This window comes from Talpa europaea, assembly GCF_964194135.1.
Source record: "Talpa europaea genome assembly, chromosome: 8".
In the NCBI taxonomy this organism is placed as follows: Eukaryota; Metazoa; Chordata; class Mammalia; order Eulipotyphla; family Talpidae; genus Talpa; species Talpa europaea.
In genome coordinates this window covers 29,224,178-29,368,356 of record NC_140075.1, presented here as the reverse complement: position 1 = coordinate 29,368,356, position 144,179 = coordinate 29,224,178, and the positions used below count along the sequence as shown (strand labels likewise).

Sequence of the window (144,179 nt, the reverse complement as noted above, 5' to 3'; positions counted from 1 at the left end):
TTTCATTTAAAGTCAGGCAACAAAGAACAAAAAGCCCTGAATACAACTGATTTCAAAAAGATGCAGAACTTGCTGGGATTCAAGCATGCTCAAGCCACCAGCTGGCAGGCAGTGCAACCCAATGGAAACAGGAAGAAGCTCCAGTTGGAGAAATCTCTGTGGCCACTAGAGGGGGCTGCAGCACTAGGGAGCAGAGGGAGTGCCTGGCACACTCAGGAAGACACAGGGAATCTGCCTGTGGCATTAATTTTGTCCTTTAAATTTTTAAGCCAAGGATTTTGTCCTCTTTTCCCAAACATCCACGAAAAGGAGAGGACCCAGGACTGCATTTATATGTTAAGAATTATCATCTTCATTAAAAAAAAAGATTTTAAATGAAATAAGCTAATCAAGGTCTCCATGAAGGGGAAGGAAACGCAGGGTCTCATCTCAATCAGCCCTTTTGATGCTGTCATAATTTGATCATGAGCACAAGAGAGAAATGGGAATATTTTAGAAATGAAAGGCTTTTACATTTGTTGTGTCTCTGTCCGTGAAAGAATGAGACCTGCATCTCCCTGTGCAGAATGCTTAGCTGAGAACACCCAATACATCGTTGGTCCACCTTTCAGAAAATTCAAATAAATGCAAGATCTTCCAGAACCTATAAAACAACAAAATACAGACTGCTATTTCAACAGCAGAAAAGTGTTCCTTTCGTAATTAACACACACACACACCGTTATATTCGAATAAAAGAGTGAGTATTGTCTACTTCTCCAAAAAGGAAAAAAAATTCTGCTGAAAACAAGCTTTTTGCTGGGATCACAGCATTTTGAATGTGAGTTGCAGTTTTCAAACATAAAGCGCAGCTGTTTTGTTTCTTCCCCTGAAGCTGTGAAAAAGGGGAAAGATTTTGAAAGCGGGAACAGGAAAAGACTATTGAGAAAAGTGGCTGCTATTTCTAGGCTAAAATCTCCCTGGCAACACTCTTCTCAGAAGCTATGCCTTCCTACGTGGATTTATGAGGATTCATGAGGGATGAATACAGAGGATTCACAGGAAGGACCCCAAGTCAGCAGAAGACAGGAGAGATTTGAGACAAATCAGAGAGTGAAGCAGGGCAGAGAGCTGTGACAAATGACTTTCTGTAGCCAGTGCAGCAAAAGCCCCCCCCGAGATCTGCAAGAATACAGGAACAGAGAGGGTGCAATGCTGCAGCCTTGCAGGTAAGGATGAGGTTCCTAAGATGTGAAAGAAGACCTTCGGGGCCATGCTGGAGAAAAAGTCCAGCTTCAATGAACAGTTACAAGCAGCAGAAAGTGAGCTGAGTCAGCAATTGGCCAGAACAAGGAAACAGTAGAGTTTTTGTTGTTTTTTTTCTAAAAGAATACTGGAAAGTAAAGAATAATTCAGAGGTGAGACACTCTAAAGCCATCATGCCAAACAAGTAACAAAGTGCAACAGATAAAAATAAATTACAGCTTTTTTTCCTGACTAGATCACAGATTCCCCACTCAACTGGGCAAAGCAATTTATGAAAACAAGAATGTGATGAAACAGATACATAAGAGCTTTAATAAACAAAGCAGGAAACCTGTATCAGAAAAGGCAGAGAAACATACATGCTACAAATGGAACTGAAGCCACTAGAGGGAGCGCCTGAGTCCCTCCACGCTCAGCTTAGGGCACGCTGAAGCAATGTTTCCCAGCGAGGCCCCAGCCCAGTGGCACCAGCAGCACCTGGCAATTTGTTGGACATGCAAATTCACCAGAGTGAGGCCAAGGATTCTGTGCTTGCACAAGCCAACCAGGTGATTCTGATGCACACTAAATTTTGAGAACCACCGATCCAGAGATATTCAAATAACCAGATAAAGCTAACTATAAATACAATTGCAAAGTGAGGAACTTCAAAATAACATCAAGTACCAAACATAGCCAACGGAGGACTGAGATTCAGCCTTAAGCCACCTGTGACTAGAGTGCTTACCAATCTCTCACCTCTATCCCCCGTCCCGCCCCCACCACCCCCAGTTCAAAGTTCAAGTCACCATTGCTTGTCGCCAGAACACGGCTATATCCAATAGCTCGAGTGACCACCTGTCCTGTCCTGATTTGCTCAGAGAAGTCTCACCTTAAACCTGTGCTCCTGGTGTGATGAAAAGTTTCCCTCTCACACTCAAATTGCTGAGGTTTGAAATGTCATTACTTGACTTCCCTAGTAACAGACTCCTAAACATTTTCCCTGCTTCCACTTTTGTGCATCTCCAATGTTCTCTTCCCAGAAGCTAAAAATGTGGTTTGTTATTCCTCTTGTACAAAGACCTTCATTGCTCTGAAATAAAACTCAAACAGTTCACAATGGCCCACAGCATCCATCCTCTGTCTTCACCTCGTTCTGTATCCCATCAGTACTGTATTCTGTCAGTACTTTCATCAGATCTCCTGGCTCATGCCCCTTCTGTCAGAGGGAGTCTCCTTTTTTTTTTTTCCATTTAATAATATTTAAATGAGTGCTTGATGATTTTTTAGAGGTATTGACAATTTCCCACCCTATGGATGCGTCATAATTTATTTAACCCTTTCCTAATGCTACAGAGGAAGACTGCTCCCTATATTTGCTATTATTAATACAGCTCTTGTATAAGTTAGTCATGGTCCTTGGTTGCAACTAACTCAAACTACTTCAAGCAAAAAGGCAAATTTATTGGAATGATCCTGGGATTTCTCCAATGAAATGAAGCTGGAACAAAATTGCCAAAAATGCAGAGATAGGAATAACTGGGACCCAAGACATAAAGATTACAAGGATACCAGCTCATGTGTGCGTGCTCTCTCTCTCCACACACATAAATATATATATATAAACCACCAAGTAAATATTATATACATACACTATACATATGCATGTATATGTACTCATTAAAATGCTCATTTATTTCTTCTTCCTTCTGTGGGTATCACAACCCTCTTTCTAATTAGAAAGGACTCACTCCCCTTGGTAAGAACATGGCTGCCAATGCTCTTGAACTAAGACTCTCTGTACCATAGGGATATGCCTATTCATACTCTCTACTTTCAAGTTCAAATTCTCCAAGGAAAGACTCTAATTGACTCATCTTGGGTCAAGAGCCCTCCCTTGGGTCAATCAGCTGTAAGAGCATTTTTACAAACCCCATGTTTACCAATGAGGCTGAAACCCAGCAAAAGGGGGTTGTTCTTCCCAGAACAAGGGCAGAGAGATGCCAAGCAAATGCAGTTATTGACATTGACTACAGATGAAGATATTTATTTGTAAGATTGTTGGGAAAAGGATTTTTTAAATTATATGCATATTTTAAAATAACTCAATAAAGACATAAAAGGAGATGGTTTCTAAAGCCCATAATTTGGATCTCCTAAAAGTCGCTCATTTTAAATATTTCTTTTAAATATTTTCCACATGTATAATTTTATATAGTGGCAGTCAAATTAAACATAAAAGTATGTATTAAGACTTTAGCCGCTCAACGCTTCATCAAACATTTTTTCTCACTTCTGCACTTTTTCTTTTTATCTCATTATAAAAAATAGCACTTTCTCACTGTACTACTACTATGACTACTAATACCGGCTAAAACTCGCACGGGGCTTCCTGGGTGCCAGACACCATTCTATAAACATTATGTATTTTAATGCATTGAATTTTGGCCCACCTGTCTGCATGCTGACCTTATGAGACTAGTACAATTATTACCACTATGTCTTTGGAAGAAGAAACTGAAGTATAGCAAGGTTAGGTGACTGGAAGACCCCATTCAATCCAGAGAACTCAGTTCTAGATCCACAGAAGAAACACTTGGGAAGCCAGACAAATGCCACATATGAGTCTGATACCCTACAGCAGTGTCCAATTTACATTCCAGGGTATTTTACCTTTATCTTCTTTTAAACTTTATATTCTTCTCCTCACACAATTGAAATTATAGCATAAAATGGATGGCAAATATCTGACAGTTATCACATTATTTCCTGACCCTTATCCCACTCCAAATAACAATAGCCCATGTCCACTTTTGTTCACACCATCCTTTTCCACTGAGTTCAGATGTGTATCAAAATCTGTATGAACAAAAAAACATCAAAATCAACTCTAGTTGATATATAAAACTATATATAATTTCTGTGTTATGTATCTTTCTGATTCCTGCATTTCCCTTCATTGTTTAAAAAAAACTTTTTAAAATGTCATGGCAGCATGCCTTTGCCATTCCCTAAGAGAATCAATTAAGTTGTTTACAATATTGTACCACATAAATACAATTATGCACCACATAACAATGTTTTGGTCAACAACAACAGACCACGTACAAGATGATGGTTAAGTTGTGGCTGGGTGTGCAGCGGGCTAGGTTTTTGTAAGTTCACTCTCTGACAGTCACACAATGACAAAATCGCCTAGCTACATGTTTCTCAGAACAGTTTTCTAGTTAAGGCATGCATAACTGTGGCACAGAACTACTTTTTTTTTTTTAACTGAGTAAAGAACTGGGGTGTAGGCCAATGGTGCAGGGGAAAAGGGGATTCATCAGAAACAGAGTGGGGAGCAGAACTGGCAGATTTACTGAAATACACTGCCAAGGGGAGCAGTAGGCGAGACAGGAGAGGTCTGCCGCACCATGTGGGTCAGCTCGCTGGCCAGGGATAGAACTTACACTGCAGTGGCTGGTCATAGTTTGATAGCACTGAAACTTTAACCCGTGTACCACCAGGGAGGCCCCCAGAACTACTCTTAAATACAGGTTTCCCCCACTATCTGAACGTAGGGCATACCTATAAAACTTTTTTTTTTTAATAGAGGCATTTTTTTTTATTTGTTTGTTTGTTTTGTTTATACATGCACTGGGTACAGTCAGAAGCGCGGGAGGGTGAGAGAATTCACCAGAGCCAGAGCAGGGAGCAGAGCAGGCAGAAGGACCGAAGTACACTGCTGAGGGGAGCAGCGGGTGGCAGGAGAGGTCTGCGCGCCATACCTATAAAACTTTTCATAAGTGTTGGCATAAAGCAAAATGTTTACATGGAAAACAGTTTTTGAGCATGGCCAGACCAAAAAACAACCTATAAAATCATATCAAATATCATAATCAAATCATATCATAAAATCTAAAATAACTCACATATAGTAAAATTAGGATTGATCATTTTTTTAACACCATACATTAGTTTGCCCATTTTCTTAACTTATATAAATGGAATTATACATCTTTTGTGTCTCACTTTATATAAAAGGAAATTATGTTATGTATTCTTTTGTGTCTGCTTCTTTTAAGTCATCTTCCTGCTTGTGAGAGTCACACAAGTTTTTTTTATTGTAGTTGTAGTTTGTTCATTTCCATTGTTCTATAGTACATCATAATATGAGTGTACCACATTAATTTTATTATAGTTGTTGGATGTTTTCATTTCGGGAGATCTCTGTCCACTTGGCCGTGATAACTCCGTATCATAGACTGGGTAGCTTACAAACAACAGAAATTTATTTCCCAGTTCTGGAGGTTGGGAAGTTCCAAATCAAGGTGCTGGCAGATTTCTTGTCAGTTACTGATCCACAGACAGCTTTTTCATTTCTTCATATGACAGAAGAGGGGGGTTTAGGGTCTCCTTTATAAGATCACTAATAATACACCTGAGTGTTGTCCTAGTCATGATTGGGATCTATGGCCTAATTACATCCCAAAGTCCCCACCTCCAAATACTACCACATTAGAGATTAGGATTCAACATGTGAATTTTGGAGAGACACAAATATTCAGGCTATAGAAGGCTGATTAGTAATGCTGCTATAAACATTTTTGAGGACACCATTGATTTCTTAGGAGATTGTTTAGTCACTGAGTGTATATAAGGTTAGTTTTTACAGCTATCCCCAAAAAAGATTTTCAGTGTTTATACCAATTTACACTCCAACCAGCTATGTATGACAATTCCATATTTGCCAATCCTTGTACTTTTTTCCACATTCTTGTCAATGCTTGCAAATATCCATCTTTTACATTTTAGCCACCTAGTGGGTGTGAAGTGGTATGACATTGTGGTTTGAATTTGCACTTTCCTAGTGAATAGTGTTTATTGGCCATGTCCTCTTTTTGAAGCATACCTTCAAGTCTATTTGCTTGTTTTCCTATTCAGTTGTATTTCTCTTGATGATTGGCACAAAATATGTTATACATTTTGAACATACTCCTTGCTCAGTTATTTACATTGCAAGTTATCTGTGCTCACTCTGTTCTTCCATTTTTGTTCTCTTAATGATGTCATTTGTTAGCAGACTTCAACCTTAACATCATTAAATTTATCACTCTTTTGCTTTTTGGTGCTTTTTCCATCTGTTTAAGAAATCTTTGTCAAATCCTTTATCATGTAGATATTTGTTTATGTAAACTTCTGAAAACTTTGTTGTTTTATCATTCTTATACTCCAATTTGGATTGCTTTCGTGTATCCCCTTATGACAAGGGAACCAAACTACTTCTTCCATATTGATAATGAATTAAACCAGCACCACTTCTTTCAGTATCAGTCTGCAAAGCCACTCATGTCATCAATCAGTGTGTTCTGGACTCTTGATTTCACTCTCTAATTGTCTATCTTGTGCCAGAACCACATTACCTTTATTACTGTAGCTTTATAATACATCTTGATAGCAACAGCATCCATTCTCTAACTTTATCCTTCTTCCCAAAGATTTTCTTGATTATTCTTATTCCTTTGAATATCCATGTAAATCTTAGAATCAGCTCGTCGTTTTCCACTCCCACAATCCTGTTGGGATTCTGCTAAATTTGGAGATAATTAGCATATTTACAAAATTGAGTCTTCTGATACATAAATGGTATAGCTCTTTCATTTATTTAGGTGTTCTTTAATTTCTCCCAATAAGGTATTCAGATCTTCTGATTATAATTATTGCACTTATATTTTTAGATTTATTCTTTTGTATTTGAGGATTTTTTGATGCTCTGAAAGACTTAGTTTTCTAATTTGAACAATATTGTGTGCTAGAATTTTAACATTTTTCAATTTAACATTTTGAATGCCATAGTCAAATTTCTATCTTGAATTGTATATGGGGATATTAGTAATTTACTTATTACATCAGTTTTTTTCAACTGTTTTGGATGTCATATGCATGAATATATTATTAGTGTATAGAAGGTAAATATATGCATTAATAGCAAGTTTTCTTGTATCATTTTCAATCTCAGAAAGAAAATGTTCAACATTTCACAATGAAGTATGTATGATGTTTCTATAGGCACTACTTATCAGACTGAGGAAGGTCTAGTCCTTAGTTAACTAATTTTATCACGAAGTGTAGCTAAATTTTATCAATGCTTTTTTTGCATCTATTGAGATGATCACAGTTTTTCTCCTTTATTCTGATGTGATAAATTACATTAATTTTGAATGCTCAACTATCATGCATTTCTAAAATAAACCCAGCTTTAAGCAATGCTTTATCGATTGTGTTAATAATACAATATTTTATTTATGATCTTAGCTTTTTAATGAAAGAAATCAGCCTATACTTATACTTTTGATCATGTCCTTGTCAGGTTTTAATGTCAGGTATTATGCTGGTGCCATAAAACAAACTGAGACGTATTCTCTGTTCTTCCTGGGAAGATTTTGCTGTTTGTAAAATTGTGGGGTGTTTTTTCCCCTTCTTTTTTTCTCTCCTCTTTATTGTGTGGTAAAATTCACTGGTGATATATTGGCACTATGGTTTTTGTTACGGAAAAATTTTTAACAATGATGTAAATTTCTTTGATAGATATAGGGTTTTTCAGATTTTCTAAGTCCTTTTTAATCAGTTTTTATAAATTAATATGATCATCTCACCTGCAGAAAAATTACTATATTCTCTTTTTAACTTTTAAATTTCATAACATACATTGATGTCTCCCATTTCACTTTTATAGTTAGTAATTGTGACCTTTTTTCCTTTAATAACTCTTGCCAGGGGACTATCCACTTTCTTGGTCACTTCGTATTGATTTACGAAAGTGTTATTGTGATGTAAATCTGTCCTTTTCTTTGGGGTTACTTTCCATGTTTTCCCTTCTTAATATTAGATAAATAATGTATCTGTATCTTCTTTTGGTTGTACTTCATTTCTTTTGTAGTTGTTGTTAAAATTTTAAACTCTAAAATAAAAATAATATATGTCCATATTTAAAGAGAATATACCAAACAGTTCAGTTAGGTGTAACATGAAAACTAAAATTCTCCATTTACCCCCATTTCTACTTTCACTCTCAGCATTCCTACATTGAGTAAATATTCCCAGAATATATTTATGTTTGGACCAGCATGTGGTGTGTGTGTGCCGCGCTACATACCATATAAATTATTTCAGCACATCTGGGGATAGAGAGTTCTAACACTATACATGTGTTCAGATATTTGCTTGGAAGGATAATGTGTTTGTCCTTATAAAAGAATGATCCTCAAACTTGAACTTGCATCAGAATCACCTGGGAAATTTATTAGAACACAGATCACTGGGCCCCCACCCCTCAGAGTTTCTAAATAAGTACATCTGGGAGAAAACTGAGAACCTGCATTTTTAACAAATTCCTGAGTGTCACTGAATCTTCCAGTCTGAGACCACTCCTCCCAGTTTGAGGACGACTGCATTAAAACTTTACTAATTGATTATTTCAAAGTCCCAAAATGAAGATTCCCTCACTCCCAGCTCCAGTTCAAGTGTATTTCTTTTTTTTAAAGATTTATTTATTTATGCATACAAGAGCTGGGGTGTAGGCCAGAGGTGGATAGGGGGTGAGAGGATTCACCAGAGACAGAGTGGGGAGTGGAACAGGCAGATCTACTGAAATACAACGCTCAGGGGAGCAGGGGTGAGATAGGAGAGATCTGCTGCGTCCTGTGGGTCACCTCCCTGGACTGGTTGCCAACAGCTTCATAGTGCTGAGACCTAACCCCTTGCGCCATGAGGAGGCCCGAGTTTATGTGTATTTAATGAAGAGCAGGCTCTGGGAGCAATCACTGATAAGATATTTTCTATCCAGGAATTCCCAATACAGTGATGGCCAACCAGCCTCCGTTCCTCACAGACACCATCTTCAGAATCGACATCCAATTTCTGTGCTACTGGAGCCATGTGACTTTCTCTCTTCCAGCCTTATTCTTAAGATGTATGTATCTGCTTCTTTGGAAGCAACACTCCCAGTAAATGGACTTTTTTACTCAAAGTTCATTTTCAAGTAATTAAGCATCTATATTGTGAAAAACTATTGGTTGTCTCTGGGATTTCCTTTTTATTTGACTTTGTCTTTTTTAATGTTACTTCATTTGTTGGAAAAGAATGAATTTTAATTATATTGGTTTATCTAAATCAAACTTATAATTATCTTTTTGCATTCATGAGATTGCAACTAAACAAATAAATGCAATTATAAATGAAAAAAATTTACATTCAAGCAGCAAATGTCCTTGTCCTTCATTTATTTCCTATAGAATATGACCCCACTGTATAACTAAGTGCTGATTTGTCACCAGAGACTTGAAGTCATTATTTTATGTGACAATGTGTACATGGCTTACAGGACACATCATTTCTGATAGTTGCAGGAGGGAGGGTTAGAGGAAAGCTGTTTGCAAGAACCATCCTCAGACCTGCATCGGCATCATCAGAGACACTTGTCAGAGACACCTGATTTCCATCCCCACCCTAAGATTTTGGAGCTCCTGGATATGAGGCCCAGGGATCTACATTTTATAAAGCACCCAAGGCAATTTTCATGCACCCTTGCACTTTATAACTCTGGTCTGGGGAACAGAGCACACAGCAAGACCACTAGAGCAAAGGTTGTTAAGGAAGTTACTGGAAGCAAGAGGTAGCACAACACAGAGGGAGAAAAAAAACTGAAAGAAGAGGCTATCTACCACCACCAACTACCATTTATTAAGCACCTCCTACATAACCATTACACTTTCAGGCACTTCAAATATGTTTACCTTCTTTTATCCTCATGAGAATCTGATAAAAATGAGGCTGCAGTGTTGAGGAAAAACTTCAATAAGGGGTGGCACTGAGTTCTGAAGCCATGTTCATGCCAAAGCCTATGCAGTTTTCTATTTCGAGCTGCCTCCTTCACCATTCTGCCTGAGTGAAGCATAGGGGGGTAAGTGTGCTCACATACATACGTGTAAAGTGGGGAGACAGAGTTGTTGGTGCTCATTGTGTGGATGTGCCACGTGATAAAGAGGATAAGAATGACTGAGTTATTGGTGATATAGAGAAACAACCAAAATATTTAGAGCTCAAGGAGAGTTTTCTGTCTGAATTGTTCATTTTGGCCACTGGCTATGCCTGCCTGCTCAGACAATTATTCAATCAACCATCCTATGAATCACCTTCATAGAAAACCCAGTCTGATAATGGACCTCAGCAGGCACAAGAAGAGCAAAGCATTTGAAGTCTGGGAAGGGCTTAAACTATTATGCCAAGATCCCCCTGCTTCTGACTTAAAATCCATGTCTCTTGGAAAATTTAATCCACATGTTTTGGGATAAATTACACTGAACCCATCAAAACACAGTATTCTAGAAGCAACTTGATGTCGAAGAAACCTGATGTGCTTTCTCTTTCTTTTTGAAACATTAGTCTCTAAAAATTCATCCTTTCCTATCCCTACCCCCAATTTCTGAAGATAGACGTTCCATTTTGTTGCTAAACATGAATCCAAGAACCTGAAAACTGATAACCTCAGGCCTAACCAGGTCTATGAAAAATGACAAGATTGTTGTCTAATATGTTCTCTCGTTTCCCAGAAAAATCTGCAAGCAGCTGTGGGAAGAAAGCCCACCAGGCCACAGATTCAGCCTCCTCCGTAGACAGCCCTCTGCTTGGCAGGGTAACACAAGATGTGTTCCAGGCCCTTGTTTTAAATTCAAAGAGAGAGCTCTGCCCACTATTTCTCAGGGTAGCATTCTGGAAGCCCAACTTAGTGATTCATTCCAGTGAAATCCACAGGATACCAAACCATGATGAATAGACTCCAAACTGTTTCTGTCTCACTCCCATGGAGGTGTTTCTCTGGGAAGATCAACCCAGCCTCTGCCAAGTACTAATCACCCAGAGCCTCTTCAAGGACACCTGAAATAGACAGGGGAAAGTGGGCATTAACCACAGTACAGTTCCAAGGAGGGAAAGAGTCTCAAAGAGATATTTGTACATCATTGTTCAGAACAGCATTTTCCACAAAAGCCCAAAGGTGGAGGCATTCCAAGTGTCCATGGACACATAAATGGATAAACAAAATTTGGCAGAGAGAGAGAGAGAGAGAGAGAGAAGATATTTTTAGCCTTAAAAAAGGAAGGAAGTTCTGACAAGTATTACAACATGTATGAATCTTCAGGATGTTTTGCTAAGTGAAATAAGCCAGTCACAAAGAAGGATAAATACTGTATGATTTCACTTATATGAGATACCTAGAGTAATTCAATTCATAGATACAGAAATCACAATGGTGGCTTCTGGGAACAGGGAGAGAAGGAGATATGGGTTAGTTTTTAATGGGGATGATGAAAAGAGTTTGGAAATAGGTGAAGGTCTTGGTACCATGGCAGTGTGAATGCACTTACTAGCAATGAAATGTACATTTAGGGTGGTAGTTCATACTGTGTATATTTTGCCACAATTTAAGTAGGAAAAAAGAGAAAGAGGAATGGGTTGAGTCTGAGTAATTTGAGTGGTTAGACCTGAGGTTATTTAGTAACTCATAAGCACCCACCTTAGGAAGTTTTATAGTGTTTTTCCTAGTCCATGAAAATTATGTGTAATTGAGTAAGCACACTAATGTGATCCACAATCTTTTACTGTATCTCCATCGCTGTCATCACTATTTCTTAGCCTTAACGTAGAACTGGTAGAGTCTTCTTGAGGAACAGACTTTGAAAAAGCAATTAGTTGAATAGTTCATTCCCTGCACCCCTCACTCCCTGGTCCTAATAGCTTAAGAGATAGGCTTCCAGAATAGGGGAGCAGAGTAGAGCCTGATACTAAATCTTATCTCTCAAAATCCAAGAAAAATGATCTGAAAATAAGTAAAATCAAGCACAAATTAATGCTATCATCTTTAAAAAATGTTGACCAGAAAAATTCAGAAGTTCATTTAATACCTTACTCTTCCAATATAACCCTCCAAAAGGAAAAGTCTCCCGAATTAAAGAGTTTAGGTGTGGGTTGTACCTTTATTTTATGTCTGTTATCATTTAGACTATGGCTGTACTCTAGAGTTATAGCAAAGAATGATAGTCAATCCCTGATTCCCTCTGACTTGGACTTTGACCTTTATCCATGACTCTTTAAGTGAGGGAAGAACTTACACAGCTCTTGTAAAATTGGAGAAAATGATGCATCTATAAGAGTATCAGGTCATTCCAGATCAAAGCAATTTCAAAAGAAGTACCACAGTTCACAGTATCAGAAGTAGGGGGAAGACCCAAATCTAACAATGACCCCCCAAAAAAGGAAATAGAGGTGGAAGGTGCAGAGAAGTTAGGGAAGAAAATATGAGGAGCTTTAGATGATGATCTGTTGAAGGAGAAAGGAAGACCTTAAAGAAAATGTGGAAGTAAGTTTTTAATCACAGATTAAATTCAGGGGACAAAAATACAAATTGTTGTTGGCGCCTCCCTGGTGGCGCAAGGGGTTAAGATGCAACCTATGAAGCTATCCGCAGCCACTGCAGCACAAGTTCGATCCCCGACCAGGGAGATAACCACATGGCACAATAGACCTCTCCTGACTTGCCCACTGCTTCCCTCAGCAGTGTGTTGCAGTCAATCTGCCTGTTCTGTTCCCCACTCTGTCTCTGGTGAATCCTCTCACCCCCACATCTCTGGCCTGTACCCCAGTTCTTGTATGTATAAATAAAATAAATTTTTTAAAAAATACAAATTGTTACATTCACCTTTGTGATCGCATATCTGGAAGTCAACGTACAAACCAGAGAACTCAAAAGAAAGTTGATCAGGGGGAAGCTTTAAGTGGAAATAGGAGAATTTGGGTCTTTGCCATGAGAGAGGTTAAAGAGATTCACGAGAAGAGGTTCCCTGAGTCATTCCCTGTCATGCAACCAGGATAATACCTACGCTCTCCCAGCGAACTTCATCTTGAATACCATATCCAAGGACATAAACCACAATCTTCCTTTGATTCTTAGCTACTGCCTGACCAAACAGGAAGCTTGTCTCAATGTCTACAGAATTCAAACTGTTTGTGGAAGGTGCAAGTCTTGCCAGTACACAATGAGTCAGTCGCCATTAACCAGAGGAATGATTTAGGGCAACCACTTTGGACAATATATTGTTCTGGAAGTAACGATTTCTTTCACAACATCTGAACCTGGGAACATGGTGTGCTTTATATAAAGCAGAAAATAAATAAAAGATTTCAAGGAATTTCTTTTCCACACGACCAATTAAAAACCAAAGTTGACAAATTCAAGTACTAAATAGATTCAATACACATATATTTATTCCAACTTTAAAAATACCATACACATGAAAATATCTTAGATTTTTTTTTTTCCTAAAACAGGAAGCCACTGAAATAGAGACAACTAGCCACAATAACTTGGTTTTTACCAAATGGGATTTCTTCAGTGTAAAGCTAGACCTTTTTCATTGCTAGCTGTAGACAAGTCTCTGAAAGATAAAAGTTATGTGTCTTATGGGAAGAGGAGATGGAAAATGGAGATGGAAGAGTTGGACAAAAGGAGAGAAAAGAAAAACATAAAAGACTATCTTCAAAGATTTTGTAATTATGACAAAGACTATCAATGTAAATAATGTCTAAGACACTCATTTCCTGGGGTGACTGAAACTATAAAGTAAATAAATAATAAGACAATTCTGTGGAATGTGAACCACATGATCTAAGCTTCCAACTTTGTTCAAAAATGTGTAGAGATAAAAATAAGAGCCTGAAAAGTAAGGTGAACACAGAGAGGTATCAGTAGGTTGTCTGGCAGCATTTAAAACAAATAATCCATTTGGAAGTGTCAAAATTCAGCCACTGATAAAATTTCTCAACTATATCTTGTAACCCCTAATGAAATAACAGATATACATGGTAATCATCAATCACTACTGATTAGTTAATCATTAAAAATTAATAGGGACTATGTAACAGATGGATCAAGCTGACAATATTTGGACTGTTGATGAATCTTAACATAAACCACGGGACAAGCAGACTATATGTGCTTCCTGACATGAGGCAATAGCAATTACATGGAAGTATCTATGAAGATTTCTTGCCAACTAATATGGGACCTGAACTTGATCAAGCTTTTAACTCTAGCTCCCCATCTCCTCAGAAATCCAGGGAGTACAGAGATATGGTGACACCATCTTGGGAATACAAGCTGCAAAATCCAATATGTAGGAAACTGTACTGGCAAATAACAAGCAAGAAAATAGACAGTAAGAGGAAGAACTGTTAGGTTTCAAAGAGACTTAAGAGATTGACACCCAGTGTAATTAGTGATCTTCGTTAGGGTTCCGAAGTTAAAAAGACAAACACACACCAAATGTAGAAAGACATTGATGAGCACATTAGGGAAACATGAGTACTACTAACATATTACAAATCTGATATTAGAAAATTATAATTTCAATAGTTGCAATAATAGTATTGTGACCTTGGATTAGGTGACATATCTTAAATATGATACCAAATAACAGAAGTGGCAAAAGGAGAAGTAAACTGGACTTCATCAACATTGAAAACTTACGTGCATTAAAGGACACCATTATGAAAGTGAAAAGAAAATCTACAGAATAGGAGAACATATTTTCAAAATGTATTTCTAACAAGGGTCTAATATTGAGAATATATAAAGAACTCTTACAATACAATAAAAAGATCACCCACTTAAAAATGACCAAAAGACATCAATAGACATTTCTTTAAAATATATATGTAGGGCCTCCCCGGTGGCGCAGCGGTTGAGCGCTGGGTTGCGAAGCTGCCCGTGACCTCTGCAGCGCCGGTTCAATCCCCGGCTGCTCCCCGGCCACCGGAGGAGGGTCCCACATGGCGCGCAGACCTCTCCTGCTGCCCGCTGCTCCCCTCAGCAGTGTACTTCGGTCCTTCTGCCTGCTCTGCTCCCCGCTCTGGCTCTGGTGAATTCTCTCACCCTCCCGCGCTTCTGACTGTACCCAGTGCATGTATAAACAAACAAACAAACAAGTAAAATAAATAAATAAAGCATGCCTCTATAAAAAATAAAATAAAATAAATAAAATAAAAAATATATGTAAAGTAAGCTCATGAAAAGCACATCATTGGTCACTAAGAAAATGGAAATTAAAACACAATGAAAAACCTCACACCCAACAAGGTGTCTGAAATCAAAATTACAGCTAAAAACAAGTATTAGCAAGAATTTGGAGAAATCAGAACTAAACATATTGTTGACAGGAATGTAAAATGGTACAACCACTTTGAAAAAGAGTTCAACATTCCACTCCAAGGTATATAAACAAGAGAAAGGAGAACATATATTCTTACAAGAAATGATAAACAAATTTTCATTGCAGAATTAATCACAATAGCCAAAAAGTGGAGGAAACAACTCAAATGTCCATCAACTGAAGACTGCGTAAGTGAAAAGTGATACATCCATGCCATGAAATATTATTCAGCTATAAGAAGGAATGACACACTGATCACTTCCCTACAACATCGATGAAGTTTGGAAACATGCTAAGTGAAAGGAACTTCAAAAATATGTTAACTAAAAGAAGTCAGATAATAAAGGTCAAATATTATGTGATTCAATTAATATGAAATGCTCAGAATAGGCACATGTGCAGAGACAAAAGTAGACTAATGGCTAGCAAGGATGTGGGGAGGAGGGAATTGGAAGTCAAATGCTAACAGGATTTCTTTTTGGTGTGTCGGAAATGTACTGGAATTTCCTGTTTTCCACGGTCACCAGTGGTGAAGGACAACATTGTGCATAATACTAAAAACTACTGAATTGTTTACTTTAAAATGTCTAAAATTGTGAACGGTATGTTATGTGAAATTTATCTCAACAGAAAATTTTAAATGGTATTGTGATGGCTTAAAAAGTCCTTATCTCTTAAAACTGCATGTCATATTTATGGTTGGCATAAAATTTACAGATTTTAAAAATCTAGTTGGTGGGGGTTGCTTTGGAATTCGAGGTTATAGATGAAACAAGATGGGCCAGGAGTTTCTATTTATGAAGGCACATGACCAGCATCGAAGGGTTTGTTATGCTATTCTCTCCAACTTTGTATGTGTTTGGAATTTTTCACAAGTAAAAATTTAAAATCATCCAGTTGGTTGCTGTCAAGTCACAGATGAGTTGGCCTTTAACAGCAGTGGCAGAGTCACAGCATGTTCAGCATACGTGTAACCTTACAGATCATCTAGTTTAGCTCTTTCTTTTTATATGAATGTGGAAATAGGTATCCAGAGAAAAAAACTGTATGCCCAAATAATCAGGTATGTTTAGGACAGGGTCGGTCTGCAAACTGAAAGGCTATGTGTAATAAATATTTTAGGTTTTGCAGGCCAGTTTCTGTTGCAACTAGTAAACTATACTGTTATAGCAAGAAAACAGATATAGACATGCTCATAGGAAGAAATGAGCATGATTCTGTTCCAATAAAACTTCATTCACTTACTACATTATTAATTACCTGACATATGTATGTGTTTATGGGTGCTCAGTAGGCCAGATTTGTTTGATTCATGTGAGCTGTATCATTTGCCAATCTTTTGTCTATTGAATTCTCCGAACTCTAAATCCTGTTCTCTTCTCTCTGGGCTAAGTTACAGAAAGTAAAATAAAACATAAACTCTGGAGTTCTCCATATTCATTGACTTGTGTCCACAAAGGAAGACAAATACCATCCTGAAAACAAGCTCCCTTACCCCTTTCACTCCTCACATCTCCATCTGGATCTATAAATGATGGGGGTATGTCATCTTAAAATCATTTTGTTCTCTGACATAGAAACCACTTGAAACAGCACATCCCCACTGTAAATAAACATGATCTCTAAATCAAACTGAAAGGGAGGTTATGCGAGGAAAGGTATTTCTCAGAAACTCTTTCAAAAGAAGACAGTGTCATACATGGTCCTGGGCAGAACTGTTTTATAAGTTAGTGTTTTGGTTTTAACTACTTCAGAAGAAACCTGATGTTTACTGGTTAACAGATTGACCAAAAAGCATATAAGTTAATACATATAATACCTAATTTTTTTTTAAAGATTTATTTATTTTTTTATAGCACGGGGTACAGTCAGAAGTGCGGGAGGGTGAGAGAATTCACCAGAGCCAGAGCGGGGAACAGAACAGGCAGATGGACGAAGTACACTGCTGAGGGGAGCAGCGGGCGGCAGGAGAGGTCTGCGCGCCATGTGAGACCCTTGCCCAGCTGCTGGGGATCGAACCGGCGCGGCAGAGGCCACAGGCAGCCTTGCAACCCAGCGCTCAACCGCTGCGCCACCGGGAAGGCCCAATACCTAATATTTAATTAGCCTTTAGTTTGTGTTAGGTATTCTGATACAACTTGCAATGTCACATTGAATCCTTAAAAAAAAAAAAAAAAAAAAAAAAAAACCAGCCCAGAGATCTAGCAAACACACTTATCAATCTTGCACAGAATGCATGAAGCAGTTATTTGGGGACTCTAAAAGGTAAGTGGTAGCAGGCGAATTAGGAAATACTTGAAGGACCACCAAATAGACGATGTTTATCTTTTTTTTTTCCTCTTGAACTCAAAGAGCTGGGAATTCCCAGCTTGAACTCAAAGCAGCTGGGAGTCTGGAAGTGGGCAGTGGTATAAACAGAGTTCTATGAGAAGCCCTCTAGATCTGGCTCAGGAGTAGAAGTCCCCCTCCTTTTTCCCTTTTCATTTTATTGTACCCTGAAATTCCATTGCAGTGATTGTACCCTGAAATTCCACGGCAGTAATTGCAGAGATTGCAATTCAGCAGGAGCCAGAACTCTGAGAGAAGGGATCTTTCCTCTCCAGTGGATGAAGCTGTGATCCTAAAAGAATGAGGCAGTCCTATTTCTCTTTCTGTCCAAACTTTCACCACAGTTTAGCCCCATCGGTCAGCAGAGTAGGGTAACTTAAGCACATTATTCTGACTGGCGAACCATCAAGGGGGAGCCCCAGGGAGCCCAAACTACTGGAAAATTGCAGAGTGGAACAGGCTCAGGAAAGTGAATCCTTTAAGTCTTTTTGTGACCTGCTGGGCTCCTCCCTAGTTGGGCATTCGAGGCTCTGGCCCAGTTGGGCATGCCAAAGACTTTGAGGGAATGATAGCTCACTATTCAGATGGCAGGCTGGCCTCGAGGTGGTGCACATGTGGGGGACCAGGCAGATGTGACTATAAAGAAATAGCAGGGGGTCGTTTTCTGGGTGTGGAACTATGTCCTAATTACGTTGGTGGTATGAATATGTATCTATGCAACTATCAAAATTCTTCCCACACACAACAAATAACTATTTTGTATGATCATTTTTTAAAATGGAATTAACAACAACACAATTACACTGTAGTTGCCAAGGTTCTGGGATGCAAGACTCCAAGTAACTTAAGGAGTAACTTAATTTTACATGAAAATTATTGATTGACTCACGGAATTGACAAGAGCAAAGAACAAGGACTGGGAAGGGGAACCTGTAGAAACATGAGGGAAGGATACCTAGCCGTGCTCTTGTCAACACCGAAATTCCCAGAACGGGCAGGGGAACAACTGTAAACAGGAGGGGTATCAGAAGTTAGGTAGCAACCATAAATAAATGAAATATTGTTATTAGCCCCTCCTGCAGATGAGAAACCTGGAGTTCCTGTAACTTCCCTGAGTTGACACAACTTTACCAGGACTCAAGCATTTATTCTGCCTGTCTAAATGATCTAAACCTCAGGGTAACCAAACAGATGCTGAGAGAACATATCCTTAGAGAAGTATCCCAGTTCATAAAGGAAGAAGGAATTAGCATCATTTTACAGCCTCTTTTGAATTAATGGAATCAGACAGTGAACACTGATGACTAACACCACCACAAAAAGAAAATCGTGTGCACGTTATGCATCTCCTGATAGATATACGCCCCACTAACTGTGAAATCATCTCAGCAAGAAAAAACAAACCTGCATTTGCACGAGACTCAAGATCCAATTTCCAATTAATAAAACTACCATGTATGTACAGAGAGATGTAAAATCACCACAAATGTGTAATCAGTAAAATCCAGACTGGTGGAAATCACAAACAAATGACCTTGTTGCTAAAACAAAAATTTATAAAGCAGGAAAAAAGAAAATAAAATGAGAGACTTAAGAGACATATGAACTAATCACAGTGTAAGGATGTTACTGGCATCCTGATGCAAACAAGCTAACTGTTAAAAAAAAAAAAAGTAAGACAAACAAGAAGACACGACCATCAAGTGGATATTGTTGATATCGAGGAATTTCTATGAACTACTTTTTAATCATATATGATAATAATATTGCTTATATTTTCATAAGGGTACTTACCTTTCAGCGATACATATTAAAATATTTCCAGATGAAATGATACAGATTCAGCACAATCCCTTTAGAAATTTCTTTAGAATAGCTGAGGGAAGATGTTAAGGTATATGTAAATAAGAACAGCCATGAGTTGGTAATTGTTGTAGATGGGTGATTTGCATATTGAGTGTTTTTGTTATTGTATAGGTTTGAGCTTTTTCATAATAAAACATTTTTTTAAGTGTTCTGTCTCAAACACATGGCCAACACAGTGATGTTCGCAGGACACCAACCAGGCCAAGAGGACAAGTGGGGACAGACGTCTAGCCCTGGCCTCTCTTGCCAAGTCATTTGCCTCAGAGGTCAGTGTTGTCAGCAAGAAGATGGAACATATTTCTTAAAGTACTTCACTTAGGAGGGGTTATCTTTTGCTATTTGTGTAGAAAATTAAATTACTGCATATGCAAGCCTTTAAAATTTTGCACAAAGGTGGTATCTGTGGGATCTAGACCAGAAGAGCTATTATCTCTGAGGACAATCTCTTCTCCTGTTTGGAGAACTCCAATGGAGCCAGTAGAAGAAACCAAGTGAAGATGGATGGGCGGGAAGAGCAGCAGCGCAGCAACATGAGTAGGAAGACAAGGGGACCAGTATGGAGGTTCTCGGCCACTCGGAGGTGCATTCCACTCATGGTAGCCTCAGGACCAGCAGAGATAAAAGGCATCCCAGTCCCAGCAAGTATGAGGCTCAAAGCACCCACCTTGAAGCTGTACATAAGTCTGTGTTTCTAAGGTGGGGGTAGCCTCAAGAAACAGGCCTGTATATCACATGCACGGATAACTAACTCCCCCGCTCCAAAGCATTCATAAAGTTTTGATATTCCAAGTTGCCGGCTAATATCCCACAAGTGGCCATTCCCTGATTGCAGTCAGCTGTGTGAGACTGTATATTCCTAACCTAAATCCAAGCTTATTCAGCAAGTCGACATTAGGAGCCTAGTTTTCAATAGGTGCCCTTGAAAATGGTGACTGATTTTTGCCTCCAGTTACTATTGTTTCCAAATGGCTAAAACTGTATTTAAATTGCAGGTGGTCAGCTGATTGGAAGACAGAGGGATCACTTTGCAACACAAGCAGCATCATTCTCGACACCCCAATTTATCCTCAAGCACGGATGCACAGCCTCCCACGCATTCCCACGCCACATGTGTACAGACAGAAGAAAATGCCCGTTCTCAGCCTTGCTGCTTGGGGAGACTGACTCCTCGGTTTCCTCCCTGGTGATTTCCCGACTTGGCTTCTGCAGGAAGCAGATCTGCTTTCCTCCCAGAGGAGGGCAAATGTCACACTTAGAGAAAAAAGATGGCTAGTAACAAGTCCCCTCACCCCCATTGAGAGAGCAGGGGAAAGGCTGGACCTAAGATCCTAAACAGATCATTTTACCAGAATGGAGAAAGAAATGAAGGTTTTTCTAAAGCTGATTCATTTACTCCAGACACTTCTTGTCCCAATGCCTCTGCATTCCTTCATGGATTCTGTCCCCCACCCCCGTCTACCTCCTTCATTGCTACTTCTGGAAATCAGTGAGTGATAGGTTAGCATAGGGCTCATCCCATGGTGTCACCTAGCAACGTGATGTTCATAAATAGCCACAATCATCTCTTCTCCAAAAAAACGCCTAAAACTTCTTTCAAAGACATGAGGAAAAATGCTTAGCCTCTTTCAGAGCTAGTGTGAAATACTCCCTTGTCTCGGCCTTGCTATTCCAGGCCTTCCTCTTCCCCTTCTCAATTTGACCTCCCAGTATGTTTATTGTTTATACTCTGCCTTTTTTTAAATGCAGATTTCCTTGTACAGGGTCACACAACAGCTGTGCATGTAAAAGTCTCCCAGTAGTTTTGTGAACTTCATTCAGCTTGAAAACAACTAGAAAATATTCCCAGTTAATTCTCATCCCCTGCACTTTAGAGGAAATCAGAAAATATTAAGGCCGAAAAAAAACTACTCACAGGTAAGTTAAGATTGTACTAACTAGTTCTACACTTTTCGAAAAGGATTAAATATGGAAGAACATTCCTTTAACTAGGCCAATATCTTAGCAAACTTGAACTAACTCATAAATCCAACATACATATTTGGGATATCACTATATTTTAAATACTGTGCTAGGTGATGAGACAAAGCTAAATAAGGTTACACCATTTGGGAGGTTCACACAGTACTGAGCAATGCTATGAAATTCTCACTGCAGATGGACTAGACAGCATTCAGAACAGGCCCCAGTCTTCAAATTCTGCTGTGCTACAGATGGAGAGGCACAGGTAAACAGCTTTCATATGAAAACCATGAGGGCCTAGCAAAAAGCTGACATTTTATAATGGAATTGAGTCTTAGGTTCTTGGCTTGAGTAAGGGGATGCATATTAGTGTCATATACAGTGATGGAAAGACTGGGCAGGGGACTAGATCCACTTCTATTAGGAGGGATAGGGGTCCTGTTTGGGCTGTGTTAAATCTGAGATGCTTAGTAAGATGTCCTTATCAACCATGGTCAGCCAGAAACCAAACACATGCTCAAAATGGAATATTTTTTTTTTTTAAATAGAGGCAATTTTTATTTATTTATTTGTTTGTTTGTTTGTTTGTTTTTACATGCACTGGGTACAGTCAGAAGCGCAGGAGGGTGAGAGAATTCACCAGAGCCAGAGCGGGGAGCAGAGCAGGCAGAAGGACCGAAGCACACTGCTGAGGGGAGCAGCGGGCGGCAGGAGAGGTCTGCGCGCCATGTGGGACCCTCCTCCGGTGGCCAGGGAGCAGCTGGGGATCGAACCGGCGCCGCAGAGGCCGCGGGCAGCCTCGCAACCCAGCGCTCAACCGCTGCGCCACCAGGGAGGCCCAAAATGGAATACTTTAAAGGGTTGAGTGGATGATTACAAGAGTATGGTCAAGGAGGCTGACTAGGGGCAGAGAAGGTCCCTGGGACAAGTCACAGCTTAATTTTTTTATTAATTCATAACATAATGACCTTTAGTCACTTATTCATAACTCCCTGAATTTTCTCCCTTTGGGGGTTCGGAACTGGAAGGGGATGGGTGAGGTGCCTCTCTCCATGCAGGGTCTCCAGGCGGATACACCAGCATGCAGAACGGATACTAGGTACCAGAGGAGGCAGCTGTGTCTTGCCTAATCTTCAGCACTTCTCATTTTCCTCTCAGGATTCACTCCACATTTTGAATTTCATGCAAACTAAGTATAAAATGATCTTGCCCTTCTAGGTACTGTCACTAAAGGAAAACAGATCTGGTGCATTGGAGTGTTTAGTCCTTGGGTAATTGTGTCTCAAGGAAGAATCACTGTTTCATTTATTTAAAAAATACTTTTTGAGCTTGTACTGTTAGGTGCCAGGGATTTAAATGATGAACAAAAATAAACATGGTTCCTGGTGTCATGGGAATCAAGCTCTCTGAGCTATCAAATTATCACATAGATAGAGAGCACGGGAGGGCATAACCAGTCAGGAAGTCCAAGCAAAGTTTTCCTGAGGAAATGATGGAAATTCGTAAAAGATGTGTCAGAGATGGTGAAGAGAGGAGATGTGGTAGGAATTGTCAGTCCTGGGGGTTGCAAGAGCAAAGGCCTTGAGACAGGAAGGAGTTTGATCTGAAAGCCTGAGAGAAAAGTCAGAGTGAGCTGGCTCCAAAACTGGAGCCCTGGGGGGGGACTGTAGAGAGCACGCAGCCGTGCGGAAGGGCTGTGCTTGCATGCTGGGGCCAATGGGAAACCACAGCAGGGATCTGAGCAGGGAGGCCCAGGATCAGATTTTAAGTGTAGGGGAAAGACTGGGAGATGGTCTTGGGCACAAGTGGATGTAGGTGGGAAAGGTTAATGCAGAGGTCCAGGTGAGGGGTGACGGCAGGTCGGGCCAGGGAGATGGTGTGAGCGGTGGTCCCAGGAATGGGAATGCAGGGGGTGCTGGGTTCAGAACGATGCTGAGTTTTTAGTTTGCTGACTAGTCAGTGGAGACAACGATTACTGATTCATGGAGCAAAGGAAAGGGCAAAAGACCATGAGTGATGTGAAAAGTTCTATTTTTTCTACTATATGTCAATAGAACCTACTTCCTGCCATTCCACTCTTTTGTGGCTCCCACTAATGCAAACCAACCACTTCTTTTGTGAAGCAGATAGCAAGCTACCGAATGCAATGTTTCACTCTTCAGCGCTGGTAGGCCTTTGCATAAAACGCATGAATGTTTTCAAAGTGGTTCACATCATCTAGCATTTTATCCTCACAAAATTTCATCAGTTCCTCTGTTCATCCTTATTTAAAGATCAGTGCGTTCACAATCTCAATCCAATTGTAGAGTTCATTTCTGGGCACATCATCAAAACCTGCAGCTGCTAAATCCATTATGAAATCTTAGACTCTCAGGGGTTTAAGGGAACATTAGCTCTCAGTTACTTCTAAACCACTCATTTTGCTGAGGTCCAAAAAGCCAGCTAGCGGAAGAGCCAGGCTTATAGTCAAATAAAACAAGTACATGTCCAATTAATACTCACAGTCTCTGAAAGTTACTCTATTATTATTATTATTTTTTAAAGGGGTAAGAGAGATTTTTTAAGATTTATTTATTTATTTATTTATTTATTTATTTATTTATTTATTTATTTATTTATTTATTCAAGCACTGGGTACAGTCAGAAGCGAGGGAGGGTGAGAGAATTCACCAGAGCCAGAGCGGGGAGCAGAGCAGGCAGAAGGACCGAAGTACACTGCTGAGGGGAGCAGCGGGCGGCAGGAGAGGTCTGTGCGCCATGTGGGACCCTCCTCCTGTGGCCGGGGAGCAGCCGGGGATCGAACTGGCGCTGCAGAGGCTGCGGGCAGCTTCGCAACCCAGCGCCCAACCGCTGCGCCACCGGGGAGGCCCTACTATATTATTTTAAAATAAGCATTTTAAAGAAATACATGGAAATTTTTATTTATTTATTTATTTTAAAAGATTTATTTATTTGTTTGTTTATACAAGCACTGGGTACAGTCAGAAGTGCGGGAGGGTGAAAGAATTCACCAGAGCCAGAGTGGGGAGCAGAACAGGCAGACCAACAAAGTACACTGCTGAGGGGAGCAGTGGGCACAGCAGGAGAGGTCTGTGCACCACGTGGGACCCTCGCCATGTGTGACCCTTGCAGGCGGGACCCTCACCGGTGGCCAGGGATCGAACCAGCACTGCAGAGGCTGTGGGCAGCTTCACAGCCCAGTGCTCAACTGCTGTGCCACCAGGGGAGGCCCAATACATGGAAAATTTTAGATTCACCTAAGCATGTCCCTGTCATACTAACATGACAATCCCGTTGTGCTGATAAGCAGTCCTCATCACTCAGCAGACACTGTGTGGTGCCGTGCAATGCTTTGTGGGCACCAAAAGAGGGGAAAGTCTCAGTCCCCTCACCTCTGTCCCTCCTGGGTGGGGACTGAGCCACACTAGGCATTCTCAACTGCCTGCACCCAGAAAGCTGCCCCTAGTATGTTGACAGAGGCTCCCAAAGGATGAGTAGGTGAAATTAGAAATGTGTGCATTGGCAGGGATTCAGGCTGGTCCTTGGAAAAGGCTGCCCAGAACTTACTGATTAGGGGATCTGAGGATAAGAACTTTCCTAGGGGAAGAAGAGATGAGGGGCGATATGGCGGTACTAAAACAAGCCAACCAAGCTTCACATATATATGGCAACTTTCAAACTCCTTAAGACCACAGCAGTCTTCAGGAGGAATTTATGTGATTCCTGCGTTCTGTAAGCTTGCCCTTGATGTTTACTTGACGTCCCAAACAGGATTTGCCTCAAACTTAAATATCGTCCCTCACCCTCATCGTCCCTTCTGCCTGCCTCTCGTCACTCATTCAACAAAGATTCCTTAATAACACATCAGTATTGAATTTTGCATTAGAGTCTGAGGACTTGATATAAATATGGAAAAGACACTTTCCTGTCTTCAAAGAAGACAGATTGTAATCTACCAGATTACAATATAGCAGACAAGTAGAAGAAAAATAATCACCGACAAAGAGATTTGTTCAATGGCAAGTGAGCAAGTGCTTGTGAAGGTACTAGAAAAACTGCTAGAGGATGTTAGGGGAGGCTTCTCAAAAGATACGGCTTTTCAGTGATGTTTCAAAGTAGATATATAATTTGATAGGCAGCCAAGGGCAGTCTAGGCAGAGGGCACAGGGTAGAGGGACACGGAACTTACTGGGAAGAGACTGTCAGGTGATTCAGGAGATGAGAGAGTAGATCATAAAGGGCTTCTGGACCATGCTAAAGAATAGAAGTAACCCTCTGCAATGTATTGTGTACATGCTCAAAGTCTTAGCACACAGCAGAAGCTCGTTCTGTCCATGCTGAGGAACAAGTAACTTCAAAATCTCAGTGATTTACAAAAACAAAGGTCAAGTACAGATCAGCAATGGGCCAGCTGAGGTTCATTCTGTGACTCTGAGGTTGAGTTTCAGGTTGCAGGCGCTAATCCCATGTCTTCCCATTCTCGGGCTCATGCTGACTATAAGGAACCTTCAGGGACACACTGTTCTCCTAGCAGAGGGCATGGAAGAAACTTCCCATATTCCTAAATGTTTCTTAGAAGTCACTTCTACTCACATTTCCATTGGCACAAGCAAGCTGTGTGGCCAAGATAAACAAAGGAATGAGGACGTATATTCAACCTACAGGATTGCATAAGGAGGATGGCAATGTAAAATACTCTTTTGAAGGAGGGAACAGATCACTGGAAATGACAACACAATATTGTTGACAGGGAGCAAGGAAGAGGTTATTATTGCAGTGAAAAGTAACACTGGTGTTAGTTACCCATTGCTGCATAACAAATCACCTCAGAATGCAGTGGCTTAAGTTGGGCCTTCCTGGCAGCACAGGGGTTAAGTCTCAGCACTATTAAGCTACTGCCAGCCACTGCAGTTAGAGTTCGATTCCCGGCCAGGGAGCTAACCCACATGACACAGCAGACCTCTCCTGTTTCGCCCACTGCTTCCCTCAGCAGTGTATTTCCGTCAGTCTGACTGTTCTGTTTCCCACTCTGGCTCTTTTGAGTCCTCTCACCCCCCACACGTCTGGTCTGCACCCCAGTTCTTGTATGCATAAATATAATAAATCTTAAAAAAAAAAAAGAATGTAGTGGCTTAAAGCAATGACAACCATTGTATTATTGCTCATGGTTTCTGTGGGTCTAGAATTCAGAAAAGACTGAGATGGATGTTTCTGACTTGGGGTTATAATACACTTGTAGTATAGGTTGGATGTGAGGATTAGGGCAGGGGACTAAAGGAGCTCTCTCTTCATGTCAATAAATTCACTAGGTTTTTTTTTTAAGATTTATTTATTTATACATACAAGAGCTGGGGTACAGGCCAGAGATGCAGTGGGTGAGAGGATTCACCAGAGACAGGAGCAGAACAGGCAGACAGACCAAAAGCACTGCTGTGGGAGGCAGCGGGCAAGACAGGAGAGGTCTGCCCTGCCATGTGGGTAGCTCCCTGGCCAGCCGAGGAATTGAACTCGTGCTGCAGAGGCTATGGATAGCTTCACAGGTTGTGTCTTAACCCCTTGCGCCACCAGGGAGGCCCTAATTCACTTGGTTTTTTTAAATATAATTAATTTAATTTCAACAGAGGTAACTGGGGTATGTCCATCAGGTATTACCACCATAGTGTGTTCACAATCAACTTAGCCACCCTCCACCATAGTCCATTATGCTTCCTTCCCTCTTTGTTCCTGCCCCTGCTTGGTGCTCTAGTTCTGTAGTCAGTTATCAAGAGTTAGTTTTTAGCTTGTCTTTATCTATTAATTTAGTAATTTTATATTCCACATATTAGTGACACCATGCAGTGTTTATCTTTCTCCTTCTGACTTATTTCACTGAGCATTATCCCTGCCAGCTCCATCCATGTTGCCACAAATGGCATGAGTTTATCCTTTGTGATTGCTGAGTAGTATTCCATTGTACACTGGAACCACAGCCTCTTCAAAAATTGGTATTGGGAAAACTGGGCAGCTGTTTGCAAAAGAATGAAACTAGACTAGAATCTCATACCATACACAAAAATCAACTCAAAATGGATCAAGCACTTGGATGTAAAACCTGAAACTATAAAATACACAAAAGAAAACATAGGCAAAACGTTTTATGACATAAGCTTTAGTGGTGCCTTTAGGGATTTGTTCTCAACAGCAAGGAAAACAAAAGAGAACATAAATAACTAAAAAACTTCTGTGCAGTGAAAGAAACTGTAACTAAAATGAATACCATAATACTAAAATGCATACCATACAGCTAAACAAAGAACTGATATCAAAGATATACAAAGAATGCATGAAACTCTACAAGAACAAGACAAATAACCCAATCAAAAGATTGGGGAAAGAAATAAACAGATACCTCGCACATGAAAAAATGTTCACCATCACTTCTTATGAGAGGAAGGCAAATCAAGACCACAACAAGCTACCACGTCACTCCTGGGAGAAAGGCCCATGTCAAAAAGACCAGAAACGGGCAGTGGCAAGGACATGGAGAAAAGGGGATGCGCCTACATTAATGGCAGGAATGCAAACTGGCTCAGTCCTAATGGAAAGCAGTATGGAGGTGTCTCAAAACATTAAAAGTGGATCTGCCATATGTCCCAGTAATTCAGCTCCTAGGAATCTTTCCAAAAAATTTACATGTTCACATAAAAAGTTGACTCCTGAGTGCTTATACAAAGCACTGAGGCTGCTATGTAGTGGCTGAAGGCCACAAAGTTGAGTTTTCCAAGCAAGAGAGCATAAGCTGCTTTACTTTTTGTGGCCTAAGAGCCTGGGAAATGCCTTCGCATCACCTGTAATTCTCTAAAAAAAGGAGCTACAAACTTTTTTTTGTATAATGGCCCAGAGAGGAAATGTTCTAGGCTTTATAAGGTCATATAGTTACAACTACCTACATCTGCCATATAACAGGAGTCAGGTCAAACTTGGCCCATAGGCTGTCGCGTGTAAACTTGGGCTCTACCAGTAGGGTAGAGTAGGGTTCCTCTACTTAAGTCCAGTAGGGTATGTCCACGGGCAAGTGGGAACACAAGTTTTATTTTAACACAAGTTGTAATGAGAAACAACTGGGCCAGAATTATAGAAATGGGTGCCATCTGCATATGGATGGCACCTGAAGTCTCCAAATGGACATTTTCTCAGAAGTGTGCATGGAATGGGAAGCAAAGATATTCTGGGATGGAATCTTTAGGATTCCAGCATTTAAAGCATGATTATAGATGAGTCAATGAAGCAAAGTTAGAGGAAGACAAAGTCTAGTACCGGTTCACCTTTTTTTTCATCACTCTAAATTTCAAAATCCTTCCCTCTACCAGCCTTCCCTGTACTTAATTCCAATCTTCCAACCCACGGCATTATTTCCAAAGTTAGAGTGGAAAACAAGGCTTGAAATTCAAGAATAAACATTTGAAATTTGGAGAAGATATTCTTCATGCCTTTTGTTCCATCCATTTACAAAAAAGCCTAAATAACTCATTTTGTGAAATACTACGCAGCTTTATTGCACATTAAATATTTTCTTAAAGAAAGCTGGCATAGTATTTATAAGCAAGCCATGACTTACCGCATAGAGAAACAGACCAACAAATTTAACTGTGTCCTTTAGTATCTGAAAACATCATTTGCACCTCACAAACTGAAATGGAAAATGAATTGAAACCTTTTGGAGTTCAGAAGTTGCTTAACTATATTTTCTCCTTCAAAAGATTTAGACCTTCAAAAATCTCTTCAGAATGTCTTCAGAATGCAACTCTAAGACTGGTAAGTAATTGAAGTAAGACGTGCACATTGGCTCAGTGATGGGAGCAGGGAATGACAGTTTTCTTGGGACAGAAAAGGTCTGTGCAGAACAGGCAGTAATATTTGATGAACAAATTACTGAAAGTGAGTCCAGATAATTTTGCTAATTGAGGCTGGGATAAATATGACAAAAAAGCAGGAGCAGTGTCACATTGCTGTTACAAGAAGCTAGGCACATGCTGCCCAACCATATGACAAGTGCTGAGAAGACAGATCAACTGTGGTGGGATGGAAATGAAGGGATCTCGGGGGACACTCCCACTTCTGTGATTCATTCATACAGTTTTCACGTGGCTTAGCTATGGAAACAACCCAAATGCCCAAAAATAGATGCCTGGATCTAGAAGATGTGGTACATATACACCATGGACTATTACTCAGCAATCAAAAAAGATAAACTCATGCCATTTGCAGCAACATGGATGGCGCTGGAAGGGATTATGCTCAGCAAAATAAGCCAGAAACAGAAAAACACTGGATGGTCTCACTCATAGCAGGAATCTAGAAAACCTAAATAAGGGGCCAGGAGAAAGACTAATGATAATAAAGCAAAAATCAAAATCAACAAGCAACTATAAACCAGAGACAAAAGGGGGGGCGGGAGGGGCGAGAGGGGGTAGGAGAGGAGGGATTGTGGTCAAAACAAGGGGGGCGGGAATTGTATGGGGAATATAACCAAGATGAAAATGCATACATTGTGCAAAAATGAAAAATGATGTAAAAAAATATATAAAATAAAATAGGTAGTTCAGATGGAAAAAATAAATAAACAAAAGCTTCTGCTCATAAAAAGCCCTAAGAGGGTATTCTATGTATTCTGCATTGTTTTATTTTCTGAACATTTATTGGCAACCATGTGAATAAAAATAAACATATATAAAAATGAAAATAGGGGCCTCCCCAGTGGCGCAGCGGTTGAGCGCTGGGTTGCGAGGCTGCCCGCAGCCTCTGCAGTGCCGGTTCGATCCCCGGCTGCTCCCCGGCCACCAGAGGAGGGTCCCACATGGCGCACAGACCTCTCCTGCCGCCCGCTGCTCCCCTCAGCAGTGTACTTCGGTCCTTCTGCCTGCTCTGCTCCCCGCTCTGGCTCTGGTGACTTCTCTCGCCCTCCCGCGCTTCTGACTGTACCCAGTGCTTGTATAAATAAATAAATAAAAAATAAAAAATAAAGTTTTTAAAAAAATAAATAAATAAATAAAAATGAAAATAAATTGAATATACCACAGCCATTATATCTTTCCTTAATGAGAGTATTTTAATCTTAAAAATGTAAGAATGAAATAAATTTGTCTTTTTTTTTTTAAATAGAGGCATGTTTTATTTATTTATTTTATTTGTTTGTTTGTTTTGTTTATACAAGCACTGGGTACAGTCAGAAGCGAGGGAGGGTGAGAGAATTCACCAGAGCCAGAGCGGGGAGCAGAGCAGGCAGAAGGACCGAAGTACACTGCTGAGGGGAGCAGCGGGCAGCAGGAGAGGTCTGCGCGTCTTGTGGGACCCTCCTCCCATGGCTGGGGAGCAGCCGGGGATCGAACCGGCACCGCAGAGGCCGCGGGGAGCTTTGCAACCCAGCGCTCAACCACTGCACCACCGGGGAGGCCCTGAAATAAATTTGTCTTAAAGGTAAAAAAAATAAATGACAGGTAGCCAACCACCCATTTATTCAGCAAATATTTAGTGAACGTCTAAGTAGAGATACAAATCAAAAAGAGTACACTTTGGAACTGCAGGGTAAACATTTAAATAACATTTAGTTCCTACTCAAGAGACACTATACTGTTAGGGAAGACTTGATATGTACGTGAACGAATTGATCAGGACTGGGACCATAAAATTTTCTATGGACCTCCTTCCTTTGATGGAAATCAGTGTAGGTAAAAGTTCTGCCTAAGGAAACTGTAATTTCAAAACCTGTGCTGATAGCCCAGGATCTGGAGGTTGCCTTAAGTGTTTTTTTGTTGTTGTTATGCAAGTTAGGTCCTAGGACCCAGTCAGCCGAACTAAAAGTTTCCTGTCTAATAATGTAAGAGGCTATCTCCTTTGTAGACAGTGGAAATCTTTACTATTACTTTTTGAAGTTAGCATTTATTGCATATTCACTTTAGAAACTTCCAAGTCCTCAAAATACAAGGTCATCTTACAGGTTACTTTTGAATTTATAGTATATTTACTTGTCTGCCTTACATAGCATTTCACGTACAGTCTAGGGATATATAATTTCACTTGTCACCTTGCAGCTTTTGTGCTATCGTTGTACATTTTATTTCTCTATCTGTTATAAACCACATATTATGGTGCTTTCATTTTTTTGCTAGTCAATATTCTTTTAAAAAGAATTGAATACTAATTGATAATGTTACTACTTCCAGCGTTCTTCATTTCTTTGTTTACATCCAGATTTCCAGCTGGTATCACTTCTATTCTGGCTGAAAGACTTTTTTCATTTATTGCAGTGTGGGTGTTTTAGTGATGGATTCTTTCAGTTTTCATATATTTGAACAAGTCTTTATTTCACCTTTGTTTTTGGAATCTATTTTTGTTTGCCATAAAACCTAACATTGTTGATTTGTCCCTTGTTTATCTGATCAGTCTTGCCAGAGGTTTATCAATTTTATTCATTTTTTTCAAAACCAACTTTGGCTCTATCTTCTCTATTGTTTATTTTCCAGTTTATTAAATTCTGATTTCATTTTCTTCCTTAATAAACTTTCATCAACTTTATTAAACTATTACTTTTCTAACTTTTCATAATGACATTTTGTAGCTCATTAATTTTAAAACATTTTTTCCTAATAGATTTTAGAGCGATCATTTTTTGTGAGGGCTGCTTTATCTGCATCTTATATATTTAAATATTTAAAATCTGTTATTTTTATTATTGTTCTGGTATAAAAAAAAACTTAAATTTTTATTAAGTCCATCTTTGAAACATAAGCTATTTACAAATGCGATTCTAATATTCTTTGTTTTTTTCCCTAATTATCTTTTCATTTCCTAGCTTCATTGAGATTTAAAAAGTCTATACCTTTTAAAATACTGAACTTTGTTTTATGGCACAATATATAGTCAATTTTTATAAATTTTCCAAGTGTGTTTCAAAATAAAGCACATTCTGTAATTGTTGGGTATAATATGTATGAGATTAAATTTAAGAATCATATAATAATGCTAAACACACAAAATGAAAATTGAACATCAAGCAAACCATTTACATACCAATTTTACACCTTCATAGCTGATTGCTCTTCAAAACTATAGTTATATATTTAGTCCCTATTCAACATCTCCACTTGGATGTCCAATGTGATATAGAGCCCCCCTTCACTCCCACTAAAACTTGCTATTTCCTCAGGCCTGCCCACATCCATCAACATCTATACCCCTCTAGACGCAAATCCAAATATTATTCTTTTTTGCTGGTTCACTTTTCCCACTCACTCCATTTAATCCAGTAGGAAGTCCTTTTGATGTGGTCTCCAAAACACATGTAGGATCTGTCTACTTCCTTTCATCCTCACTACCACTAGTGTCATGCAAACAACTCATGAAGACTATTATGGCTTTCTTGCTTTCTCTCTCTCTCTCCTCCAGTTCTCTATAGTTACCAGGGCAATCTTTTAGAATCATAAATTATATAATGCTATTTCCCACGTAAACCCTTTCAATTATTTTTTCACATCCTTAGAATAAAATTAAAGCACCTTACCTTGGTTATAAAGCCTAGATATTCTGGCTCTGTCTGTCTCCCCATGTTCTGCAGCTACTCTGCCCTTCTAGCTCTTCCTCTAAACCACAAAGCTTGTTCTCTCTCCCCTTCGGGCCTGCATTAGACAGGATAAGGTAAATTATGTCACTGTAATACATATCCCCAAATCGACCAAGGTATTCAGTTTGGCTATGGAATTCTCTGGGGGCAACAGTTGTTCATGAGGGGACTCTAATTCAGACTGCCTTAATTTTGATATTGCACCAATTCAGCACGCAGGCTCATCCATGATTGTAGTAGAAATAGAGGATCTTACATTAGCCTGGAAATTATTTCTATCACATCCTCTCACTGCCTATTTTCCACAACTTGTCCATAAACCCATCTACCTACAAGACAGCAGCGAAGTGTTGCTTTCTTATGTACCAAGCTGAAGTTAGAGCACTTAACGGAACTGCTCCTTATTTCCCTATTTCTGGAATGTACTTCTAATTTTACATGGCTTGTTTCCTATTGGCATTTGGGTTTGGCCTCAAGTACTTTCTTAGGGTATTATTGGCCACCCAGGTGTTCTGTACTCCAACTAAACATTTTCTGTACATAACTTTCAACTCTGATTTAGTTGTTGAGCACCTTGTCCTCCATCTTGCTTACTCTGGTATGATCTTAATATTCATTGACTAATTTAATAACCACTTAAAACATAATCTGATAATGGGATCCTCCCTCCTATTAATGGATACTGATAATCCTCAAGATAAAGTTTACATTTCTTTGGCATGATATGAGTATTCGTAGTATGTCTGATTACCTTTCATTTATCCCTAGGGGCTGCCACTGGGTATATGGTAGTAAACTTTTCCATTTCATATGTTAGGATTTGCAAGCTATCATTGAATCTTTGATATTAGTTTGGATCTGGAACATGGGGTGTTAAGATTAATTCTTTGAGCAACTGGGTAAATTTTGATTATTTTTTAAAATAGGGCAGACTAGAGATGGACTGAAAGAGGAAATCTAAACTTCTGCTTTGGTCGTGCTAGAACTGAATGCCTGAGACACCCAAGCAGAGATGTTGAATAGATCTAAATGTAAATACCACCAACATACGTGTGATAGCTAACTAAGAGATTGGATGAGATCCCCTAGGAGGGGGGTATTGCTAAAGAGAGACTCTATTACTGTATGTAGTAGAGTGAGAAATTCCACTGGTAGAGATTGGAAGATCTAGCAAAGAGAAAAGAGGCGAGTAAAAAATGAGGAAACCAAATACACTGTAATGTCATGAAGTGAAGAATGTGTCATGAGCTGTTCTGTGAGGTGACAACTATCTAAGAAACATCCACTGGGTTAGAGGCATTTCAGGGGAATGGTCAGAACAAAGCTTGAGGCAATACAAATATCAGTTTGACATCTGAAACTAGAATGGGTTACCTATTAAAAAAAAAAAAAAGACCACATAGCAATCAGGTTATGAAATGCCCCTGTTCAAAACCTTCTAGAATTCTCTCACAATCTCCCACTAAAAATAGACATGCAAGTGATTCAATACCTAAGTCCCAAAGTCAGTAGGCTGAGATGAATTCTAGTAGGACAGCAGCAGTGAGGATACAGAAAAAGACTTGAGGGACATTTTGAAAACAGAACCGTAGAGAATTGAGAATGGATGGTGAAAATGAGAAAGTAAGGAGGACTAGTTTTCTTTCTTAAAATACTGGATAGGCAGTGGAAATAGCAGTCATCAAGCTAGAACAGAGTAAAAGAGGTTTGAGGAATGGGGGGAAATCAGCTTGGAACACATTGGAATTTGAGGTGTCTGCAGAGATGCACTTTAGGCGGCCGGATGTATGAGTGCAAAGTGAAAACTGTTACTAAGTAAATGAATTACTCTGCACTAGTATCATAACCTTCTTGGGTCTGCTTCTACATTTGTAAAACAAAGGTGTTATACTAATCTCTAAAGTGTCTTCCAGCCCTAAACGGTCAGTGGACTTAACTTTATCAGCAATCTTAATATAGTTTACATCCTTATTTTATTCTTGGAACTTTGGAGTATCATCCTATCTGCATGCACTTTACTTTGATAATTTAACAAGAATTCCTATAACAAGGAAAAGGAGAGAGGAAAATACGGAGGGCACGAGAAGGGGTTTATGTTTGACAAATAACATCCATAAAATTCTTCTGTATCACATCATTTTATTTTATTTTATTTTTTTTATAGAGGCATGTTTTTATTTATTTATTTTGTTTGTTTGTTTCTTTGTTTGTTTATACATGCATTGGGTACAGTCAGAAGTGCGGGAGGGTGAGAGAATTCACCGAGCCAGAGCGGGGAGCAGAGCAGGCAGAAGGACCAAAGTACGCTGCTGAGGGGAGCAGCGGGCAGCAGGAGAGGTCTGCGTGCCATGTGGGACCCTCCTCCGGTGGCCGGGGAGCAGCCGGGGATCGAACTGGCGCCGCAGAGGCTGCGGGCAGCTTCGCAACCCAGCGCTCAACCGCTGCGCCACCGGGGAGGCCCCTGTATCACATCATTTTAAAAAGAGAAAAACATTTAAATTAAAATCTTGCATCTTGGCTATGCAAAATTTAGAAGTAACGGAAATGAAAGTTAAACAGGTCTCCTAAAGTTGTGTCATCCAAATGATTTTTTTTCAAATTAAAAATTCTGATATTCTTCCTACCCCACCCCTGCCTCCCAACTGTACATAGCTTCTTGGTTATTGTAAATTATTTCCAGGTTAAAGTTAAATTTGAGGAAAGAGAGGACATGCAAATAAGGCGTAGCCCTAATACTAAATTCAACCATTTCAAAGACAGTCTTGGAGGGTAACTAACATATGAAAGGCTCTCACTTGAGAAGTACAAAAGATTCTTCTGAGAGCACAGCCTTCTAATGCCACAGTTGCACACTGCATTGGTGAAAAAATACCCAACAGACCGAAATCTTTAGGGAAATGCCTCTAATTGAGCAAAATGAACAATGCACAGAGTGGACTGCATTTTTTTTAGTGCTTTCTATCAGTTCAGAACACAATTTATCTTGGTTGCATTATCACAACTTTATTTTTCCAATTTTAGGTATCCCCATATGCCATTTTGTGAAAATTTTCACAGCCTAATGAGATAGATGAATAGGAAAGATTCAGAAATGAAAGTGAGAATTAAGAAATAACTTCCTTATAAAACTGTAAGTAAAATTTTAATGGAAAAATATGATTATCCTAGGAAGCACATCTACAACCCCCCAAAACAAAAGGCAAAATGTGTTATGACTAAAAAGCACAGGACTAAGAATTTGGTTCAACCTCCAATGCCTCTTATGTGATCTTGAAAGTATTTCTTAACTGTTTGAATCCTAAGCCTCTTTAGTAAAATGAGGGCAATTATAGTTATTATAGATCATTTGCGGATTAAGTGATCATTCAAAATATATTTCATAAAGACTACTATATACAAAAGAAAACACCATTTCAACTAAAATTTTGTTAGACTTTTATTATGAATATATTTTTTGAACCATCATTTCAAGGATATATCTAAAACTGCAAATCTTAGAGCAGTTAAATTTCAAAGGAAATGACCCCAGTTTTTGTATTAATACCAATATTTTTTACTTTAAGGACTACTGTGTGCTTGACACTATATTAACAGTCAAGTAGGAACACTAGTTTCAAATTCTTTGATGTAAAAACTATTCTACTTACTTGTTAATATTAACTTGATGTGAAGAATATAAAGCATGTTGCTGAAAACCTGTAAATAAGCACGTGAGACTACAATTCATTCATGGTAAAGGTATAAATGACTAATTCCTGATTTTTCAAATAAATATAATGTAGTAATACAGTAAAAAGTTATTCTGGTGTTGAAATACACTGATGTTTTAAAATACTATTCTAAAAAATTTTTTTAGTTTATAATCTAAACAAAACTCTGAAACTTACTTGGGCACAAAAAATTCAGTAGTAGCCTTGGAGTAAAAATTTCACATCTTTAATTTAAGAGGTTAAACCAGACTTAGCTGTAATTTATTGTTCCCAAACCAACAAATATACTGAATTAGGTAACAAGACTATAAAAACTTGGATACAAAGATGAATAAATAAGTCATTAAGATGAACTACATATGATCTTTCAGTTAAAAATATACCTTGAAAATTATGATCAAGTTTTCTTTTTACTACAGCCTTCTCCTTTAGTATCTCTTATATGATAGTATGTTATGCTTTATAAGAGTAAGAAAAAGTCCTTTTATATTTCATGATAGGTTTAATCAGGTAATTAAAACAAATTCTTATATCATTTGATATGTCCAATTACATGGGTATGATGTAACAAAAACAGTTACAAACTTATATATATATGCATATTTACATTAAATACCCAAACTATCAAGCTAGTAAACTACTTAGGAGATACATTGTGACATGAGTTAAACAATTTTTCATTGCTTATTAGAAAGAATGCAGTCAAGCTTCTAATGGAAATTATATACAAGTGAGGCACTTTCGAGGTCAAGAATAGAAAGCAAATGACACTACACACTGGCAATGTTCACAAAAATCTATGTTTATCTTTAATACAAAGGTTTTCCAACTAGATTATTCTTGAAAAATTTAAAAACTAGCAACTTACGCAATTTAAGGAGCTTTCGAGGACAATGGGTAACATTTATCAAGTCTATCAAAGCATATGAAAGTTTTATAACCACCTGGCTGCTAGGCAAAAAGTACCTTATACCTTAAAGCCCTTTTTTTGGTTTATATTCATCACCTCAGGTTGTAATTTCCTTTCTGTGTGTTTGACTCATTGCAAAACACCTTATGGTGATAATATTGTGGTTTATAGACCAATTTTTTTTTAGTGCAATAATGCAAGTTTCTAGTGTTTCTTCCTTATACTTAGAAATGTGATTCGTAGAAATTAAAATGAGAATTTTTAATGAAGAAATTTGTTTCCCAAGTAACTCAAGTTTTTAATGTTTTAAATAAAAAAATGTAATGCTTGCTTAATGTATCTTTGGGCTAAAGTTTAGAAACCCAAGCATAAGCACACATTCATTCCAAAGTGAAATAACAAAACCTAAAGTAAATTTTAACAAAAGGAACATTTGTGTTCAATTGAGGGGTGGGAAAGAAAAGTAAAAGACTTACCTAAGATGGCATTATACACATGAATTATGAAGTATTATCTGTATTACTTCCAAAGTTCTAGGCACTGCTGAATAACCAATGAAAATAGGTAGTTTCGAGATTTCCCCCTTTTAACTCCTGTTTCAACAATCATCCCAGAGACATACAACCACACTCTTTCTGAAGTTGTTATGATGAAATACAGGTGACGTTTATTTTTTTAAAAAATTCTCTCTGGTAATGGGAGGAAAAATAATACCATTTTGGTAATGGGTTTTGTGAATTAAAAGAATTGGTTCTATAAATGCTTTAGCACTAAATGCTCTAGCACATCCATTAAGTTTGATTGCCAGTTCCAAATATCAATAAATATTTTAAAACAGGTTATGTAAGAAAAAAGTGCTTAAAATCTTTCAATGACCAAGACACATTAGGGTAAAGATTCATTTTACAGTTCCTTTGAGATACTTCTTATTCCTGTTTTCTCAATTTGAAGGTGGTCGCCACTTAAAAAGCCCTTTACTGGCCGTGGTGGTGAACCCTGTCGGACCCAATTACCATCTCAAATCTCAGGCCCATAAATCATCCAGAAGGTGGTGCTGAAGTTCCACACCTCATATTTCTTCAGAAATCAAGTGATTTCCCCCTTCAAGGCAGGAAAAAATATCATTATCAATTCTGAACACAAGCTATCAGACCAAATCAGTCTCTTTCTTGTTATGTAATCTAGATGATTTCATTTTCAAAATTTAAAGCAATTACTGATCGGTTTTGTTCAGCGATTTGCTTATATTACCAGATTAAAAACAAAGAGAAAGGTTTTAGAGGAAAAGCAAATTGGCAGTGCCAAGTTTATATTCAGAACAAGAAAGTGTTTCTGAATGTACCTATACACATGTTTAAGAACTGGAAATTTAAACCCATTGGTTTTTCACATACAGACTCTCATTTATGCAAGAGAAAATTTCTACATAGGGATCCAGGTAACATATTATCTGTCAGTCTTCTAGACTGATTTGGAAACTGGATGTGTTAGCTATAAAGATCCAAGGTAAAATAAAAACCATTTCATCACCATCATCTTTAATGAAGAAACTTGTTTAAAATTGTAAAGGAAAAAATGGGGATGGCAAATTCTTAGCAGCAAAGTGGTTAAACAAATTGAAAATATTAATGCACAAACATTAAAATATTAAAGCATATATGTTGCATATAAAATACAGTACAGAACCAGGAGTTGCACTATACTGATTAGTGCTTAACAGAAGAAATGATTAAATTTGTTCTTCCCAGAAGTATATACACAGTTCATTTCCACAGCATTTTCCTATAAAGCCAGCAAGTTATTTTCTTCAGTTATTCACACCTTGCTCAAACCTGAATTATAAACTCAACACTTACAAATATGAAAAGTCATTCACAAGGAAAACCAGTATTTCCACTTCACCAATAAAAAGTAATTTTGAAAGTTAACAGTCTATTCTAGGAAACCAAGTTTAGTTGATAACTTCAGGGATGAAGATCATCTGGTGTAGCAGCGTCCAAGTATATAAACAGTAAAAATAAGACTTAAAATTGCTGCTACAGTGTCATGTTTGGATTTAGTTCATCCAATTGATTTTTAGTACAAAACTAGAAATAACCTCTTCTTCATAACATCTATAGTTATCAATATATTTTTCTTCTTTTCAATGTGAAATAATACTTCAAGATGATCTATATACATAATGTTGTCAGTTCAAGCTGTCATATAAATATAAATGCTTTCTTAAAAAAAAGTATTTTACAGACAGATAGTGTTATATACATTGTTCAGTTTGATCTGGGGGCAAAAGAAGAAAGCTAACACAAGTTTAAGTATGATATGTTAAAAGAATGATACATAAATGATATTTTAAAGCCTGCATAGAAAATGAGCTTCAAATGGTAGTGTCACTCTAATTTTCATCACCTCTGAAACTTCAAGCCATTAAAAAAAGGCACACTTCTTAACTTTATCCCTCTAAGGGAATGTTCTTAAAGAACATGGAACTTGGTTAGAGTTTTAATGTAACACTTAGAAGAAATAAAAAAAGACAATTTGATCTCAAAGTTCTTTAAAACAATCTGTTGGGACATTTATCTAACTACCTTGTAAATGAACATCCAGTAACACAATGCCTCTGCGAAAGAAATAAATTTACATGTACATCTATTTCATTCACCATGTTGGATTAAATATTTTCCTGGGATACTCTAACATACATTTTAGCATAAAATAATTTTGGTTTTGGCCAGTTTAAATGTAATAAAATGCAACTGAGAAGTTATTATTCATATTAATAAGCATTAAAGATTAAGCTAAAATATTAGTAACACAGCCGAACATATTCTGGTTTAGCACAATGATAAATGGAGATCTCAGGAGGAAACTTTTATACTAACCATCCAGTTATACATTTTGCCTTGTAAAAACATTTGTAAATGCAGTATGATTTTTTTTGAAGGAGGAAACTCTGAAAGAAAACAACTTGCTGGTTGGATACCACACACACGCGCGCACGCACACACACAAAACCAACAACCCCAAACCTCACATTTTTCTGTTTACTCAGTCTCTTTTTATATAAAAATAAGTGTTACGTTCCCATCAGAACATTAGACAATTACATCTGTGCTTTAAAAAAAAGTTGGTCACTCAAGGCTATTAGAATATTTTTAAGGATTTCAGATTACCAGAATGTACAGCTATAACTCAATATAAACTGTAGCCAAAGGGAAATGAGAATGAAAGTATCAAATCATTCACGTGGAATATAAATGTTATTAACTAGATGAGTAAAACATTCAAAATATAATGGAATGTGACAGTAGATATATGTACATCTACTTCAGAACTAGGAAGGGGAAGAAAAGTTTAATATGTAATAATTCGTACCTTACTTATATTTAGTTAAATATAAACATTTGTTATTTATACATAAAACTGCTTTCAAAAACAACTAATAAATGATTTAGTTGCACTTGTTTTACTTGTTATAATTCCCAAAGTTAACTTTTCTTAGATTGAAATCAACTGTCCCCTAGTGCACTTACAGCTGATGTCCTAATGAATTCAAATCTTTAAAAGTCCCATCACCTAACGCATAAATATACAAAACTGTCAAAAATTAATCCCTTGTAGTTGGTTCATATTTTATGCCCATTTTTAATAGCCAATGGCCAGAAATGGTTTCTTTTTGCAAATACTCTACGACCCGCAACAAAACACGCCATGCACTTAAGGGTAAAAGTTAGGCATGGCTAGCATTTGTGAAATGCCAAGAACTGATGAGTTCTGCTTCCTCCACGTGTGGCCCCAATGATACCAGGCAAGATTTCATAGTGCTTGCCAAAAGCTTCCACAATCCAAGTAAGCTAATTCCTGGAAACAAAGATTTTAAACTCATTTTGGCACTGGATCCTTTCATCCAGCAGCTTTATGTTTCCCACCACAGCACCCACATGCCTCGCCACCACGATGGCACATTCTTAAAGGGACGTAGCAGCACATACATGGTACAATGAAAGACAAAGCTACTAGAGCTAACCATCGTAAGCAGAACTTGTCATCGCTAGTGTCACATGAACAGGGATCAGAAAAATCTCCCTCTGAGTCTGACATACAATGATACAACATGCTCTCTGCACAGAGCATGCAGCTAACTTGATATATGCATCTTTTAATAGGGTCTGGTGCATCCTGACATTTTCCTCTGCCATTTTCTTCATGATTAAACCTTTCCTGGCAGTATACGCAGCGAGAACGTTCACCGTCTTCTTTTCTTCTTTTCGACTTAGATTTTAATGAGGGAGGCTGTGTCTTAAATACCACAGGGTCTTTGAATGAATTTAACTTAGTATCATCTCCACAAGAGTACAGATAGTCTGGTTTTTTACTGTCTGGTTTAGAAAACTGAATATTGGAGTCAGTATCATCTCTCTCCAAATCATTTTTCCACATGTCAGGATGTCTATAGTCTGCATAGCGACGTATTAAGATATCTCGAGGGTTTATTCTGACAATCTCATCCTCATCTTGAAAGCTGACATGCCGGATTGATTTCAATGGGACCTAAAAAGGAAAAAGATGAAAATTGCAGTAAGGACTGTGAAGGTTAATTTTATGTGTTGACTTGGCTGGATCAGAGTGCTCAGATAATTGGTCGAACATTATTTTGAATATTTATGTGAAGCTATTTCTTAGATGAGATAAACATTTAAACTGGTAGACTATGAATGAGGCAGATTATCCTCCATGATGCAGGTGGACCTCATTGCATCAACTGAAGGCCTTAAAAGAATAAAGACTGATGACCTTTGAGTAAGAAAGATTTTGCCAGCAGAACATCTTTGGACTCAGATTACAACCCTTCCTTGGGTCTCAAGCCTGCTAGTCTTTCCTGCAGATTTTGGATAAGTACCTCCATGAGTCAATTCCTTAAAATAAATCTCTGTACACAACACATTGTGTTGGTTCCGTTCCTCTGGAAAATCCCAACTCATACAGATTTTTGCTACCATGAAGTGGGGTGTTGCTGTAAAAAAAAACAAAAACCTAAAAATGTGGAAATGACTCTGAAACTGGATAACAGGTTGTAGGGTAAAGAAAATATCAGGCTTTCCTGCCCTTCCGCCATCAGGATAGATGATGGATCCTTGTCCTGAATGCATGCACCTGGAATAGGGTGTGGGCATAGGTAGATGGGATTCAGCTGAGCTAAGACTGTGCTTTTAAGGGTGGCGTCATGGGGGGACGCCAGTAGCAGCAGCAGAAGCAGCAGCAGAATCTGAAGGAGAAGCCGAAGCCGAGAAGCAGCAGAACTAACTCCAGAGAGCCCAGAAAGAGTGAAGACTTGCTGGGGGCTGGGAGGCCTGCTAGCCTCCCAGCCCCCCAGCCAGCACCCCTGCCTGCCATATGCCTGGTGAACCCCAAATAAAAAACCTGCAAAACTACTGAGGACTCTGACTCCTCCTTTACCCGGTCTGCATGGGATCAGAAAACCTGCACTGTGCCCAGTCCTGCCCTTACACAGGTAGACTCTGAGCAAAAAGGGAACCAGAACTTAAAAGAGTTGGAATATTTTCAACCTATCCATATTACAAAAACTCATAAAATATGCTTTGGAGAGAATGCCAATGGTATAGCTGAACAAATGAAAGATAGAAACTCATGGATCCAATCAATCATCTCAGCTAAAATACTGCCAGGTTGGAGACTGAAGGGGACAGAGATGGCGATAGCCTGGTAGCGCTGTTCTTACCCCTGTGCCACCAGGGAGGCCCTAAAGCAGACAGAGTTGGGATAAAATGAAGGAAGGCTGTTGGATTTCTAGGATTTACAGGTCTGGCCAATAAAGAGTTCACTGGCTAAGAACATATGGTATTCTTTAAAAAAAGAGAGAGAGAGAATGAGTCTGAGCTGGGGTCATCCATAGGGCAGGGATATTTCTTTGGTTTGGGGTCAGAAAGACCAAGGCCTCACAAATGAGGATATTATACTGGGGGTGAGGTTACTATCCATGTGCCTTAAGTAGAGAACATCCGGCCCAACAGGGTTATTTTAGACCTTTGAAATCCAATGGAATTTGCACGGCTGGATTTTAGTCCTATTTGGGAACCAAGACTCCTTTTGGAATGGGAACATTTATTCTATGACTTTCCTATCGGTGTGTTTTAGAAGCACATAAACTATTTTGGTTCAAAGGTTCCCTGGTGGAGAATTTTGCCTTAGGATGAAACATACCCTGAAGTCTATCCATACTTTATTTTGGTGAGATTTGGAACTTAAGAGTTAATGTTGGAGTGGATTAAGAATTTTGGCTATTGTTAATGGGAGCGAATCTGAGAAGGACAAGAATTTGGAAGGATCAGCAGATGCAATGTTATGAGAAGAATTGTATTCCTTCCAAATTCATATGTTGAGGCCTCACCCCTCCCGTACGTCTCAGAATGTGACTATACTTAGAGAGAGGATCTTTAAATGGTGATTAAATTAAAGTAAGGCCCTTAAGGTGGGCCCTAATCCAGTTTGACTGATGTCTTATTAGAAGAGGAAATCTGGACACACAGAAACACCAGAGATATGCATGTTCAGAGAAAGACCACGTGAGGACACAAATGTGGCCATTTGCAAGTCAAATAAAGAAGCCCCAGAAGAAACTAAATCACCAATACCTTCATCTTGTACTTCCAATTTTCAGAATCATGAAAAAAAAGTTTTTTGATTTCAAGCACCTAGTCTGATACTGTTGATATGCAAACTAATACAAAGACACATTTTTAATTCAGCTATACAACAGTCTTTGAAAATGACTTTAAACATGTATCTCCCACCCTTCTAGAGAGATTTCTCTTTGAGGTCAAGGAGCAAAGTAAATTTTAAGGGGATAAATTAAATGGGGTCCAAATCAAATAATCTTTCTTTTCACACACAAGAGTGGGTTTCTGATAGTTAATATTTACCTCCTAGTCATTTGTGGTAAGGCTACAAATGAGCTACTAAACCAAGCTGGAACAAGCTTCTATTCCTCATATATTTGGAATTGGGAGTTAAAAATATTTCAGGTCTGTATTAAAGGTGCAGTGAGGGGTGCAGTTCATTTATTTAACCAAATACAATTTCTATTGCTTCTATCCATTTTTAAACACACTGGAACAAACCAGAAATCTGGATGCAAATATAGGGCTTATAAACATCTATGCAGTAACTTTATACACCAAAACATTTTTTCTAGTACAAATCAACTATACAAGGAACTAGAAGAACTGGAAATTTTTACTTATATATTATTTACATTTCCTATGAGAAGATTAAAAACTTAAGATTACTCACCCTATTTTGGGACTTTAGGCTTCCACATTCCTTGGATATTTGCCGTTGTGCATATTCTATATTCCTGCCCTGAATGTCTAGGCCTGGATGACTGAATGTTATCTAAAATATAAACAATTTCTGCATAAGTGACGAAGGACTACATTTCCTATTTTTAATAAAACTGTACACACTGCATATTCCAAAACTTCGTAATTTACTGCTACTAAAGTTTTTCAAAATAGTCTTAATAAAAAGCATTATTAAAACTTAGGCATTTACTTATACACTTAAAACACAACATAAATCAGACTTGTGGTTTCTGGTTCCATATTTGAGGAGTTTAAAAAATCTGCCACTCTGTCTGATCAGTAAGTAAAAACCTGAACAGGAGGGAAGAAAATCAGCAACTCCTCTTGGCCCCATGACAAGGGGATACAAGGCAAACCAAGGTTGCCAAGACTGTGGAGATGAGTGAGTAAAGCGAGTCAGAGAAGAAACTCCTGAGTGGAAAAGCCAGTGCTGGAGGTAGGAAAATCTGAAATATAGTCAACAAATTGCAGGAAGCTGTGGGGCCAACTCTAAGAGTTAAAAACTCCGGGTGGACTCAATCATAGTAGAACTCCCAAACTTTTTTTGAAATTACTCCTCGTTCAACCAGGTTACCAAAGTAAGTATCAGAAAAATGTCAGCATGCTTCCATGCCACCATGGGAATGATGGCAAAGGGAACCATTTTTAAATATGGCAAAGCACTCTGTTCTTAACAAGACCTGACCTTAAGATGAACTACTTAACCAGATCCTGATTTTCAGCAGTATTATTGGAGCCTAAACTAGGGGAAGGGAGAAACCAATTTCTGCCAGTTCTAACCATCTGATATTCGTAAAGGCAGTGGGGAAGGGGGGAGAAAAACTGAGAAACACTTGTGAAATTCAGTCCAGAGGAATAAGCTCAGACTAAAAGACTGAGGTATAGTCGTAGGACTACAGAAGGCTTCCGTCCGCTCCCTACACACCATATCACTACATGACTGAAGGTTTTATTCACAGCTTTTTACTCATGTGAGCTATCAAGAAAAAAAAAAAATTACAAAATGTACCCAAAAAGCACAAACACAATTTCAAACACAATTTGAAGAGACAGAACAAACTTCAGAACCAGACACAGCTGGGACGTTACAGTCTGCAGACTGGTAATTTAAAACAACTCTGACTAATATGCTAAAGGCTCTAATGGATAAAGTAGATGTCATGCAAGAACCAAAGCAATGCAAGCAGAGAGACAGAAATCCTAGTAAAAAAAACAAAGAGGAAATAATACAAATCAAAACACTAAGAAAATTAAGAATGCCTTTGATTAGCTTATTAGTAGGCTGGACATGGCTAAGGAAAGAATCTGGGCCTAAGGATGCACCAGAAAATCCTCTAAAATGAAATCAAAGAGAACAGACTAAAAAACAAAAAGAATACTTAACAATTGTGAGACAATTACAAACGGTATAACATGTGAAACAGAAATAACAGAAGAGAGAAAGAAACAGAAGAAATATTGGAAATAATAATTTGCCCAATACCAGAAACCAACCACAGATCCGGAAGCTCAGTCTAAACCAAGTAGAATAAATGTCCCCCAAAATTATATCTAAGCATATCATTTTCAAACTATAAAAATCAAAGATTAAAAACAATACTGAAAGAAGTCAGAAGAAAAAAAAAATCCCTAACTTACAGCTACAGGAATGAAGTTAAGAATTACATTTGACTTCTCCTCAGAATACATACAAGGTGAGAAGAAAATGGAGCAAAATATTAAAGTGTTGAGAGAAAAAGCCCACCAACCTAGAATTTTGCATCTTGGGAAATTAACCTTCAAAACTGAAGAAGAGGGCCTCCCCGGTGGCACAGCGGTTGAGCGCTGGGTTGTGAAGCTGCCCGCAGCCTCTGCAGCGCTGGTTCAATCCCCGGCTGCTCCCCGGCCACCGGAGGAGGGTCCCACATGGCGCGCAGACCTCTCCTGCTGCCCGCTGCTCCCCTCAGTAGTGTGCTTCCGTCCTTCCGCCTGCCCTGCTCCCCGCTCTGGCTCTGGTGAATTCTCTCACCCTCCCGCGCTTCTGACTGTACCCAGTGCTTGTATGTATGTATGTATGTGTATATGTATAAATAAATAAATCTTAAAAAAAAAAAAAAAACAACTGAAGAAGATATAAAGACTTTGTCAAGCAAATAATTAAGGAAATTCGTTGCCAGTAGATGTGTCTTACAAGTAATGTCAGATACAAAGAAAATAATACTAGACAGAAACTCAGATCTATATTCATTAAGAATGGAACAGCATTGAAGAAGGAATAAACAAAAATAAAGTGAAAACTTTTATTCTTAATTGATGTAACAGAAAAATTGGCTCAAAAAATAGCAATAATAAATGGGATTATGGATGGATGAATGAGACACACAGGTCAAAATCAATAGCAACAACATTTCTGTGGAAGGAATTAGGATTACTTCATTATTATAAGATACAATGCTGCCTGTAAAGTGATTTAGTGTGTTTTGAAAATGAACTTGGATTAATGTAGGGAAACTACTAAATGTAGGGAATGTAGGGAAACAACATTTTAAATGTAGGGAAACTACTAAAAATTTTTTTTTAAAGAGCATAACTATGTTAAAAAAAGAAAATGGAATCTAATAAAATGTTCAGTTAAAGACAGAAGAAAGAAGAACAAGGCTGAAACAAAGAACAAAGGCAACACATAGAAAACTTTTGCACATATAGAAGATATTAATCCAAGCGGAGCAATAACCACTGAACATTAATGGCCTAAATGAAGCAACTGAAAGATGTTTTCAGAGTTAAAAAACAAAACACCCCAACTACATGCTGTCTATAAGAAATGCATTGTAAAAATAGAAAAAGAATAAAAGGTTCAATTCTCCAAGAAGACTTAACAATTCTCAACATGTACCTACTTAACAAAAGAACATCAAAATACACAAGGCAAAACCTGACAGAACTACAAGGAGAAATAGATGTACCTATTACCATAGATAGAGACTTCAACACTATCAGAAACGGACTAATCCATTAGTCAGAAAATTAGTAAAGACATAGCTGAAATCCTGAACATCATCAGGCAAATGGACAGGAACTCAGATCTATAGTCATTAAGAAGGAAGAGCAGGGGCCTCCCTGGTGGCGCAGGCAGTTGAGCTCCACACTGTGAAGCTGTTCACAGCCTCTACAGCACGGGTTCGATCCCGGCTGGCTGGTGAGAACACCACATGGCAAAGCAGACCTCTCCTGTCTCGCCCGCTGCGCGTATTTCATCAGTCTGCCTGTTCTGCTCCCCACTCTGTCTCTGGTGAATCCTCTCACCCTCCTGCACATCTGGCCTGTACCCCAGTTCTTGTATAAAAATAAAATCTTTAAAAAAAAAAAGAATGGAAGAGCACTGAGGAAGGAATTAACAAAAATATAGTAAAAACTTTTATTTTTAATTGATGTAACAGAAAAATTTATAGTCTACAGACTATTTTATCCATCAATAGTGAATACACATTATTCTCAAATTATCATGGAACAATACCAAGATATACCAACTTCTGGGCCATAAAGTGGACCTTAAAATAACTGAAAGAAAAAAGAAATTATGTAACATCTGCCCTCAGAACACAAAAGAAATTAAGCAAGAAATCAGTAACAGAAAGATATCTTGAGGATTCCAAAATACACAGAGATGAAACAACACATTTCCAAGTAACACACAGATCAAAGAAGAAATCTCAAGAGAAATTTAAGGTATTTTTAATTAAGTGAAAAGGAAAACTCAACAATCTTTATGGGATAGTGAAAGCAGTGCTTAGAGCTTTGAATGCAATACTAGAAAAAAAGAAATATCTGAAATCAACAATTTAAGCTTCCACCTTAGTAATCTACAAAAAGAAAATTAAATCCAAAGCAAGGAAAAGAAAAACAGAAAGAATCAGAGTAAAAAAATGAAATGAAACTGAAAGCAGATAATCAACAGAAATATTAATGAAGCCAAAAGTTGGTTCTTTGAAGAGATAATAAGCTTCTAGTCTAGCTACCCAAGAAAAAAAGGACATAAATTATTAACATAAGAAATAAAAGGGACATAGTTACAGAGCCCATGGATGTTAAAATAACAAAGGAATGCTATGAACAATTCTATGCATATAAACATGATAACCTAGATGAATGGATGAACTCCCTTAATCTGCCGGCCCTCCCCTGGTGGCGCAGGCGGTTAGGGGCCGCGCTGTGAAGCTGTCTGCAGCCTCTATAGTTCAGGTTCGATCCCGGCCAGCTGGCCAGGGTCCCACATGGCGGGGCCGACCTCTCCTGTCGCGCCTGCTACTCCTCTCAGCAGTGTATTTCGTCAGTCTGCCTATTCTGTTTCATGCTCTGTCTCTGGTGAATCCTCTCACCGTCCCGCACATCTGGCCTGTACCCCAGTTCTTGTATAAAATAAATAAATCTTTAAAAAAAAAGGTACAATCTGCCAAAACGCACACAAAAAGAGACAACTTAAATACCCCTATATCCATAAAAGAAATTGAATCAATAACTAATAACTCAAATCCAAATGGGTTTGCTAGTGAACTCCACACAAAAAATTAAAGGAAAAAAATTATATGAATTCTCTGCAATCTCTTTCAGAAATCGGAAACAGGAATTATTTTCTAACTCATTTAATGGGGCCAGAATTATTATAATACTAAAATCACTTTAAGATCACATACCTCAATTTCCAATTAACATTGATGCAAAAATCCTCAACAAAATATTAAATTCAACATTATATAAAAAGAGACATATACTATGACCAAGTGTGACTTATCCCAGCTATTCAAGATGGATTCACAGTTTAAAACAAAGAAAATAGGGCCTCCCATGTGGTGCAGCGGTTGAGCGCTGGGTTGCGAAGCTGCCCGCAGCCTCTGCAGCATCACTTCGATCCCTGGCTGCTCCCTGGCCACCGGTGGAGGGTCCCACATGGCGCGCAGACCTCTCCTGCCAAGCCCGCTGCTCCCCTCAGCAGTGTACTTCGGTCCTTCTGCCTGCTCTGCTCCCTGCTCTGGCTCTGGTGAATTCTCTCACCCTCCCGCGCTTCTGACTGTACCCAGTGCTTGTATAAATAAATAAATAAATAAATAAATAAATCTTTGAAAAATAAATAAAACAAAGAAAATAATCCATCACATCAATAGGGTAATTAAGACAAATTACATGAATTCTTCAATAAATGGAGAAAAAGTATTTGGCAATATCTAACACCCATGGTAAAAACTCTCAATAAATTTGAGATAGCAGATAGCTTCTGCAACTTCAGAAAAACAGCTTAAAAAACAAACAAACGGTGGTGCAGCGGTTGAGCGCTAGGTTGTGAAGATGCCCGCAGCCTCTGCAGCGCCTGTTCCATCCCCAGCTGCTCCCCAGCTGCTCCCCAGCCACGGGAGGGAAGATCCCACATGGCGCGCAGACCTCTCCTGCCGCCCACTGCTCCCCTCAAGCAGTGTACTTCAGTCTGCCTGCTCTGCTTCCGATCTGGCTCTGGTGAATTCTCTCACCCTCCTGTGCTTCTGACTGTACCCAGTGCTTGTATAAATAAATAAAAATAAATCTCTTAAAAAAAAAAAAGTTAGTCTTAAAAAAAAAAAAAAACCCTACAACTAAACGTCATAACTAATAGTAAGAAACTAAGTTTTTCCACTAAGGTCAGGTCATAAGGCAAGGAAGTCCCCCCTCATCACCACTTTTAGTATTTTATTGGAATTCTAGGTAATACAATAAAACAAGAAAAGAAATAAAACTCTTCATTCACAGATAACATGATCAACTCTATAGAAAAGTTTGAAAACAAAATTGTTAAAGTAACTCCTGGAATGAAAAAGCAATTATAGCAAAGTTACAGGATATATGGTTAAGAAGAAAAACAAGCTGAAATGCTGTCATTACCTTACATCAAAACTCACTCTAAGGTTACATTAATCAAGACAACATGTATAGCAAATGAACAGAAAACAAATCAATGATACAGAATAGATGACCGTGGTTATGGTGATGACTTTTTAAATACAATGTGAAAGGCATAATATCCATGAAAGAAACACTGATAAAATGAACTTCACTTTAAAAATAAAGCTTCTCTGAAAATACAATGTCTAGAGAATGAGAAGATAAGCCACAGACTGGAGGAAAATATTTAAGAGATATATGATAAAGAGGTATTTAAAATACACAAAGAACTCTTAAAGGAAAATCAAAAGGACAAACCCAATTAAAAAATGGGCCAAAGTCCTCAACAGACACTTCACCAAGAAAGATATGCAGATAGCAAATAAGCATAAGAAAAGCCATTCCAGGACAAAAGTCATCAGAGAAATGCAAATAAAAACAAGATAACTACACACCTATCAGAATGGTCAATATCCAGAACACTGACAGCATCAAACAGTGGTGAACATGTGCAGTAGTAAAATAGGAGCCCTCATTCACTGCTGGTGGGAACCCAAAATGGTACAACCATTTTGGCAGGTAATTTGGCAGCAGCTTCAAAGATTAAACAGTCTTCTAATCCAGCAATTGTAATCCTTGGTATTTTCCCAAAGGATTAAAAAATTTGTATCACACACAATTCTACAGGGAAACGTTTATGGCAACTTTATTCATAATTGTTAATACTTGAAAGCAAGAGGTCCTTTAGATAAACCATGGGACATCCTTATAATGGAAGAATCTTAGAAAAAGACACGAAAAATCTTTTTTTTCATTTTTTTTTTTTTTCATGTCTTTTTCTAAGATTCTTCCATTATAAGGAAAAATCTTGGGCCTCCCCGGTGGCACAGCGGTTGAGCGCTGGGTTGCGAAGCTGCCCGCGGCCTCTGCGCCGCCGGTTCTATCCCCGGCTTCTCCCCGGCCACCGGAGGAGGGTCCCACATGGCGTGCGGACCTCTCCTGCCACCCGCTGCTCCCCTCAGCAGTGTACTTCGGTCCTTCTGCCTGCTCTGCTCCCCGCTCTGGCTCTGGTGAATTCTCTCACCTTCCCGCGCTTCTGACTGTACCCAGTGCATGTATAAACAAAACAAACAAACAAACCAGCAAACAAATAAATAAAGCATGCCTCTATTTAAAAAAAAAAAATTATTAAAAAAAAAAAAAGAAAAAGACATGAAAAATCTTACATGCATAGTACTAAGTATAAGAAATCAGTATCGAAAGACCACATATGCTATATAATTTCAACTATATAACAATATGGTAAACATAAAACTAAAGACAGGAAAAAGATCAGTGAAAAACTTTATTTGATACCACAATGATACCATTATCATTTTACTTTTGTTCAAATCCATAGAAGGCATACCACCATGAATAAACCTTAATGTAAAATACTGACTTTGGTGATTATGCCATGACAATGTAAATTCAAAAATGTAACAAATGTATCACTTTGAGGCACTTTCCACTTTCTAGTTATGTATTAATTTATAAATATGTATGTGTATATGCATATATATGAATCCTGAAATTATACAAAGGATCTTTTGCACTGTACCTTTTTAACACTGCCTTTGCTTATACATATAGTACTACCTTATTCTTTCAATAGCAGTTTAATATTGCACTGAATAGATAACTTTATTTTTAATTTAAATTTTATTTTTATATTCCCCATACAATTGCAACCCCCTTATTTTGATCCCAATCCCTCCTTTCCCCACCCTCCACCCCACAGAGTGTCTCTGGTTCATAGCTGTTTGTTGATTTTGATTTTTACTTTCTTATAGTTATTCTTTTTCCTGGTCTCTTATTTAAGTTTTCTAGTGAATTGGGCCTCCCCGGTGGCGCAGCGGTTGAGCGCTGGGTTGCGAAGCTGCCCGCGGCCTCTGCGGCGCCGGTTCGATCCCTGGCTGCTCCCCGGCCCCGGAGGAGGATCCCACATGGTGCGCAGACCTCTCCTGCCACCCGCTGCTCCCCTCAGCAGTGTACTTCGGTCCTTCTGCCTGCTCTGCTCTCCGCTCTGGCTCTGGTGAATTCTCTCACCCTCCCGCGCTTCTGACTGTACCCAGTGCATGTATAAACAAAACAAACAAACAAATATAATAAATAAATAAAAACATGCCTCTATAAAAAAAAAAAAAAAATTAAAAAAAAAAAAAGAAAAAAAAGTTTTCTAGTGAATGGATAACTTTAAATTTAACTAGTCTGATTAATATATACAGGTTTTTTTCTAACCTTTTGCTGTTACAAGCAATAATGCAACAAATACCCACATTCATTTATCTTTATACACATATCCAAGTATATACGTGTCACAAATTTTTAAAAGTAAAATTGCTGCGTTAGAACCTTTGTATATTTCAAGTCAAAAAGGAATTTGATTGGGCCTCCCCTGGTGGTGCAGCAGTTGAGCGCTGGGCAGCAAGGCTGCCCGCAGCCTCTGCAGCGCTGGTTTGCCAGTTCATTACCTGGCCACAGGCGAGGGTCTCACAAAAAAAAAAAAAAAAAAAGAATTTGAATGGATATATACAAATTGAATCACCTACTTAGTAGTGTATTAAACAGAGAGACAAGTTCACTAAAGATGTTACCTCATTTCCCAACTTGTTTCCTACAGTTTTGAAAATTTACTTTTAATTACTACTTTAATGACATAGTTAAGAACATATAGAAAAACAGAAGTTTTCCAATTTTAACTATGCTATAAAACTGAAAGATTGATATGGGACAAAGTAAAATTTCTGTACTGTGGAGCTTATTTTCTCTAATTTGTCCTTAGTATCCATTTTGCTATGTCTACCTACCTCTATGTCATGTGGAAAATTATGAGCTAACACTTCTCAGTTTCCTTGTAAGTTTCAGTATCCAACTATATTTAATTTCTAAACAGATATACTAGACACTACAGAAGGCACCATGAAATAAAAGATATCTTTGCTGAGGTAGGATAAAGCATAAACTTGCAAAGTTTGGTAACTATAACTTAAGGTGGAATATGAAAGAATTCAGAAAATAGTAAGGAAGGAAAACACTACGGATTAAATAGTCTGGGAAGGCTTCACAAAGGAAAATTGAATTTGAAGTTACAAAGAGCAAAACATTTGCTCAAACCTTAAAAACAGGTAGAAGGATCATTAATAGAAAAAGTAGGTGATTAATAATTCACATAATCTCTAAGAAAAGACAGAGGGGAAATAGTGACTTTTTACACTTATTAAACAAAGATGTAGCAGTCTTAATGGCTCCTGAGCATCATACAACTCACAGTTTAATTGCTAGCTTATAAGAAAGGTAAAATCTCAGACTCATCCCATTTCTTAGAGTTTCATCCTCCTTCTTGTGGTCTAGTGATTTGGCAAGACTTTTTCTCTGTGGTAAAAAAGATCGAGCAAACTATCTTAATCAATGCAATTAAATATTCAAAGCATGGCATTACTATGTTGAAGATATAACTCATGAAGCTAGCTTTTGGCCAAGGATTTATTATCTCATGAAGATATATTTTATTTATTTATTTTTTAAAAAGATTTGTTTGTTTGTTTATTTATTTATACATACAAGCACTGGGTACAGTCAGAAGCACAGGAGGGTGAGAGAATTTACCAAAGTGGGAGCAGAGCAGGCAGAAGGACCGAAGTACACTGCTGAGGGGAGCAGCAGGCGGCAGGAGAGGTCTGTGCGCCATGTGGGACCCTCCTCCGGTGGCCGGGGAGCAGCCGGGTATCGAACCGGCGCTGCAGAGGCTGCGGGCAGCTTCGCAACCCAGTGCTCCACCGCTGCGCCACCGGGGAGGCCCTGAAGATGTATTTTATATAGAAAATGTTCTAAACAGTTCATACAATGGTTTAAATTTTACATTCTGATTTTTATACATCATTTAAAAAATTTCTTGACTTTAGTCTCTAAAGGATGATTCCAATCTTAATATCCTGACAAAATTAGATTTATGATCTGCAAATTGAGAGTCAGATTTTATACTATGGGAAATTCACCCTGTGAGGCCTTTTGGGTTACATTCAAATTGCCAACTAATACATAATCCCCACAGTACTGAGCTGAATGTAAGTAGCATTGTTTTTGTAAAGAAACATGTAATATTTATTCAATGTTCAGATAATGGTTATTTTAGCTTTTAAAGAGAAAACCTATTCTACTCTAATTTCAAATAAACTCAGCTTCTTTAACGTCAACAAATATGTAATTGAACATTTAGTTATACATGCATATAACAACCCTTGCTTTTCTATGTCAATCAATTGTGGTGATAAGGCAAAGTACAGTAAGTAAAGAAGCTAGAATCCAACTCAAATAGTCTGGCTTCAAAAGCAATGTTCAAAATTCCCATTCTAAGCAGTTGTCCCAACACAGTTCACATCCCTCCCTGAAGTTTTCTAGCACTCCTTTGTACTGCATGGTGACTACAGTCTATAACCACACCACTAGCACTACCACCATCATTGCCATTTGGGGAGAAGAACTTAGTTCTTTTCTCTCCCATCAAACAAGAGGATAGTTTTACGTTTATTCCCTCAGCCAAAGAAGGTAGACTAACAAATTCCCAGGATCTGGCAAGATGATCATTAGTCTATTACAACTGTTTTACATTCACCAGATTTTCTCCCTTCTAAACTATTTGAATCAGTGATCTAGTTGGATCTAATTCTCTCCTCCACTGGAAAAGTTTTTCTGGTCATCACTAAAGATGGTGGAATATATTTTTGTATTTAAAAGTGTCATACTGGTATTTCAGACTTATCTGCCTTATGCCAAAAATGCCTGTAGTTATAAGCAACTGTAACTGTGAATGGATTGTTCTGATATCCCCAAAACCCTGAGGAAGATTACTTTCAACCTTTATTCTTGCCTTATTTTGCTCATATTTAAAACAGGCTTACCATTGCGCTGTTCCTTCTTATACCCGTATTTTAATGTGCTATTTCCTTGCACAAGCATAAAATAACATATACACTATAAATAATTTCTCGCCCCAAAATGAAGTAGCTTGTCATAAGAGTTGATGTGATCATGAGTTACAGAAGTGATTCAAACAGTACCAACACATACCAGGCACCAGCTGTGAATAGCAAAAGATAATGGTCAGATTTAATGAAATATAAACCTGCCTATTTACCATAAGAATCATTTTAATCTGAGTTAGAACAAAAAGAAGAAAAGGAAAAAGAGGGAAGAAAAGTATTTACCATTTCTAAATATCACTGTAATTCCAATACTTCATCAATTACTAACCTAGTGATTTTGTTCAGATACTTTGTGATTATATCCATGAATTTTTCCAAGCATTTAGTTAAAACGCGAAACAACTATACTCTCACTCTTGATTTTAAACAATCTTCAAATTTCTTAAGATAATTACAGAAGTGTAACAAATTATTAAATATAAGGTTTTAAAAACTATCAGAAAATGAAGTATTAGAGTCACTCCCCAAAGCCAAAGCAAAATGGTTCTCAGAAATTTCTTTTTCAGTAGAAGTTAATGAAAAACACCAGAGAGGAATACTAACAGGCATTGTGATGACACCACATAGCATTTCTTCCACACATGAAATTAGAGGGAAAATGTCAAGTATATTGAAGTTGTAATATACTAGAACAGAGACATTCATGCCTTTGAGAGAACAACAAATTAAAATCAAACACTATCAAACAAGAGCATTCCCTTATGTTTTGGAAAGAAAAAAAAAAAACCTTAAGAAAGCTGTTCGAAAAATGGCCAACATGAAGGGACTATAAAGTCTGATGTAAGAAAAATAAAACTTGGGGTAATATTTACATATTAATAGTAGTGAAGTTGGCTTCAAGTTTACTGTGTTTCTAGGTGGCATAAACACAAACAACATTGAGAAATGAAAAGAGCACATTTCTCTTGAATACACTGTATTAGTAAGTTCTTCCTACTCAAAGCAAATGTCAGTTTGCTTATAATGAGACTTTCTTTGTTCACTATATTGCCTACAGGATTTAAATATAATCTGGCTCACACAGAATTTAAGCACCAGTGCTATGCTCTAAGAACACGATTTTAAGAGTATGATACAGTTTTAAGGAGTATTGTAGTTACTGCTCTCTAGGCAGTCCAGTCTAGTCCGCAAATGCCTGGTAATTTTCAGTAAGAAGCAGTGTCCTATAAGAAGAGTTTTATTCCACACAGAATCTATGCTGTTACTATGACTCTTACTGAGACAAATTTTCCTTAAGTGAATCATATTTCCTGGAGGGTTAAGAAATTATAATCTTGGGCCTCCCCTGGTGGCGCTGCGGTTGAGTGCTGGGCTGCGAGACTGCCCGCAGCCTCTGCAGCACAGGTTCATTCCCCGGCCGCCGGCCAGGGTCCCACCAAAAAAAAAAAAAAAAAATTATAATCTTTATGGAAAGCTGTGTGGAGGTTCCTCAAACTACTTAAAATGGAGCTACCATATGACCCAGTAGTTCCACTCCTAGGGATCTACCCAAAGGACACAAAAACATTAATTCAAAAGGATACCCATACCCCTATGTTTATTGCAGCACTATTTATAATAGGTAAGGTCTGGAAACAACCCAAATGCCCAAAAATAGATGACTGGATCAAGAAGGTGAGGTACATATACACGATGGAATACTATTCACCAACTAAAAATGATAAACTCAGGCCATTCTCAGCAACATGGTAGAGCTATAAGGGATTATGGCTCAGTGAAATAAATCAGAAGGAAAAAGAAAAATATCAGATGGTTTCACTTATAGGAGGAATATAAAGAAAGCAAATAAGGGATCAGGGAGAATAACCGTAATAAAAAAATTAACAGGTAACTATATATCAGAGACACTCTGCAGGGGAGGGAGAGGGAGAAGGATTAAAACAGGGGAGGGACTATGGCAATGATGCACAGGTGAAGTGGTGATGGGAATTCTTAAGGACTACACCTGAGAGGAGAAAGCAAACACTGTACAAAAATGAATGATGTAAAAATATATATAAATAAATTACATTTAAAAAAAGAAATTATAATTTTTAATTACTCTGCTAGGGAACCTTCCCTGTCTTTCCCACTGGGACCTTAAACAGCATTAAAGTTTTCTAGTATTTTACCTATATCTTACTGAGTTTATCATTCAGTGAGTTCATAAATAAACAGGAAAATCAACAGGCTACCTCTGGAATTCAAAAGTTTGACCCTAAGCCAGATCAACACATCAGCCTACCAGTCAAACCCATTACCATGCCTCTTCCCCCCAAAAGACAAAACATATGGTCATGAGCATATTTGCATTATGCACACAAACCCTCTTGAAAGCTGGCAAACTACTAATTTGAGGAAAAGTCTGAAATAAACATGCTTTTCTGCTGGGTTCCCTCAGCTCTCTGCTTAAGGAAAGAAAACTCAGATACTTTTCAAGGAACCTTGAAAGAGTGAAAGGGTCAAATTCTATGCCACTTACATTCTATGTCTATTTTACAAAAAAATCAACAACCCTTGTAACTACTGCCCAGCTCTGCATATTCTACATCAATAAGAGGTGACAGCAATGATAACAGCAAATTAGAAACAGAATTCTGAGAGATATATTTATATCTAGATAGATATTTATATTTTATCCTTTAATTTTTATATTTCAGACTATTTTAAATGACTCTGTTTAAAAAAGTTACTAATTTCTGGGCCTCCCCTAGTGGCGCAGCGATTGAGCGCTGGGCTGTGAGGCTGCCCGCAGCCTCTGCAGCGCCAGTTCATTCCCCCGGCAGCTGGCGAGGGTCCCACCAAAAAAAAAAAAAAAAAAAAGTTACTAATTTCTTCTTATTGTTCCTAGCTTAGTTTATCATTTAATCCTCTGATCTCTGATTTTTTTTTTAAATGTTGTTAGTTTCTTAAACTTTTTTTTTTTTTAAAGATTTACTTATTTATACATCTATACAGGAACTGGGGTACAGGCCAGAATTGTGGGGGGTGAGAGGATTCACCAGAGACAGAGTGGGGAGCAGAACAGGGAGACTGACTGAAACACACTGTTGAGGGGAGCAGCGGGAGAGACAGGAAAGGTCTGCTGTGCCATGTGGGTCAGCTCCCTGGCCAGGATTGAACTCATGCTGCGTGGCTGCAGATATCTTCACGGTGCTGAGACTTAACCCCTTGTGCCACCAGGGAGGCCCTGTGTTTTGTATTCTTTGGGTATATACTTAGTAGAGGAATTGCTGGTTTACTTGGAAGATCCATTTTTAATATTTTGAGATAAATCTATACTGTTTTCAGAGGGGCTGGATCAGTTTACATATCTACCAACAGTGTGAGAAGGTTATTTTTCAACATACCCTCTTTAATATTTGTCATTGCTGGGTTCTGTTTGTTTTGTTTAATGAACCATTCTCACAGGTGTGAGGTGGGTCTCATTGTGGTTTTGATTTACATTTTCCTAAGGGTAAATGATGATGAACATTTTTTTTCATGTGCCTGTTGGCCATATCTCTTTGGACAAGTACCTACTTAGATCTTTTGTCTATTTTGGATTGGGTTGTTTTCTTTTTGCTGTGTTGTATAAATTCTTTTTCAACAGCCTCTAGTTGGATGTATGGCATGCAAATATTTCTCCTTATTCAGTAGGGTGTGCTTTTGTCTTAGTGTCACAATGGTGCAAAGGCTTTTGAACTTGATGTAGTCCCAACTGTTTATATTTTGTTTTGTTATCTTTGCTGTTGGAGAATTCACAAAGACATCTCTGAATCCTACGTCATGGAGTGTTTTGCCTATCTTCTATGCACTTTATGGTTTCAGGTCCTAAATTCAAGAATGTCCACTTTGAATTCACTTTTGTGTATGGTGTTGAATAGTGGTCTAGTTTCATTCTTTTACATGTTTGGTTTCCAAATTTCCCAGCACTATTTATTGAAGAGGCTGTCTTTACTGCAATGTATATGCTTGGCTCCTCTGTCATACGTTAACTTGTCATACATTTACTTCTGGGCGCTCAATTCTCTTCCACTGGTCTGTGTGTCTGATTTTTGTTCCAGTATCATACTGTTTTGATGACTGTTGCTGTGCAGTACTGTTTGAAGTTGTAAGTGTGATGCCACCATTATTCCTTGTTTGAGAAATGTTTTGGCTTATTTGGGGTCTTCTGTGGTTCTATATGAATTTCAGTAATGCTTACTCTATTTGAAACTTTGAGACTGCACTGAATCTGTATTCTGCTTGGAGTAAGATGGTCATTTTGACAACGTTAATTCTTCCAGTTTATTTTTTAAAGAACTAGCTTTTAATTTCGTTAATCTTTTGGACTGTCCTTTTGATTTCTATTCCATTTACTTCTCTAATTTTTATCATTATCTACCTTCTACTGGCTTTTAGTTTTCTTTGTTGATCTTTTCCGAGTTTCTTAAAGTGAAAGGTAAGATTGAATGCTTTTTTACTTCCTAATATGGGTCTGTATTACACAATACTTCTCTCTTAAGTACTGTTTTTGTGGTGTCCAAAAGTACTGGAAGATTGTATCCTCATTATCATTTGCCTAGAATTATTATTTGATTTTGTCACTAACCCAATAGTTACTCAGTGTGTGTTGTTCAGTCTCCATGTGTTAGTTATTTTTTGTGGTTGATTTGATTTATAGTTTGCTATCATTGTGGTCAGAGAAGATGACTGGTACGATCTCAATCTTAATGAACTGATACTTATTTTATGACCCCAGACCAATCCTGAAGAATGTCCCATGTGTGCTTGAGAAGAATGTACATTCAGCTTTTTGGAGAATGCAGTGCCCTACGAATGTCTATTAAGCCCATGCGGTCTAATTCTTTGTTTAAGGCTATTGTGTCCTTATTTTTCAGTCTGGTTGATCTGTTCATTGGTGAAAGGGGGGGTGCTGAAACCCCCAGCCACTAATGTATTTTCCCATTATCTGTTTTCAGATTTGATAGTTAATTACCTTATATATCTGATGTTCCTTCATTTGGTGAGTATAAATATATATTGATGAGAGCTATAATTTTCTGATATATTGTTCCCTTAATCATTACACAGTCTCTGTCTCTGTCTCTGTCTCTCTCTCTCTCTCTATATATATATATACACATATATATATATATATGAAAACCTGTATTTTCTTACCTGATTGGCCTGGCTTTGCAAATATGCTCTTCTGGCATTCAGATCCTCAAAGGGAGAAGGTCTTAAGCTTCTATAATGCTCACTGGTAACAACTGTCTCTTGCTGAAAAATGTGATCTTTCACTAGAGAACTGGAAGTATCCTCTTCAGTTGCCTAGGGGGAAACAATCCATAACGCATTAGTTGCCAAACTATAATATTTATATATTTACTTAAGTAATTTGTGTATTTATACTAATAAATATTTAACAAATCAACAAGTCTATACCATCACAGCACTGAGCAGCAATCCCTAAGACTCAAGTGTACATAGTTAGGAAGTCACATCAAAGTAAAGAAATTAGGGGAAAAAACAACTTTATGAGCAAAGCAGGCTTTGTTACAGAAAACAAACTAGGAAGAATAACCATGCCTTGTGAAAGACATATTGATTTAAAAAAAAAAAACAGGTATGAAGGTGATTGTGTCATATATATAGGGAATTGAAAAATGGAAGACTTCAATCCATGACTGTTTTGAATGAGTAAATTAATTAGCCTAATTTTGCTGGTTAGGACTCAAATCATGCATATAGATTTAGGTAGGGAATATATACTAAATGACAATAAACATGTACTTTAAAAATCTCATAAGCAAATTTTGTGAAACAAATGTCAAATAAGTAAAATTATGCATAACACAAAACAGGAAATAATAGAAGTGTTTTGTATCTTTCTTTTTTTAATGAGATAATTGCTATTTATTTTCCCATTACTATACAATTATTGGTGAAGAAACAGGGATAATCAAGTAAAAAATGACTGGAAGACTTTTATTGACTCATTCTGAAATAATTTAGTAATCATTACAGGGTGAACAATTTTAAGGATTAAAACCTGTATTAGGGGCCTCCCTGATTGATTGTGCAAGGGGTTAAAGCACAGCGCTGTGAAGCTATCTGCAGCATATGCAACACAAGGTCGATCCCAGGCCAGCCCGGGAGCTATCCACATGGCGCAGCAGACCCCTCCTGCTTCTCCCGCTGCTCCCCTCAGCAGTGTATTTCAGTCAGTCTGACTGTTCTGCTCCCCCACTGTCTCTGGTGAATCCTCTCACTCCCCATGGCTCTGGTCTGTACCCCAGTTCTTGTAAGCATAAATAAATCTTAAAAAAAAACCCAAAACCACATGTATTGGTTTCTTAATTAAAAATTTTGATGTTATTTCTAAAATTAAGAAGTAAAATTCATAAAATAGTTATTTTAAACTTATAAACTAAGTCCTAGACCAAAGTAGCCTTGGGACATTTAATTTCTTTGGAACTCAGTTTTCTCACTTATCAAATAATTATAACACCTATGCTATGATAAATATAAGGATTCAGTGAGATAAAATATATTAAAAACGCTATGAAAACCAAAAGTTATTATTGCTTCTGGGAATAAGCTGTTAAATCTTAAAAAAAAAAAAAAAAAAAAAATGAGACCCTAGTGTCACTTGAAAGTAAGTATGTCAAGTAAATATGTTAATTGTTATTTTTCATAATCATTATCCTAATGTATGACAATCTAAATTACTGAAAATAATCAGGCTAAATTCTTTTAAAATCCATGATCAAAATTGGGAAGGGTAAAAAATTATTAAAGAGATATATCTATTTGTTCCAGAGAATTTTCAAAACAACTAATTTTAAAATTAGCAATAGTCAAATATCATTAGTAAGTTGAATAGAAGAAAATATCAAAAAAAATTTTAGATAAAGGGCTTATACTGGAACCTTGACTCATCCAACCATAGTATAAAATTTAAGCAATTAATTTCCCTAAATCACTTTTTCTTTTTACTATAATTTGGGTATTATATCTGTACTGATACTGAGAGAGCTCTGAAATTATAAACAAGCATGAGTTGTTGTAGTAATATAATTATAAAGTGATTATGCTGTTAATGAGAAGAACTATTTAGATCAGGTTAAATTTACTGAATTGTCATCTAACTGAGCCATATAAAAATTGTAAAATAAAATAAAGTTTACTCAGAAATCCTTATCCTAGTAAACAAAAAATGGTTATATAACCCAGGGTTTCCCTATAGTGACTATGTTATTTATATTCTGCAAGTTAAACAACAATACATTTCATTTTGGTTAAGAATAAATACATATACTTCTTAAAGGGGCATATCCAAAGTGTTATTTTGGTGTAAAGCAAATTTAAAAATATGTATAACATTTGAGTAATAGTTTGACTTAAATATGTTCACAAAATAGTTCAAATTAACCTAACTAAAATATTTCACATCACACAATGAATGTCAACTACATGGATTTCATCTAATAAAATAACTAAAACACATTCAGTGTCTGATATTATAAAAATGTAAACCCTTCACTATTTAAAAATAGAGCATACAATCTACAATAAGGTGTATGTGATCCACGAATTGTGAAAACAAATTAATGTATTTAGAGAATCCTAAATTGGAAAAAGGTAGTTTCCTGCTACTTTTGCATACCTCTTTTCAACATTACAAATGTAGATATATGTTAAATTGACAACGTTTTAAAAAACTGGTGCAGGCACAAAATATTTTCCTCAGAATTATTTTTAATGGCAAAAAAAAAGACACAGATGCAATATTGCTATAAGGGAAGAGTAAGGAAATTTACTTACTATGATAGGAATACTGAATAGTCAATCTGAAATTAGGTTTTTGAATAGCCAACATGTGAAATATTCAGTGTTAAAAAATCAGTATATAAAATTTACTTACAGTATTGTAACCATAAAAAGATAAAATACTGAAAGGAAATAAAATGAATATTAACACATCCATGATGGTTAATTAAAAGAAATTTTCTAACTTTTTGAGATCTTGGTTACTTTTGAATGGCTCATTTCTTTTAAAGTCTAAGTACATACTTTCCCTCTTTGATACAGAATTAATACTTTACAATACAAAAATATTCTATCAAACTATTCAAGCAATTCAACTTACTAATAAACCTATCACTTGCTTTTTGACTTAAACAACACTCTCTCCACTCTATATCTGAAATAATGGGCGGAGAGATTCCACAACCCTTGCCCAAGCCCTTCTGGCTTTAATTAGAATCTCTTTATGTCAACAAAATGAAAGTATTTTCTAAACAAGTTAAGCTTCTGAGTATCATTCAAATCCATTTTCTCTTCCCTATTCCAGTTATCTACTTTCTTAATGCAAGCCCTTATTTTTTTTTCTGCCTGTCTGATTTCAATAGATTTCTAACTGATCTCCTTGTTTTCAGCCTGCATTCCTATGACTATTCATTCAAGTCTTTCAGCTTTTCTACTCCATGGTTTCCAATTACCAAAAGCTCTGATGGGGGACTCTGCACATGCTGGAGAGGAAGAGGAAGAGAACAACATTGTCTGAGGAACTCTTTCATAAGATACTTAATTTACTCAGACCATATAAATGGGTCCTTTCCACCAGCAAACAGTGATGTGCCAGGTAAAATCCAATTTTACTTCAGGAAAAAGAAATGGACAATAAATATATGAAAAGATGATGAACTTCATTCAATAAAAGATTTAAAAATATGTTAATTTTACACGAAAGGATGAAAAAGAAAGTAATACTCAAAGTTGGCAAAGATACAGAAAATAGAAACATTTTTGTACCAGTGGTGGGAGTGTTATAGGACAGGGAGAGGGGCAGCCCAAGCCCCACAAACCTGCCTATTCTAAATGGGTTCTGCCATCCGCCGCATCAACAGAAAACATAGGAGACTTTAAGGGGAAGGAACTTTAATAAAACTAGGAAACAATACAGGTAAGGCAGAGTCTAGTTTCTAAATGAAGCACCCAAAGTTACCCATCCCCTCGTGGGTAAAAGTCCATCCAAATGGGACTGGCCCAGAGCAAGGCCCCAAAGCCTGCCACAAGTCTAAAGCATCTTCCAGTGGGGACCCACAGAAAAGGGTCAGAAACAACCAGACAAGCCGGGAAGGAAAGGAGCAAAATCAACATCAAGATAAAAGGCTGCCATTGTCACCTCCCCATGGGTCTCACCCACATCTGTGTCACCCAGTCCACTACCAAAAGACAAGCACAGTTTCTTCACGTGTCTCTAGGCTCCATGTGCCTCCTCCAGGTCTCCTGGCTCCATCCTGCTTCCTTCCTCAGTCTCTTCTGCAGCTTCTCCTCTTCCTGCTCAGCTCCACCCTCCCTTGGGTGGGGCAGGGAACCTCCCCCTTTCCTGGGGACCACCCTGTTGCAGGAGTACCACTTTATATGGAAAAGGTGACTATACGCTACAAGATATCACACACATTATCATATAACAGTATTTTAAGGAAAAAAAGGAGATGTTTAAAAATTATGATATACATGAGAATTCTATGCAGCCATGAAAAAGACCTGTATATACAAGATATTGCTAAATGTAAAATATAGTCAGTATGGCATGATTCTACTTGTCTAACTGATAGGAGGGTGGATGGATGTTTATTTTCTTATGTTTATAAACTGCAGGAAGGATACACACCAAAGTGCCAAAATATTCCCCTAATGCAGTATTTACTATATAGGACTAGATACATCATAACATGAAAAATAAAATGAATGTGTTTACTTATTACCTTATATAAGAAAGAATATAACCAATACAATAAATAACTGCTATGTGTTCTTCATCTCATCTCTTCTACTTGTTCACTAGTAGGTAAATATTAAATAGCAGTTGTTGATATTTTCATTATCTTACTCTTTTTCACAGTTTTACCACACAAGTATTATTCTCAAAGCAACATTTAGTATAAATGTGTTTGCATTCTGGCTGATACCAAGGTATTTGAGACACGATTAAGACTTGCTTTTTTGCTCAACTTTTTGGGGTGAAAAATCATTCATATTGACACATAGCAATGGTTCACTCATTTTCATGTCTTTGTAGCAGTGACAATTGACACACTAAACATGTTGCATTTATTAGACATTGTCCCAAGTACTTTTACATCAGTTAAAACTCATTTAATCCTCATAAAAACCCTTTGATAAAGATAACATTATCCCTTTACTCCATACTAAGAAAATAAAGCTCAAAGAGATTAGGCAACTTGCCTACAATGATAATTCATCTTTGCTGTTACAAACTTTGTTGCTAAGAAGATTCTTAAAAAGATCTCATAGTTCTTACATATAAGTTTCTGTCATACATATCAAGAAGCAGATAGAAATGATGGATTACAGGGTACACATATGCTCCAATTTACAAAATAAAAATTATCTTTCAAGGTGGTTTCAAAAATTTACATACCGGTAAGTGATATTTCATATTCTCACTAATACTAGATGTTATGAGAACTTTCACTCTTGAATATGTATATGTTATTTAATTTCTATGACGGACCAGCCTTACTAAAAAAATCACAGTATGATTATTTCCATGAACAAAACATTCTGAGAATGAACAAAAGAACAAATTTGTGCAGAGATCTGTTACTTTGCCATGGCACTCACTATGGTGTCATTCCCATCTCTTTCAGAAATACTGATGTACTTGTTTCTCTCCAATATCATCTGACATTTCATACTTCTGATTCTTTTGTACATGTCATTGCTTCTGCCCACAATAGCTACCTTCAATTTTTCTACTAGAAAAATTCCTTTAAAACCTGTCATAATCTTCTCAAAAAACCTTTGTTAAGGCACTACCAAGTTAATCACTCGCTCCTTTGAGTATCTTTCTTCCATTATCCTATGTTCTAACCAATCTTTTATTTGTATTTTCTCCCACAAGTCAATAGGAGAGGTCTGCTTCACCATGTGGGGAGCTCCTGTCCGGCCCTGGGATCCACCTTGTGTTGCAGATGCTGTGGATAGCTTCACAGTGCTGTGTTTAACCAACCCCTTGTGCCACACGGAGGCCCCTGACATACATCTTTCTTGATTTCTTAATGCATGTATATATACTATTTTTAATGTATGATTCCCAATAAGCAATTAAGTATGAAAAAAACTGGTGTCACAGAACTCCAGTCTTATAGTTGCATTTCATAAATCAATGTGTGGCTTGGCCTTACCCAACAAGGAGTTTTTTTAATATAGTAAGTTTATTTTTAGCATGATGGAAAAGTTTAAAAACACTTTTTTGATAAATAAACCTTATATTTAACCACTAAATGAGTTTAAAATGCTATCAAATCAATAGTCAAGTTACACAAATTTAAGAAGCATAGAAAAAGAATGAAAAACCAATTCTACAAAGTCCTACTTATAGTAACATTTTTGTGTAGCTTCCACTTGCAATTTATTTCAGATTTGACCACAACTGCTGCTTCCTCAATTTCTTTAGTTACCTTTAATTTGTTAAAGGGTAACAATAACCCTTAAATTTTGTATTTGCCTATGAATTTTGCCTAAAATTCTTAACAGTATATAGTATTTTCTTTAAGCAACCAGAACACAGTAATCAAAGATAAAACATATCAAGAGAATATAAGAAATGTAACAAGGTGTAACGTCTGGTAAAAATAGTAAAAGATGATGAATGGATCAAGAAGATGTGGCATATATACACAATGGAATACTACTCAGCAATCCAAAAAGATAAAAACTCACACCAGTTGTGGCAACATGGATGGAGCTGAAGGGAAAATGTTAAGTGGAATGAGTCAGGAAAAAAAATAACAGATGGTGTTATTAACTGGAGTATAAAGTAACTAAAGTAAGAGTCAGATAAAGACAAGCTTAAACACTAACGCTTGATAGCTGACTACAGAACTGAAGCTCCGAGAAGAGGAAGGAGTAAAGGAGTAGGATGAAAGAGGGAAGAAATCACAATAGACTGTGTTGGCGGACTGTGGGTGATTTGGTGGTGGGTGCACCATGGTGGCAATACCTGATGGAGCTATCCAAATATTATCTAAATTAAAATTTAATTAACTGACTTAAAAACAGTAAAGGAAAACAAGCCTCCAACCTGGAATAATTGACACAAAAACTAAACTACCTTTTAAATGAAAAGTGAGTTGGGCTTACGTGTAGTGTTAGGTTTTCAAAGTTATTTATTGTCTGTAATTCTATTTTTGAATTGATAGCAATAGTTACACAGTTCCTGCTAACTAAATATTAATATTTAATATTTAATCTTTTAAATGGTAAATTTATTTCTAGAATTTTATCATAAGGTTATACTAAGAAGTACCAACAAAAATTGAAATTGTAAAAGGCTATGTAAAATAAATGTTCAGCAAAATGTGAATGGTTAAATGAACTGCAGTACAATATAAAAGTTAAATTCAAAGACTGTGTAAGTTCAAATTTTATGATTTATACTACTTAAAGGCCAACCATCATCACCACCAAAAAACAATACTATCAAAATACAATCAAAATAGGAAGAGATTGATCTTCAGATTGCTTTTAAAATGATGTATGTATTTGAATACAACATGCAAGAACAAGGAAAAGACCTAAGTGTCAAAATATTAATAGTGGTTATGTCTGCAAAAGGATAAATGCTCATGACTTCTTCGTTGTTTTCTATCTAAATATTATACATGAAGACATATCAGTCTCAGAGACTAATACAGAAACAAGGGAGAAATTATACAGTAAACATTGCAGAAAAAGGTTACACAGGGGTTTTTTGCTACCTTATTAGAGACATAAAACTCAACCTAAAATATACTAGGATTTTTGCAACTTGACTTTAGGACAGTAATGTAGACTAGTGGTAAATCACAGCAATATAAAGCCTATCTATTAACAGTTTTCAGATTTAGAGCCTCAGTAAAATGTCACCGCCTGTAAAAATAAGCAGTTTCTCCCTGCCTAAAACAAAATTACTTGACACAGTACATGTAAATCACAAACCTTTTAATTACTGTGGTTCAAAAGGACATTATATAGTCTAAAATTTTAAAGAATGAATTTGTCAAGTACTTCTCAGTGACAAGAGAGGATATATGACTACTTCTACATCAGATAAATTAGGTCTCATCTTTCTCCTGCCCAAAACCATGAACTCTGAAATCTTTCCCTCTTATAACTGCAAGCACTTCGAGAGTTAAATTTTATGGGCTGTTTTACCAATCTAGCAGATCTAAATAGGAGAAACTATAAATGTAACGGACAACACTGGTTGGAAAAAAACAGTATAAAAATACCTTAAATATAAGCTAGCATTTTTAAAAAACCTCAGTTGGTTCATTAAGAGTCAAAAAAAGGAATCAAATGAAAAGAACATTCATACTTGTTAGTACACAAGTTTTAAAGTCTTAATTTTGAAGATTTTTCTTTAAAAAAGATCTTTCATGAGTACCAACTACGTATGTGATCAATACTGTAGTAAAGAGCAGGCATAAAAAATGAGCATGATATGATCCTAAATCCAACTGACTATGTGTTATGAAGCCCTTCAAAGGTAAATATTTTCTGGTGATTTATAGTTAACTAAAGACATTGAATTGTTAAAAGCAGAAAGCTGTACCTCAACAAATCACATGTCTAGGATAGTTACAGAAAAAGAATAGGTGTTCAAATACATGGTGAATGAATTAATACTCAAAAAAGAATTTCCATTCCACTCTATTTAATGTCTTCAGGTCATTTATGATCTAAACATAATCACTACTTCCTCCGAGTTCCAAAACAGGAGTAACATATAAAAACTTTGGCATATCATGAAATAAGGTAAATTTGAATTTTTTCTTTGGCAGTTTTAATTCTGGATACTGATTCTTTTTTAAACATTTCAAATGGGATGTTCACAAAATTTTATCTCACACATTTTCTGAGATCTCAGTATCCCCCCCCCCTTCTCATATAGCTAATGCTAATATATTATTACATAATGAGGCTCAGAGTACATAATATATATATTTTAAACTAATAAAGACTATAACTATTTTTTCTATTTGAACATACTTTCAGTTATAAGGAAGTTATAAAACCAATATATAATTCCACCTTCTATTTAAAGACGGAATTTGGCCTAAACTAGGTATCTTCTAAGAAAGTTGGGAATGGGAAGGTGAGCAGGATTAAATAAGCACACAAATGTCAGATTTTGTACTTTTTCATCTTAATTTAAAATTTCCTTTCTGCTAGTATATCAGTTATTGGTATATAATAAATTGTCACAAAACAGCAGATTCAAACAAAAAAATTTATCTCATAATTTGTGTGAGTGAGAAGTTTGGGAGCAGCTTAGTTGAGTGGTTCTCATTTACAGCCCTTTGTGAGGCTGGAGTAAAATTTTTGGCCTTGGCTACAATTATCTAAAGACTTATTTGGTCCTAGGGACTAAGATGGTTCACTCACACAACTATTGTTAGAAGCCCTAGTTTCTTGCTTGTTGGCAGAAGGCCTCAATTTTTCACCACATGGATCTCTTCAAAGAATGCTAAATGTCCTTTCATATAGTAGCAGGCTGCTTGCTCCCAAACTAAGTGGTTCAAGACAGAGAGCAAAACAGAAGTCACAAATTTTCTTACAATCTACTCTTATTTATGTCACACTCCATTTATTAGAAGTATTATTAAGTATAGCCCACACTCAAGGAAAGGGGAATTTGACTAGAGTTAAGAGGAGTATAATAGAATCTGTGGACATATTTTAAAACCACTACCATTACTCTCTGGACAATATTTACATTTTTCTCATATGTAAAATACACTCAACACCACTTCCAAGACTACCCAAAATTTTCACCCCTATATAGCAACAATTTCAAATCCAGGGTCTAAATAGGTCCACCTATAGATGAAACTTTTTGGGTACAGTTCCTTTTAAATACAGTTCCTTTCAATTTGAAGAACTGTGAACTAAAGAGACAAATTATCTGCCCCCACACACCTAAAATACAATGGCAGAACAGGCAGAGGGTTAGAACCGCTTACTGTCTAAAATAGGAGAGAATGGGAGGAAAAAATGGAGTCATTGATCCAAAGTAATTCTGAAAACACATTGTGAACACTTCAGAAGTTCCTTGAATAGAATTTAGGCAGATCTTGAGAATAATTAATCCTTCACAGCTCTTGGTTCTTCCCTTAAGATTTTGGTTCTGATTTCTGAGTCATCCTTCCATGTTATGAAAGGTAATTCATGTTCAAAAGCTCATTGCCTTTCAACTTGTTTTCTGCCAGGAGAATTTTGGTGATCCAAAAGGTCTCTCTTCAGTCCAAGTTGGTGATATTTCTGTCAATATAATTCTTTTGAAAACTGTAAGTCTCTTATGAATCTTATTGGGGTTCATCCCACTAGAACAAAAAATGCACTCACAAATCTGAGATAAGAAACTCTTCTCTAAATTTCTCCTAACAGATATCCTTAAACTTACTTATTAAGCCTTGTTACATTGACCGAATGTTGTCTGAAGTAAACCACAGAGCTTCCTGGGGTCTCAACAAAGGATTTTATAGTCTAACTCTGGACTTCATTTTCAGACAAAGCTATTCTGAGAGTGACCTTGATTTGATCTTTGCCTGGAAGCCATTTCCTAATGTTAGCATAGTCTGACATATTGAGAGGCTGTGAATTTTCTAAACCAGCAAGTCCTGGTTCCTTTTTGTTTAGGAGCCTTTCCTTAGGCTATTTCCTTCTCCAGTTTTACCATAAGCAGAAAGAAGAAACCAAGCAACATCTTTAATCTTTTGCCTGAAAAATCTCCATGGCTGGATCACCCAGGTCATTGGATACATTTTCTATTTACTTCCCACATTACCACATGTGACAGTGTTGCTAAACTTTTCTGTCACTACATAACAATGATTCCCTTTTTTCCCAGTTTCTAACATGGTTTTCTTCATTTTCTTTTAAGCCCTTACTAGCAGTCTCGACCTCAAAGATTTAACATTCAAGTTTTCATCCACTAACTCAATTCAAAGTTGCTCCCACACTTTAAAGTATTTGTTATGGCAGTATCTTGTAACAGGTACCAAAATCTTTATTATTAATAAATAACCCTGCACTTAATGACTTATGTTAACATTTACTATTTTACAGTTTCTATAAATCACAAATTTAAAAACAGCTAAACTAGGTGTTTCTGACTCACAACCACTAATGAGTCAAGATACCAGTCATGGTCATTGCAGTCATCCACAGGCTTATTAGAGGATGAATGACTTGCTTCCAGGGTCACTCAATAACATGGTTATATCTTCAACACATGGTACGTCCCTATAAAGTTGTTTGAGTGTCTTCATGACATAGCATTCATGCCTATGAATGTTTCTGATGGAATCAATTTCCAGTAACCTATACTTAGGAAATAGTGATGCAGAAAAAATTTTAGAGAAAGATGTGAGCATAAAAAAATATTAATAATTAAAAAAAGCTATTTTTTAAAATCAGAGAATGGGAATGACTGAATTAATTTATATCTTCACGGTGCAACCATAAGAATTTTACTGCTTTTGCATTTGGAATATACTGAGTAATAAAAACAAACAAAAATGAAATGGTGCTATTTTTACTCAATGAAAATGTTAATTTTTTTGGATTTCTTTTGCATTGTGGGCTTCTGAGTTTATATGGCTTTCTTTTTTAGCATTTTTCAAGTTTGTTGCAATTATTATTAATACTCAGGATAATAGCAAAGGAAACCAAATTTGTATGTGAATCTTGTATTAATATTACATTACTCATAGGATTTTAATAATAGTTGTGACCTAAAGTAATAACAAAAGGTTTTATGTGCATTTAAAATGAGAAAAGAAAAATGCTTATTTTTGAAAATTTAAGAAATACAGCAAAGTATAAAGAAAAGAACAGGAATATGTTAACATCCATAACCACCATACATATTTAAAAATACTGCCCAGCTTTTAGCGATGCCAGTCTAAATGTTGTGAAGGTGATTTCAGATGTGACTAATATTTTAAAAGAGCAAAAGAGATTATTCTTCATTAAGAGGTAGACTTCATCATAAAAAGACAAGACTGAGGTCTCCCAAAGAGGAAGTTCGCCTGAAGAATGCCTTCTTGCACAAGGTTGTGACATCAACTCAAGCAAGAAACATATATACATATTATGTGTATAAAAATATGTATATGCAGGCGTATACACACACACACACCATCCCATCCCCCACTTGTACTATGGAAATTGACAGTGTCTTAGAAATTCTATGTCTTAGAAGTTCTATGAGTTGTTCTATTTTTCAAGGTTGGGATTTCCTCCACCGTCTCTAAGTTTAGAAATCCCTTTCAAGCCAAACTACTTACTTGTAAATCATCTTCAGTTTCTTCAGCATCATTTTTTAATGCTGGGCAACCTAAGAAAAAATGAAAAAGTTTATTAAGCATAGAATTTTTGACTTGTATTTTGTTTTGCCAACTAATTGAGTATATCATTATATTACTTTAGAAATGCTTAGAGATCATTTTGGCCTGCCAGATATTGACCACTTATATTTTCTGCTTGTTAAGACAATAAAGTAATGAGTTTTTTCCTACAGGTTTTTTTTTTTTCCTACTAAAGAGATGTTCTTTGTGAAGGTGCACTCTCTACAGCAAGTCCTATCCTTGATTTCTCAAAAGTCTCAAAATTATAGGCAGATTATATGCACCACAAACCTCTGTGTGTTTACGTAATGTTCATATATAATTTAGTCAATTTTTCTAAATAGTCTCACCCAAAAACAGTATTTAATACCCAGAACTAGGGTTTAAGGTACTTTAGCAAAACAAAGAAAAACAAGTGACCATTAATCCATTCTTGTCAACAGCTAATTGTTGCTATTGATCATGATGCTATCAATGTCTCTATAAGGTTTTCATGGTATTCAAGAGTGCCTTTAATATTGATAAATGATGGAGGGATTTATTCTAGCAAATTCTTCTGAGTTTGTTAGACTTAAAAGACAAAACTAGCAGAAAGAACCTGTCCTTTGGAAAGGGTAGCATTGTTTATTATCAAGGAAAGTTAAGAGAAATTTGATGGGATCATTGAAAGTCTATGCAGTGGTTAATAATGAGTATGTTTTTTTTAAAGTTCAAAAATAATGAGACGGGATGAGTACCAATGTCTTTTTAGGCTTTTTCTTGTAAGTGTCCTTTTAAAACACTAAGCTCGTTCTATTTGATCCTGAACAAAGCACACTCTTATAGGGACATGAGGGTGAGTTTAAATTTACCTCAAAACTTAAATTCCAGTGGCCATGGATATCGATGTTCTCTTTAAAGCATCAGTTTCTCAAACCTAGCTAAAAATCAGGATAAACTGGGAAGTATTTTTAAAATAATTCTAATGCCAGAGTATATTTTCAAACCAATGATGTCAGAATCTCTGAGGTGTGAGGAATTAGGCATCCTGCAACTTTTAATTTGTAAGTTTCTTATTGTGATTTGAGAACCACAACCATTGCTATTCAATGTATCTGTATTCACTTTATCCCACCTCCCAATTTATAATATAATCATTCAACTAGGAGAATACTTTCTTATAACATTTTAACTATTCAGGAAGTTTTTAAAAACAGATGAAGTTGTCTATAGTGGGGACCAGTTACTTTAATTTTCAAAAGCCTTCCAGATAATTCACATGTGCAGCCAACGTTGAAATCTATGGACAATTTATATAGGTTCTTATAAAAAAAAAATGACTATTTTATGGAATTTTCTAAAACTGAAATCAATGTTACCAAATTCTAATCTTTTAAAGCAAATTAAATAAGTTATTTAACCCCAGTTTTATGTATTATCAATACAAATGTGTACTAAGCATTTCCATAGTCTTGCATGTGGTTTGGCTCTTAATTAGTTCAGTTCTTTAAATTTTCTACAATACTGTCTTCAAAATATACAAATCACATTGTTGTATAGCACATTTTGATTCATTTACTTTATAAAGAAGGTTATCTCAATTAGTAGAGTCTTCTTAATCAGAAAAACAAATCAAATTCTAGTTACTACATCCTTCTTGGGAAGAAATGGATTTTAATGTAATTTCTTTTTGTTTTAATTGCAGAGAGGCTGGTCTTACACGTAAATACATTCTTCCTCCTTTTAAAATTTGCATGCTTTAGAGTTAATAATATTAACAGATTGGCAAGATACGCAAAGGGTATACAAAAGATGAGCCTGGGTGCTCTGCCAATCTTCCATAATGAAATCAGGTACTTTGAGAGAGGAAGAGTTTTACCACAGAATAACCACAACTTACATATATTTGTTTATTGGGACATTTTCTCTATCATTACAAAACAAGGATATGACTGCTTTAACATACATAAATGGAAAGCCTCACTGGGACTTTGAAAAGTTCTACCTGATGCATTCCCTCTTCTTCAAGTTCTTATTTGAAAATAATTTGAATTATCTGAAGCCTGCAGTTAAATGGCCCTTCAAGATAATAAATGCACTTGGTATAAACTGTGATGTGAGAAATATAAAACAGACTCAGAAGCCCATTATTTTATCTTCACCTACAGTGAGCTTTTAAGGCCTACACACATAACACAAAAGCTGACTTGCTTGAAGTCACTATACTCTACTATGAATAGCTGATAAATAAAGAAAACATACCTTGAGAAATATCCTCTATAGCTCTTCGAATGCCTCTATCAAAAGCCCTTGCATCAGCAGGACTTTGAAAGGTAAGGCCAAATTTCTTGTCATCAATCTTCCAGTGGTGAAATGTTGGAGTGACCTTATTGTAAATAAGGTCTTTTTTAAGCATACATTCCAAAACCACCTGCCAAAAGTTAAATATCAAAATTACAACACATATATATCAAATGTATCTCATATAATTCTTTTTTTTTTAAATTATTCATTTTTATATATTTTTTTAAAGATTTATTTATTTATACAAGCACTGGGTACAGTCAGAAGCGCGGGAGGGTGAGAGAATTCACCAGAAGCAGAGCGGGGAGCAGAGCAGGCAGAAGGACCGAAGTACACTGCTGAGGGGAGCAGCGGGCGGCAGGAGAGGTCTGCGCGCCATGTGGGACCCTCGCCCGGTGGCTGGGGATCGAACCTGCGCTGCAGAGGCTGCGGGCAGCTTTGCAACCCAGCGCTCAACCGCTGCGCCACCAGGGAGGCCTGTCTCATATAATTCTTAAACACAAACAGGTGAGAAAAGTTACTGTATTTTAATATAAAAATTCCCCCATATATTAATGCAGAAATCTTGCTACTTAATCTACGTCATGAAGTCACTCTACAGATATTAAGATGGAATTTAAGAGGATTCTGGTGGCAGAGTACCAAGCAATAGGACTCTGACGTACCACCTACACATCACTTGAGGTGGCAGAATCTCTCTAATATAACTATGTTGGAGGTGTAATCTGTTAAAAGCTTGTAATTTCCATGGAAAGAAGTAAGCAGTAAATTATGGTAAATTTTATCTATTAGCACATAACTATCCATCCATTCCACATTCCAAGCTTCTTGGCAGACACACGTACACCAGTTTTTCTGAAGTAGCTTGCAAACAGCTAAAGGGTCAAGGTGGGTAAAAAGGGCCCTGCCCTCCAAATATCAGGGAACTGTGCTTTGATCTCTGATTGTTGCTTTTAATCAGAGAGGTGCAGACAAAAATGCCAGGTATTATTGATTTACCTTCCCCCATAACTGTAAGTCCGTCCTTACTATCAGAATGAAATGACTTTTCAGGGTCAGAGCCCTTTTTATTTTCTCATTTTGGGAGCCAGACATTAAAGAGCGGGATAGTCAGAAACAACAACATAAATGTCAGAAAGTGGCTGTGTAAGTCTCCAGGGAAAGGCTCAGAAAGACAGAGCAGACCTTTAGGTTACAATTCAAGCTGATCATCGAGACTGTCTACAACCAAAAATAATAACAGAAACCAGCAAATGCTGGAGAAGAGGGATTTCCAGAGTTAACATGCTATTAGATTCAAATGCACGGTGTTCAACAACAACACATGCATACAAGAAACAATTAAGTATAGCCCACTGAAAAGGACAAAATATCAACAGAAACTGTCCCTGAAAAAGATCTGAAGCGGATCTGCTATACTAAGGCTTTAAAACTATCCTAAAGATTTCAAAGAACTAGAGAATATGAGAAAATCAAGAAGTGATATGTGAACAAAATGGAAATAACAATAAGAGGATAAAAAACCTAAAAAGAAACCAAGAAGAAATCCAGGAACTGAAAGGTACAATAACTGAAATGAAAAATTTACTAGAGGAATACAAAAGCAGAATTGAGCAGGCAGAATAAAGCATCAGTGAACTTGAAGCCAGGGAAGTAGAAATTATTAAGTCTCCATAAGAGAAAGAAAAATGATTAACAAAAAGCAAATAGAGCCTAACAACAACAAAAAGGTGGAATAAAAGCAATAGAACCTAAGACCTATACCGACACCATCTCACCAACCCACATAAACACTGTGAGGGTTTCAGAAAAAAGAGAAGGGAGCAGATAATATGTAAAGAAACAATGGCTAAAAACTCCCCAAATTTGATAAAAGATGAAAATAAATATCCAAAACAACTGAAACTCAAGATACCGAAATTGAAAGAGAATCTTAAAAACAGTAAGAGAATTGAAATATTACAAAGAATCCTAAATAAAATTATTTGCAAATCTCATGAGAAATTTTATTTCGCTACCAATGACAACTAAACACAAAAGGTAGGAATGAAAGAAATGAAGGTTATAAGCTATGGTAATACATTAACAGAAATCCCTATGTATCAGTAATTAAATGCATCTGTATTAATCTAACTGAATGACAGATTGGTAGAATGAGTAAAAACACATATTCATACTACATGTCTAGAAATGACTCACCTTAGATCCAACATTACAAAGAGATTGAAAGTGAAAAAATGGTTGAAGATATTCCCTTCAAGTAGCAAAGAAAAGAGAAGTAGGAAATCATTATATATTAGGGGAGATCTTTTTTTGAGCATAGGAGGACTAGCTTGAATACCATATGAAGGTACTCAATGACTTCAAGGAGCTTGTGAACAGATTTGAGGAGCTTAGATTAGTAAATTTTAATAGCAGTTAAAAGATTTCAATTTCTAAACTCAGGCTGTGGGAGGCACCAGCAGTAGGTATATCACCCAAAACTAGAATCAGTCTATGTGGCCTTCCTCAAGTAAATGGTTAAACAAACATTAATACTATGGAATCTTGCCATTCTTTTACCATCAATCATAATATAATATCTGTCTTGAGTCATGCTACACACACTTATGTAATAGGAAAAATTTAGAATCTGCTCCTTTCGATCACGACTGCCTCTCACAATTTTGTTCAGCTAAGTTTCCCCCTTGTTATTTTGTGCCCACATAATAAAACATCATTACAGTTGTTGATTTTAATGGGAGTTAATACTTGAATAAATTGCTGCCATATACGCACATTTGCATGATATTTATTTCTGGAATATAAACAAAAACATTGAAAGCATGTTTTTTAAAAAGTAAAGTCAAGTGAAGAATAAAATGAGAAGTCTTAATATATATCTTCTTAGATTCCAGAGGAGGGAATAGAAGGAATTGGTAGGGACAATATTCAGAAAGAGGAGAATGAGAGTTTTCCTGAATTGATGAAATTCTCAAATTGAAGAACCAATATCATTGATTGGAAGAATTTTGTTTTGCATTTTTCCAGTTTCCTAAAATGTATTTACTGTAAAAGGATGTATTTACCCCATGCAAACAGTGTTGCTTGTTATTACTATATTAATCAATAATTTGAATAATTCTGTTTTGTGTTTTTGTTTGCTGTAGAGGTGCCTTAAGTCACAGGGAGAAATGAATAATAATAAAAAAAAGTGAAGCATTTAAAAAAAAAAAGATTTCCATTTCTAACACTTTTATCTTCTGAAAAAAAATTCTGCTGTATTTTATAGAGGACTGTTTGCCAGAAGAATTTAAAATAAACCAAGGGAAATAGGGTCATAAGTGCATTTTTGTTTCACTAATAACCAAAAATTTGGGAGAGTAAAATTAAATAAGTACTTTTAAACTACCATGTTAATTATTATAGTTCCTACCTTATAAGTAGATAATTATATGTTTACAAATAGTATTATATAAGAAGTACAGTTAGAAACTAGACTTAAAGTTTTTACTTCCTTTACCACAGAAGGAAAAAAAGAGGGAGTGAATATTCTTTAAATGTGAAAGAGCAGATTAGAGACATGACAAGTAAATGCTACATGATGTTGCACTACAAAATACTGAACATAAAATGCTGTAAGAACATTATTAATACAGATTTGAATGTGGATTGTTTATTAAAAGTTCTGTATGTTTAATTTCTAAATACTATTAGACTGTGATTATGTTAAAAAAAAAAAAGTTTTTAAAGAAAAATACACCAAAGTATTAAGGGCTTATGTAAGACAGGATATATGTAACTTCAAACAGCTCAAAAACAATTATGGGTGTGTGCATGCACACAATGATTAAACCAATTTAGTAAATGTTAAATATTGATGAATCTGTATAAAGGTGTACAGTTCTTTTAGTATTCTTGTTCAAGATTGATTATTTGCAAAGAGCAGTGAAATGAACAAAAGTGCAAAAGTACAAAAAAAGCAGTATTAGGAATGAAAAGGGAGACAAAACTGAAAAAAACTAAGAGACATAACCACTTTCCTAGAAAGATTATAAATTGCCAAAGCTGATTGAAATACAGAAGAGGTGTGAACTTACTCTTCCAAATCATATAATCAACTGCTATCTCAGTTAACAAAAAAGAGAAAATAGAAGAGTATTCGGAACCATTAGCCATTGAAGACAATGAATCAATAAGTGAGAGTGAAAGGGATGAGGAAAGGGAAGGTGAGATACACTGGGGTCCATCAGCACCGCTGGGAAAGGGGTTAAGAACTAGTGATCACAAGCAAGAAGGCTACGTTCAGCAGAGAAGTTAGAGGCAATTACAATAGACCAAAAAGAGGAGGAAACTAGCATAACTGACTTCTAACTGGGTCAGTGCCTGACTAATTCCTGGTGGCCACAATAAAGAACATGAAATTCTTGGGAACATGAAATATTACCTGTTTCTTTACTTGTCTTCTTTCCATGAGCTATGAGTTCTGAATTGTCAGAATAAAACTAAATAAACAATCCCATTCTCCTTCTACTAGGTCTACATAATTTGGAGAATGACTCAACATAGTTCTGATGGAATCTCCATGACATAAAGATTTAACAGCCATGAATATTTAGTGGTCAACATATACAGCAATTATTTACATAACACAAAAACCATTTAGGAACATAAATTCACACAAAAACACAATGATATCTGCAGATCCGTCAGCCTTTGAGGTTACTAAAATGGAGAAAAATCAATGAAACAAAAAGCAAAACAGTAAGATAAGACTGACAAATTCAAAATGAATATACTGGCTTGTTGGAAAAGTCATGACACATTTTTGCTTGAAAAACAAAAAAACATGTCATGACTTATCTGACAACCCAACATAAATCACCAATTTCAGAAAGAAACAGATGATATTGCAGAGTTCTGGTAGCCTTTAAAAGAATAACTGAGATACTAATATATAATTATAAATTAGGCAACTTAGAAGAAATGGACCATATTTTTCTGAATACCACGTTATCAAAACTCAAAATAAAACAGATAACCTGTGCAGTCCTAGAACCATTAAAGAAATTCAATTTGTAATTTAAAAGCTCCCCCCTAAAAGACTTCCACACTGACATGGCTTCACTGAGCACACGAACAAATATTTGAAGAGGAACTAACATCAACTTTACACATATCTTCCAGAAAACAGAACAATTCCTAATTTATTTACTGAGGCCATTATTACCTTGAAACCAAGGCTAAACAAAGAATACAAAAGAAGAAAGCCTACAGACCAAAACTTCTCATGAAATTAAACAAAATTCCTCAATAAAAAAGTAGCAAATTAGGGCTTCCCCGGTGGCGCAGCGGTTGAGCGCTGGGTTGCAAAGCTGCCTGCGGCCTCTGCCGTGCCGGTTCGATCCCCTGCTGCTCCCCGGCCACCGGAGGAGGGTCCCACATGGCGCGCAGACCTCTCCTGCCGCCCGCTGCTCCCCTCAGCAGTGTACTTCGGTCCTTCTGCCTGCTCTGCTCCCCGCTCTGGCTCTGGTGAATTCTCTCACCTTCCCGCGCTTCTGACTGTACCCAGTGCATGTATAAACAAACAAACAAATAAATAAATAAAACATGCCTCTAAAAAAAAAAAAAAAGTAGCAAATTAAAACCAACAATAAATAAGATGGCTACCTTCCCATCTTGGCCAAATAAACATACAGAGACCAATCAGTGCAATCCAGCATATCAAAATAAAAAAAGGGATCTTATCAATGGACACAGAAAAAGCATATGGTACACTCCAACACCCATTCATGATAAAAATAACTACTATTACCATTCTTAGTCAACACAGAACTGGAAGTTCTGGCCACTACAATAAGGGAAGAAAAAGAAATAAAAGTCATGCAAATTGAAAAGGAAGAAGTAAAACTGGTCATATTTCCATGTGAAATTATTGTTTGCATTAAAAAAAAATCTCTAGGAAGCTACCAAAAAACCCTGCTGGTTTAGCAAGATAACAGGATGCAACATCAACACACAAATATTAATCACATTTCTATACATGTGTTGAGTATAAAACAAACATATACTATCCAATAATATAAATGCAGTACCATTTATAAATTGAAACACTGAAGTATATACGTATCATATGCAGAATCCCATATGCTAAGAAAAAAAAAAAAAATCACATAATGCTAATAAAAGAATTCAAAGAAGCCCTAACTAGAGATAAACCTTGTATGTGGATTAGGAGATTTAACATAGTAAAGCTGTCAAATTGACCCATAAGTTTAATACACTTCCCATCAAAATTCCAGTAAATACTTTTGTAGACATAGACAAGATTATTCTATAATGTATATGGACAGCAGCTATTAAAATCTTGAGAAAGCAGACTAAATACTCACTACCCAATATTAGGATTTACAATATAACCACACTAATCCAAATTGCAACACTTGTGGAATGATATGCAAATAGAAGCATGGAATAAAATAGAGGACCTACACAAATAGGCTTAACTGATTTTGTTAAAAAGAATACAAAAGAATTTAATGGAGAAAAAGCAAAGTTCTCAATAAACGGTGCTGGAAAAACGAGACATTTAGAGGTGAATGAAATCAATTTTGATGTAAGTATCTAGCTTTATATAAAAATTAACCCACAATGAGCCACAGACTTAAATATAAAAGTAAACTATTAAATATTTAGGATTAAAAAAAAAAACAGGATAAATCTTCAGGACCAAGGGCTAGGCAGCATTCTTGGACTTGGCACCCAAATTATGATTCATAAAAGGTAAAGTGGACTTTATCAAAATATAAATTCTGCCCTACAAAAGACCCCATGAAGATGACAAGATATGCTCCAGATAGGGAGAAAACATTTGGAAATCTCATATCCTGACAAATGAACTAATATCTAGAATAGAAAAAGATCTCTCCAAACTCAACAACAAAAAATCCCAACATTCCACTGAGAAAACTGGCAAAGGACAGGAAATAGGAACTTTACTAATAAAAGCATAACTAAGTACATGAAAAGATATTTGACATTATTAGCCATCACAGAGATGCAAATTAAAACCACAAGGAGCTACTACCAACTTACTACAATAAGTAAAATAAAAAAATAGTGACTATATAAAATATTGTCAAGAATGCTTGAAAATTATATTGCTCATAAGCTGCTGGTGGATATGCAAAATGGTACAGCCAATCTGGGGGAAATTCAGCAGTTTCTTATAAAACTACTGTGGAAACTACTGCATAATAAGCCAGCAGCTGTACTCTTGCATTTATCCCAGAGAAATAAAACTTAAAGTTACATGCATTGAAAAACTTGCACATGAATGTTCATAATGTATTTATTTGCAATAGCCCAAAATTGCAAACAGGCTAGATGTCCTTAAATGAGTCAACAGTCAAACAGACTTAGGTTCACAGCTATTATGGAATACTAGACACCAATAAAAAGGAACAAGCTGCTGATACATTCAATAAGGACAAGTCCTGAAGGAAACTATGCTGAATGAAAAGAATCAATCGTGAAAGGTTACACACTTATAATTCTAATTATATAAGAGTTTTAAAATTACAGAAATGGAGAATGATGAGTGGTTGCACAGCCAGAAGAGAGGTAGGTGCATGACTAACATAAAAAGCTTAGCACACAGAAGACATTCAGGTAGCTGTTGAATGATTAGAATATTAACCAATCAACTAAAAGCATGGCATATTTAAATTATTGTAGGTTCTAATAGGTCAAAATTCACAAGGAAGTATTTAGAAAGCTAATAGTTAAGGTCAGTAGTTTGAGATAAAGTTTTGGGCTATAATTTAGCTATTAGAGAGTCTATTAGCTAATATAACAGCTGAAAAATAAGCAGTAAGGATGAAATGGAAAAGATGTGCAATATATTATGAAATATATCACAATCAGGTATAAGATAATGAGGAAATCAAGATAATACTGATAAGCATAACAGCAGATCAAGCAGTATAACTCAGTAACTAAGGAATGGAATGACAACAATTAAAAATAATTGAATAATAAAGCAGACATGTAGTACAGACAGTAAAGAAATTGACTGTGGAAGGTCAATTTTAAGTTTTCTACAAAGAGAAAGTTAAAGGGCCCCCCCCTGGTGGCGCAGCGATTGAGCGCTGGGCTGCGAAGCTGCCCACAGCCTCTGCAGCACCGGTTCGATCTCTGGCAGGGTTTGATCTCCGGCAGCAGGCGAGGGCCCCACATTGCACACAGACCTACCTCTCCTGCCGCCAGCTGCTCCCCTCAGCAGTGTATTTTGTCAGTCTGCCTGTTCTGTTCCCTGCTCTGGCTCTGGTGAATTCTCTCACCCTCCCACTTCTGACTGTACCCAGTGCTTGTATAAATAAATAAATAAATCTTAAAAAAAAAAAAAAAAAAAGACAGAGAAAGTAAAGGCAACCAGGTAAAACAAGACATACTCTAAATCTTAATTTTCAGGAAATAGTTACTGTATGGCTTTAAGATAAAGAAGACAGAAATGCTAATGGACAGGTTTTTTTTTTTCTTCAACAAAATATCAGCAATACTAAACAATTAACTGCTGTACAACAACTGCTGGAAGAAAGTCACAGATTCATGATTATATAGAAAAATCACTAATAGGGCCTCCCCGTTGGTGCAGCGGTTGAGCGCTGGGTTGCGAAGCTGCCCGCAGCCTCTGCAGCGCCGGTTCGATCCCTGGCTGCTCCCCGGGCACCAGAGAAGGGTCCCACATGGCACGCAGACCTCTCCTGCCGCCCGCTGCTCCCCTCAGCAGTGTGCTTCGGTCCTTCTGCCTGCTCTTCTTCCCACTCTGGCTCCGGTGAATTCTCTCACCCTCCCGTGCTTCTAACTGTACCCAGTGCTTGTATGTATGTATAAATATGTATGTATAAATAAATAAATCTTTAAAAGAAAAATCACTAATAGTGCAATTTATTATATTTTCAATAAACTGATCCTAAAATAGAAAGGTAATTTTGGATTAGCTGAATGTGTTATAATCAGCATTTCTCTCAATTCCACCCCCTCTTAGCAAAACTGGTCTGCTTTAGATGCTTTCTCTAATTCAATTGTCCTCTCTTTTTCCACCTGTGGGGGGGGGGGGAAGGAAATTGTTCCCACCATTATTGTTTCTTTAGAACTAGCAAACTCTGTCTGTATTCTCTGCTCTACATAAACTCTTTATATGTTATCTGTATAGTTATCTAGTTAATGTAAAAAAAGAGGAGGGTGTTCTCATAAGCTTAATGCAAAGTTCTTTGAGAACAAGGAGTAACTCCATAAGGCAACATCACAAAAGTGAATGCCTTTGGATACTGGTAGATAATTTATAGACAAACAAGGAAGGGAAGATTATAAATGATTTTTGTGTTGTGCTAAGAAATGAAATTATCAAGGAAATTACTAGGATCTATTAAAGGAATATCAGACCCAAGCTTTAGAAAATTAAGTATAGTACGCAATGCAAAAGCTAGACAACAGATAAAACAGATCTAAGAAGTAAAAGAGTATGGAGTAATTCAGAAAGATATGAGGAAAAAGATGAAATAAAATCAAGAGTAAGGTTTTATTTGAATAAATGGAGGAATCACTTTTCCTATTATTGATGCATAGTTTTGACACTTTTCCTCAAGCTCTTTTATACCATAGCATAAGAACTTAAAAGAACAGATATATGCAATTTAAAAATATTCCAACTATGAAAATATGAACATAGGCCTCATTCATTTTAGAAAACTTTATTCAAATATTACCTCGAATCTCAATAAGCTCTTTCTTTCTTCCTTTTTTTTAGGTATGCATTATTTATTTGCTTGTTTGTTTGTTTGTTTGTTTATACATGCACTGGGTACAGTCAGAAGCACAGGAGGGTGAGAGAATTCACCAGAGCCAGAGCGGGTAGCAGAGCAGGCAGAAGGACCGAAGTACACTGCCGAGGGGAGCAGCGGGCGGCAGGAGAGGTCTGCGCGCCATGTGGGACCCTCCTCCGGTGGCCGGGGAGCAGCCGGGGATCGAACCGGCACTGCAGAGGCCGCAGACAGCTTCGTAACCCAGCGCTCAACCACTGCAAAACCGGGGAGGCCCAATAAGCTCTTTCTTGGTGATCCTATCCAATAATTTAATCTAACTACTGACAATAAAACTCCCTACATTCCTTATCCTTGCTTTGTTTTACCCTTTAACACTTAGGACTTACTAGGAAATTATTTTTTCTCAATTTATTCTAATATTTCTTCTTCATCAAAATGTATACTACCTAAGAAATGAATTTGGATTTCTTTGTTCATTTATCTACCTCCAGTGCCTAGAACAATATCTAGCACATAGTAGCTGTTTAAGTATTTATTGCATCAAATACTTACTTTTCAAAAGGGAGTATTATCCTTTTAATAAAGTAGGACTGAATAAATTTCTTTAGTGTAAAGTAAGGTTAAAAACTAAGCGACATATTGTCTACTGAAATATGAATGAGTATAGTTTTAAATGACTGACAAGGAAAACAGATTGGATTAAAACAGAAAATAGTAGATAAGATAAAGCCAGAAGAAATCTTGTGAAACTGGGAGAAAATCGAAGGCACAAAGTAATAGAGTAGGTGTGAAACTGAAGAGCAGGAAAAGAGAAATAAAAAGAAATGACAGGAAACTGTAAAATTCTTCAAATGACACAGTTCTGGGTAACAATCAGATCCAGGAAAGGAGTCTGCTGAAACGAAGACCAGAAGGTCAAGACTGCAAAGTAAAGTAGCCAAGAATGATGATGAGGCTCAGATGTGGAAAAACTGTCTGCTAAAGTCAGTATATGAAAATGAAAGCTAGTGTGTGGTAATTTAAATGGTACAGAGTGTCAATAATGACATTTATATATTTTGTAAAGATGGTAAGAGTAACACTATGTAAGGGGGATAAGAAAAATTAATGCCCACACCATCCTGAACCCCACTCCCCTTCCCCTTTAAGACTGTGATATGAGGGTGAACAGAAGCAGTATCTTCCAAGAGAAAGCGTTACTAGGAGGCTAAAGGGAAAGTTAGTTAATGCAATTGGCTTTTAGTGGAGGAAGAGTTCTGTAAAAGGATTAAGGTTTCACAGTGGAATAATTCAGAGGCACAGTGGGAAAAGCTAAGCAGGAAATTGTTCTGTACTTTTATAAAGCTGAACCCAAGGCAGAAAGATATTTGCACGGTCTTTTGCTTTCCCATGGAAGAAAGGGGACAAGTCACATTTTTAATGAAGAAGCTACTGCTACACTGTAACTTTGCTTCCTAGAAAACACTAATTTTGTTTTAGGCCACAGTAACTGAAAAGAATTCCCATTTTAAAATGTATCCTTTTAAACAACAGAACCATCTACCATATAGACACTTTAAGTTTTATATACTACTTTTTATCTACAACCCAAGTACTTATTAAGCCAAGAAACAATTCCTTAATATTTTTGGCAATATACCAAACTTGAGATGTTTGTTTTTCCCTTTCTTCATTTCAGTATCATCACATTTTTCATACTAAGTGTATAACGACAGCTATCTTATGCTCTGACACAGCACAGTGACTTTTCCTTATTTCCACAGAGCAATGTAAGTAATTCAGATGTCTTAAGAGTCCTATTCTTTTATCTTTTTCTATCCTTCTATATAACTCACTTCATTTCTTGGTTATCTCTTAGCCCATAAGACACATCAAAAAAGCATATAACTTTAGCAATTTTTTATTTTAATAAATATTTTATTACTTATTACACTATTAATACCTAAGTTAGAGTTCCACTGTAATTAAAATTGCATTTAGTAGTAACTGTTTTAGCAATTTTTTATCATTATTGCAAGTTCATTCAGGTTCTTATAAAAAAGGTATAATTCAATATTTCACATTTATATATCACAAATATTAATTCAGCTAAAAATGGCCAAATACTATAACCTACACTATGGCTAAGTATCATCATTAAAAGTTAGCCTATAAAAGAAAAATAGCATACTTACAGATGAGAGCCACTGTATCTCATGAACAATGAATGCAAAAGAGAAAATTTCTTTTTGGGGAATATGGAGTTTGGCAGGTTACATACTAACAAATAAATTTCAACGATATGATTCAAGCTAGCACAAACTTGCATTAAAGAATCAAAGGATTTGTTAATTATTTATAAGAAAATGTAGGATATAATTTATACAGATCAAGAAAAGTAATTCTAGCCAAAGCTCTCCTGACTAGAAAAAGGAAGAATGGAGGTATTACACTCCTGGACTTCAAACTATATTACAAAGCCATAAAAATTAAAAAAGCATTGTACTGGAACAAAACCCAATGGAACTGAATTCAAAACCCAGGCATAACGGCACACATAAATGGACAACTAATCTATAACAAAGGAGCAAAGAATATGTACTGGAACAAGGAGAGTCTCTTCATTAAATGGTGTGAGGAAACTGGACCACCAATGCAAAAGAATGAAATGACTACTCAACTCAAAATGGATAAAAGATCTGAATGTAAGACCTGAAACCATAAAATAAACAGAAGAAAACATAGGCAAAACACTCCCATGATATCTATATCTATATCTAATCTATATCTATCTATCTATCTATCTATCTATCTATCTATCTATCTATCTATCTATCTATTATATATATATATATATCTTAGACACATCTTTAAAGACTCATCCTCCAAAGCAAAGAGAGGAAAAGAGAAACAACTGGGACTACATAAAACTGATAAACAGCTGGGACTACATCAAACTAAAAACCTCTGCACAGCAAAAGAGACAATAATCAAGATGAAGAAACACCCTACAGATTAAGAAAATATTTGCACCCCACACAACTGATAAAGGACTGATATTAAAGAGCTACAAAGTGCCTACATGACTGAACAAAAACGAAATAAATAATCCAGTCAAAAAGTGGGCTGTAGAGCTAAAAAAACACTTCTCTGAAGTGGAATGCATATGGCCAACAAGCACATAGAAAAATTCTCAACATCACTTATAGTCAGGGAAATGCAAATCAAAACCACATTGAGATATCACCTCACACCAGTAAGAATGGCACACATTAAAAAACTAACAACAAATGCTGGTGAGGATGTGGAGAAAAAGGAACCCTTTTACAGTGCTGGTGGAATGCAACCATATGGAAAGCTGTATGGAGGCTCCTCAAATTACTAAAAATAGATCTACTGTATGACCCTGCAATTCCACTCCTAAGAATCTATCCAACGGATGCAAAAATATTAATTCAAAAGGATACCTGCACCCCTATAATTATTGCAGCACTATTTATAATAGCTAAAATTGGAAACAATCTAAATGCCCAAAAGCAGATGACTAGATCAAAAAGATGTGGCATATATACACAATGGAATACTACTCAGCAATCCAAAAAGATAAACTCATGCCATTCGCAGCAACATGGATGGAGCTGGAAGGGATTATGCTCAGTGAAATAAGTCAGAAGGATAAAGAAAAATATCAGGTGGTTTCACTTATATGAGGAACACAGTGAGACCACAAAAGGAATCAAAGGAGAAAAAAATAAAGACAAAACTAGCATGCAAACTATAAACTGGACACAGGGAGGGACTATGAACAACGATGTAAAAGATGTAAGTAAAAATTTAAAAAAAGAAAGAAGAGCAATTCTAAGAATCGCTTGAAAAGGCAAAGTGTCTGAGAAAAAGGTGGTACTTTCATCATCTTAGTTTACACCAACCAGGTCCAGTGTTTCTTCTGTAAATTCCTTCTCAATCACCAATAAGCATGAAAGTCAATTATGTTCATCTTCATCAATATATAACCAATTATTTCACTAATTCATTTACTCTCTTTCATATCTAAGTGATCTTTTCCTTGCTGTTATTTTTTTTAGCATGCTTTTTTCCTCCAACTCCTCTGCCACCTTTAACTTTCCTTCCTTTTTTCTAACTACTAAAAAAATCTCACTATTTAAAAATTCCTTAGAGCTCTGTTATTTTACTCAGTTTACACAATCCTCAATTTCTCTTCCAACAACATTCCCTAGTTATCATTACCCCAAATAAGACACACTACCCATAAGGACAGGTTTCTTCTTGAAAGTCTACAAGTCTTACTTAAAATGAGCATTATAGCAAATGTCAATGCTACCATCTTATCCATGGTAAACACTTTTACATACATAAACTTTTAGAGGTGACATGTTCAAGGCATTATATACACTTGACTTTAACTGGGCTTTCCTACAATCTTAAAACTACATTCTAGTTAACTGAGATACAACGTCAAGAGTGAATCATAAACTTATGAAAAAGTTACTGTGCAAAGCTTTCAAGCTAGTTTAGGGTAATTCTCTGAGGCAGAAATGAGGGCACAGATAAATTAGGAAACTTTTTAAAATGCTGAAATAATTCAGTAGTAAAAAAATATTAAGAAACCAAGTAGATCCAGTCTGAATGTTTATATTATTAAAGAATTATTTGGAACTTATAATGCATTTTCATTAGAAATAACATTATAGATGCCAAACAAGCTCAAATACCAGTCCACAATTTTTCTTTTCACAAGTATAAATATAAAGGGAATTCTAGTCATTTTCAAGTATCCAAGACATTTTCTGGCACTTGCTCATTCTGTTTTCCTAAATGTATGCTCTGATTTTGCCTCACGCAAAAAAAGACGCTAATATTACTTAGTTTTTCAGATATGATTAAGAGTGCATAAGTGACATAAAGAAAATGAAAGACTTCCTCACACTAATTAAAAAACACCGAACACTAGCAAAGATTGGATTCAATTAAAAAAAATATAGATATAAGAAAACACTCGTCTAGATGGAATACAGTAATGTTAAAAACTAGGCTGGCCACCAGATAGTCCTACAAGATTAGAATAACTAATTAATACAGAATGAGAAGAAATAAACCTGAAAATGCAGGTGTTTAGGCTAGGGATCAACAAAATTTTCCTCTACAGGGTCAGACATTTATGTTATCTATTGCAACTGCTCAACTCTGTCAGTGGAGTGAGAAAGCAGTCATAGACAAAATGCAAAAGAATGAGCTTGCTCTGTTCCAATGAAACTATTTATTATGGACACTGAAATTTAATTTTATATAATTCTCAAATGTCAGAAAATTGTTCTGTTCTTTGATATTTTTCAATCATTCATAAAACTAAAAACTATGCTTAATTGATGGGGCCAGACACAAAATAGGTAGATGTGGTCTGTGTACTATATAGTGGCCAACTTCCAGCATCAAGGATTGTAGGAAAAAAGGGAGGCAGGCTGTATTTAGTTAGTAACTAGTGGGACTGTTTGTGAATGTTCTTGCATTAAACCTAAGTAGAAAAGCAGTTCCTTTCTAATATGTGTACATTAATGTCAGCCCTAATTACAAAGAAACAGACATATTCCAGTATCTTTAACATGAAAAGAGCTACAGAAATAATCATAATTTTAAATAATTTTACAGAATCATAAAATTGTATCAATAGATGCATTATTCATTACCAGTTTGTCCCTGAGTCGCTCTCCACGGATAAAAAAGTCAGCACAGCCATTCTCTTCCTGGTGAGGGACTTTGAAAACAGTGACACAGCTTAGTCCACTCCCTCCAAGTGGTAACCATCCACCACTTGAGTCATCCCGGGTCATCACCACAGCTCGCACTCGTGCATAACTATTACTAAAATAAATGAGAGAAAAGAAAAAAAAACACTAAAATTAGCTTTTCATAAAAAATAAAAATCCAGTCAAGCTGTCAGTCATATTAGAGTAACCAAGGGCCACATTAGTTAATGTATAATAATTAATGGGATTACTGGGCTCATGACAGTCCACTGAAAGCAACCTACTTAAAAAGGTCAAAAACCACTAACTTAAAAGTTAAACTTTGTTTTGAAGACTAATCTCATAATAAAGAACTACAGAACGCTTATTTCAATTTATCATTTGAGTAGTTCAAGCATTATTTGATTGTCACAGGACAAGTGATGAAAGACCCCAGACAAAACACTGTCAAAACTACATAGGCCACCCACCAGATTTGTCTATATAAGTCCATCTGTTGCAATATAACCTAGGAGAAATTACTGTTGTAATTTAAATGTGATATCTCTAAGTTTCTAACAATATGCCTCAGATGCCACATTTTCAATTTCTTCTTACAACTGTAAATCTAAGTCATACAGAGAAATTTTGTTTCAATAATTTATCAAGCAAACTGTCTATAAAATCTTTCATGCCTTCTTTTTTGAGTTTCTATTCTTAAGACACTATGTTTTATTTCCACTCAATCAATTCCCAGTATTAACTACATAGGTTTTTTTATATAAAATCTAAATGTTTTGTATACCAGTGTTCTAGATAATGAACATCTAAACATTTCAGTTCTAAAACTTTTAATATAATTATTAAACAAATCCCTTCTAAAAGTGTGCTTGCTGATTCTTTGAAAATTATACTGAATGTAGCTCAAAATTATCTTTGTTATTATGAGTATCAACTGAGATTCTAAGTAATAGTTCTGTGCTACTTAGTGTCTGGCATGTTGTAAGTGTTAGGTTGTCAGTTGTCATTTCAGTTGTCACAGTGCTTGTCAGAAATCTTCCCCCTTTCTTTTTCTTACCGTATATCTTATTTTATTGAGAAGTACTTTAATACCATAACATATGCTGATCTTAAACATACAATTTAACAAATTCTGACAAATACATACATACATCTGCATAACCAATATGATAATCATGACAGAACATTTTCATAACTCTGGAAAATTTCTTTAAGCTTCCATGTATTCATTAGTTTTGTCTATTTCATGCTTCACATAAATGGAATCAAAACAGAATGACCTCTGTATCCTTTTGGTCTTTTTTCACTGATCACATTGTTGTATCAATAGTTCATTCTCTGTACTGCTAATAGTCTCCTCACTGAATAAATATATCACTATTCTTTCTTATATTGATGGACATTTGGATTGCTCCAAGTTGTTTGGTATTATTAGTAAAACTGTTGCAAATATTCTTGTACAAGTCTTTCTGAGACCTACGTTTCCATTTCACTTAGGTTACTGCTAGGAATGGAGCTGATGGATGATGGGAGAGCATATTTAACTATATAAGGAAATACAGTTTTTTCAAACATTGTATCATGATATTCCCTCAGTAATGTATGACAGTTTCAGTTGTTATACACCCTTGCCAACACTTGGTGTTTTCAGTCTTTTTACTCTTACTCATTATTGTGAGTGATCAATTTAATATCCATTTCCCTGATGACTCATGATGTTGAGCATCTTTTCATACACATTGGCCATTTGTACACCTTTTTCTTTTTAAAGGTTTTGGTCATTTTTTATTACACTGTCTTTTACTATTGAGTTTTTTAATGTATTCATGACGACGCAAGCCTTGTCAGAGAGCTATATACTTTCAAAGCTGCACTGTGTTGTGGTTGAGTGAGGAGTTAAGAATCAAAGCTTCGTAAGTTGGATCCTGCCTCAGCAGCTTACTAGTTGTGGTCCTAGTAATTCCTATCTTTTAAGAAATGTAGAGAAAGCCTGACACATAAAAATTAATTATTATTACTACAACAAGGAATTTAAAATTGGGAAGCTGTTACACTATCCAGAGTAATGTGAAAAAAGGGTTTTAAAAGTGGCCAGTAATATACGTAAACCACTTTTGAATATATAAATACATATATATTAATACAGACACACCCCCAAATATGTAACTGTTTGCCTTACCTACTCCTTTAAGCATAAAAGTACAGTGTTCCAAAAGGTTATGTAAATAAATCTATATTCCCTGTGCCGCAGTGTATACTAGTTTATAATTTAACAACTCAGCTTTCAACTTCAAGACCCATGGTTACAACATTTACCTTAAAATTCTTCAAGTTACTCAATAAATGTGAGGGGGTTTGGAGGTTTTTATGATAGATGTTTTCTTCTTGCTAAGGTTAATCTTTTAACTGTGCTTTTAATCTCCTAATTCCTTATCTTCAAATGCTATCTTCTTTTCTCAAGTAGAAGCACAAACTTGTCTAAAACATGTAACCACACCCAAGGATCAATGTCAGCTAGCACGAATTTTGTCATACTCTGCCCTGCAGCATAATAAAATTTGTGCTTCTCATTTCCTCCTTATATAAAAGTGACTTAAAAGCAAGGAACCAAATCATATTCTCCTATTTAAAATAGTAAACCCCAGTCAAAAAATGGACCTGGGCCTCCCCTGGTGGCGCAGCAATTGAGTGCTGGGCTGTGAAACTGCCCACAGCCTCTGCAGCGCAGGTTCGATCCCCGGCCGCAGGTGAGGGTCCCACATGGCGCAGCAGACCTCTCCTGACACCCGCTGCCCTCAGCAGTGTATTTCGTCACTCTGCCTGTTCTGTTCCCTACTCTGGCTCTGGTGAATTCTCTCACCCTCCCACGCTTCTGACTGTACCCAGCGTTTGCATAAATAAATAAATAAATAAATAAATAAATCTTTAAAAAAAGGGGGGGCCAAGAGAAAATGCAAATGGCCAACAAGCATATGAAAAATGTTCAGCATCATTTGTAATCAGGGAAGTGCAAATCAAAACTACAATGAGATACCATCTTATACCAGTGAGAATGGCACATATTAAGAAAACTAGCTACAACAAATGTTGGCGAGGGTGTGGAGAAAAAGGAACTCTCCTCTCCTAGGCTGCTGGTGGGAATGCAAATTGGTCCAACTACTATGGAAAGATATACGGAGGTTCCTCAAACAGGTAAAAATAGAGCTTCCATATGATCCAGCAATTCCACTTCTAGGTATCTACCCAAGGATACAAAAACATCAACTCAAAAGGATACCTGCACCCCTATGTTTATTGCAGCGCTATTTACAATAGATAGGGTATGGAAACAACCCAAATGCCTCAACATAGATGACTGGATCAAGAAGATATGGTACATTTGTACAATGGAATATTACTCAGCAATCAAAAAGATAAACTCATGCCATTCACAGCAATATGAATGGAGCTGGAAGGGATCATGCTCAGTAAAATAAGCCAGAAAGAAAAAGAAAAGTATCAGATGGATTCACTTGGAGGAGGAATACAGGGGATCTAAATAAGGGGATCAGGGGGGAAAGAGAAATTACAATTAAGTAAAAATCTGCATCAATAGGCAACTATAAACCAGAGACATTCTGCAAGGGAGGAGGAGGAAGGAGTTGGATCAAAACAGGGTTGGGGGGCCTCCCCTGTTGGCGCAGAGGTTGAGTGCTGGGCTGAGAAGCTTCCCGCAGTCTCTGCAGCACCGGTTTGATCCCTGGCTGCCAGTGAGGGTCCCAAATGGCGCAACAGACCTCTCCTGCCGCCCATTACTCCCGTAAGCATTGTATTTCGTCAGTCTGCCTGTTCTATTCCCTGCTCTGGCTCTGGTGAATCCTCTCACCCTCCCGCGCTTCTGACTGTACCCAGTGCTAGTATAAATAAATAAATAAAAATCTTTTTTTAAAAAAAAAAAAGGGGTGGGATGAGCACAAGGGACTATGGTGATGGGACATGGGTGAACTGGTGGCGAGAATTCCACAGGGACTATACCAGAGATGATACAGCATACATTGTATAAAAATGAAGAATGATGTAAAAAATATATAAAATAATAAAAAAGTACACATACATAAAAAATAATAAAAATAAAATAGTAAATGATTTTTCCTGAACATGTAACTAGCTCATTACAGTCAATGTGGAAAAAAACTTTGCCATCATTAAATTAAAGGCTCTGTTGGATTTTTACTCTCTCTGGGTATCATATTTGCAACCTATTAGTCTTTGAGACAACACTCACTTATAATAAAAACTTACTGGGCCTCCCTGGAGGCGCAAGGGATTAAGTTGCACACTATGACGCTAGCTATAGCCACTGCAGCACAAATTTTGATCCCTGGTCAGGGAGGTGACCCACATGGCATGGCAGACCTCTCCTGTCTCACCCGCTGCTCCCCTTAGCAGTGTATTTCGGTCAATCCGTCTGTTCTGCTCCTGACTCTGTCTCTGGTGAAAACTCTCACCACCACCCTCACCCCCGCACCTCTGGCCTATACCCCAATCCTTGTATGCATAAATAAATTAATCTTAAAAAAAAAACTTACTGCTAAAAACGCAGCAATTTCATTTTTGAGCATCTTTAAAATACTTAAAAGGAAGTTCTAATACATTCATAGGTTCTGAGAATTAGGGTGAGGACATCTTTGAGGTTTGGGAGGGGGGATAAAGGGGACTAAGAGTTAAAAATAACTTAAAATTCAGTAGAAAAATGTATAGATGCCAAGAAGTGCATTTAAAAATCTTATTCAAACTAAGAAGAATGCAAATTAAAGACCATTTTTTATGTAACAGATTGGAAAATACCAAGACATTTGTTCACACGAAAGTTGGTGAGGTTATTATGATAGTATGACATGTTTGGAAGGTCATTTGGAAACACCTATCAAGATCTAAGATACATACATTCTGAGTCAGCAAGTTCTACTTGTACCCATTTTCTTTTACATGTATGAAATTATACCTTTATGAATATAAAAAGCAGTTTTGAACAGAAAAAATAAAAGCAACCCAAGTAAGACTATTTGTAACATCTATTCGATGCAATTCTGTGCAGACAAAAAGAGAAAGCTCTTTATATTGTCAATTGAGCTAATCCCTAAATTCTATGAAGTTTTTTTAAGGTACATAAGTATGTTTACCATGCTACCATTTGTAGGGTAAACACACACACAATTTCTTATATACGAATAGAATCCTTACTCATTAAAACTAACTCTCCAGCAAGGGGAAATGAAACAGCCATACAAGGTAATTTTCCTTTAATTAAATGCCTTTTTCCTATTTTTTTGAATTTTGTATAAGGTAAATGTATTATCCATTCAAAAACATATTTACTAATCTGCATTCAACTGGAAATTCACTGTTGTACCATAAATGACAAGTATATAAAACCTGCTAACTCTTGTTCTAGAGACAAGCACCATTTTGAAATTAAAGCCCTTCAGAGAATGAGTGTGTGATCATGTGTGTAGGTTTTATTCTCCAATAAGACTTACCTGTTGTGTACAAGTGGGTTAGGTGTCTTTTGCAAATACTTCCATCAAGTAAGGTAGAAGCGGAAGACTCAAAAATTGATAGTACTTGATTATTAGCTGTGGTTAATAATTCTTATTTAAAGCATGGGGGAACACTGTGCCATATTTCTGATGTAGTATAGTTATATGATATCCTTCTAGGTACCACTATAGTTCTATGAGAAGCTCCTTTTTGCCAGGTAGGAAGAAGTCATAGTAGTCTATTACTTTTGTTTCTCGGGATCTTCAGTAAAATTATATTGCCTGGTTTTATTTGTGCTAGCAGAGATATTAATGAAAATATCACAGGTTTATGACTGAGATGAATTAATACTCTTCTCACTGGACCAAGGCAAGGCTAAGATCATTTGGTAAGAGATCACTACTCTTTGTAAAGGTAATAGACTCAAGGAAATTCAGCAGACTCTCCTAAGGAGGTTATTCTTTCACTGTTAACATTAAAAGATTGCTTTCATTAAGGAAGCCAGCAGAATTCCTTACATTTAATATCCACAATTTTTCAGTGTTGCCAACTCCTTCTATAATGCTGTACATGTAACCTTATTACACCTTGAGCCAAGTATTTAAATTACAGCTTTATCTGAACTGAGAATGCATATAATATCTTGATATTTAATGGCAAAGAACAGAGGAATAATGCAAGTGAATTGCCAGCCCTGTCTATATAAGATGCCAATTCCTCTGAATCAGGCAAACACGCCAAGGATGCTGAAAAGGTAAGTAGCTAGTTTCAGGGACCCAAACTAATCAGCAGAATAATCTGAGAAAAAGTATCTGTACATGTAATATTAAAAATCACCAATATCTGAGAATCCTGAATATGGCTAACACTTGCAAGTAAATACTTAGGAGTGCCCCTATAAAATATTTAACAAATATTTCTACAATAGAATCCAGAAATAAAAAAGAAACATGAAGAAACATGAAGAATGCTCAGTTCTTCTTAGAAGTAACAAGCAAATGTGCTTTTAGAAAGACATAGCATAAGGTAACTTAAACACTTAATCAAATGATAATCTAGTCACAAAATTTAGGTGCTTTCAGTGATGCAAGTATGTAACTATACAACATTAATCACACTTCATGTGAGAGAAATAAGTTTAATGTTTCTCTAAAAATGTTACACTAGTCTGGGAATACAAATAATAAATGGCAAACTAATCTTAACTGGGCAACTGTTGAACCTTTGAACATTTTAGACATTTTTCCTTTCAAATACCAATATAAATGGATCCAATTTACACTGAAAGTTTAATATTCTACAACTGGACTGTCCAACAGAAATATAATGCAAGCCATATGTATAATCCTCAGTTTTCTAGTTACATTAAAAAAGTAAAATGAGTAGGATAGCAGTGAAAATAGAAGACAAAGTAGCTACAAAGGTTCATCCCTCAGTAGAAACACAAAAAACAGAATAAAATGGTCAGAATCATTATTCCCAGAGTTATCACATAATAATATTCAAACTGTCTAGTTTTCAATAAAAATTTATAAAACATTAAAAGAAACATGAAAGTGTGGTCATACACAGAAGAAATGAACAGAAACCATTCTTGAGGAAGTCCAGACGTTGGACTTATTAGACAAACACTTAAAATGAAAGAGGTAAAGACAACATCGCAAAAACAACATGTGAGTAAATAGAAAATATCAATAAAGAAATTAAAAGAAACCAAACAGAAATTTTGGAGTATAGTAGCAGAAATGGAAAACTCAATGTAAGGTTTCAACAGCAGATTCAAACAGGTAGAAGAATCAATGGGCCTTAAGATAGATGAACTGTCAAGACTCAATGTGAAGTACAGAAAGAAAAGTGAAAATGCAGAAAAATAAACAATGCCTAAGGAATCTGTAGGACACTATCAAATGTACATACAGAATGGGGAGACTCAGAAGGAATGAACAGAAAGAAACAATGTTTGAAAAATAACAATGGCCAAAATTTTCCAAATTGGTAAAATGATTAAATCTACACATTCAAAGGATAAGCTCCCGAAAAGGTAAAATAGAAACAGACACATCATAATCAAGTTGTTGAAAGAAAGAATTTTCTTTTAAAGATTTATTTATTTATGCATACAACAGCTGAGGTACAGGCCAGAGATGTGGGGGGGTGGTAGTGGTGAGAGGATCCACCAGAGACAGAGCGGGGAACAGAACAGGCAGACTCACTGAAATACACTGCTGAGGGGAGCAGCGGGTGAGACAGGAGAGGTCTGCCTTGCCATGTGGGTTTCTCCCTGGCTAGCCAGGGATCAAACTTGTGCTGCAGAGGCTGTGGATTGCTTCGTAGTGCAGTGCTTAACCCCTTCGCCACCAGGGAGGCCCCAAAAGAAAGAATTTTTGAAAGCAGCAAGAGAAAAGCTACTTATCATATACAAGGGATTCTTAATAAGTTAACAGCCCATTTGTCATAGGAAACAATGGCGACAAGAGGCACTGGAATGAGATACCCGAAAAGCTGTGAAAAAACCTGTTAACCAAGAATTCTATTTGTAGCAAAACTATACTTCAAAAATAAATGAGATATTAAGACATTCTCAGGTAACTACAAAGCTGGAGGAGTTTGCCACTAGAAAATCAACAGCAGAAGTGCTAATAGTAGAACAGTAGTTCATCATGATGAAATGAAAAGACGCTAGAAAGTAATTGGAAGTCATATGAAAAAATAGAAGAGTTCTGGTAATTGTTACCGCATATGTAAAAAGCCATCATTACTGTGTTTTGGTCTGTAAATTCTCTTTGCTTCCTGTAAATATAAATTGCAATATTTATACACCTATCTTAATGGGGCACATTAACGTAGAAAGATGGAATTTGTTATTTTAACAACATAAATAGGAGTGAAGCTATACAGGAGCAGAGATTTTATATGCTATTAAAGTGAAGTTAGTATCAATTTAAACTAAGTTGTTATAAATGTGGGATGTTAATTATAATCCCCATGGTAACCACTAGAAACTATTTAAATATATGTAAGAAGAAATGAGAAGAAATTAAAGAATTAAAAACATAATACAAAAAAATCAAGTGCACAAAAATAGTAAGAAATGATGGAAATGAGAAACAGAAAAGGTATTTAAAATAAACAGAAAACAAATACTTAAGTGGCAGAAGTACTTCAAAATCAACAATTACTTTACAGGTAAGTGGTTTAAACTCTCCAATCAAAAGAAGACTGCCAGGAAAAAAAAACAACAAAAACCATGATCCAAACGTGTTGTCCACAAGAGACTCACTTTATGTCCGAACCCATCAAAGAAAGGGAAAAGATAATCTATGAAATTATAACCAAACGAGAGTTGGGGTGGATCCATTATCAGAGAAAAGTCTTAAGGTAAAAACTGTTACAAGAGACCAATGATCATTACATATTGATAAAAGGATCAAATCAAATCTTCAGAAAAGAAAATTGTAAACACATATACACCAAATAGCAGAATCCCAACCTATATTAAGTAAACACTGACAAAACTGAGGGAGAAACAGACCTCCAACAAAAGTTGGAGATTTCAACATCACACTTTTAATAATGAATATTTAAAAAAGAATGAAGTTTCTGATATGCTACAATGTGGCGTCCTGAAAATATTATGTACAATGGAAGAAGCTATATACAAAAGGTCACATTTTTGTAATTCAATTGTAAGTTTGAATTTATATGAAATACTCAGAATAGGTAAACTCCATAGACAACAGATTGGTTGTTGCCAAGAGATTGGGAAAGTGGGGTAGAGGGAAGTACCTGCTTAATGGATATGTTTGTCTGTTTGTTTTGTTTTAAGGGCAATGAAAAAGTTTTGGAACTAAATGGAGGTGGATGCATAACAATGTGGATGAACTAAATACCTCTAAATTGTACACTTTAAAATGTTAAATTTGTGTGTGGATTTCACCTCAATTTCTTAAAAAGGCCAGTTTTAAAAAATTTTTTTAAAGTTTTGTAGTAATTTTTTTAAAAGGGTAAAATTAGTGTTAGTGTTATATATTAATTAATCAATACGTAGAACACAATATTTCAATAATCAATATGAAAGTGATAGTTTACATTTTTCATACTAACTTTTCAAAATTTGGAACAATTTTACACATATAATATCAGTTGATTCTGACTTGTTCTTGAGTCAAATGTACCCTACAGCTACAAGACTGGACAGAAAACCTTACGAGAAGATATAAAGTTATCAGATAAGCATATATTGATAGAAGACATTCTTAAAGTCTGGACTATTTGCTTTTCTATCACACACTATTTGCAGATAATCCCTTCTCTTTATTACAGACTAACATAGCCACCAAAGAAATAAACATATGTATATACCCATCTTTGACTGTGTTTTCTCCCCTGGATAGTTCTTTAAAAAAAAAAAAAAAAAGATTTATTTATTTATGCATACAAGAGCTGGGGTGCAGCCAAGAGATGCAGGGGATGAGAGGCTTCACCAGAGACAGAGTGGGAACAGAACAGGCAGGTTGACTGAAATACACTGCTGAGTGGAGCAGTGGGCAAGACAGGAGAGGTCTGCCTCGCCATGTGGGTAGCTTCCTGGCAGGGGATTGAACTCATGCTTCATAGTGCTGTGTTTTAACCCCTTGCGCCACCAGAGAGGCCCCTGGAAAGTTCTTTATAGATGTGTAAAAGAGCCACATTTAACTCCAGTCTTGGTTTCGAGAGTCTGTAAGAGACAGACAGCCTTCTGGTAAATTCAATGTACCCTTATCTTGCATTAGGCAGCTATTACTCAAGATTTCTCTAATAGTATCTTCTATTTTTAAAATTCAATCTTCTCCCACTTATCGTATCTTTGACTTACTTGTTCCACCCACAGTGCCTCATATACAGCAAGAACTTAATTTGACTTCTGTATTTTCCTGTTCCAAAACAACTCTTTCCCTATTACAAATTATGAACAATATTTCACACCCATGTAATGATGAAACATCCACTCTCAATGGGTTGTTTTCCATTAAACTAAATAAAGTCCACAAAACCTGAATAGATTACTTAGCACCCCTAACTTGAGGAAAAAAGAAAGGACAGGAAGCAAACAGCAGGGCAACTTCAAGACTTCAAGTCACACCAGTCCTCATGGTAATGCAGGGGCTATTCCTTACCTCACAATTGATAGTTGAGGGAAAGAAGACTTGTGGTTAAGAAATATGAGTTTATGAAATCACTCCTGGTTTAAAAATCCCACATAGGAGCCACAACTGTTCTGACAATTCATGGTCATAGCTTCCTAAATTTCTGGCAAGGGATACCCTGGTGTAAGAATACCACATACAGGGCAGACCAAAGATCTTACTTTCCACCAGGTAGATAGTTCATTCACAATCATCCCAATTTAGAAGTTGTTTACCAAGCAGTAATGTCTAGTTACAAATTTGACATTCCATTTTCATCAGGGTTCTGAATGACCAGTGTTTTAAAAAGTTAAACCAAAGTAACTTTTCCAGGAAGGAGAATAAATTTGGTTGTCTTCATTACTATCTAAAACAGAACAATGACTGAGAAGATGGAGACACATTTACATACATGTCCTATTGAAAGAGTTTGCGCATTGTAATGCACTTTTTACTATCAGTTATCAGAATATGTACACTGCCTGACAATATAATTTAATATACTGGAACTGTACAAGAAAATCTGTAAGAAATGACTAGTATATCTTATGTTTTTTAAAATAATCTAAGCTGTAAATCTGAAAAGCATTACTACTTTTAACAAATAAAATATCCTCTACTAACCTATCGCCTAAAATGTCACTATCGAGGCAGAAAAAAAAATTCTAGTGGCATTTTAATTAAAAAGTGAACTGTGACAGAATATTCTGAAGTATTAAATATGTAGGGCCTCCCCAGTGGCGCAGCGGTTGAGCGCTGGGTTGCGAAGCTGCCCGCGGCCTCTGCGGCGCCGGTTCGATCCCCGGCTGCTCCCCGGCCACCGGAGGAGGGTCCCACATGGCGCGCAGACCTCTCCTGCCGCCCGCTGCTCCCCTCAGCAGTGTACTTCGGTCCTTCTGCCTGCTCTGCTCCCCACTCTGGCTCTGGTGAATTCTCTCACCCTCCCGTGCTTCTGACTGTACCCAGTGCTTGTATAAACAAACAAACAAATAAATAAATAAAAAAAAACATGCCTCTATTAAAAAAAAAAAAAATTAAAAAAAAAAAAAAATATGTATCAGGAGTTGTGGGGACAGAAAGCAGGTAAAGGAGTTTACAAGACCTGCCAGTCTGTATGTACTGGTGTAATAGATTTTACTTTACTGTTTTTTATATATATTTATACATGTTATATATTTCTATATATGTCTATATATTTTGCATATTTATATATTTATATATTTCATATATTTTATATATTTACATATTTATATATTTTACATCATTGTTCATATTTAAAGTGTTTGCTTTCTTTTCTCAGATATAGTTCCCACAGGATTTCCACCGCCACTGCACCCGTGTACCATCACCACAGTCCCCTGTGCTCCTCCTTCCCTCCTTCCGATCCCTCTCCCTCCCCTGCAGGATGTCTCTGGTATAAAACTATTTGTTTTTGTTTTGTTGTTGTATTTATTATTATGTTGTCCCCTGATGCCTTATTTGGTTCTCTATATTCCTCCTATAAGTGAAACCATTCGATATTTTTCTTTTTCCTTCTGACTTATTTCACCGAGCATAATCCCATCTAGCTCCATCTATATTGCTGTGAATAGCATGAGTTTATCTTTTTTGATTGCTTAATAGTATTCCATTGCATATATGTGCAACATCTTGATCCAGTCATCTATTTTTGGGCATTTGGGTTGTTTCCAGGTTTTACCTATTGTAAATAGTGATGAAATAAACATAGGGGTGCAAGTGTTCTTTTGAATCAATGTTTTTGTGTCCTTTGGGTAGATCCCTAGGAGTGGAATTGCTGGGTCATATGGTAGTTCCATTTCTAGTAGTCTGCATAACTTTTATACAGCCTTCCATAGTGGTTGGACCAGTTTGCACTCCCAAGTGCTGGTATAATATATTTTAAAAGTGAAAGGCAGCAGGACATATATTCTTCTGAGGAGAAAGTCTGGCTGCTGCCAATTAACTAAAAGAACAGGGATTCCATTGGGGATCCAAACAAAGACACTCTCTCTTGTTAACTTTTGTCCAGTTAAGACTAAAATAACTTAAGATTCCATTTCAGAGCTTAAGATTTCATTTCAGAACTAGTGCTTCTTATAGTGTGATTTCCTTAACCCCACAGTTTTTCCACACCCAATACGTAGACAGTAAATGATAGAATAAGGACTCAAAAGGCCTGAATAGAAGCTCTATGCTTTTATCACTGTTATAACCATGCAAATGCACACGTGATATAACTCACTAATAAAAAACAGTGTTCACTAGTATATGTATTCATTTACTCAGAAAAAAAATTATCTTATTCTTCAGGGTTCCAAAAAGCTGCTCAATTCCTGTAGAGAAAGTTAAAAAGGAAAACTCTTGCACAAGTGTATGTATGCAGGTGTGGATATACACATGCAAGCGCACAAACACACACACCCCCATCTGTGTGTGCACACATATACAACTATCAATAGGGGAAAATTAACAGGATTCCTGCTATTGAACTGTTTGAAGTATACTGACAATGCTTCAAGCCAAAAGGGTTTTAACTGACTTCATTTTAAAGTTGGTCCTCGTTAAGCCTCCTCATTTATTTTCTGTTACTTTTGGCACACAAAATTCTAACAGTACAGCAAGACTGCCTCTTTTCAGAATTCAAAAATACTGGAATTGAGTCTCACTCTGTCTAAAATGTCTTGGTTGGCTACTAGATAATCCCTAATCAATCCTACATCTGGAGAGTCAACTCACTCAAACCAAAAAGTCTGAAAGTGAAGAAGGTGTCATCCCCCCACTACTCCCGCCTAAAGTGGGCATGATTAACAAAGAATCAAGGTATGCTAAGCAGACTAAAACAATAGATGACATTTATAATATGAAAAAGGGAACATGAGCATGAATTTAGAACAAGGTAAAAATTGTTTAAAGTAGGTGACACATCATAAAAGAAGACATAAGAGTATATGCAATGTATGTTATTCTTGCCTGAGTGGGAAAATTCCTGAAGAAAGCAAAAATAAGTTAAATATGGATTCTACTGGTAAAGGCCTTGTGTATTAAAATGGGGATATCCTTGGCTTTTATTGGAGGGGAATATGATTAAATTGATATCTAAGAATAACTACTGAAAAATAGATTCAGTAAAGCTTGGAATATCAGGAAATCAGAAAGGTAGCTAGGAAAATAGTATTTGAACCTAAATGCTAGGTCAATACTGAAGCCTAGTAAAAAAAAGTCTTTGCAGACAAAAGTAGAAGGCAGATTTCTAGTCCTTTTCTTTCAAACAAAAACTCACAGAACTCATATTATAAAATCAAGAAAAAGGGGATGCAAAAAATACAAGAATAAAAAATAACCCTTTTGGGGAAAAAAAATAATAACCCTTTCAAAATTGGTAGCTTATAAACATTCAAGTCCAGTGATGCTGCTTATAGGGTAAAGAAAATTCTATGTAGGGCCTCCCTAGTGGCTCAAGGAGTTAAATCTCAGCACTAGGAAGCTACTGGCAGCCACTGCAGCTCAAGTTCAATCCGCCACCAGGCAGCTAACCCACAAGGCGCAGCAGACCTCTCCTGTCTCACCCATTGCTCCCCTCAGCAGTGTATTTCTGTAGATCTGCCTGTTCTGTTCCCACCCTGTCTCTGGTGAATCCTCTCACTCTCCCGCACCTCTGGCCTGCACCCCAGCACTTGTATGCATAAATAAATCAATCTTTAAAAAATGGCATATGTAGAAAAGTTGTCAGTCTAAAAAAAAATCAGTTGTCACGGCCTCCCCGGTGGTGCAGCGGGTTGAGCGCAGCATTGTGAAGCTGTCTGCAGCCTCTGCAGTATAGGTTCAATTCCTGGCCAGCCAGGGAGCTACCCAAAAGGCGTGGCAGACCTTTCCTGTCTTGCCCGCTGCTTCCCTCAGCAGTGTTTTCGGTCTGTCTGCCTGTTCTGCTCCCCGCTCTGTCTCTGGTGAATTATCTCACCCTCCCGACTCTGCCTGTACTGCAGTTCTTGTATAAATAAATAAATATTTTTTTTAAAAAAGAGTTGGTAAACTTTAAAAAAAAAAATTAGTTGTCAAACATGGTAAGAAAAAAAGTCTGGAGAGCTTAAATTCAACAGTTCCTAGAACATAACAGAGATGTGGTGAAATGTCTAATATACAGATGGATATGATAAGCCAATTAATACATTCAACAAAGTATCCAAATACGTGTGAGACACAGTCCCTGTCCTCAAAGAATTTACAATATAAGTCAAATAAGTAACAAGGAATCATTTTTGAAAACTGCCATCCAAGTTCAGAGGAACAAGTGATTATCATCATGAAACCTTTGAAAGTGAATTAAAGCCTGTGTAAAAGGAAGGTAGAATATACTACTGGAACAGGTTCAGGGAAATATTCCTTCTTTTTTGAGAAGGGAAATCAGTAACAGGGATCAGAATACTGAAGACAGGCAGGAAAACTTGGGGAATATAGTGCAAAGCTAAGAGATTAGTTTTGCCTTAAAATAAAATAGAGAAGCCTAGTTTATGAAGATATGATTTGAATGCAAAAGTACTAATGGATTGATAATTTGAGGAATATTCATTCTCTCCAGCAATAATTAAAGTAATAACTCACCTTATCTTTTTGTTCTGCCAAATTACATAAAAAGAAATTAATAGATAAATGCTTGCATTTCCTACCTTTTCTTCATTTCATAGAAGATAGGGATTCAGCCTTTAAAAGCATGCTAGGTCTGAAAGCAGAGGTCATAAAACCAACATAATTGAGCAATGACTGCTGTTTTAAATGCTTATAATACTCATAGCAGATGAGCCTGTGGCAATCTAAAGGGAACACTTAACACTGCACTCCAGCAGCTGCCTTGTAGAAATTCAGGCTCAGTATTATGAGAATGTTTTGATCTTTTTAGAGAAGCTGGAAATCTTGCCTATGTAAAATCTCCCAATATCTTAAATGCTGATTCATTTATAGGTTCCACCTTCAGTTTTCTTCTTTTGTCTTAAACAAATAATGATTCTTTAGTTCAAAAGAAAAAGAAATTGTTTTTATCCATTTTTGCCCCTGTATTTTTCTTTTTTTTTTAAACTTGAAAACTATACAAAGAAACAGCCGTTTTGGGATCTACCAAGCAACACCAGTAAAAAGTGGACAATTAATAAATTAGTACTTTATCCTAAATTCTTTTAACTAAATGTCACTTTAATAGTTTTCATTTCAGAGCACTAGATATACTTTCCTCTTGACATGAAATATGAAACTTAAAAAGTCCCTCAACAAATTCATTCAATAATTATCATACAAATCACTAGGAATCATGGCCAAACATATACTACATAGATAAAAATCCCACTGGTTCAGAGCTTCATTAACTCAGGTATGCAATTGGCTCTATGAATATTATCCGGAGAATTTTTGAAAAAAATACAAATTCCCAAGGTCTACTCCCTGATTCCTAAAGGCTAGGTTTTAGGAACCTGTGTTTTAATTTTTTTATGTTGTTCTGATGTGTAGCTATATTTAGGAATAACTGCTTATCTAGATAATTAGTAAACTATAAAACTGATCTTAATTTTGAACAAGTTAACTGAAAATCTGTCACTGTAAAATTCTATTCAGAATATGCAGTCAGCATAGCAAGTTATTCTAGCTATGGGTTTAGATAATCTTAAAAATTAAATTCCAAAACAGTCACTAACAAAAGAACACAACAGCCAAAGTAAAATACCAATTTGAGATAGCTTGGCAATCTAAAATTTTTTAACAGCTCCTTTATAAACTGCAGGACAGCAAGCAGAATTAGGAGTACCCTGGAACCCCCGAACCTGCCTGCTCTAAATGGGTCCTGCCATCTGCTGTATCAAGACAAAACATACTTTAGTGCATAAGACCTTCAACAGAAAAGAACTTTAATATAATTAGTGTACAATAGAGAAAAGAGAAAGAATATAGTCAAAACAGTTTTCAATTAAACACCAAAAGCTACCCATGCCCTCACGGGTAAATGCCCAGCCAAATGACTGGACCAGCCTGCAAGACTGTCACAAGTCTAAGGCACCTTCTGCCAAGGAACCATAGAAAAGGGCAGAAGGAGTTGGGCAAGTCTGGAAGAAAAAGAGCAAAATCAAAACACAAAAATCAAGATAAAGGCTCCCATTGTCAGCCTCCCCATGGGTCTCTCATGTCTCTGTCTCTTTCAAGTGTCTCCTTCCATGTCCCCCCCCCCCCCCCAAGTCCCTAGCACAAGTCCAAGGCCTAGAAGCAAATGCAGCTTCTTCACAGGTCTCTCTGCTCCATGTGCCTCTTCCAGGTCTTCTCCTTTTCTTCTCTCAGTGTCCTCTCCCAAGTCCTTTTAAGCTCCTCCTTGCTCACAGCTCCGCCCTTCTTGAGGCGGGCAGGGAACCTCTCTGACAACCTCTCCTAATTCATTTACTCCTTCGCTAAATCACTCATTCTTCCAACCACAATAGGCATTATTTTCCACTCCTTCAGCAGTTCTCTTCCACCCCATGACCTCAACACTTGCTGTTTCCTTCATTTGGATAGTCTGTGCTGGCTACTGATTCTTAAGTATCAGCTAACAGGAATCCTCTTCAAAAACAGATATACCAAATCTAAAATAGCTCCAACATTCAGCTTCCTTCCACCCTGTTCTATTACACTATTTCTTTTCTGGTTTTATTTCCCTCGTAATGCTTATAACTATCTGAAATTATCTTATTTACTTACTTCTTTACATTTTTATTTCCTATCTCCTACCAACAAAATTTATGTTTCATGTGAGCAGTGGTCTTGTTTCCACATTCACTATATTATCAAACAAAATGTTACCTGAAGTATACTGTGATCAATATATATGCAATTGAATAAAGGAATAAAAAAGCACATCAACTCCCAATCTTACTCTCCATTCATCAACATGCCGTATCTATGATATGCTAAGAAAACAAAGCATTTTATGAAATTTTAGACCTAAGTAAGATTAAAGTGGGGAATTTCATGTTCCCCAGCCTCCTCTATCTTCCTTCTCTGCGCTTTCTTCCCCCAGTCTTTATCCCATAACCTTGTAATAAGGTTATTTTGACTTGGGGTAAGCAAATATAAGAGACCCCAGAAGCAACTTCCATAACCTAGAGGTACAAACAAGTATTTTCTAATAATCCAATTAAAAATCAGATGTTAAGGAGTTGTTTTCAATTGTGTCATTCAGAGAAATCCACCTCAGATCTCAGGGTGATTTAAGTCTTTCCAGGGGCCTGGTGTATTCTGGATCCCAAGCCAGAATAAGAATACTCAGAAGTAAATTCCAGAAAAGGGGAAAGGTGAAGGAAGGGGAAGGATAATTTTCATGATAAAAGACCACTTAATGCAAAGGCCACCCCTTTGAGAAGTTCATTATCATTAAATAGCATCATTAAATATAATTTTAGACAATAAGTAACAACATAACATGTATTTTTAAGAACAAAAATACGAAGAATAGAGAAAGCAGATCACAAATTTGATAAATTTAATAAAGCAGAACAGTCTTTTTAAAGTTTGCACCCCAAGATTCAAATGCTGAATAGGGAAATAAAGTGGCATTCAAGACACAATGTACCAGAAAGTCTTACTACCTTGAACAATGTTTAAAAATTTTTGAAAAATTCAACATTAATTCATAGTAATATTCTTAGGAAACATTTAAAAAGTAACTATTGAAAACTCAATAATTCCACAATACTTCCAAGTGAAACACCTGAGACATTTTTATTATAGCTAGATATAAAACTACAGGGGAGGTTAAAAAGCACAGTAAATTTAGTAAAGGGAAGGGAGGAGAAATGAAATATAAATATTGATTTAAAAATTATCTTTAAGAGAAGATTATATCTGGTTACCTAGAAAACACAGGCAAATAAGCAAGGACTTTCAGTGTCCCATCTGGCATGTAATCAGCTTGGAAGTCACTAATTTGTGCTAATAACAAGCAAAAAGTTGCATGAACTGAAAAATCATCAGCTCTTCTTAAATCCCAATAGAAATGTGAAGTCACAGGGCAAACTGTCACCCCCAAAATTGAAGACAGGCAGACGAATACAGAGAATCAAAACTTGCTGAAGCAGAAAGCTGTGGAACCAAGCTTAGCCGAGGTTTCGCCATTTTGTATATCCTCCACCTTGCTATGTTAGTCCTTGTCCAGCCGCATTCCGGAGATAGCTTCAGCAGTCACAACCCTCACTCCACTTGGTGATGAAAAAGCAGACCACCCCAGCCGCCAATGAGGGCAGTCCTATCCATAAATGGGACAGCATCTCTAACCGTCCAATCAGTTTGAAACTGTAACCGCACGCGCCAAAATGCCTTTGTAGTAGCCAATGAGTAATTGCCAGCTTCTTTCAAAGTTCGCGCCACTCGCGACCCTATAAGATACCCCTGCTTCCTCTGTTCGGGGCTCTCGACCTCTGCCGTTGCATCGGTGCGTGTGGAGGGCCCGGTATCAAGCCGGTAATAAACTCCCTTTTACATTTGCATCAGCTGTCTTTGGATTCTTGGAGGCTATGCTCGCTGAGTCTGCTGATCTTGGGCACAACAAAAGCCAAAAGCAGAGAGCAGAGACCTTCAAAGGAATCAATTCCTTCAAGGGTAGAAAAATCTGAGTTATAACTGATGAAGTATTGAATGCTTAGCGTGAACAGTGTGAGATAAAAGCTTAATGGGGACCAGTAACCCAGCTGCCCCAAACTTTCATGCGTTTTACCTCTTAGTGTTAGGGGGAAAAGGATGTCCTAAAGCTAATTCCATACAGGCTTTGTGGACTCCACCCCCACCCCAGGCCAAAGCCAAAGACACTGAGAACTCCAAATCCCATCACCACCAAAGGGAAGGTAGCTGGGACCTGAGGGTGGGGTTAAGCAGCCAGGTTGATATAAAAGGCAGACAGGTGGGCTTTGGGGGATCCCCATTTTTGGCTCTCCGCCAGCTCGCAGCGTCTGGCCAGCCCCGAGAGTGACTTTGGGTTTCCAGGTTGGCGGATCGGGTAGAACGCATTAAAGCCTTTATTTCCCTATTTTCTCCCTGAGTTGTACATTTTCCTTATTTCCTTTTCCCTTGTAAATAAACCTTTTATTAACCTTTTGTGTGTGCCTGTAGTGGAGTATTCATAAGTCCCTTTTAAGCGCGCGGGTGAGGACCCACAGCCAGGAACCTGTTCAATATCGGGGCTGCTCTATAACATTAGTACCCAGTACCCTAAACAAGTTCTTACAATGAATACCAAACAAAAATCCCTTCAATTTTCCAATAATAGAAGGGATAAAGGAAACATTTTGAAATGTACCAGAATACTATTTTAACATAGTCTGCCCCAAGGAGAAATTATTTAACCAGAGTCTAACCTCCAGGAGTTTCATCAGAGGCCTAAATGACCTGCAAGGGAAAGAAAATACCCAACTACAGTGAATCCAGATACCCAGTCTTACGTAAAGGATATTGAAAAGGGAAACTAAGACTGCATTAATTCCAGACACACAGGATGACTAAAAGACTAAAATCTAAACAAGTTCTGGAAATGTAAGCGCACAGCAATGTGATTATAATTAACAACTTTGTATTTTATACTGGAAATTTACCAATAGGTAAGATTTTAACTATTTCTACCACAAAAAAAAAAAAAAAAAAAAAAGGAGTAAGGAGAATGGTAATTGTGTAACTGGCTAGATACGTTAATTAGATGAATTGTGGTGTTTATTTCACCTATTAAAAACATCAAATACACACCTAAATATAAATAACTTATTTACCAATTATGTGTCAATAAGGCTGGGGGGGCTATAATAAGGATGGCGTAAAGCAGAGTATACTTAGTCAAGTTACAGGAAGCAAAAGTTTATTCTGGGACCACTATGACTATCACATTGTTTGAATATGACGACGACAATAAAGAGCAGTTCACTGAGAATCACCATCCCATTAATTTTACAACACCCATAATAAGCAAGATCATATTCACTGGAATGCTTAATACAACCCTATCAAGTATGAAAAATGACAAAAAACAACTTTGAGAAGCCCAGAAACTTAAGTGGTCAGATAAAACATACTACAAAGGAGAACTTCCTACAAAACAGAACTGGGTTGATTTAGTAATGCATTTAAACAAAACTGATTCTAAAATATGAATAATACTTGGAATTTGAGGCAAGTAAACGGGAGTCAAAATCTTCCATTGGGCCTCCCTGGTGGCGCAGTGGTTGGGCGCTGGGTTGCGAAGCTGCCCGCAGCCTCTGCAGCACCGGTTTGATCCCCGGCTGCTCCCCGGCCACCGGAGGAGGGTCCCACATGGCGCGCAGACCTCTAGACCTCTCCTGCCATGCTTGCTGCTCCCCTCCGCAGTGTACTTCGGTCCTTCTGCCTGCTCTGCTCCCCACTCTGGCTCTGGTGAATTCTCTCACCCTCCCACGCTTCTGACTGTACCCAGTGCTTGTATAAACAAATAAATAAATGAAAATTTAAAAAAAAAAGTAAATGTTTTTTTTTAAAAAAAATCTTCCATTGCTCTTTTTTACTACTGAGGTGACTTTGCAGACACAATTTTTGTTGTGTTTCAAGTAAAAAGTGTTGTAAACTAAGACACTTGGTTGTATTACAATATTTCACAAATTTGCCTTAAGAAAAGGTGAAAATGCAAAAAAAAAAAAAGAAAAAGGAAATCTTAGAACAAAAACACTGAACAGAAATGAATGTCTTTAATGGCCCCATTAATAAACTGCACACAGCCAAGGAAAGAATCCCTGAGCCTGGGGATATCTCAATAAAAATCTCCCAAACTAAAAGCCATAGAGAAAAAAAAAGATTGAAAAAAACCAAAGCAGAATATCTAACATCTGTGGAACAAATACAAAAGGTGTAAATGTGCAAGAGAAAAACAAGAGAAAGGAGAGAACACAAGAAATACCTGAAACAATAATGACAAAATTTACCCAAATTCATGTCAGATACCAACCACACTTCTAGGCAGTCCAAAGAATACCAAACCGGATAAATGCAAAAAAACTAAACCTAGATACAACATTTTCAAACTACAGAAAATCAAGATAAAGAAAAATCTGTGAAAGAAAGGAAAGGGAAATAATACCTTATAGAGTAAGAAAGTTAAGGATTACATCTGACTTCTCAGAATTCATGCAAGGAAGAGTGGAGTTAAAATAAAGTGTTAAAAAAAAAAAAATCACTGACCTAGAATTCTGTACCCTGGAAGTTATCCCTCAAAAGTGAAGGACATTTTTCTAGATTCTTGCTATGAGTGAGACCATCCGGTATTTTTCTTTTTCTTTTTGGCTTAAATAAGGGACCAGGAAAATGAATAACTATAAGAAAGTGAAAATCAAAATCAACAAAAAACTATGAACCAGAGACACTTTTAGGGGGGCGGGGGTGGGAGGGGAGGGATTGGGGTCAGAATGGGGGGGCTGCAATTGTATGGGGAATATAACAATAAAATTTATTTAAAAAAAAAAGTGAAGGACATTAAGGACTTTCTCAGGCAAATAAAAATTGAGGAAATTTATTGCCAGTAGACCTATGTTAGAAGACATATTAAAAGTTGTCCTATGAGAAAAGGAAAATACAATTCACGAATTTGAATCTACATAAAAAAGGGAAGAGCTTTAAAAATGGAGTGAGTGATGGTGAAAGAATAACTTTGTTTTTCTTATTAATTGATATAACCAAAAATAGTTTGTTCAAAATAATAACAATACATTAGGTACGCCTGAGTGTGTGTGTATGAAATACAAGACTCTTAAACAATGTGAGTGAGGATTCTAGTCATCTACATGTAGCTTTTGACACCCAAAAAAACTATTAATAATCTGCTGTTCACCAGAAGCTTTACCAATAACATAAACTGTTGATCAACACATAGTTGGTATGTTATACGGTATTATATATTATTATTACAATAAAGTAAGCTAGAGAAAAATTAAATGTTATTAAAACCATAAGTAAATCATCATAAATGTCTTCATTACTGTCACCTTTAACACTTTATTTTAACTCCACTCTTCCTTGCATGAATTCTGAGAAGTCAGATGTAATCCTTAACAAGTTGAGCAGACCCTAGAATAGGATGAGGAAGAAATGGGAAAATCAGGATATAAGTGAACCCACAGAGTTAAAACCCATATTACGCAAGGGTCAACTGCACACAGGCCAAAGAAATCCCAATTAAATAATTAAATAAAATGAAAATGAAAACACAACTTGTCAAAATGAGGGCAACAAAAGCAGTGCTTAGATGAAAATGTATAGCACTAAATGCATACATTAGAAATGAAAAAACATTTAAAACCAAACATTTACGCTAACCCCTGAGAAAGTAGAAAAAGAGCAAATTAAACTCAAAGAAAGCATAAGAAATAACAAAAATTGAAGCAGAATACATGAAATTGAACACAAAAATGTATTAAAGGAAAGAAAAAATCAATGACACCAAAAGTTGGTTCTTTGAAAAGTTTGATAAAATTAAGTCTCTAGTCAGAGAAAAAAGGACACACACTACTAATATGAGCAATGAAAAAGACATCACTACAGAGTTCAGTTACATTAGAGGATAATAAGGAATATTATTAACAACTTTATGACAAATTTACACAAATTTATACAAATTTGATGACCTACATGAAAACAAAGATTCAATCTGTCAAAACTCACACACACAACACACACACAAAACAGACAATCTGAAAGGTCTACATATTCTTTATTTTTTTAATCTTTTAAATTTTCATCATATTTTTGAAAATTAAATGAATAGTCAATAAGCTTCCAAAATAAAAAGTACTAGATCCCAGATGAGTTCAGTGGTGAATTTTACTAAACATTTAAGGAAAAATGATGCCACTTCTCCACAATATCTTTCAGATCTATTAAGAGAGGAGAATAGGGCCTCCCCTGCTGGCGCCGGCAGTTGAGCGCCGTGCTGTGAAGCTATCTGCAGCCTCTGCAGCGCCGGCTTGATCCCGGCCAGCTGGTGAGGGTCCCACATGGCACAGCAGACCTCTCCTGCCTGGACCTCTGCTCCCCTCAGCAGTGTATTTCATCAGTCGGCCTGTTCCGTTCCCCGCTCTGGCTCTGTTGAATTCTCTCACCCTCCCACGCTTCTGACTGTACACAGTGCTTGTATAAATAAATAAAAATCTAAAAAAAAAAAAAAATAATAATAATCTACAAAATTTCTACAGCCAACAGCATAAATGACAACAAGAATCTAGATGTTTTCCCATTAAGCTCGGGAACATGGCAAGGAAGCTCCCTGTTACCATTTCTTTGTAATAACTATCAGAAGTCCTAACCAATGCAGTAAGAGAAGAAAAGGAAGTAAGATGTAAACATATCTTCCAACATTATATTGGAATTTCTTGCTAGTTCAATAAGGAGAAAACAGATACACAAATTGTAAAGGAAAAATAAAACTATCATAGATGACATATTTTATGTAAAAAATCTGAAAGGAAAAAAAAAAAAGTAAAAATTCCTGGAAGTAATAAGTAATTATAGAGTGGTTACAGGATACAGGGTTAATATACAAAATTCAATCACTTTGCTAACTACTATAAATGAACACATATAATTTGAAATTAAAAACATAGAATCGGGCCTCCCCCGGTGGCGCAGCAGTTGAGTGCTGGGCTGCAAAGCTGCCCACAGCCTCTGCAGCGCAGGTTCTATTCTCGGCCTCCAGCGAGGATACCACATGGCACGACAGACCTCTCCTGCCTTGCCCACTGCTCCCCTCAGCAGTGTACGTCATCAGTCTGCGTGTTCTGTTCCCCGCTCTGGCTCTGGTGAATCCTCTCACCCTCCCACGCTTCTGACTGTACCCAGTGCTTGTACAAATAAATAAATAAATCTTTTTAAAAAAATTTTTAAAAAATTAAAAAAAATAAAAACATAGAATCAATTATATTTGCACACAAAAAGTGAAATACTTAGAATCTAAGAAATAATGTACAGGATCTATATGAGGAAAACTATAAATCTCTGATGAAAGAAATGAAAGAACTAAATAAATGGAATAACATTCTGTGTTCATGAATAGGAATTTTCAATATTGTCAAGATTTCAACCATTCCAATTTCATCTATAGACCACTTTTTAAATTCAACACCAATGGCATCAATCATGAAAGAATTGATAAACTAGATATCAGTAAAATCAATCTCTTTATTCAGTGTCAAAAGACACTGTCAAGAAAATGAAAGGGAGGTCAGAGTCTGGGGAAGTGCTCAAAAAAATAATGAACATGTCATATGGGCAAAGAAGCCACCTTGATGGGTCTTTCAATGGCCGAACATGGACAACAAAGTATGAAGATAATAACAGCAATAATAATATGGATTATAACCTATATAATAGAAATAGCAAAAAAAAAAAAAGGTGGGGAGAAAAAACTTGTTTACAAAATTCCATTTAATAAAAGTGGAAGGGATCATATAAATAGAAAATCAATACTTGGCAAACATCACGATAATTGTTACAGGCAAAAATCACCAACAGATGATTAACAATAGTGGGCAAATGTATGATAGGAAATAGTTGTATTTATAAAAGTCTCAAAGTATCTCCCTAGAACATGCTAATTGCAAAGAATATTGAGCAATTAAAGTTTGGCCAACATCATCCTAACAAAGTGATCAGAGTTCACATTATCAGCATGGAATGTATCAACATCATGGACACCTCCTGATTTTGAAGCACAAGGATACCATTAACTCTACAGTTTTGTTGCCAAAAATGTTTGACGTGAATTTAATCATGAGCAAGCATCAGACAAACCCAAACTGAGGAACAGTACCAAATACTTGGCCTCAACGCTTCAAACATTTCAAAGTTAAGAAAGAAAGACTAAAAGAATTGTCCCCGATTAAAGGAAATCAAGGTGGAATGAATATTTAATGTAAAAGGTGCTGGATTATCTCTTGAACTAGAAAGAGTGCATTGGTGGAACAACTAATCAAACTTGAATAGGTCAGTAGACATTATAATATCAATGTTAATTTCCTCATTTTCTATGTAAAATGTTAACATTTTGGGAAGGTAGCTGAGGAATGTATGGATTTTGTGCATTTTTCCTGCATGGTTTCAAATGCAGGAAAATATTTCAAAGTGAGGATGAATATGCGTGTGTATATATATACATGCATAAACATTTTCTGAAGGAACACAGCAATATGAGGACTAACTTAAACCTACTTTACCAGTCACTGTGAGTACCTTTGAATCATGATCAAATGTGTGAATGATCCTTTTGGACCACTGCACTGAAACATGTAACTAGCACTAAAATAAGCAATTAATAATATAATCCTAGTATAAAAAGGCAAAAACATTCTCAAGATTATTGAGGCTGGTAAGAGGCAATGACAGACCAAGACGTTTACAGAATCCCTTCACTGCTTCAACTTTGTCCTCTTGCCCATGAAATCTCCATTTCTTCATACAAATAAGTAAAAGGAATGGGATAAATATTGTAATTTAGTAGGTTTTTTTTAATAGAGGCATGTTTTATTTATTTGTTTGTTTGTTTTGTTTACACATGCACTGGGTACAGTCAGAAGCGTGGGAGGGTGAGAGAATTCACCAGAGCCAGAGCAGGGAGCAGAGCAGGTAGAAGGACCGAAGTACACTGCTGAGGGGAGCAGCGGGCAGCAGGAGAGGTCTGCGCACCATGTGGGACCCTCCTCCGGTGGCTGGGGAGCAGCCGGGGATCGAACCGGCGCCGCAGAGGCCGCAGGCAGCTTCGCAACCCAGTGCTCAACCACTGCGCCACCGGGGAGGCCCAATTTAGTAGGTTTTTAATCAAAGTTATTTGAGGACTCTGGAACCACAACCATGTTCTTCACCATTTTAGTCTTTCAGAAATCTAGGCTGTTTGAACCACTTATATGACTTAGAATGACACATCTAATTAGTTACAAATTACTCATTTCAAAGTTCTTGCTCGTGAAAGATGATTTTTTAAAGAAAAGATTTGTCATACACATCCTATTAGTAATAAAGCATTCATCTGCAAAACTTTATTTACAATACATAAAGCCTCATGTTATAAATTGATAAAAATTCATTTGTTTCTTAGGTTTAAATTAGGACACTGCAACCTTTCTTACACCATCAATCTGCCATACAAACTTCAAAGGGAATCACAGATAGTTAAAACTAGCCACTTTGTCAAATTGCAGAACTACTGAACTATATATAAAAACTTAAATAATATATAAAGATGCATCTTCAAAGTGAAGTAATTTTAACTTTCAACAGCTTTTCTTATTCTTCTGGAAAAAATGTACTTTCCTCTAGCAGGAAATCAGTATTTCCAAATCCTTCATTACCAAAGAACCAATCATTTGTATCTATTAGATTCAGAACTTCTTGAGGGCAAAGATCCAGATTTTAATCTTCTACATTTCCAAAGCTTACCATCTACATTCCCAAAGACCTGGAACACAGTAAACCTCAAAAATGCTAGTTCTCATCCATCTTTTCTCTGGCATGTAGTAATTCTGGATGAATGTTGTAGCTATTTCATTTGATATCAGCAATCACTGTGCCAAACCTAAGAGCAAGGTAAAACCCAGGAGATAGAACAAATTTGACTAATAAGAAATGCTGCAACAAAAATGTTCATAGCATATTCCAAAACACATGTGTGAATGACCCTTTTGGACCACTGCACTGAAACATCTAACTAGCACTAAAATAAGCAGCATACATATAATGAGTGTGAATTAAAACAATTTTTCTTGCTGACACAGGGCTGAACAATCTTTTTACAAGACTAGACACTTTAACACCAGAGATTTAGATATTCCCCTACAGTGGCATGACATATGGGTAATTAAATATTTATTACTGGGCCTAGGACTTTGTCATTCAACAATTACCAGGAAAATAAATTCTCAGCTATCACTTAATTTTTTTAAAGATTTATTTATGCATGTAAGAACTGGGGTACAGGCCAGAGGTGTGGGGGTTGAGAGGATTCACCAGAGACAGAGTGGGGAACAGAACAGGCAGATCTACTGAAATACACTGCCAAGGGGAGCAGCACGCAAGTCAGGAAAGGTATGCTGCGCCATGTGGGTAGCTCCCTGGCCAGGATTGAACTCGTGCTGCAGATAGCTTCATAGATTGCGTCTTAACCCTTTGGACCACCAGGGAGGCCCCAAGATTTTATCTTTAAAAACTCAATTCCTAGGGCCTCCCCGGTGGCGCAGCAGTTGAGCACTGGGTTGCGAAGCTGCCCACAGCCTCTGCAATGCCGGTTCCATCCCTGGCTGCTCCCCAGTGCCGGAGGAGGGTCCCACATGGAGCGCGCAGACCTCTCCTACCACCCGCTGCTCCCCTCAGCAGTGTGCTTCAGTCCTTCTGCCTGCTCTGCTCCCCGCTCTGGCTCTGGTGAATTCTCTCACCCTCCCGCGCTTCTGACTGTACCCAGTGCTTGTATAAATAAATAAATAAACAAACAAACAAACAAATAAAATAAATAAATAAATCTTTAAAAAAATAAAATAAAAACTCAATTCCTAAAAGATGAAAAAAGACATGGAGCATACTGCTAGATGATGAGCATACAGAGATGATAAAGTACTACCTCAAAGCTACCTAGAAATGTTTAAAATTTTCATTCAATTCAAGAGATATAGGTACAAAAAGCTTATGTGGCAATCAGTATACAATCCAAGTCTATCCCAATTATTGTATCTAATATAGCAAAAATAGTCTACTGAAAAAATATTACTTCAAATAGAATTATTCAATGAAACAAAGTATTCTAATTTTTTTCGTATTTTAATACTAGAAAAGACAAGTATGTCTATTCTGGAATGAACTGTATAGCGATTAAGTCAAATTCCAAAATCTGAGAGGCATAGTGCTAGAAATCATCTGAGCCATGTTACTCTAGCAATGAATGAGGAACTAAGGTTTTGTAAGTTGCTCTTTAAGGAAGACTACACAATAGACAATGCTTAAGACACAATTAACATAAGGATAGACCTATCAACAGTCACCATTCACAAACATACAAAAGTCAAGAGACTGATGGGAGTGGATGAAAAGGGAAAGAGAATATGAATGCATAAAATGTGAATTACCTAAAAAAACAGTAAAATATATCACTTAAGGGTCTCCCTCGCAAGGGGTTAAGGAGGAACCTCTTAAGCTGTCTTAAGGAAGCTGTCTGCAGCCTCTGCAGCACGAGTTCCATGCCCAGCCAGCCAGGGAGCTACCCACATGGCGCTGTAGACCTCTCCTGTCTAGCCTGCTGCTCCCCTCAGCAGTGTATTTCACTCAGTCTGACTGTTCTGTTACCCACTCAGTCTCTGATGAACCCTCTCACCCCCCACACCACTGGCCTGTACCTCAGCTCTTGTATGCATAAATAAATAAATCTGACATACACACCACTTAAGAGACTGGAATCTATAGTAAGACCTAACCAAGTTTGAAACTCAAATTTATCATTTACAGCTTAGCTTCATCATGCCTCAATATCCTCATTGAGTACATAGCAAGCAATCAAAATCTTTTCTATAGCAAAAACCATTACCTATTATATAAAATGCAAATCAACACAGTAAGGTACACTTTTACATCCATTTTCTTACATGGCTAGTAGGTGTGCAAACAAACTATTCTGGAACACAATTTGGCATTTTTCACAAACTTAAAAATTTACAACCCATCTTACAATCCAATTATTTTACTTTTTAACTGTAGACTCATGTATTGGAAGCATAATACAAAAATGTTCATAGCAGTAATGTCAAAGATAGCAGATAACTGGAAACAACTCAAATATCCTTAGAATATGTAAACTGGAAACATAATATATGGAAGTGTAAGTGAATTTTAAAACTATACCCAAAAATGGATACAACTTAGTAATGTATTACTGAGTTAAAAAAAAAAGATTAAGTTCTATGAGTTGACAAAGTAACATATTAGAAAGACATTAGTGATCATTAAAGTCCTGACTCCTGGTGTACTGAGTGAGAATTTGTCAATAAAATTAAATTAAATTAGTAGTCTACTGAGGTCAATAGATAAATCAGGGATGACTGTATAAACCAAGATAATGATTAGTCTAATTCTGTGCAAGTTTAAGAAAGCACTGAGGGTTAAAAATAATCTGCTTTTCTATGTGATAATTCATGCTTAATATACAGCAAAATACTGAATATTTTTTAGCCACTATCCAAAATGGCACAACCCATCAGAATTTTGTACCAAGTGAAACTCATTTAAAAATTAGAATCTCATCTTACTGGTAACCAACCTCTTTCCTATTCCCCAAAGCAGAAATCACTCCTCAAAAAGGAGACACAGCCTCAGCAAACTAGTGGCACAACACGACTCCTGTTTTCCTACCGATTCAACTATCCTTCTTCTAGTCAGGTATATCACAAATTTGTTTTAATATTCACTATTTTCATTAGATTTTTGCTTTTTTTATATACCATGCATATGATCTGAAAAATGTTACTACAAGGAAAGGTTTTAATCACTACAGCCAGTTAAAACAAAATGATCACAAGCCATAAGGAGATGGTTACCATAAAATCTAATACAATAAAAACCAAACAGCAGGCGGGAGGGGAGGGATTGGGGTCAGAATGGGGGGGGGTTGCAATTGTATGGGGAATATAAAAATAAAATTTATTAAAAAAAAAAAAAAACAGCACTGACTTCTCTAGCCATGACTGAGGTTGACAACTCTTCCCTTATTTAAAAATTAAAAAATACACCAAAAAAACCACACTTTAAAATTCAAAAGAGGGCCTCCCTGGTGGCGCAAGAGGTTAGGCACTGCGCTATGACGCAATCCTCAGCCTCTGCAGCGCAAGTTTGATCCCCAGCAACCCACATGGCGCAGCGCAGCAGACCTCTCCTGTCTCTCCCACTGCTCCCCTCAGCAGTGTATTTCAGTCAGTCTGCCTGTTCTGTTCTCCACTCTGTCTCGGGTAAATCCTCTCACCCTCCCGCACATCTGTACCCCGGTTGTTGTATAAAAATAAAAATAAATCTTTAAAAAAAATAAATTACATAAAATTTTAAAATTAGTTCATTACTTGCTGAAGTCACATTCATCGTACTCAACAGCCAAAGAGTCAGATGGTAGCTACCATACTGGATAGCACAAATAGAAAATTTTTATTATCATAGAAAGTTCTACTAGACTAAATGCTTTAGATTCGCAAAGAATTCTGATAAGGCCCAAGTGGAAGCAAATGAAAATAACAAAAATTTGGGCCTCCCCGGTGGCGCAGAGGTTGAGCACTGGGTTGCGAGGCTGCCCACAGCCTCTGTGTCGGTTCCATCCCCAGCTGCCGGGAGAGGGTCCCACATGGCACGCAGACCTCTCCAGCCGACCGCTGCTCCCCTCAGCAGTGTACCTCAGTCCTTCTGCCTGCTCTGCTCCCCGCTCTGGCTCTGGTGAATTCTCTCTCCCTCCCACACTTCTGACTGTACCCAGTGCTTGTATAAATAAATCAATCTTAAAAAAAAAAAAAGAAAGAAAATAATGAAAATTTTATCAGGGGAAAAAAAGTACCTTTCAGTAAAGTAATAAAAACTTTCAGAGAGAAATGAGAGTCAGAGATAAAAGCTAGTAGTAAAAAATGTATGTATTTTCTGCAACTCCTTTATAGTTTAATAATCTCAAAGACTGGATAGAGATGTATTAAAGCAGGTGGAAATTACTCTCCCCCAAATTAAGACAGTGTTTTTGTGATTGTGGAATGGACTGTAAAAATTTTAAATAAAATGAGGTTAAAAGATCAACATCGTATCTGAACACACAACGGCAAAAAGACTTCCTGTGTATAAAATATGTTTAACATTTGAGTGTCTAAAAACTGTACTAACCTTACCTTCATTAATAAAGCAGTAAGCATGCTCAAATAAGGAACACAACATCAATAAAATGGACTGTTTAAAGATGTACCATGAATTCTTGTACCATGAATTCTCATGACCATTCCCTGATCATTCATAAGATGTTAGAATCTCCGTAAGGGCCCTACCTCTCAGCATCCTTGTGAATGTTTTGTTCCATGATTCAAAGGACATTTCCCAGTGCATCTGATATAGCAGGGAACTCTTCATGAATGATTCTAACTACGTGGATATTTTCAAGTAACTCCCAAATGCATCGGTTATCTAATCCTTAACTAAGGTCACACTCCTTATGCAGCACTCAGTTAGCTCTCAAGAGGCCAAGACATTTCAATTTCGAAGCTTCAGTTCATTTGCCTCAGCTTCTTTTCCTCTCTCCCTAAGGTTTTATTAAACCTTTTCTGTCTGCCCTCTTTTGTGTAGGCGCTTTTCAATTGCAATCCTCTAGAATTACCTCCTTTCCCCACAGAAGTTAATCTAGAGTCTATATAAATGAATGTATTTACACAAAATTGTAACTTTGGAATGGGAAAAAATTGTCTTCATTAGCATTGATGCTCAGACACAAAAGGATTTGTTCGAAGTCACATATGTAAGTGGTAAAGCTGATAGTAAAATCTGACAGTTTCCTTTTCTATACAGTTTTGCAGATTTCCTGTCAATAACATAATAGTAATTTTTATGATATAACCACTGACTATATATTGTACAATCTACCTGAAATTTCCCAGAAAAAAAAAAAAATGAAGACCACTTCTCTTGTTGCCCTGTATAATATTTTTAATATAGACAAGTGCACAAAAGAAAATTTTCTCTATGGGTAATTTCCCCTCATGCCCAAGTTTTCCACAATGTGATTATTTTTGTAGTTAAAAAATTAATATTAATATCTGCTAGATCTCTAGGTACCTACTTTTATTTGAAAATGGCACCCAATATAATTACAGCACAATCGTGCCCATGTCTTAGGACCAGTACCCCGGATATACTGAAAAAACTACTTCTCACCAGAGTACACGTCCTCTTAGCAAAGTACCACAGGCACTAGGAACATATAATGTCATTAAGAATATAAATACACTTACATTTGGTGGTTGAAAAGATTTTTTTCCTAATATAAACAATTAAAAACATTTCACACTGGAAATCTAACTATATTACCGATTAGAATACATGAATCTTTAAGATTGTTTACATTTTGAAATAAGCATGCTTTTTAAAGGCTGCTTTGGGATGTATTCCCTTATCACTGCAGGGCACTTCAGTATAGAAATCTGAGAAGCAATGATGTAACATTTATCTATTATCTAGCTATGGCAATTCAAATCTGAATTCTACTGCAATACCTCACGTGAACCTTGAAATGCACTCTCCTGAGTGTCCTATACCTTTTAGTATCTTATACCTTTCCTATTTTCACAAAATAAGCTGAACATAAATGTAAATACTCAGTACCCAGTTAGGAGGTACATCCTTAAAAAAATAACATCCCATATACTGTACTGCAGTTTAGAGCGGAGAATTTTAATTACGAGGGTCTTGACCAGCATTAAATTTTTATATAGAACAGCACAGAATAGAAAGGAATTCAAGCCAGTCTGTATCATCATAGTATGGGTAAGTTGTTTCATGAAGTCTGTGTGTGCAAAGGCATATGCACATACGCAAGCACGCGGCGTGAAAAGGTAAAATACAGTATATATTACTATCACAATCAAAAAGATTTTAAAAACATTGTTTCAGGGCATAAGTTTTGTTAGAAGGCTTACCTGCCATTCTAACTTTGCCAAGTTATTTAACTGTGTTAAGTTCCAATTTCCTTGTAAATGGGGATAGTAATTTGAAATGGTTACTATGAAGGCTAAATTCATAAAATTATTTTAAGACAGTACTGTTACTCACTCACATATTAGCTAGCATTTAAGTATGTACTGGTCGCTATATAAAAACTCAAGGAATATACAAGTCACAGGAGAATGAATTTCATTTATAAATAACCCACAACAGAAAAATATGAATTTTTGAAAGCATACAAATCAAGAATAAAAAATTATATTTTAGGGGCCTCCCCGGTGGTGCAGCGGTTGAGCACTGGGTTGTGAAGCTGCCCGCAGCCTCTGCAGTGCCAGTTCGATCCCCGGCTGCTCCCCGGCCACCGGAGGAGGGTCCCACATGGCGCACAGACCTCTCCTGCCGCCCGCTGCTCCCCTCAGCAGTGTACTTCGGTCCTCTGCCTGCTTGCTCCCTGCTCTGGCGAATTCTCTCACCCTCCCGCACTTCTGACTGTACCCAGTGCTTGTATAAATAAAAATAAATAAATGGATAAATCTTTAAAAAAAAATAATAAAATACTGAGGTCATACTACACTCTTCCTACTCCTTTTATCATACTATCTGAACTGTTTCAAATTCATCCCCAACAATTCTGTATGTACAACTTCCAGCTATATTTTATCTTATATCTTCCTTATGAATGAGTTCATTTTCTTCCCTCTCCAATCAACTGCCCAAATAAGATGCAATGTTCAGTTTTCTACACATTTGTTATCACTCCCTTATTTAAAATAATTATTCCCTCTCACTACATGGTAAAGATTTAAGCTGAGGCTTTTCATTATTATCCTAATGACCTAAAAGTCATGGTGAGAAATGAAGAAGAGTAGCTCAAAAAACAAATTTTCTTTGAATGCTTACTGCTTTATCTGAAAAACAGGAATTCCACTCAAAATTAATTTTTATGAATGACAAGTTCAGTAAATTTTTCTCAACTTTTCTTTTTTTTTTTTTTTTTTAAAGATTTACTTATTTTATTTATACAAGAACCAAGGTACAGGCCAGATGCGCATGAGGGTGAGAGGATGCACCAGAGACAGAGCGACGAGCAAAACAGGCAGTCTGATGAAATACACTGCTGAGGGGAGCAGCGGGCAAGACAAGAGAGGTCTGCCGTGCCATGTGGGACCCTTGCTGGCCGGCCAGGATTGAACCGACGCTGCAGAGGCTGCGGACAGCTTCACAGCATGGCGCTCAACTGCCTGAGCCACCAGGAGAGGCCCAAATTTTTCTCAACTTTTCAAGAAAAACTGATTTCTAGGTGTTCTTGTTACATCTTGTGGGCCCTCATGTTTAAGGACTAACCATCACCGCTTGTCCCAAGCTTGATAATATTATAGCACAAATACAGACTATTTACAATCTGGCCCCTCACCACTCCTCCATACATGTACCCAGAAAGCTATTGCTTTACTTTAAACTTGCTTTTTCTCCTGTTTTTGGTTTTTTCCCTCCTCCCTCTCTTCTTAAATGCCCTTCTCCTTTCCACTGCCCTTATCAAGGCTGACTCCTAAATGACATCTCTTCTATAATGCCTTCCTTTCTACACAGCTCCTACCCTGTCATCCACCCATGGTTCCATCACTTTGTCCTTGAGTCTTGAAGTTCATAAGCAGAGCACTCATCACATTCCAGTGGCATCTGTTGATAGTTCCCTTGCTGTATAATGAAAGCAGTTATCAGTTTTACTTATCTTTGGATCTCTATGACTAAGGAAAAGTCAAGTATCCTAGTAGGCACTCAAGTGTCACTTAACTGGAATTCTTGAAGACAAAGTTAATGATATCTTGAAAAACTGTAAGAAATCCATATATATAATTCAGCAAATAAAATCCTAAAACGATTTGACATATTATTTAAGATATAAATCCAGTATTGATCCCTAAAATTCCAACCTCAAAATAGCAATGTAATTCACAAAAAAACATTTAAAAGTTTGGCAAAAAAAAAAAAAAAAGGTCTGGTGACTTTGTGCCAAAGTTAATAGAACATTCTGATGTGACAAAAGGCATAATAACTTTGAAAAAGTGGCCTCAGAAAAGTCACAATTCACTAAATTTCATCTTAATTCTTGGTACTCTTACTATAGGACAGTGTAACTATGTAAGTAATTTCTAACCTTATATAGACAACATGTGTCTAGTCATATGCAACAGTATTATTAAATACTACCAGCCAGGAAAATCATATTCTATGTTCCAAGTCATAATAACCTATATCTAAACAATAATCCCTGATATACAAATAAAATTGAAAAATAAAATTAAAAAACTGACTGGAGTTAAATTTAATTCCAATTATTTTAGAATTTACTAAAGTTTATTCTTTGCCCTCCAACAGAAAGAAAACATCTTCCAAAATAATTCCACAACTTCAGATACAAAGTAACTTCCACCAATTCTACATGTATGAGTAATAGGAATGATATATTAAATGTGGGTTTCGGAAAGAAAATCGCTTAGAAGCTAGAACTCTTGAACTGAAAGAAATTGTGAAGTTAATCAAATCCAAGTCACATATTGGACCAGAAAAAAATTAAAATCTAAAATTCTAAGGAGAAAAAATATACATATGACTATTTGTGAACATCTACATTATAAATCTATAAATTATGAAGTTACTTGCACACTGTGGGCATTGACTGAATAACATTATTGCCATTTGATTTTATCATTTCTCTCCCTTCATCGTCAAACTACATTGATTTCTCATGTTGCTCCATTCTTAGAATCTCAAGACAAGCCCAGTTTGAGAATGAGGCTTTGTTTTCTTCCTTTCTTTTTTTTTTTTTTTAGTTCACTGAATTGGGTTACACTTGCTACTTCTTAAAAATTCTCAGCGATTATCTCTGAATATTTCCTCTTCTCCCTTATCTCTTCTTTTGGAACTGTTATCTTTAATGTTGGATTTGTTCATCTTATCCTTCATGTTTCTTCTTTTTTTTTCTTTAAAGATTGATTTATTTATGCATAAAAGAGTTGGGGTTGTATGCCAGAGATGCAGGGGGTGGAGGGTTACAGGGGGTGAGAGGATTCACCACAGATAGAGTGGGGAGCAAAAGAGGCAGTTTGGCTGAAATACACTGCTGGGGGGAGCAGCGGGGCAAGACAGGAGAGGTCTGCTGTGCCATGAGGGTTAGCTCCCTGGCTGGGGATCGAACTTGTGCTGCAATAGCTGCGACTGCTTCATAGTGCTGAGACGTAATCCTTTGCACCACCAGGGAGCTCCCATGTTTCTTAATCTCCCTATTTTATATACCTATCTTTGAGTTCAGTCCTTTGGGCTTCAGTCTATAGCAGACTTTAACTTTTTGTGTCATGGACCTCTTTGGCGGTCCATGAAGTCTACAGCCTCCTTCTCAGAACAATATTAGAGGCGTGAAACAAAATACAAAGAATTACAAAAAAATCAATTTTACTGAACTAATTATTAAAATATTTTTAATTTTGATACAGTAATAATACCTATGCTTCTTTACTAACATGAAAATGTAAAGGTCCAAAAAAAAAGGAAATGTCAGCTCCAATAATAGTTTATAACTATAACATTTTTAAAGTAGTGATGACTAGAATGACTAGAAGAACTATTTTAAGATATTTATAACAACTTAACAGCAATTTTACTATAAGGAGATAAACCTGATTTCTCTGGTGTTATGAGTTGAACTTTCAACTTTCAAAAAAACTATGTTGGAGTCCTAACACCCACTACCTCAGAATCATGAACTCATTTGTAAACAGAGAAAGTTCTCACAGAAGTCATCAGTTAAGACAAGGTCTTATAGGAGGAGGAGGATGGGCCCCTATTCCAATGACTAGTGTTCTTAAAAGAACCTGGCCAGGTGCAGACATGATGATGAAGGGAGAGAACAGAATTAGGCAGCTTCAAATAAAAGAATGTCAGAGATACCACCAGAAGCTACAACGAGGAAAGGATTCTCACACTAGTTTCAGAGTGAGCATGGCCCTACCAACAACTTGATTTTGAACTTCTAACCTCCAGAACTGTGAGACAATAAATTTCTGTTGTTTAAAGCCATCCAGTTTGGTTACTTTCTTACTGCAGCTCTGGGAAACTAATACAACTGTTATCACAGCTACTACCTCTAATGCTGCTATGATTTGTCCTCATTTCCTTCCATTATAAATGTAAACAAGTTTCAATTAGAGATTAGTAAAAACATTCTGAATTCTAAGAACCCTATGTCTACAGCAATTTAATACCTTTGTCTAATATCCATTACTAATGAGGTAATGTTGTAACAAAAATAATGAACTATGTTTAAAGAAAAATAATCAATAGATTTTTTTTGCCCATTTCAAACCATTCCGAGTGTCACAAAAATCTTGGGGATTTGTAATGCCTTTGGTTCTGAATTCTAAAACAAGATGCAGGTAGGACACAAAATTTTAATTATAAACAATGAACTAAATCTATTGAAAATGAAAAAGGTCATCATCTGTTTTAACTTCTTAAACCAATTAAATGTACAATCATCCCTTAGTGTTAGATCAATATGATTGGTATGAATGACCAAATGAAAAAACTTACTTTTGACATTTCTTGGCCAATGAATAAAGTATGAGGGTTTCTAATGTCAAGATACTCTTTTTAAAACTATGCAAGTTGGTGTTTAAACCCTATAACCTGGGCCTCCCTGATGGTGCAGCAGTTGAGCACTGGGTTGCAAAGCTCCCCACGGCCTCTGCGGCGCCACTTCATTCCCCGGCTGCTCCCTGGCCACCAGAGGAGGGTCCCACATGGCACGCAGACCTCTCCTGCCGCCCACTGCTCCCCTCGGCAGTGTACTTTGGTCCTTCTGCCTGCTCTGCTCCCAGCTCTGGCTCTGGTGAATTCTCTCACCCTCCCACGCTTCTGACTGTACCCAGTGCATGTATAAACAAACAAACAAACAAATAAATAAATAAAACATGCCTCTATAAAAAAAAGGAAATAAACCCTATAACCTTTTGCTTGTTTATTCAATAAGGCCATATTTAAAAAAAAAAAAAGGCACTGCAAAATACATATTTCTCCATCCAACAACACATGGCTATTAAGCCCAAAATAAGACAAAAAAGTCCTAAAAAATTATGAATGTACCAATTTTTTCCACATTTCCTAACTTGGTTACTAAAAACTAACTCATGCTCTTATTTCATCACCCAGCAGCTCTATACTAGAAGTCTTTCATTTGCTTAAATATGCCAACAATATGATAAAATTATTCAATGAATAAATATGCATGTTACAAATCTAAAAACCTGCACTGTATCTATTACTATTTCTCTAATAATACTCTGATACTAGAGTATTAGCAGAGGGCCTATGACAGTTCAAATTCCTTGATTTACAAAGGGCCAAACTGAAGCCTAGAACAGCTATCATTTGTCCAGTCTCCACATAAATCAGTGGCAGCCAGGATAGAAATGCACTCCCAATTCCAGTCCAATATCTTGTACATTATACATGCATAGAAGTTGTTCAGAGTTAAACTACCTGCGAATAAATGCATTTTGTTTGACCACTTTTTCCAATTACAATATAGTATTTAAAAAGTCCAGCTGCCCAAAAACAACATAGTGTTTTTCATCATTTAAAATCAATTTTATTTTACCATCCAATATATTTTTTAAAAATAGAAAAAAGATCTTATTTTCACCTTCAAATTTGGCAAAAAGAATTTCAAAGAGAGCTGGACAGACATTTCAAGCATAAACACTCTTATGTACTACTACATGTGTAAAAGCTTTTATCACAAAGCTGGGTAAATAGTAAAAATCCATTAAATGAATAAATTCAAATCCAAAGGAAAAGAAAGGCATGTTTAGACTTGTTTTCTGAGGCAGAAATTCAAATATTTATTACTTATTCACTTTAAAGGCAATTTTGTATATTACTTGAAATAAACCATTATTCTGCATGAAGGGGACTTTTTAAAATTTCAATTCAACAAAAATAATTAACGATTCCTTTAATGCACTTCCCATTCCTAGTAAAGTTTGAAGAAGAAAAGCAAACTTCTACCAACCTTTGCCAAGATTGGCACTGCGTAAGACAAAGCCTTATACACAACATATTCTTCACTAAATCTTAATTAAATTTATACTATCAACTTCTGAGAGGTAGCTATCTCTCAACACAATTCAAATTTCAAATAGTAAGACACGTTACTAGAGGATTTCAAAATGAGGCTTCTAAAGGTCTTACAGGATTTTACCACAACAGCTATCTCGACAAGATTAAAATTTCCCAAGATATTGGAATTTTCACTTTTTTTAAGGTTGAAATGAGATGAAAAAACATTCAAATATTAAGAACAGTCTCTACTGCAATTAAATTGTGACTTTAAAAAAAGAGAGAAAAGAAGGAAAAAAATGTAAGGCCCAAATAAAATCCATATCACAGGGCAGTTTATTTCCTTTTTCTTTTAGATTTATTTATTTATGCATATAAGAACTGGGGTACAGGCCAGAGGTTTGGGGGGTGAGAGGACTCACCAGAGACAGAATGGGGAGCAGAACAGGCAGATTGACTGAAATACACTGCTGAGGGGAGCAGAGGGCAAGACAGGAGAGGTCTGCTGCGCCATGTGGGTTTCTCCCTGGCTGGCTGGGGATCAAACTTGTACCGCAGAGGCTGCGGATTGCTTAATAGTGTGGTGCTTAACCCCTTGCGCCACCAGGGAGGCCCTCATAGGGCAGTTTAAAATTATGCTAAAGCTTTCAGTGTGTCTATCATAATGCATCTCTTTTGTTTCTTCAAAATATGTACAGTTTAAATAATAAACTGCCATTTCAAAAGATTATATATTAAAGATGTATGAATTCCTCAAATAAAAGCCACACTCCAAAGAAGTTCACTCTTTGTGTAGTTAATGCTAAGATTTCCAGATGAACACATCACTTTCTAATATAGGAGATCTTTTAAAGTAAAACCTTGTTTGTCCCCATGAAGAGTCAACACCTCATAGCAAAATATTATAGAGTATAATTCCTGTCCTACCAACAACACAAGAAAGTTCTTAAAGAAGAACATTAGTTAAATTAGATAAATTCGTGAAAACAGAATTCTGAAAGTCTGGGTGAGGTCGTTGCCCAGCAGTCCCCTACTCAGTACATTAAATGTAAACTAGCAACTCTCTCAGTAAAAACTGGAGTTTCAAATATCAACATATTGGCATTAAAACACTGGAAATATTTATTCAATATTAGTATAACTGCATGTACCATAGACTGATTATGATTAGCACGTTGCCAAAAACTTGCACTCTCATTCAGTAGCACAAGGAGAACCCATTTAGAAACAATATATTTTACACGAGGACCAGTTCACATTCCCCCTTATTTTGCATTCGTTGTAGCCACGGGGGAGATAGTCAAGCTTTAAATACGGTCGCGAATCCTTTCCCACCTCTAAAACAGAGCTGGACCTTCGGATCCAAGCTGCCTCCTGAACGCAGCCGGGCGCGGGCGGCCGGCAGCCCTTCCCGCACCCGGCGTCGAGGAGCGCGCGCTGTGAATGGCCGGCCAGGTATTTTATGAATGGAGGCGGTCACGTGACCCGGCACCTCCCGAGCCGATATTTCCCACAGACCCGTGTCAACACTGGGAACGGGGGCTGCGTGCGCGCCCGGCTCTGCCCGGAGCCTTAGCTCCGCGTCCCCCGACTTTCTGAACTTAAAAACCCACGCGAGGACGGGCGGTCAAGCGTGGGGTTTTTCCTGGGGAAACCCTCCCAAGATGTCCGAGGTGATGGATGTTTAATTATTTTTTATGAATGGAGCGTGCGCTATGCAAATGAGGGCGATTCACAAAAAGGGCGAGAACATGGCGGCCCGGCTGCCGCCGCTCCCCGCGCACCCGCGGCCGGCCTCTCCGGGACGGCCCCGGCGGCCCCCGCTCCCCGGCTCCGGCTCGGACTCAAGGTGTTGCCCGCAGAGGCGGCCGCCAGGCGCGCGCGGTCTGAACGCACAGTCCCGGCCCGACTCCCGGGCTCCCCGCAGCGGGGGCAGCGCGGCGCCGGGCGCGGGGCGAATCCCGTCTCCGCAGAAGCGGCGCGGCCGGGATCCCCCAGGCGGCCTCGGGCTCAGCGATCTTTAAAGGGCAAAAGTGCCTCGTCCAGGAGCACGGACCGTGCCAGGAAACACTAACCTCTCCGGGGCGCTCGGGGAGGCGGCGCACGCAGACCCCGCGGGCTCGGCGCAGCGACACCCCGAAGCCCGCGCGGACGCGCCGCGGGGCAGCGAGGGGAGCCGCGCCCGGCCGCCCCGCTCCCGTGGGAACAGCAGCGATCCCCGCCGAGGGGCACCCCCGAGCGCAACACCATCCCCCCACTCGAGGCGTCCTCCGTCCTATTAAATCCTAAAACATGTTTTCCTGGCCGCCTTTTTTACAGAAATCCCACAGGTCATAAGTTTAAGGTGGGGGGGGGATTTAATCGGTATTAAGAGTCACTGACTCATCGAATTCAGACCCAGGAGCAGTCCGCTGCGCGGGGGGCTCCCACACATGGGTCTCCCCGAGACACCAGCCGCTCTGGAGACGCAGCTGGCTCTTCGGGGGTGCTGCTGGCGTGCAAAAGTGCACAGGGCCGCCGAGGGGTCGCCAGCAGAGGGGTGCTGCCCGCCCCGCCTGCCCGCGTCCGCCTCAGCACATCTCAGCATATGCAACTGCCTGCCATGCACCCCAACACTCACCACCCGCACCCCAAGGAAAGCCGCTGGGAGCGGGGAGGGAGGCGGGCTCCGCATCAAATAACACAAAATGGCCCAGGGGCTCAAGGAAACCCAGCGTTACCCCAAAACCAGAGGCACCGACCCCGCCGGGGCCGCAAACCCGCGGGCCCGAGTCCCGGGGGGCGCGGGGGGCGCGGGGGGCCCGGGGCGGGGGGCAGGGCGGACCCCAACCCGAGGCGCTTACTCGTTGTCAGCAGTCGCCGCGTCCTCGCTCATCTTTCCTCACGGGGCTCGGCTCTGGAGTTGGAGGCGCGACAGCGGGCGGAGCAGCGGCGCCGGGGGGCAGGCGGCGGCGGCGGCCGGGGGGGCGCGGGGGCAGCGGCGCGGGGGCCTCACCATGGTGGCCGCCGCGCTCGGAGCGGGGCCCCCCCAGCCGGGACCTGCGCCCACCCCCCCGCGGGGGGGGCGGCGCCCACCCCCAGCGTGGCGACCCCGCTCTCCCCGCCTCAGCGCCCGCGGGGGCCGCGCGCCGGTGCGGGCGGAGGGCGCGGGTCCGGGCGGCGGCGGGCGGCGGGTCCGGCCGGGCAGGAGCGGGCGGCGGGCGGGCGGCGGCGGGGAGCCGGGCGGGCGGCGGGCGGGCGCAGAGGCGGCGCTTCCCTCAGGGATGCGGCGGGGAGGAAGCGGCGCTGCGCTTGGCGGGGGCCTGCGGGGGGGCGCCGAGCCCGGGCTGCGGGCGGCGGCGGCGGCGGGGTCCTGCCCGGGCGCGCCCCACCATCTCCCGCCAGCCGCGCGCGGGCGGCCTGAGGAGCGGCGGGCGCGGGCCTGGCGGCGTCGGATTCCTCCGGGCGCGCTCGGCCGGCGGCCTCGGGGAGGGGGAGGGGCGCGCGCGGGGCCGCGGCCGGGGGGCGCGCGCGGGGCGACGGGGGCGCGACGAGAGCGGCCGCGGGTCGCGCCGGCCGGGGCCGCTGCTCACGCCCGCCCGGGGGAGCCGCGAGGGGCGGCGGAAGCGCTCACGCCCCCGCTCCTTCCGCCGCCGCCGCGGCCCAAGCCGGGGGCGCCGCGAGCAGCAGGCGAAGTAGTCCCTGGCGGCCGCTGCGGGCGCGGCTTCAGCGCGGCGGGCCCGGGCGGGCGCGGGGCGAGGCGGCCGGGCGGGCCGGCCGGGCGGGGCGGGCGGGCGGGCGAGCCGACTCGGAGCCGCGGCCTGCGGGCGAATCACTGCGACGCCGAGGCGCGCGCGGCATAGCAAGTTTCGGAAAGTAGTCCCCTCCCGCGGCTCCCGGCGCGCGGCGCGGCCGAGCGGGACGGAGGCGGCGGCGGAGGGATACGCGGCGCGGCTCGTGTGCGCGCGCGCGCGCTGCGAACTCCTGGCACGCTGCGCGGTGGGGGGGGGGCTGCGCGGGGGCGGGGGGTTCGCGCTACGCGGGGAGCTGCCGGGCCGGGCGTGGCGGCGGCGCTCTGCTCCCGTTACTCGCTCTGGTCTCTCCGGGTGGTTTGAACCCAGAGGCCAGAAGGCAGGGTGCACGGGGATGCGATGTGGGAGCTCCTCAGTTCTGCTGCGCGCGCGCGTGTGCATGTGTGTGTGTGCGCGCGGGCGTGCGTGTGTGTGTGCGCGCGTGTGTTCCTGTGCACAGCAAAGAATGGAACTAACATGAGTTCATCTTTACTTGGTGGGGGTGAGAGGGAGGGACTGTGCAAAGAGAGCTCCGCCTGCTGTCCCTCGGGTTGCATTGCTGCAGCCCCCAAGCTGCATGCACAGCGGGTGTGCGTGCGTGTGTGTGTGTGCGTGTGTGTGTGTTAGAGAACTAGTTATAAGGCCTCGGATTTTGGCTGCGCAAGGGGTGTTCTGTGCTGTGCATTCACCTCCGAAAGCTTACAGCGGTTGTTAATGGAGAACGACTTCCATTGAAGCGCGGGGTAGGCGTGTTGCAGGAATCTGGCGCAGCCAGAAGCACAGGAAATAACTCCCGCTGCGAGGGGAGGTTGCATAACTATAGCGCAGAAGATGCCGCTGTGGCACGAGCTGCTCTGAACGGAGGCGGAACGGTTATTGAATAGGCAGCTGTCACGTTTGCATTGTTAGAGGACAATGTACGCTTTCAGCTCAAAAGGTTTGTGCACAGAGACCTGCTCGGGTTGAGCATTGCAGACTAGGAGCTGAGGAACCAGAGCACTCTCAGCTCCTAGCTCTGCAAATTCTCTTATCTCTCCTCTACCTAGAAAAACAAACTCTGCATGATCTGGTTGGGACACAGTCCCAAGAGCTCCCAAGTTTCTGACGATATCAGTCAGCTCCGTGCCCAATGCTTTTCATTCTCAGATTTTTGCGAGCTAAGAATGAAGATTGCATCTTCTGCCACCTTGAGGGGTAAAACAATTCCCCAGGAAGGAAAAAAGGAGAAGAACCTCCCAAATAAATCAGCACTCCTCTTTTGTCACGCTTCTCCAGAAGATTTCAGGAGTACTGTTCTCAGGAGCGCATACTTTGACACCTGTGAACTGTTCTGCACAAAGCAGGCGCTTAATAAATGTTTGATGAGTTAATAAAGGTGCAAGACCAGTCTGTCCAGAAAACCATCCCGCTCATTTCTGAGGTTTCTCTTTGTAACTCCTGCTTCCTGTCTGGGCAGCAGCACTGCCCTTTCTGGAGTGAGGGAGAAGCAATGTTGCACAGGAAGAGGTGAGGAGGTCTGCTGTAGTCACACCTTACCCCTGTTTCCGCTGAACCTGCGTCTTTTATCTTGTTCCTGTGAAGAACCTGGGAACATTGGTAGTGGCCTTCTCTCCTTCCAATACTACTGCTAAGCTCTTCATTGGTTAGACTGGAATCAAGTCCCATCACATAATTTGTGTGTTCAAGATGAGTTATTTGAATTTTGTGCCCATATAAAATGGGGGTCACAGTACCTGATTCATGGAGCTGCTGTACTGACGAGTGAGGTGATAATAATAAATAATAAAGCATTTAGAACAGCCTGAGTTCAATAGATCTTAGCTTTTACTATGATTTTATAAAACAGAGTAGTTATCAACGCTGACTGTCACTGTGGCAGTTGCTCTGAAGATTTAATGTAAAGCATTCAGTATCCTTGTTCATTCATTCATCAAATACAGGTTTTCTTCTATGTACCACTCTAGCTTAGCTATCAGTGAAGGGTAGCTCTCAGAGAGATATTAAATAAGCACAAGCAAAGCTGGATCACTTGCAAAGGCCTGGTGCTTTTCAAGAAGATTTGTCTCAGAGGTTCAAGGGCCTCGGGGAAATAATTATAAGCTCTGGGAGAATATATGATACCCGTGTTGTCTGTCATGTGCAAGGCACTGTGCTGGCCACTTTTTTACACAGATTGCTAAAGCAGCAAGATATTGCTAAAGCAGCAACCAGAAATGAGTTTCAAACTATTCTCAATCCCACAACCAAGGTCCAGACACCAAACCAATCATTGTCGGTGGTCTTCCTGTAACAGGGTGGTCCCCAGGAAAGGGGGAGGTTCCAGGTTCCCTGCCCCACCCAGATGGAGGGTGTAGCTGAGCAGGAAGAGAAGCTGCAGAGGAGACTGAGGAAGGAAGGAAGTAGGATGGAGATCCAGAAGGAGACCTGGAGGAGGCACATGGGACCAAGAGACACGTGAAGAAACTGAGCTTGCCTTTTGGTCATGGACTGGGTGACACAGATGTGGGTGAGAGACCAGAGGGGAGGTGACAATGGCGGCTTTTATCTTGATTTTGATTTTGCTCTTTTCCTTCCAGGCTTGTCTGGTTGTTTCTGACCTTTTTTGTGGGTCCCCACTGGAAGATGCTTTAGACTTGTGGCAGGCTTTGGGGCCTTGCTCTGGGCCAATCCCATTTGGATGGAGTTTTACCCACAAGGAGACGGGTAACTTTGGGTGCTTGATTTAGAAACTATATTCTTTGCCTTTCCTGTATTGTTTCCTAATTTTATTAAAGTTCCTTCCCATTAAAGTCTCATATGTTTTGTGTTGATGCGGTGGATGGTAGAACCCATTTAGAATAGGCAGGTTTGCAGGGTTTGGATTGCCCCTCTCCCTGCCCTGTAACATTCCCCCATGCTATTTTGCTTTTTTTAACAGTACATTTAACAGTACATTTGTACATTTGTATTTAACAATATATTTGTACATTTTTTAACAGTATATGAGAGCGTGCACTTGTGGAAGTTATTACCAACTTAAAAAAAAATTATCTTGGCCTGTCCAGAACGCCAGTGAGTCTTCTGAAGTCATCAGAAGTGTTAGAGCTCAGGGGTCTTCTAGTCTGACTTTCTATTAGCAACTGCCTTAGACTCAAGAAGCCTTATCTGGATTATTCCAGTGTCTGGACTTTGAGGGGTACAAGAGATATCACAACCAAATGCAATGTATGTGTGCTTGGATTCTGGTTTGAGCAAATACTTTAAAATTTGAGATAATTGGGCAAATAGCACTAACTGAAGATTGGTGATAATAAGAAATTGTTTTAAGTTTTGATGTTGTATTTGTGTTTTAAGTCCTTATCTTTCAGAAATACATATTGAAATGTTTAAGGATGAAATGATAAGCTACCTGAGATTTGCTTCAAGGTAATCCAGTTGGGTAAACAGTAGGTAAGGATAGAGATGAAACAAAGTTAGTTATGGATTGATCATGAGTGCATTCTCTTTACCATTTTTTAAACAGTTGACCCATCAACGTGAGTTTCAACTTCCTTGATCCACTTATATTTGCATAGGATTCTATATTCACAGATTAAACCAACCTTGAATATGGGTTAATTGGATATGGGTTAGTTGGTTAATAACCTCATGTATATGAAGAGACATGTTATATTGGATTTTTGATTGCTTGGGGTCAGCCTTCTTACCTTCTCCCCACCCCACCCCCCACCACACACACACATTACTCAAGGGTCAAGAATATATTTTTTAATATTTATTTATTTATGCACACAAGAACTGGAGTACAGGCCAGAGATGGGGGTGGGGCGGTGTGAGAGGATTCACCAGAGACAGAGTGGGGAACAGAACAGGCAGACTGACTGAAATACACTGCTGAGGGGAGCAGCGGACGAGACAGGAGAGGTCTGCTGCACCATGTGGGTCAGCTCCCCGGCTGGGTATTGAACTCACGCTGCAGTAGCTCTGGATAGCTTCATAGGTTGCATCTTAACCCCTAGCGCAACCAGGGAGGCCCAAGGGTCAAGAATATTTGAAATTTTCCAAAATGAAAAGTTTTTCTTAAGTACACTGCAGGTACTGCTCTAATGTAGATCACTAGGAGCCTATCCAGAGATTGCGATTAGCAGACTGACAACTCTACTTTATCAGACTATGCCCTGTGCTTGGTCCTTCATGGTTCGCAATTTTCTTCCTCTTTCCTTGCAACTATTAGGTTGTTGGAAAAGTCATGATGTATTTTTCTTATGTTTTCTATGCAAAAATCCATCATGACTTTTCTGACATCCCAATATTTATGTTATCCTATATCCAAACACAATCTTAATTGAAACCTCTATTTAGCAGGCTACCAAAAATGGTGGTCAAACTATATCATAAACTCAGGTAGATTACTGGTCAAGGCCAAAAGGCTGATTCACCTTGGAAAGATGGATCAGTTTCACCTTTAATTCCAACTCCATTCAGTTTGTGTAACTACCAATAAATATTAGTCTAGAAGGATTCAGTGACCATATCAAGGGGCAGCAGGGCAGGGAACACTTGTATTTGCTAAGTTGTCTCAGGTGAATCTGCAGGAAAGGGGTTGTCACAATAGTTGATACTCGCAGGTATCTCTCAATACTATTGTCCTCAGCTTTGGGAATTAGCCACAGTCATTTAACAACTTGTCACAGATGATTAGTTATCAAAAGCATCCACAGTCCAACAGCACAATTGCCAAGTAAATACCAGTACAGAGCTTCCTCGACTTACAATGGAGTTAACTCCTGATAAAACCATTCTAAGTTAAAAATATTGTTAGGTCAGAATCCTCTCACTCTCCCCCTCCCCCGCCCACACCTTTGGCCTACACCCCAGTTCTTGTATGCATGAATAAATGAAAATAAATCTTAAAAAAATATTGCTAAGTCAAAAATGCATTTAATACACTTAAGCTACCAAACAGCATAGCTTAGCCTAGCCTACCTTAAACGTCCTCAGGACACTTACATGAGCCTAAAACACCTAAATCAAAGCCTATTTTATAAGGTGTTGATTATCCCAAGTAATTTATTGAATACTGTACTGAAAGTGAAAAACAGCTTGTAGGCTATAGACTGTTTGCCTGGTGATTTGGAGGCTGACTAGGAGCTGGGGCTTGCTATCACTACCCAGCATCACAAGAGAATGTCATACTGCGTATCGTTAGCCCAGGAAAAGATCAAAATTCAAAATTCAGAGTACAGTTTCTACTGAATGTGTATCACTTTCACACCATCAATAACTAAAAAACAATTGTAAGTCAGGTACCTTCTGTATAGATATCATCTAAGATAAGAAGTCACAGCAGTCACAGAATGTTCTTCTGGGTTCCAGGTGGGTTCACAAGCACAGCAAAGGTATCTCGCAGATACTGCAGATAGCTCTTCAGTTTAAGGCTTGTACTCTTTCCAGACCACTTGGTTCATAATGATCACCTTTCTCATGAACTCAGAATTTGTCTTCTCAAATTCCTTTATTTTGACCTTTACTATTTTACACATTTGATAATCTTTCTTTTTTTTGATTAATCAACTTTTTGTGGGTTTAATATTTGTTTTCCTAGTTAAATTTTAAACAGTTTGAAGGCCGAGACGGCATTTTCTACTTTTCAGCATTCTCTTCAGTGGTTTTAAATACAACCATGACTCGTTGTGATGCACGTTATTGCACTTTGCGGACACTGCATTTTTTACCAGACTCTTCACCAGCAAAAAACGGTTACCATTTGCTGAAGATTCAGATGATGGTTAGGGCTTTCTTTTAGCAATAAAATATTTTTTAATTAAGAAATGCACTTTTAAAACATAATGCTATTGCATACTTAATAAATTACAGTATAGTTTAACTATAACTAATATGTTCACTGGGAAATTTTTAAAAATGTGTCACTCCATTTGTTGGGATATCTACTTTATTGTGATGGTCTGGAACCGAACCCATAATATCTCTTGAGATATGCCTCTAATGGAAGCTTTCCATGTGAAATATTATGCCTAAGTCCAGTGTGTGTCAAAATGAAGTTGTATTGGAAACCAGGGGTCCCCTCTCGCTTCCTGTTGGTATTTGAGCAGTCTTGCAAGGCAACTTCTCATATACACTGTCACACTCATGTGCTTGCAGCATATACTTATATATTTGAGAAGCCAAAATAGGAGACAACTGTATCAACAGTTGATATCCTCATGGTATATAAAATAGATGCACACATTTGCATTTCTAAAATTACTCTTAATGTTACCCCTTAGCAGATGTTACAGAAATTTTAAACTGTGGTTACTATGTGTGTGGATCAAAGGGGACCCTATTTTCATGCTGTACTTTGTTTAATGATTTTCTTTTTTCTTTCTTTTTTCTTTTTCTTTTTTTTTAGTGTAACCAGTCTCTTGGCTAATGAGCTCTGCCTCTCAGTGGAATTACTAAATGGTAACCATGTTTCTAAATAGTTTCCTAGCCTCTGGCATGAGTCTGTTTCTCCAACACTAGGATTTCCATGTTCTCCAAACTAATACAAAGTATAAAGGATAAGCATACTATTTTATTTTTCTCCCAAAGGACTGCAATTGTTGGTCTGGTAGTATCCTGTGAGTGTGAAATCAGTTTACTTTTAATGCTCCAACTGCCTTTTACAGGAAGTTTCCACAAGATTACAACGAGTACAAGGGAAATGAGCAGTTTGCAATTTCCTTTATTTTCAGTATAATCTTAGCAGGGAGGATGCTTACCAGGCCCAAAACTACTAAATAAAGCATTCCTTCCTTACCATGGTTCTCCCAAATGACTAGCTTTCTTCTTCTTTGAAGGCTATGTCCCATTCCAACACATATGAAGAACTGAAATATCCATTACAAAAGAATTCCAAAACCATGTGCATGTAGCAAAATTTCAGTACAAGAGAATCTAAACACTTGCTTGGATTTTGCTTTAAATGTGGCATTTGACTTCCCTTTTAGTGACTAATAATTAGCTAATTGCATAGGGCTGTAAAACTTATGAAGTCCTTCAAAAACTTGCCTTCCTAACACCCTTGCCCACTAGAAATTACAAACTCCAATTTACAGAGAGAATTAGGAACTAAACATCAAAGGTGACTTGCCTTTGAGGTCATACATTAAAGTTCAAATTTTCTTTTTTTTTTTTTAAAGATTTATTTATTTATGCATACAAGAACTGGGTGTACAGGCCAGAGATGCAGGGGGTGAGAGGATTCACCAGAGACAGTGGGGAACAGAACAGGCAGACTGACTGAAATACACTGCTGAGGGGAGCAGCGAGTGAGACAGGAGAGGTCTGCTGCGCCATATGGGTTGCTCCCTGGCCGACTGGGGATTGAACTCGCACTGCAGGGGCTACGGATTGCTTCATAGTGTGGTGCTTAACTAACCCTTGCGCCACCAGGGAGGCCCAAAGTTCAAATTTTCTGTTTCAAAAACCGCAGTGTGAATGTGTGTGTATTATATATAACTTCTCAAAAGATGGGCTCCTTGGTGGGGTATCCTATTTCAAGTCATTATTCTGTGGATGATGTGGACTCAGTATAAGAACTGTACTTTAGATAAAGTGTAACAGGGGGTCCCCAGGAAAAGGAGAGTTTCCAGGTTCCCTGCCCCACCCAAGGGAGGATGGAGATGAGCAGGGAGAGAAGAAGCTGCAGAGGAGACTGAGGAAGGAAGGAGCAGGATGGAGCCAGAAGGAGACCTGGAGGAGGCACATGGAGAGAGAGACACGTGAAGAAACTGCGCTGGCCTTTAAGTCATGGACTGGGTGACATAGATGTGGGTGAGACCCGTGGGGAGGTAACAATGGCGGTTTTTGTCTTGATTTTGATTTTGCTCTTTTCCTCCCAGACTTGTCTGGTTGTTTCTAATCTTTTTCTGTGGGTCCCCATTGGAAAGTGCTTTAGACTTGGGGCAGGCTTTGGAGCCTGTTCTGGGCCAATCCTGCTTGGGTGGACTTTTACCCACGAGGGGACAGGTAACTTTGGGTGCTTGATTTGGAAACTAGATTCTTTGCCTTTCCTGTATTGTTTCCTAAGTGTATTAAAGTTCCTTCCCATTAAAGTCTCATATGTTTTTGTGTTGATGGGGCTGATGGCAGAACCTATTTAGAGCAGGCAGGTTTGTGGGGTCTGGGCTGCCCCTCTCCCTGCCCTGTAACAAAAGGAGTGCATTCCTTAGTGGGCCCTAAGTACAAATTCTCTGTTTATCAGTTCTAAGAGTGTGATCTGGAAACTTCTGGGGTCTCCTTTGTAAGTAGGTAGCCAATTCTAGAGGGACTTCTTTTACCATCAGGCAAAAAAAAAAAAACCTGTTATAGGGCAACCCCGATATAAAATAAAACGGGTTGCCTGGCTGTGGGTCCTCACCCGCGCGCTTACAAGGGACTTATTAGTACTCCACTACAGGCATACACAAAAGGTTAATAAAAGGTTTATTTACAAGGGAAAAGGAAATAAGGAAAATGTACAACTCAGAGAGAAAATAGGGAAATAAAGTCTTTCATGCGTCCTACCTGATCCGCCGACCTGGAAACCCAAAGGCACTCTCAGAGCTGGCCGGACGCTACGAGCTGGCGGGGAGTCAAAATGGGGGATCCCTCCAAAGCCCACGTGTCTGGCTTTATACCAACCTGGCTGCTTAATCCCACCCTCAGGTCCCAGCCACCTTCCCTTTGGTGGTGATGGGATTTGGAGTTCCCAGTGTCTTGGCTTTGGTCTGGAGTGGGGGTGGAGTCTACAAAGCCTGTATGGAATTAGCTTTAGGACAGCCTTTTCCCCCTAACAAAATCTGGTTGTCTTTTGGTCATGCTAGCAAGTACATTGATCATTGTAACCGTCAATCATTACAATCATTACGTCTACTTAAGTTAAAATTAATTACATTTTATAAGGTAAAATTATTCCTGAATTGTACTAGTCAGATTTCAAGTGTTCAGCAACCTCAGATGGTTAATGGTGACCATATTGGACCATCTAGATATAGAACATTTCTGTCATCACAGGAAGTTCTGTTGGGCACTTAAATGTACAGATGTGTTGCAGCAAAAAACACTGGTAGTTATCTTGTTATTAATACAGACATCTAACAGTAATGTGCGCTCAAATTGTCATTGTTCATTTGAACAGGAGTACTGTATGTCTCCCTTCTTTTGATCTCAGAGGTGTTTCGTGTCATCAACCAAGAGTAAAGGAAGAATAATTTCATAATTAAACTCTTAGATAAACCCACAAAATATACCTATATTGGGAAATACTAATTCACTGTTTTTATTTTATAAAAATGTTTAATTTTTTAAAAAATATTTATTTATTTATACATTTATAAAAGTGTTTTAAATGTTCATGTTTAATACTATAAATCCTTGCTACTCAAAGCAGCATAGTTTCATCTGGAAGTTTATTAGAAATGCAGGCTCTTGAACTCTACCCCAGCCCTACTGAATTTCAGTCTTCATTTTCACATCTCCAAATGATTCACTGGCACATTAAAGTTTAAGAAGTCCTGCTATAAATGATACTTACTGGTCTGTCCTAATACC

General features: G+C 37.7%; 1 protein-coding gene across 1 annotated transcript; it reads right to left on the bottom strand.

The window, feature by feature from the left end:
• Window positions 1-41,742: 41,742 nt before the first annotated feature.
• SPRED1 (sprouty related EVH1 domain containing 1) lies at window positions 41,743-133,729 on the bottom strand (the record flags this gene model as incomplete). The annotated part of the gene is made up of 7 exons (XM_084240818.1): window positions 41,743-42,390; window positions 45,151-45,252; window positions 61,256-61,408; window positions 73,447-73,496; window positions 75,748-75,916; window positions 91,280-91,454; window positions 133,698-133,729. 7 exons carry the CDS (start codon window positions 133,727-133,729, stop codon window positions 41,743-41,745), a joined length of 1,329 nt encoding a protein of 442 aa, XP_084096944.1.
• Window positions 133,730-144,179: the final 10,450 nt, after the last annotated feature.